The sequence below is a fragment of the Semicossyphus pulcher genome, unplaced genomic scaffold, assembly GCF_022749685.1.
Source record: "Semicossyphus pulcher isolate SPU_LCO1_2020_fin unplaced genomic scaffold, fSemPul1.0.p SCAF_10, whole genome shotgun sequence".
In the NCBI taxonomy this organism is placed as follows: domain Eukaryota; kingdom Metazoa; phylum Chordata; class Actinopteri; order Labriformes; family Labridae; genus Semicossyphus; species Semicossyphus pulcher.
This window is the reverse complement of record NW_027211604.1, coordinates 25,095,445-25,239,623: the sequence shown is the minus strand read 5'-3', so window position 1 is coordinate 25,239,623 and position 144,179 is coordinate 25,095,445. Positions and strand designations below refer to the sequence as shown.

The following is a 144,179-nucleotide window of genomic DNA, read 5'->3' as shown; positions in this document are numbered from 1 at the left end:
AATTACTGCAGAGTCATTTGACCCGGGTCTGAATGCCGATTGTAGCCTTTCCCACTAAGTAAAAAAGCCGGGTGTTTTTGACCAGTGGGAAAAGGGCTTAAGATACTATTACACCTCAGTCATTCCAACTTCAGCTAGCATCAATCCATTATCCATACCGCTTATCCTTTAAGGGTCGCAGAGGGGTTGGAGCCTATCCCAGCTGTAATTGGGCGAGAGCAAAAAAGAAGAACATTTACTTTGCTGAAACATGTTAATGAGTTGGATGGGGAATGCCTTCTGCTCTGAATCTGCTCAGACATTGTCTGCAGTGTTGGCTGGTTCACTTTCATCCATCCGTTCGTCACATTTACTCGATGCCTCCTCTCCATTGTTGAGTTTCCCTCTCTTTTTGTTTTGTCTCGATACTTCTATGAAGTCGATGTAGATGTGCAGAGGAATCTTTTCCACGCGTTATTGCCCCAAACATTTCGGTCAAACTAGTCCAGATGGTTGGACCGAAGCTCCCAATGATGCAAGTAATTCCCCTCTGAAGCATTAAAGCAAGAGTAACAGACAGAAAATAAAGGCATTTGTGTTAAAATGTGTGGAGCAAAAGTACCTGGAAACTGTGCTAAAGTACAACTACAAAGCATCTGTACTTTGCAACACTCCATTTCTGTTGAGGAGAGGAGGTAGAGCAGCGCTGCCGTCCTGGAAACAACACCATCAATCATAAATCTGCTGCTCCTCCTCACTGTGACCCTGGCCGGTGAAGGTCGGAGAGGGGTGGAGTGGGGGAATCCTGCCTGCATAATGACATTTTTCCATCTATTACAGCCCGTCCCCGGTGTCTCAGGGTGGAATTGCTGTTGCTATTTCTGAAAGTAGGAAAATTGCTCTAAAAATGTATATGACAGTGTTTCCTCTCGAGCTGCTGTTGTGTTGTGAGAGGCTCTAAGAGCCGGCGTGGGCTGTAACTGCAGGACTGTGCAGCGTGGGCTCACTTTCCCTCATGTGAACCAGGCTGTCGTACTTTAACACAGGTTGTTTATAGGGGAACACGGCCCCTGTACGTCGACTGCAGCGTTTTCAGCTCAGTAAATAAAGTGTCCTGATCTGACTTTAGGTCACTCAATGGCAGCTTTCCTGAATCACGCACATCTGCTAATCTTAAATAAATGATTCTCCTGTAGTCGACAACCTCTTAACTTTTCTGTTTGCTCTCTGCTTTTGTCCGTCACCAGGATACTTAGAGAGGCCTAAAAGTAGAGTAAACGAGAGTTGAACCTCACCCTGGGACTCATTTGGCTTTTATTTTGAATATATTCAAACTGAGATGATCAGACTCGCCTTCCTCCTTTGCATTGCACAAGAGAGAAGCTTATTATCAGACGAAACAGGGCAGGTTAGGTCTCTTTATAATTTATCTATGACAACAAACTTACAGCAAAAAAGAAAACAAAGTAAGCGCTGTGTCCTCAACAGTATCACACTAATTAACCCTTAAAACCCTGCATGAGAAACAGTCCAGTGCCTACACTGGTCCTATTGTTGTCATTACTCAGATGATTCATACCCTTCGACTCTACTTAAGCTTCAAAGTTATGTATGTCAATTAATCATAATAATTAATGAACGTATTGAAATTGTTAAATCAAAAAAAAAAAAAGCCATGTTGTTAAATAAACACACAAACATATTGATCCAAAGCTGTGCAACGGAGACAAAATATTTCTTAACTTACCAGAAGTCATTTGAACTACGAGCATCTGATACGCTAATTTTAATAACAATATAATGATAGTTACAATAAATAATAATATACAAATACAACATCTTTCATTCATGGGGAGTCGTTCAAAGTGCTTTACACGTGGCTGCGGTGCTTTGCAAAGAAAAGAAACATGAGAATAAACAGGGAGGTTAGAACAGGTGCAAATATTGTGCAATAAAACCGAGCAGTAAGATAAATAACAAACACATTCTAAGATCACAACGTAAGCTGCAGAGGATCTCAGACGACAAACGATTATAAACCAACAAGGTATTAGTTATTCATAATGTAGGCCGAGCAGAGTGCACAACACTTTCGCTTAATTCATCTTCAATTGAAATACAGTGCCTAGATTTGGTTAATCTTGCTTATGTATGTAAAGTATTTTCAGATGCTTTATATTAGTGTTCCGATACCGATACCAGAATCAGTGTCGACCTTACATCCTGCGTTAAATGTGTTATGAGGAACCAGCGAGTATGCAAGTCACTGCTCCAGTCTGATACCCTGATCAATTACCCCCCACTTAAACAATCAAATGGTTTGAGACGAATTATCGTGTGAAAGTCACAAACGACAGCAGTGTCGTACTAACACTGTAACACTGTAGTACAGAGTGTAATCTAAGTTGCAAAATGTCAGCAATCAGTGTTTTTCCACCAAAGTGACGTGCGTCTTTGAATCAGTCGCGAAGGACATGTACTTGCTATGGACCGAGTGGACGTATCAGAAACGGTATCAGGAAGAAAGAAAAGGTATGAGGACCTCTCCAGGTAAATCCCTACCTTTCATGTAAGTTGTGTTTTAGCTATTAGTGCTTTTATTCGAGATGAAACATGATAATGCAAAAAACTCCCGTGGACAGATTGCGCCCACTCGTGCGATGCAGCCCAGTTTTAAAGTTTGACTCCGTCTGAGCTTTCCATTCCAACAACATAAAGACTTATTGCTGCTGCCGCCCGAGGGGGAACAATTTCAATTAATCAAATTTGTAAGATTATTCTATTTTAAAATTTGCTGAAGCTAAAACAAATGGTCAGACACTCTCTGGTCTGACCCTTATAGAGCAGAGGCACACAGAAAGCCACACTGACCAACTGAAACAATCAGTGACTTCCTCCCTTTGAGCTGAAGAGCGAAACAGGCCTGGTGTTATATTTGGTTTTCCATTTCACCATGAGAAGTTGAGCTAATGTCAGGGAGGTCAAAAGAGCACAGGAAGGGACTGAAAGGTCAACTGCAGCTGACCTTAAGCGTGTTTTACTGATCAGTTTGATATGATTAAACGTGTTTTTCCATTTAGCTGAGCACCGAGTGATATTCTAAAACTCTGGAGACGTTCAGCGATAACAGGCCATCTGTCGGCATGTGTCTCAGCGTTCAGTTTTGCATGCGGGGTGTGAGATGTGCAATGTTTAAAAGCTGAAAGGAGAGGTTTATTTTGGTGATGAAGCTTTGATTTCAAAATGTGCTGCAGCAGATTTCCAAATGCAAGGAGATAAATGTCCTCCTCGATGAGCTCTGCAAACCAGCAGAAATTCTCCTCTTCAGTGTGAAAGTAGAGTTGCTTATTGAACCTCGCTCTCTGAATGTGTGAAGCTTTTCCTTTGAATCGTCCTGACTGAGAGGAGCCCCATTGTTGCCCTCCGATCTCAGCTCAGTCAGAAGAAAGATTTAGCGCCCAAATGATGTGGAATGATGAGCTATCGACCGGCTCAGGCTGCCGTGACGTACTCTGCTGTGCTCAATACTCTGAGGAGAATATACCCCTTTATCATTTGATAAGCCCCATCAGATCGTGGAAAAGTAGACCCACATCATCCCTCTCTCTCTCTCTCTTTGTTGTGCAGTAGTTTAAATACCTGCCAAGTATGAAGTCAGTTCTGTGCTGCGGCGGGGAGCTTCTTCTGTAATGACCTCTTAAGGATGGGCGATGTTGCTTATTATAACAGCTAACGTAGATTAACTGTCTTCCCTGACACCTTCACAGAATCCATTAGCATTCAGCTGTCGTCACATGCTATATCTGTCTGTAGAGAAGTGTCAAAGCTATAGTAACAGAAGCCTGATTGTACGGTATAATCGCTGTGTCCTTGGAGATGTTATTGAAGCTTGTTTTATTTTTATTTAGTTGGACTTGACGACTTGACGACTACCTCTGATGTGCTTTGTGGCCTTTTTTAACCTTAAAGGACCAACAAAAAACATTTTGATATTATTCAGTACTGCTTGTCCACAAACTCACAAAGAAGTATCACTGAAATCTGCAGATTCCCTTTGTTCTTTAAAACTTTTATAGCATCTTTCGGCTCGTTGTTTTGGTTTTCTGGCCCACAAACGACTGTAGGTTCGGGTTGGTGTCAGATGAAGCTATTACCTGCACGCTGCCTTTGTTTACATTTTCCAGGGTGAAAATTTAAAGTGAGTGATACATGTGACAGTTAAAGAAAGCAGGAGGAGATTTTGTGTTAAAAACACCACTTAAGAATGTACAGGACAAAATCAGCAGAGGTAAGAGGCACGGCTTTGTCCACAGGGGGCGCCAAAATCAACACAAACCGAAAGTTCCTCACAGGAGCTTTAAATAAATTACGCGATTCTTCCTGAAAGCTCATGTGTTTAAGGGGCCATGAAGCAAGTGTACTAGTGTTTCCTGTAGCACCGCCTCCCATCCCCAATGTTTCTGATGCATAAGGGCCTGTGTCCACCAACGGCGTTAGTCAATTCTTGAGCACTTCACACCGGCGCTCACTGTTGCTAGGTTTTGAAAGTTATTTGGCTGCACTTCCGTCCCCCTTGGTAGTGACTGTGAAGTCTGTTTAAACTGCTCTGTATGCTCAATATTTGCTTTATTCAAGGACATTTTACAAAGAAAATATAAAAACAATGTAAAAGAACCGTGTCCTGACAACAGCAGCAGCTCTACAACTGGAAATTGTACCCTCGAAAAAAGGAAAAGATTAGCTTCTCCTCTACCATTGTTGTTGACAAAGTTGATATCAGGAGTCCTGCCCCTTCTTGTTTTTGATTGGTCAGTGAGGGAGAGCCACATTGATGAGGGTGGCAATGATCCAAAAATTACTATTTTTAACTGAGAGTGTTGTGAGGTCAACAACAAAAAACACGCTCTTAACAAGTTGAGCGCTGCAAACGCTGAATCGCATTGGTTTTGTACAGAAAATATGAGCTGCCAGCGTAAAAAATGACGTTAGTGGACACAGGCCCTGATGATTAGAAAAGTAACAAAGTGGCTTCCATGGCTTCAAAGCATAGTGCAATTCCTGGGGGCATGCAAAGGATTGTTTTTCTAAGAAGGTTATTCGAGATAAAAAAATATAGCTACTGCTCTTTTATTTACCTGGTGGCCGTATTTGACGTAAAGTTAATGTATGCTTAAGTTGGGACGCAACTTCTGAAGTTCAACATAAAAGGTATCGTCTCATGTCAGATGTAAAGACAGAGGTGTTAACTACATGGGAAGGTCAAATATGCTTTACATAATGAATTTGAAGAGGGATAACTGACTATAAAATGAGTATTTGTTTAATATCTCATCTCTGTATTTAAACATGCAGGTAAATGAGCATTTCGGTTCTCTTTTCAGTGTCACTGTTTGAGCTGTTAACTGTCTTGTCATTCAAACCACTCAGGCCTCAAGTTCCAGTGTACATTCATCTGAAAATACACTGCACCAATGTAAAACAGTTGGAGGCTCCATTTTTTATGTATAAAGAAATTAAATAAATTATAGCCTACTTAAACTAAAATACAGTCTACTGGGTGGATAGAGAAATGCTTATTTGAATAAATATGACATAATTGTATTCTATTTGTTCTAAATGCCCAACGGCACTGTTAAGAGAAAAACACTGCTTTTCTTGCTGAATGTAAGAATCAGCTTTTCATGCTCTTTCACTCTGCTCTGCAGTGTCTCACTCTTGCAGTAATTTCCACTATGAAATGTTTTCAGCCTGTAAATGTAAATTTACTGCACAGGGACAGGTCAGGAGCCTCTGGTCAATTCCCAGCCTTTCTGTTTTGAGTGCTAGGGTTGAGAAAAGAGCAGGGCATGAGTGTATCTCTCCTGAATTCAGCCACACTTTATCACCTGCTCGTAGCTATGGAGGTCAGAGGTTTACTGCAGTCTATAGACCAACCGTTCATAACCAGAGGTACTTGTTAAAAGGGAGTACAGTAGCCTAGTCTGGCCTTGCCAGTGGTCTGGTAGAAAAATTGTTCATTTAAAAAACAGAAATTAATAAATTAACTGAATGTTGTAGGCCTAATATAAAACAATAGCCTAACCACCTGAAGACAATAAAAAAACAACAGTCAACAGTTAGCTAAAAGCAATAGATAAAAATAGTAAGCTAGAAGTAATGGATGAAAACAGTTAGCTAAAAGTAATGGATAAAAACATTTAGCTAAAAGTAATGGACAACAACAGTTAACTAAAAGTAATGGATTTAGTTGAAACAGTTAGCTAAAAGTAATGGGTTTAGTTGAAACAGTTGGCTAAAAGTAATGGATAACAACAGTTAGGTAAAAGCAATAGATGAAAATAGTAAGCTAAAAGTAATGGATACAAACAGCTAAAAGTAATGGATAAAAACAGTAAGCTAAAAGTCATGGATGAAAACAGTTAGCTAAAAGTAATGGATTAAAACAGTTAGGTAAAAGTAATGGATAAAAACAGCTAAAAGTAATGGATAACAACAGTTAGCTAAAAGTCATGGATGAAAACAGTTAGCTAAAAGTAATGGATTAAAACAGTTAGCTAAAAGTAATGGATAAAAACAGCTAAAAGTAATGGATAACAACAGTTAGCTAAAAGTAATGGATACAAACAGTTAAAAGTCATGGATGAAAACAGTAAGCTAAAAGTAATGGATACAAACAGTTAGCTAAAAGTCATGGATTAAAAACAGCTAAAAGTAATGGACAACAACAGTTAGCTAAAAGTAATGGGTTTAGTTGAAACAGTTAGCTAAAAGTAATGGATACAAACAGCTAAAAGTAATGGATAAAAACAGTAAGCTAAAAGTCATGGATGAAAACAGTTAGGTAAAAGTAATGGATAAAAACAGCTAAAAGTAATGGATAACAACAGTTAGCTAAAAGTCATAGATGAAAACAGTAAGCTAAAAGTCAAGGATTAAAACAGTTAGCTAAAAGTAATGGATAAAAACAGCTAAAAGTAATGGATAACAACAGTTAGCTAAAAGTAATGGATACAAACAGCTAAAAGTAATGGATAAAAACAGTAAGCTAAAAGTAATAGATACAAACAGCTAAAAGTAATGGATAAAAACAGTAAGCTAAAAGTAATGGATTAAAACAGTTAGCTAAAAGTAATGGATTAAAACAGTTAGCTAAAAGTAATGGATAAAAACAGCTAAAAGTAATGGATAACAACAGTAAGCTAAAAGTAATGGATACAAACAGCTAAAAGTAATGGATAAAAACAGTAAGCTAAAAGTAATAGATACAAACAGTTAGCTAAAAGTAATGGATTAAAACAGTTAGCTAAAAGTAATGGATTAAAACAGTTAGCTAAAAGTAATGGATAAAAACAGCTAAAAGTAATGGATAACAACAGTAAGCTAAAAGTAATGGATACAAACAGCTAAAAGTAATGGATAAAAACAGTAAGCTAAAAGTAATGGATGAAAACAGTTAGCTAAAAGTAATGGATTAAAACAGTTAGCTAAAAGTAATGGATAAAAACAGCTAAAAGTAATGGACAACAACAGTTAGCTAAAAGTAATGGATTTAGTTGAAACAGTTGGCTAAAAGTAATGGATAACAACAGTTTGCTAAAAGCAATGGATTTAGTTGAAACAGTTAGGTGATGGTGTCTGTGAAGGGGCAGGGGAATTTAACTGATGGGTCATCGGGGATACATGAGACAAAAAACACTGAAAACCACTGTTAAATTAATGACATTAACAGGAACTGAGCTGCAGTTCTCTCCAAATACCATTTAAGTTTGGTTTGCTTTTTCCACATTTTCCTGTTACAACATTCAGTCATCTTTCCATAACATGTTTCAGGGTGAGCTATGCCTGGAAATGTGTATAACTGAGCTGCCATGTGACTAAAAAATGGTCAAATGTTGATGTTAAAATGTCTGCTAAGCTAATGTGTACTGTGTGTTCATCTAGGTGTTGGCTCTGTTTGAAGAGGGAGAGGAGACAACCACCGCCTTTGTTGAGCCTGTTGTCATTCTGCTGATCCTCATTGCCAACGCTGTTATCGGAGTCTGGCAGGTGAGATGCACTCTTCATCCTGTGTCTCTGTGTAAAGTTTACACACACACACGAGTAACATTGTCTCTTTCCATGAGGTGTTCACGTGGTTACAAAGGCTTACAATGGCTAAGAAGAGAGTAAAGTCAAAAATATCAACCCGACCGCAAGGTCTTGGTGGATACATGGATTTATTTTATTTCAAGTATTTTTCCTTTTATCACTTTGCTCAGTTCAAAATGCTAACGTGTGCTAATATTTGTACCTCTAAATAGCACATTGCATTGGGAGGAGGCTGTTAATTTTGAAGCACTTGAGTCTGTGAGTCAAGTCAAAACATAAACAAACAAGGAAGTTTGTGCAAGATGACTTCTTAGTTCATTTTACTGAAGAGGAAGCAAGAGTTTTGGAGGAAAGCATCAATAATAGTGACAGATGGGAAAAACCCTGAGCCTAAGCATCACTCTGTTTTTGCTAAAGAAAATAAACATGGAGTCTATTTTTTTCTGCTGAATCTTGAAGGCTGAGGGCTCACTTTGACGAGTGTCAGCACAAACTTTTGACCAACTTCTCCCATTAGCCAAAATACGTATTTTAATCCAACAGATCAAGCCCAGACCTCCTATGGTTAAACTCTTGCAGACTTGTCATCTTGAAGGGAAATAAGAGGTTTTTTTCATAAGCTCTTGGCGCCATTCTAAACTCCTTTCCAAATTGCACAGCAGACCTTGTATTAAGGGGCCATTGCACTGTGGCCTGGCGTCCTTCCAATGTCTCTGTGAATGTCCTGGGTATTTTACTGCTCTGCATAGTTGTGTACTCCCTGATCCATGATATTTATCTAATCTCAGATATCTTTGTTTAATGTCTTCCCGTGGAATGTGTATGCCTACATGTCATGGTGTTTGTTCAGTGTTTTTGCCTGTTTGCTCTGCATGTATCCGTCTTTACTGTTGTGTGCTTTGTATTATAATTTGTTCCTGACAATTCAATAGATATTGTGTTTAGAAATATACAAAGATAAACAGAGACAGGGCTTCTCTGTTGGACACTTTGATGAATGCAAAGCTCTGTGTTCATGCTCAGGTCTACTTAGGACACAAAATTGCTATTTAAACTGCTACTAAGAAATGTTCACATCTTAACTGGACGCTTTGTCTTTTAGTGTTTTGCCTTGCACATCTTTTCATGATATCATAGCACAATAGAGATTGAACTAGATTCGCAGTAAACTCTTCAATCGTCCTTGGCCTATCTTTTATTTTCCCACTTCTCTTAATGAAGGAACGAAACGCTGAGAACGCCATCGAGGCCCTGAAGGAGTACGAACCAGAGATGGGGAAGGTGTATCGCATGAATCGCAAAGCTGTCCAGAGGATCAAAGCCAGAGACATCGTCCCAGGAGACATCGTTGAGGTGGCAGGTAAGCTGCGGCTGCACCCGGCCAAACTCTCGCTGTCACTCACTGGGACTAATTTATACCTCGTCTACCTCCAGAGGACTCCGACTCGCTCTGAAAACACACTCGCTCAGCCTCTGCCACCCATTCATGAGTCTGGAAACACTGTTGGAATATCTCAAACTTTATTACATAAGAGTCTTTTCCCTGGATGTGCAGGTGCCAGTGCTGCTGTGTGTGTGTGTGTGTGTGTGTGTGTGTGTGTGTGTGAGGGTCTGTGTAAGTGGCTGTGGTCACCCCTCGTATTTAAGGCCCAGTTTAATTTTCCACAGCTTTCCCCCCCCGTTTTCCTTCGCTTTCCATGCTCTCAGTCCCACCACCTGGACGCTGCTGGATGTTTGTCAGCTCCTCACTCACACACACACACACACACACACACACACACACACACACACACACACACACACACACCCACACACACACACACACACACACATACACACATATACACAATCCCCCCGCTGTACACTCGCCCATGTGTGGGCAGCCTGCTCTAAAAATAGTCTTGTTGTCACTCTGGTTCCAGAACATCTGTGTGTGCCAGAGTTGATGTCGGACACACACACACATGCAGCAAACCAAGGGGAGCGCTTCACGGTTAAAATGACTGGTTTTTAGAGTGTAATCCTCGGCTTCACGAGGTGGTGGTTCGTCTGAGACAGCTCGGAGCGATGTGTGGGAAAGAAGGGGAGATCACAGCGCTCATTCATAATCACAGCACGGAGAGGCAAAGGGGGATTATACACGCTACGCTGGTTACAGTGAAGCCTTGGCACTGTTCGATTTCAGCTCAAGGCTTCAAAAATGGAAATCAAATCATTCATCCAAGTAACTATCACTGAGGGCTCCTACCACAGGCCCGCTTTAAAGTCACACTGCAGCCAGTGTTTAAAATGGTTCACTAATTATGGCTTTTTTTCAAAACGGAAGATGTGGTTAATCGTCGCAAATCAACCGTTATAGTGGTGAATAGGGCTGCACGATTAATCACATTTTCATCCTTATTGTGATATGAACATGGTGCAGTCAGAATAAAAACAAAGCGTTTTCTACACATTTGGCTGCGTCCACACTCAGCATCTGAACATCTGACTGATCAGATTGAGTCCTGCATACATCAGCCATGCATGCACACAATATGGCAAAACAGCTGTAAATCATTTTGGTACGGCTCAGTGATGTACCATTCAACCCCTGCCCCTCAAACCCTAAACACTTGAAAACCTCCTCCTCTTCCTGGCAGTCCAAAGCTTCTGTATAGAGGTATAAACACTAACCCTCCACGCTATCTTAGCTAACTGAGCTAACTAAAGCTGTGTCCCAATCCAGGGGCTGGAAACAAATTATCTTTCAAATATTAGGTAAAGTTAGGAACGTTAGTTATGCTAGCTAATTAGCCCGCTAGCTACCTGTTGCTAGGCGTTTGGTGATGCAAGGGTAAGGGAAGGAACAGCTTGTGATGCAAACGGTAAATCCTCTGTAGACCAGACCGTCTCATTTCAGTTCGGCTTTAACGCTCTGCACAGGCTCTGAATAGCGCATCCTCAGTAGACCGCCTCCTCCGAAGGCTGCAGTCCCCGGATTGGGACACAGCTTACGTTGACTAGCTATGGAGCAAAGTAGAAAAACGATCCATCAGGAAACACCAAGAGTTTAGGCCGAGCAGCCGGAGGACATCAGAGGAAAAACCTGAAAGTATTTTAACCTCAAAGTATGATTCAGTTTCAGCACAATCAGTAATTAAAGTTGTGAAGTTTTGTACAGTAATCAATGAGGCCCGGTCCCAAGAAACTCTCTGATGAAGTCAATGAACTTTGACCCAGTAGACGACAGTGCGCCTGCTTGTAGGATGATGTATGACTTGCAGCTCCTACTAAAGTCATACATCTTAATTACATTTTGGCAACAGCTTAATGTTTTAACTTAAAGCATGTGATATTTGTTGAAATATTTAGCAACAGGTGTGGACTCAACATCGTCAGTAAATGACTTATAACCGTGTGAAATATAAAAATAATAATACACGGGAGGAGGACGTTAAATGTACTAAATAGTTTTCCTTTCCTTTTACGGAGAGTTTTGCTGACGTTAGTTGCGTGGGAAATTACAAAATACACCTCCTATGTGAGCGTGTGTGTGTGTGTTTATATGACGGGTAGCATTTCCTTGGAATTCGGGCTTGTTTGAGCCGGCGTCCTCATTCACACATGCATGCACACACTGCCAGACACCAGACAAGCCCACACAGGTAGGAAAGAACCAAAAGTACTCCACACTCATCCCCCACCTACCACCATCACCACCACCGCCACCACCGTCACTCTCAACACCAACAGGGTCACCATGACAACACCGCGTGCTCCGTTCAGCTCGTCTCTGTGACGCTGAAGTTCACGAGGGGGGTGAGGTTTTAACGACGCCTGTGATGACAGTGTGGAGGAATAGGGACAGAGAGGACTGAGGATGGAGCAGCTGCTGCTTGAATAAAAGGTTCTGCTGCTGATGCATGCTGGTTATCACATTGTTGGGAAAGATGAGGCAGGAGAAAACACTGACTAGTTTTAATTTGTTTTGTATACTTTTTTAAAACCCTTTATTGCTGAGTGCTTTAACAAAGAACAGAGGTGGAGACATAGTGAGAAGCTAAAATGAGAGCTGAGAGAGGCCACTGCCATTAGGGAAAACTGTTTCCATGAATGGGTGAACTTGGTCTGTAACAATGTTTCGGTACGTATCAAAGGAACATCCACATGAACGGCAGGACCCAAGGTTTCCCAGCAGAACATTGTCCAAAGCATCACACTGCCTCCGCAGGCTCGCCTTTTTCCCATAGTGCATCCTGGTGCCAGGTCTTCCCTAGGTAAGCGACGCACATGCACCTGGCCATCCACATGATGTAAAAGAAAACATGATTCATCAGACCAGGCCGTCTTCTTCCATCGCTCTGTGGTCCAGTTCTGATGCTCCATTGTAGGCGCCTTCGGTGGTGGACAGGGGTCAGCATGGGCACCTTCACTGGTCTGCGGCTATGCAGCCACGTACGCAACAAATTGCGATGCACTATGAGGATAAATACATTTACAACTAATTAACCAAGTCTGTGATAAAGGGCTGCCATAATCAGCTTTTATAAACCAGTGAGTAGCAAATCTCGTCTCTAAATTCAAAGTATTTCTGATCCGATGTTTAAATGTCGAAGGGGAGGCTTTCTTCCAATTTAACCAGACTAATCTGCATGATAGAAGAGTAGTTTATGGAGGACATTTTATTGTCTATTTGTTATAAAAGGCCTTTTTTAACCATTAAAGCCATTGTTGGTATTGTGCGTTCTCTTTGTATCGCTGTCCTAAATAACCATATATGGCATGAAAAGTGAGAATAGTGTCTTTCACAGCCAGGGGAGATGTCTGCATGTGGACATAAGTGTGAAACACTCAGCTGAAGACGAGGCATTAATGGGAGCTTGAGTTTCAGCATGTTTAAAGTACAGAGTGCATTAACCATAAAAGTTTACTTTAAGAGGAGGTTTGATGGTGTATTTATGCACACTGAAGCGTTTTGTTTAATGAACACAGTCATATATTAAGAGGTCGGTTCAGTCTGACATAATCTTGTTGCTAAGCAGTCTTAAACATAAACAGCTGAGGTGGGCTCTGACTGTAACACACACTCCTCTCAGAAAGTGTGTGTCAGAGATCTTCCTCCTGACTCAAACATGTGAGGGCTTTGGTGACAAAGAAAACACGTAAATAATTTCCTTTCCTCCAGTGATTTCCCAGGTTTTCCTGGGCTTCAGATTACCGGCGGTTGTTCCATGGGGTGAAATAAACTGTGCGGAGGTATCGGAAAAGGACACGGCCGACCACAAGAGCTTCTGAGGAGAGAAAAGAACATAAATATATTTACTCAAGTTTCCACCACTGCTGCTGCCTCTGCCTTCTCGTAGGTACATTCCCGGGGATGCCAGCCACGGTTACGACACAGTTGTGTTTTCGCCTCCACTGGAACTTTCCTGGGTTTCTTAGATGGAGTGGCTGAAGCGGTCAGGTTGTCAGGACCTGAAGAGATGGAAACCTGCATCGAGCCAGTCCTAGTAACGAGTCACGGTTCTCCTGCATGTGAAGAAAGACCTCTTCGCCAGGATATTATGCAAGACACTGAGATTTGAATCCAAGTCCATCTCTACCAAATGGAAGGAGAAATCCAGCTCTGACCTCCTCATTTATTTTGATTAAATGTTAATGTTCTCAATCAAATTTATTCATGAGGTTTTTGTCAGATGAATTCCTGATCTTTCTGATATTTAAAAGTCAGCTTCTCTCACCTCGGTGTGTCTGCATTAGGATTTAAATTTCTCCTCGAGCAGATGGAGAGTGTCTGTGGGAGGCTGGATAGGGGAGCAGGAGTCCGTGGGTAGGCGTTTGAAAAGCCTCTCTCTTCTGCCCTCGGCCAGTCCTGCTACAGTGAACCTGTAGCCCCCAGCCGTCTCCCACACAAACACATCACACTCTTCTCTCCCCCTCCGCCTCTCCCACTCGTGCGCTCTCGCAGCCCATGGGTGTCAGACGGAGAGATGTAGAGACGTGGAAGTACAGGCTATTCAGTTAAAACACACTGCAGCCTCTTCATCTCTCTCTTTCTCTCTTTCACCACCTTCTCCATCCCGTCACGAATGATGCAGTGAAAAATTCCCCTCAAGGCTCAGAACATTGAATGTCAAGAGGAGATGATGGAGCCCAAAGAGAAATGGAGATAGGCAGAAAAATGAACTCTCAGAAACTTATCAGCTGAAAACCATTCAGAAATGTTTTCACTGTGTTACAGAAGACAAACTGTCTGTTAAGTGTTTGAGCAAGGAGAAGCAGAAATGTAACAAAATATCCAAGATCATAAATGTAGAGGCACTGCAGATGCACTGCAGATCCAAAGCAATCCTTGTTTTCTTGTCATTAACGTCTTGGGTAATAGGCAGAGCTTGGAAGTAATGAAGTACGAATACTTTGCTAAAGTATTTCAGTAGAGTTCTCAGATCCATTAGGTTGATAGTTGTCAATAGAATGACCAATCAAGTTAAGTACAGATACCTGAGAGTAGAAGAGGCGTCTACTGAATGTAGCCAGCAGCCAGCATGTGTGTTGCCTACCAAGGTAGCTAGCTGGCTAACTAGCTAGCATAACAAACGTCACGTAATTTAACTTATTATTTTAAAGATCATTTGAAGTTTCAAGGCCCTTTTCATGTTTCAACATTTGTATCGCTAGGTATTCGATTGATTTGAAACCAAAAGTTTTTACATTTAAAGTGTATTCATCGGCCGCTTGAGAATCCGCCATCTTGTTTGAATTGGCGCGCAATGCATCCTGGGATACGTTGGGAAAAGGAGGACGCATTCGATGGCCGCATCTGAAGGAGCCTTGGAAATGGGGCAGCCTTCGACATGCCGCTGTGACGCAATCGGCCTTCAAGTATGCAGCCCACGAATTGGGACAAAGTTAATCCGGTTCTTTTGCCAACTTTGGTATTTAGCATCTGATTGCATTAATGAACCACTTGTTACACAAAGTAGCTTATAATCACGTCTTCTTCCGGTATGACAGAAAGAAACAAGCCATATTAAATCTGCCTGAAGCGTTCAGAGCGATTTCCACCTCCTCTATTTTAAGATCACCGTCATTGACTGCATCTAACAATCCATTTTTCACTAGCTCTGTCCTGCTGTTATGAAATTATTTCCATTAGATGTTCATTGTCAGGCTCTGAGAAAGAGGAAGTAATAACCATTTTGTTTTGGGGCGTTAGATACTTAAAAAGATCTGGTTATGAATTATGAGTTTAATATGCTAGAGCTTATTAAGACCACTGTTAGACCGGAGTGGAGGAGATGAAATGTATTTTGTAGATTGAATGCCGGGTTAATGTGATCGTCTAACACATACACAGATAGAGCTGTAGAGAGAGAAAAGGGAAATAGTTGATTATTTTAAAAGCGTAATGTGACTCCATCACGGTTATATAGAGCAATTTTTTACCTGCAGCTGCTGCCTGAGTTAAGGCTAAACCTGCCAACGTTTCTTTGCTCAAGCACTTATTGTTTGAACACGTGCATTAGATGGTGGGTGTAACAAAGCGTTCACCTGCGGCTACACTTGCAAGCACAAGTGGACTCTCCTGTAAGGCTCCCAACGAGCAAACCTTCGGTGGGAAAATGTATTAAAAGTGTACATTATCGTCCTCACTGTCCTGCTCCTTCATACGACTGCTAGCTCCTGTAGGATAGTCTCTGATTGTTTTTAGCCATGCTGGCAGGGGTTACAATATTGGTCGACCAACCTGTCGGCCATTGAAACCCAGACTGAAATATCTCAACCATTGATCATGTTCACACAGCGGCTATTTTTCTCTGACGTCATCCCAAGGATGTAACTTTAATTCTGTCATGTCGTACTGCTTTGTTCCAGGTTTTAGGTCATTTGAAAGTTTGGTAGCTGACACATAATTATCATTTTAACGCTCCTACTGAGCAGCAACTGCAAAGACACGACGTTTTTAGTACTTCGTCTTTTAGTAAAAATCTAGGGTAGGGTCACATTTTAAAGTAAAACAACACATTTGATAACCCGTTAGCTATAACAGCTAATGTTAGCATACAACCACTTTGGTTAGCTTTATGCCACTTCCGAGCTAATACAATGTTAGCTAGGTAGTGTCTCAAAGCTAATACAACAGTTTGATAGTGTTTTACAAGACGATAGGCGTAAGTTCCTAGCTAATGTAATGTTTGTTTGGACTGTAAGCTAACGTAATGCTAGCTAAGAATTGGTTGTTTGAATGCTAACATTAGCTGTTGTCTAATAGCAGCTAATGGGTTATTAAATATGTTGTTTTACTTTGAAATGTGTCCCTATGTCCCTCTGGATTTCACTGGCAATTGTTTTTCAAGTTGCTGGTTAATCGTGAAGTGGTGAAACGTTGATGATTTGTCAGGTACCCTAAGTTTCTACAACTTACTACCTGGAACGCAGCAGTATGACAGTATAACATGGTCGCTTTAATGCTGTGTGAATACGGTGCCATGTAATTCTGTAGATAAATGAATGGTCCCTAGAGGATGAAGTGTAATTACTTTGTTGATTCTCTGACCTTTCCTCTTATAGCCTCAGCAGGGTGACATTTCCGACATATCTTAAGAACTATTGGATGGATTGGCGCTATATTTAGAAACAGATACTCAAGATCTCTAACGGATAAATTATTATGACTGTGGTAATCTTCTGACTTTTCCTCTTGGGTCACCAGTGAAATACTTTGACCTCTGCCCGATGGATTGACACAAAGTATATTAGAGGTTTTCATGGATCCAGATGATGTATTAATTAATTAATTACAGAGATTTTCCTTTGAGTGAAATTTCTCAATCACAATTGGACGAGAGGATAAAAAGAAATAACTTGTTGACACTCCTTAGTCAACAAATTTCTCAGTGACGGGACCTGCAAAACTAATAACTCATCTGTACTGAATGATTATTGCTATTACGCAAATGTTGGCATGCTGATTGGCTGAACCAAGCTAGTGAATATGGCAAATGGATCATATCTATACAGAGTTGTTAGCATTAAAGCACCTCTGTGCCTAAATATAGCCTCACATATCTGACAAAATCCTTTGATTTAATCAAAATGTGAATGAATTTGTCGGCTTTGTTTGTTTGTGTTTGTTGTTTTTTAGTTGGTGACAAAGTGCCTGCTGACATCAGAGTGACCTCGATAAAGTCCACCACCCTGCGAGTGGACCAATCCATCCTCACAGGTATTTCTCATCTCCCACCAGACACCAAACGACTCGATGACATAATGCAGACAGAGTTTGTTCCCTTGTACCTTTTATTGCCAAAGACCAGAGTCTATAAGCTTTCACAGCTTTAGTTTCTATAACATCCTTTAACTCTGTTCAGCTCCGACTCTGTTGTTGTTCAGATAATCATCTGTCGCACATACAGGTCTAATCCTGTTCACTTGTCTGGTACAATCTTTCCTTTAGGGGAGTCTGTGTCCATCATCAAACACACTGACCCTGTTCCTGACCCCCGAGCCGTCAACCAAGACAAGAAGAACATGCTGTTTTCTGTAAGTGCGTCCCCTGGAGCTGGCTGAGTCATCTGTATCTACTGCCTTTCTTTATTTATTTAATGATTATTTGTGGAGGGGTAAGTATGTAGCATGAACAACCGTTTCCACACACAACAGGATTTAAAGCTTATCCTAATTTGCATTGCCCATCCTTTGATACACCTTTAAAATACATAAAAATCAATTACAAACACACAAGAGCAAATATCAAACACAGACTCAACCTTAAATACATAAATTTAGAACAGAAAACTAAACAAAAATCCAGAACAACACAAGATACAATCTATACCACCACAAAGAATCATGAAACAGGAAGCACCAGAATTAGATTTTTTAATTTTCTGCTTCACTTCCCAGCACTCATTTCTCTCTATTGCTTTTTTCCTCTTAGGGCACGAACATCGCCGCAGGCCGGGCTATAGGTATCGTCGTCGCTACCGGCGTCTCCACAGAGATCGGTAAGATCCGTAACCAGATGGCGGCTACAGAACAGGAGAAGACGCCGCTGCAGCAGAAGCTGGACGAGTTCGGCCAGCAGCTCTCCAAGGTCATCTCCCTGATCTGCGTGGCCGTATGGGTCATCAACATCGGCCACTTCGGGGACCCCGTGCACGGCGGCTCCTGGGTCAGAGGGGCGATCTATTACTTTAAGATCGCCGTGGCGCTAGCCGTGGCTGCCATCCCAGAGGGTCTGCCCGCTGTCATCACCACCTGCCTCGCCCTCGGGACGCGCCGCATGGCCAAGAAGAACGCCATCGTACGCAGCCTGCCGTCAGTAGAGACCCTGGGCTGTACGTCTGTTATCTGCTCCGACAAGACGGGGACCCTCACCACCAACCAGATGTCTGTCTGCAGAGTAAGTGGAAATGGGGACACTAAAAAAAACAACACATTGTGGCACTCCTCAAACACAGTCTGAATACTTAATATTTAATATGCACATCCTGTGTTTGATTGACACTGATTAAGAAAGCTTCAGGGAACTTCCTTTGAAAAATGCCATGGCGGTGTATTCTTCAAACAGTTTTCCATCATTAGATCTTCCTCCTCTTTTTTTCTTTGTTATTGTGCGAGCGGGGCTTACAGAGGGATGGAAACTCCTTGTGCTGTTGTAATGTTTACCTCCTTTTGGCAGGTTTGAGATAGCTGCTGCTGGTGGAGTAGCACAGGCTGGCATGACCCAGCAGCACCCAGAGCAGTATCACCAGATCAGATCAGCTCTCACATTCACTGGGAGGCTTTCCAAAATGTCACATCGCCTGGATGAACAATACAATCAGTGTTTCCCACATTATGATGGTGTGCCATATTTATATTAGGTTATTTCTTACTTCCTCATTCACATGCTCTTTAGTCTCCTTCTTATGTTTGTGTTGAAAGACAAATGACTTCAATCTGCTCACCTTCCTCCCTTCCTCTTCATACCCACACACACCTCAGGCTCTTTCTGTTTCTCTCTCCCTCCATGTCTTTGCTCTATTGACTTTCGTCATCAGCATCGTGTTGATAAAGGTGCCCCAAATACCACAGCTATACGATCTTTTACAATTTCACAACAGCAGGTGAGCCGCGTGCGGAGGCGGCTTGCTTTTAACCATTTACTGAATGACATAAAACAGCGGCATGTAAGCACACTGACAGAAATAGAGCATTGTGGGTCCATTTATGCAGTACTTTATTAAAGACAAGAGTTTTCACCTTCATTTACAGGAGGGACGTCTGTTGTTCTCTGCAGAGCATGTACATAGACCCTCCTGCCATGCTGACATTGGTCGGCCTGCGCAAGTAAATTCTACGTGTGGTGAACACTGACGGTGATCTGTACGTTTCCTGTAGGTTTCAGTGTGTAAATGTCCTAAATTTAATTACATCAGACAACAAACTCTGAAAGGTCTTATCCATAACGTATCACGAGTAGTTCTCCAGCCTCGCCCTTTCCTTTGTCCTTTGGACTTCTCTGTGTGTGTGTAAGCTACGAGCCGTCTTTGCTCAGAGCACAGAGTTAATGCCAGAGCTGCTGTTTGTCTTGGCTCCTGTTTAAGGCTCAAACTCTACACACACACGCACACACCTAATCAGTTAACACCTCATGTCCTACATCCTCCTTCTCACCTCTCACCTCGGCTAATGATCTCACCGGTACTGGCAAGTAGGAGCCGGACACCCGTATCCCTGCGCGGTGTTTGCAGCTCATTCAGAGGTTTCCATACAACATCTGGATGTCATGCATTAGTTATTGATTACAGAAAGAGAAGTCAGCACTGTTAGAGTCAGGACTATTATTATCAGTGTTTCATTAAAGTAAAAGGATTCATCTTGTAAACAAAAATATATAGTGACTTTTTTAAAGTCTACAAACGAGGGTCACAGGTCTATAACGTCAAACCCCACGTGAACATACGTGCATGCCGTGCATACACAAAAAAGTGAAACACAGTCTGAGCTGCAATGAAGATAATTTGACCCGATCATATATGCAGCTGCCCCAAACAGCCTCTACAAGAGAGAACAGCAGCACCAGCAGCAGCTGAGTTTCTATCTTCAACAAGCAGCCATTCTTCACCAGCTGGCTCCGTCCTGCTACGATGAAAACATTTCCATTAAGAGCTCTGATCTAATAATGTCCGAGGGAGAAAAAGGACATAGAAACTTAATTCCAAAATCTATTTGTAAAATTGCTTTTACTAATATATAGAACTAATTGAAAGTCAATGTTCAGTGGAAGTAACGGACAACAATCACTTTCCATAGCTGGCCTGGTAGAGAGCGTTTTATCGCGGCTGAGTCCATCCCAACTCAGACTCTTAGCTGGACCTAATCCCCTCTCTCTCTCGCCCTGCAGCGTTCATTTTGGCAGCTGTTTTCGTTTTAGTCTTTAGACAAAAATGCTTATTTGTTTTAGTCACATTTAATCATTTTTCCCCTTTATAGTTTCAGTCTAGTTTTAGTCAACAACAACTCAAAACATTAAAGTCCAGTTTAAGTCAAAACGGTTTCTCTCTTTGGAAAAACACGACCCCCGTCCAGCCTCTCCCTCTTCTCGTTTTAACCTGTTTGCTTCAGGTAAAATGAATACTTTGAATTTCAGCAGATCATCCGTACAGTAATGAACGATAAACGGCACAGCATCTAAGGACCCTGGATTACGTTTTTATGTTTGGTCTGAACTTTCATCGTCTCAGTTTAACAGTCTGACAGAAGCAGACGACCCTAACCGACACTAGGACATTGGGCCTTTTTTGATAGGACATTGAGGATGGACAGGAAATACAGGGAGGAGAGAGCGGGGATGACGGAGCGAGATGCGAGTTGAACGAATGGTCAAGGACAGTGACTCAGCAGTGAGACACCTCTCCATTGATCCCAAGAGGGTGAGAGGAAAAGTAAATCTGTCAGAGAAAGACGGTAAAAAGGCCAGTTTGTGTCACGGCGGGAGGAAGAAGGTAAACGTTCAGCACGTGGAACCAAAACATGCAAGCACAGCAGAAATGTACACCACAGTGAGTGACAGGAGGGTCTTGGAGGCACTTAACGGCTGAACTGCAAGATAAATTCAGTACCGTCACAGCCGCATCTTTGAATGTAAAAGAGAATAGTACATTTTTACATAGGCTACTGATTTCCTAATATTTATTATCCCATGGTGATTATAACACACCTCATGATCAGAGATGTGAACGCTCTGATCCATTCGCATCGACTCAGGCGTGACACAAACCTGATCAGAAGTTTGTTCCCCCGGGACCCACGAGTGACTGATTCGACTTTATCTTGACTTTAATGGAAGTGAGAGTCGGATGTCGGAGCCAGGGTTGAGCTAAGGTGAACGGCTGTAAGACCTGTCAATCAAACGGGAAAGAACACCTTCAACCACGCGTCTCTCTGAAGCAGTCAGTACATGATGTTTACTGAACACATTTTTATCACTGCAGGAAAATGGTGCTAAAATGTTGTTTCCCATTTCATGTAGTTGTGATATTAAGACTTTAGTTAATGTAGAAGCTGATTATCCTGCAGACTGCACGTCATGCTTTTGCACTGTAGTCATGCACAGCAAGGAGGAAACGTAATCTTCTTATCTCCTCGTGCGCTTTTTATTTCCTTGCTGTTTCAAAATGGAGTTACCGTCAGAGAACTGTGCATTTCCTGCACTGCAGACTCTTGTGCTCTCGCCCCTCCTTTCTCTTCCCCGCTGAGATGACGTGTAGCGTGTGTGCGATTAATGCGTAGCAGCAGGGAGTTCCCTCCAGCGGCAGGGACACGGAGCAGTGATCTCACAGCAACCCTGAAACCCTCCCAGACAGAAAGAGAGCGAGGCAGGCTGAGGCGGGTAAATATTGACCTTCTGCTTCCCTCTTTACTCCCTGTGCTGCTGCTCTCAGCTCTCTGGAGGGAGATAAGGGGGCAAATACACACTCAGAGAAAATCAAACTTCCGCTTTGCAGTTTTTTCTTCACAGTGCTTCCTGGTGATAGTAAATTTTGTTGTTGCTTAACTTGTCTCTCCTCATGTTTGCTGCATGTGGACCTCTGTTTTTATGGTTTTATAGCCCACATGAATGTTTACCCATGTGTGCTTATTCTTGGTCCCGCTCCACGTGTCTCCCTGTGCTCGGGGGTATCCCCATATCCACAGGATTTCCAGGGATTCCCCCTGTATCCTCACGCCGTACTTCCCCTTCACACACACACACATGAAGAGACATGCACACATAAAAGCTTAATTTTTCACTCATCCCCACACAAGCTCAAAGGAAATGAGTAGAGACAAACTTGTGCCGCTATACTGTCTCACATGGATCACGCTGTGCCGTGTTTCCTTGGACACCACAGAGGATTAGATGTTGAGGGGAAACTGACCTCTCATAAAAGACGCTTATTTTGTTCCCTCAGCTTTGTTGAATGTATCCGGTCCCTGCGTCGTCATTGTAGACTTTTAGAGAATAGTGGAGAAGGGAAGTGAAAAAGCACCATGACCTTTGTTTAATAAGGAATGGTGCAGGAGTTACTTAAAGGGACAGTACACCCCAAAATTAAAGGAAAAAAAGTTGAGCAGAAATATAAGGAATAGTTGTGTCGACCTTTCTCAAGTTATAGCTACTATTATTATAGTTTTATTGCATTGTAAGGCAGACTGAGTCGTTTACAGTCTAACTAGCCTACATATTGTATGTTCTGTAGATTGTTGAACGTCGATTCAGTCCCAGTTGATTGGCAGTAGTAATTGTTAATAAACTGCAGCTCCTCATCTAAAGCATCTAAAAGTGAAACTGATTCACTTTCCACAATAATCAAAAATGCATCTATTAAAATAGACGTGGTCATTTTGGGAGTAACTGTTGCAGTCGTTGATACCACAGTAACGAAAAAGTAGAGGTTCCTGTGATGTTTTCATAATATAAGCCACCCCATGTTTCTCCAGTTGAAGGTTCTTTTTAATGTGAGCTAGCAGGGTCCGACGGACCCGGTCCTCGGGGTAAGACATGAGCAGTTTGGTGTCAGTTTAGCTCAGCATTTAAATCAGCGGCCCGTATACAGAGGCTGCAGTCCTCGATGCGGCAGCCCTGGGTTCGGCTCCCACCCTCGGCCCTTTGCCGCGTGTCATCCCCACCGTCCTCTTTCTCTCATTAAAGGCATTGAAAGGCAAAAAACTCAAGAAAAGTCAGCTGGGGGCCCCATTTTGAGCTTGCGGTGTTCCCAAAGTTAGTTTGGTCTGAAGTTGACAGAGTAAAAATATAAGAACAAGAATATTTACGGTATTTAAAGTTAAGTTTGACACAAGATTATTGTAGGTATAAATGTAAGACGATGTAAGTTTATAAGCTTAAAACAAGTCTGATCCTCTGGAGGGAAAACTGTGAGGCTAATGAGATAAACACTAACAGGGATATATGCATAGCTCCTTTTTACTGTTAGACAATTAAAGTATATAATTATGGATATATATGACTTTAAACATACCGGCTACTGAAAAGAAGGAGATGCAAAATGTCAACATTGTTGATGTCAAAAACTATAAATGAAAAGTTGCCTGTTCTCACAGAGGCTCTGATCTCACAGAGGAAGTAAACATGACTCAGTATGACACTTATTTATAACCGACTTTCATCTTGTCCAGACGAGGCCGCCTCAGTAGTCTAAATGTAGTAACTCTTCTGTGGCGGAGAGTTGTTAAGAAATAATTACTCCATTAAAAGGCTAAAACGTACCTTTAAGGCTTTTGTGCTGCAGGGACAAAAGCTTCAACTCATCTGAAGCCTGCCATCGATTTAGTGTTGCTTGTTAAATTGGTGGTAAGTCAGCGACACAAAAACACTGACAGAAGAATCGAGACAAGTTTAACCAAAGAGCTGCTTCATTAATTCTTAAATCAGTCAGCTTTGATTGAGTCTCAAATAGAGTTGAAGCAGGTCATAGGGGTGTCTTTGTTGAACTTTAGCGTTAAGGTGACGCTTGGTGTAACGGTTATTTATCTCATTCTCATAAACCAGCAGCCACAACACTCCCTCCTCCGTTTTATCGCTGGATTAGTATTACGAGTGCGTCATGAAGTAGCCTTCCTGTGGGAATCTCAGGAAGAAGATTTGCCAACAAAGCAGATCCTTGGACAGCTCTGGGACTCCAGCTCGCTCTCATGCTTTGTTTTGCAGCAGTGTAATGGAGCGAGTACGGCAGTCTGACTGACTGATGAAGCTTTACATCCAGACATGTAAGCAGTGCAGCTCCCACGATGCCTGCGTGATGAGAAAGACTAAAGAATGAGGGAAAGAGGCGCAACAATCCAGCTAGTGCTGCACAATCTGATAGTGAAGGGGTTTCTTAACTCTTGGTGGCAGTTTGAACTCCACCTCTCCAGTGACCATTTTATAGCCTGCAGAGTACTTCCTGTTTAAAGCTGCTAGTTGTTTTTCATAAACCTTTTAGTAATGCAGAAGTAGTAATGCATGAATTATCTTTTTTTAGCAGCATTTTGCTTCTTCGTGTACAGCCTTGACTTTTTATTTCAAGTAACTCCAATGAGCTGATACCATCGTAGCAGGAAATGCTATGCTCGGGCGCTCTGTTACGTCAAAGGTGTTAGATTACCTTTTCGGACACGTACAGCTCAACAAAGGGCCCACATCTCTGACATGCACATTTAAACCCGGTTTTAATAATATGAAATATTTGATGATTAACATCTTAAACACTCAAATATGATTTAACTTTGTAACTTTTAAATACAGAAAATAAGATGCCCTCTGCAATAATATGCACTGTAGCCCAATTGAATACACTTATACACACTATAAGGAGCTGATTGTGGCTAATGCTAGCTAACATTAGCAAACCTTTAGAAGATAGACCTGTTCAGTCGACATTGCTGACTTGCTGAGTTAAAACTGTTGCACTATGTATTTTACATGTATATCAAAATTGTTACTTATTGCAGCCATTGAGTGTATATAAAGATGGACGACATGTCTCCACCTCCTCTTGCCATCTTGCACTGATGATGTCATTTAGAGCCAGTGTCCCGCCCCTTTTTGCTGTACAAAACACCACATTTAACTTCAGGAAAAAATGGCAAAGGTCCCGCATGTCGACGTGTTTAACAGCTTCTTGTGTTGGTCTGAAGCAGACGTTCACAGATATGTAAACTTTGTTACGTCTCGTCTCTCCATTCCTCCTCCACTCTGCTGCTCGGCAACAGATCGGCTGCAGGAGCCGGATTTGTCAACAGAGCTGTCAATCATCATCTATCATCATCATCAATCATAACTAATTAAAAGTACACTTGTCAGAGACATGAACACTTGGACATAAATCAGCATGATAAGAATTAACTATGATGACAGAAACCATGTTTGAGAAAAATGTATTTGACGTGTATTTTGATTTTATAGTTTGACTCATGTCCCATCTGTTAACATGGAGGAGGCGGGGTTTATGACCTATACTGCAGCCAGTCAGCAGGGGGCGATAGAGAGGGTTTGGCTTCACTTTTAGGGAGCTGTCATGTTGTCCATCTTTTTATACAGTCGATGGCTGAAACCGGAACTGCTGCTCAAAAGCCATAACCTTGCTTTACGTCACTATAAGGGGTATTTATAAAGAATGAGAATATCATACATCATGTATGTGTTTGCGCTGACACTTAACAGAAACGTCAATGTGCATAAATGTTTGTTTTTTTGGTGCACTATTATAATTCACATATCATTGTTTTTATAGGCCTTTATTATAATGCACTGACATGCATTATGTTTAAGTGAGACTGTGTGCCATGCTTCAATGGTGAGAGTACTGGAGGGTCCAACAGAGCTGCAGACAGTTCCTCCAGAATAAATGTGTGCTGCAGCCATCGCTGTGACTATCTGCTGCTCCGTATTGACTAATTAGCTCACTGTTCTGCCTCTGTTTGTGTTTGCCTTCTCTCCTCTCCAGATGTTCGTCACAGACAAGGTGGAGGATTCAAGCTGCACTCTCCACGAGTTCTCCATAACTGGTTCTACGTATGCTCCCGAGGGACAAATGTGAGTGTTACAGTTTACACATGCAGAACTTCTATTTGGGAAAAGTCTGACCTCGTTATATTTCATATTTATCTCCAATTTGGATGCATTTTCCTCCTCTCCACTTCCTGTCTTTGATGAAATTCTGATAAACAAGATATTATATAAATAGATGTGAACTGTGAAGTGGTCCAAGAATGTTCTAGCAGCGCTTCATGTCTTAATTTCTGCACATCACTTAAAGACAGACTCATTCATGGTAACAATCATAACAGCATTGTGCCTCAGCTGTACTGTAGTCCTGTTGCATCACATCCTCTTGGTTATAAAAGTTACGCAGTGAGGTGTGAACTTGTGCAGATAAAGTGAACAAAAGGTTTCAAACAGTCTTCAAAGTGGCAGCTGCTCAGCTGTGAGCCCTCTGTGTTATCTCAGTAAATATGCATTTGTGTAGGATTACAGGTAGGTGTCTAGTCATCAGGTAGGAGGGGGTTCATTGTGTACACATGTTGTTTATTTGGCTGTTTGGTGAGTGACTCTGCATGAACCTGTCGGTTTCATAACAGCAGAGTGTGGGTTAGTGTGTGGGAGCCTCGCTAGCAACGCTTGCAGTCTCTACTGGGAAGGGATCCATGGTTGTCATGCAATCAGCACTGCTTGTCGGGAACACACACACACACACACACACACACACACACACACACACACACACACAGACTCACTGTTTACTACTGTACAAGCACTGTTTCTTCACTCAACTTCTGAATGCTAAACAACTGAATGTCTTCCTCTCATAAATATGGATGAGGTTACTGTATCTGAGGTGTAGCCAACTGTGAAGTGTTTTTCCCGTGTGTGTTGCTGTTGTGAGTGATGTTTGTGTGTCTGTGTGTGTGTGTTTGTAAATGTGTGTATGTTTCTTCCAGACTGAAAGGAGACAGGCCGATCCAGTGTGGTGACTATGATGGACTTCTGGAGCTGGCCACAGTGTGCTCCATGTGCAATGACTCCTCACTGGACTACAATGAGGTCATTAACACACACACACACACACACTCTTGAGATAATTTCATGGTTAGAATTTGTTTCCTCTACTATCTAGCCGACTCTGGAGGAATCTTTTGGGCACATTTTACAGTGTTTTTTTAAACAACACAGGATTTTAGAACGGGAAGTGTTCAGGTTTCAGTTTGTTGTACGTTTGTAGTCCAAGTAATATTGACCAATCACGTATCAGCAGGCTTCGGAGTATGCTGGAAAAACAACGGTCGCTTCTCTAAGAAGAACTGTAAACAATGCAGCGCATGGAGAAGGAAGTCTTGGCTGGAATTCGTTTATCGCTAAACGCTGGCTAAACTGGAATGCTATAAAAGTTTGCCGTCACTCCGAGTGGCTAAATCCTCAGATAATAGCCGATAGTTCCTAATGACTTTATTTTGGGGATTTTTCAAAGACACCATTTTATTGGGGAAACTCATTGGATATCTATTGAACTCATGTTTGTTTAAAGGATCACACACTGTCCGGGGGAAAGATGCACTGTGCCAGCCATTTTGAACGAGACAGATGCAGGAGACATTTTCCCCCTATGATATTGCAAAATCTAAATAACACAATATGCAAATGACATGGCGTCTGGCTCAGAGGTAGAGTCAGTCGTCCTTTAATCGGAAGGCCATCGGTTCGATCCCCAGCTCCTCCAGTATACAGGCAAAAGATGGGCAAGATACTGAGCCCTGAATTGCTCCTAAAGTATAGCCTGCAGTGTGAATGTAAGTAAGACACATCAGCTGATTAGTGACCTTTTATGGCACTAAATCAGTGTGTGGGAGTGTGTAAGAAAGGGTGAATGCTGACATGTAGTGTAAAGCTCCTTGAGTGGTCAGAAGAGTAGAAAGAAAGAAAGTCTTTTATTTGTAACTTTCCTAGCAATAATCAATAATTATTTTTTTATGGATGACAGATGCCATTAACTACACAAAGTATTAATATTATTCTTAGAGACTCTCTTCAATGGCTTTATTGGCACAAAAGTATATAAATATAGTGTTCCATAAAATACTAAGATAATACAGAATACCAGAGTACAGATAGTTTAGTCCTTGTGTGTTAAATATGTTAAATATGAGGGTTAAGGATCCATGTAAAATCAACCCATGTCTCAGTTATACAGAATTGTTTAGGTTTCTTTGCAAATGTCCTCGTGCTTTTACAGTTCATACAGTTTATACACCCAGCAAGGACTCCTACAAACACAACAAAGCCTTCTCTCTCCTTCGGCTGAGCTAATTTTACTCTGAAGTTTGATCTTTTTCTCTGGTGTGGATTGCTTTTCTCACCTCTTTGTCATCACCATGGTATCATGGTAACCACACTGAGGAGAGAAACCGGGGATAAGACACTTCTCCTCTCCCATGTATCCTCCCAGACTAAATGTTTCTGTTCTCATAAATGGTCCTTTTGCCACCGATTTTGAATAAAGAGGCTGAGAGTGGGATCGCAGTGTGCTGAACGAGGAGAGAGAGAGGAGCCAAGAGCTGGAGGGGGAGCCAGGTGTTTTATTGCTGTCTTTTCTCGGTCACACAAACAAATGATGTGCGCTACGCCATTACCTCTTCATCTCACCCACTGCACATCTCAGCTGGCAAGGGCACACTCTTCAAAACACTTTGCATGTGTGACTCAACGTTTGACGAGGCAGAGGTGAATAACCTGCTGATTCGCTCAGGAGGCATTTTGAAGAGGGTCGTTTGTGTTTAACAAAAGAGACTGGGTTTAAAGCTGCGTCTCCTCCTGCGTATTAAATGATTCAGTCAGTCCTCACACTCTCACTGTGTCACTCAGCTTCTTCAAAACACACTCTGAATCCAAGTTCAGCAACATGTTAATATGTATTTCTGTTCTCTCGTAGGCCAAAGGGGTTTATGAGAAGGTGGGCGAAGCCACCGAGACGGCTCTCACCACGCTGGTGGAGAAGATGAACGTCTTCAAGACTGACGTGTCCGGACTCAGCAAGGTGGAACGTGCCGGTTCCTGCAACGCGGTAAGAGACATGTGGATGTCTGTCTGTATTACAAGTGCACTCCACTGCCTTTAAAAGTGTGTTTACACATTTTAGAAATGCTTATGTGAAAAAGTAATTTAAGGCCTTTAGTGGCTCCAATGGAATCTGCACAGAATCTGATGAAGTGCCTTGATTGGTGCAACTTCATTTAGACTACAAGTTTAAAAATAAAAAATAAAATCAGCAGGATGTGGAGTCAAAAACAAGAGACCTGAACAGACCTCTTTGGCTCGCTCCTTTTCTCTGCCTGAAGCTAGCCACTCGAGGCTACATCGGCTGCTACTAGCATAACACACCTGCATGTCAGACCCAACTGTCAGTGGTTGACTTGTATTGTGGGTAGTGTATGTGTTAGGTTTGAACAAAGGAAGAGGGATTACATCTTGGTTCCGAGTGCTGCTCTCCGAGTCTGACAATGTCATAGAATTACAGCTGAGTAGAGCCTGACTGATATAGAGGTCGGCCGATATAATGAACTGATATAGGCCTATCAAAGGTATATCAGTATCAGCATTGGTAAGGGTGTTAGGTGACAGTGAGGAAGGATATTTGGAATATAAAACATTATTATATCTTGGGTTCTGCAACTGGTCTTTGAGCCTGACAATGTTATAGAATTACAGCTAAATACAGCCCAACTGATATATTGGTTGGCCGATATAATGAGCTCAAACATATATCGATATCCGCATCAATAAGAGCGTAAGGTTTTGACAGTGAAGAAGGATATGTGGAATAAAGGATTATATCTTGGGTCCTTCTGCTGGTTTCTGAGTCTGACAATGTTCAGCTGATATGGGCCTTTCATAGATATATCTGTATCAACCTTTTTGTTTTCTAATATGCACTAATATTAAATATTTTTTACATATAATAAGGTAAAATAAGCCAGTCTGCCAGACAGTCTACATGATGACTATGTTTACAAACCAGCATAGGCAAAGGCGCCGTTGTTTAACATACCTGCAGCACTGTCTGCAGCAGAGCATCACAGCTGAGCTGACGGTGGCCTGCACTACTATGACAAATATTCTTTAAATGTATTTGAGGCAGGATTGTTCTTAATGCTTTACATGATCTTATCAGTGCAAAAAGCACAACACACAAGAAAAGATTTATTTAATTCCAGTTAAAAAAAAGTCACTATATTGACGCCATATTGGTTCATTTCCCCCTCAAAAATCGGTATCAGTATCAGTCTCAAAAATCATATCAGTCGGGTTCTGATGCTAAATTAGTGAAATACTTTTTTATCCATAAATGCTCTGTTAGTCTAAACATCTACACAGACTTCATCAGACTTGGTTCAATCGTATTTATTCATACATAAACAGAAAGCTTAACGTTTGCCTCAACAACTGACATTCCGACTCACATCTGCTGCAGGCTTTGCACTTCTCAGCATGAGAATACCAATGAGTCTGTAATTACTCTGAGCATTACACCATACTGTATCTGCCAGGCTGGGAGGACGACCTAGTGTGCTGCATGTTTGTGCCAGATGATCCTCTCCACTTAAGTACTGTTTTAACCTGTGAGTTATAACCAGTGAACAGTTCAGGCTTCACTGTCTCACTCCAGGACAAGGCTGTTGACAGACACATGTGTTTGACTTCAGGGCGTGAACCATAAACCACATGAATATTTGACATGTAGCTTCAATAATCTGTAAAGACAACAAGACCGCCTTAGGCATTGCTTTGAAAATTGAGTCAGTGACATCAATTTTGCACGAAGCTAGCTGCAGATTATTGCAAGTTAAATGCTTTAGAAGATGTCAGGTCAAACGGAAAGTGACCTATGCGTGAGAGTACGTCCGTACGAGCAATGAAGCACGAATCTGCTGTTGGTATTTCAGTGTCGAGGGAGCTGTCATCCACTGTGTCACAGCCAGTCACCCGGGGTTCAGAGACTTTTCACACCACTGTAGATAAAGGTCATTAAAGTCCCTGTGGGTCTCACTAGCAGGAAGAACAAAGCCTGTCGGTGACAGACGCTTTAGATGAGATTATCCATGTAGTGACAGACGTCATACGGGCAGAGAAGCTGAAGTCGGATTGAAAGTCCTCTGGCTTTAATTCACACCTCTGCTTAATGGATGAAAGGATACATTCTTAACAATAACGCACATTTGTAGATGAAATGACCTTAACTTGTCCACATCTCGGCTGCGAGTACACAACAGGAGAGACAGGCAGAGAACAGTCTCCCATCAGAGCATGCCCTGCCAACACAAACTCTCACTGCTCTCCCTGTTTGATAGAGAGGAGAAGTTTGTCACAATGACAGATTTCAGGACATCCGTCAGATGTTTGAAGTCCCCTGACAGTGTGTGTACATCATCGCCATCTGGACGGACTGAGCATGATCAATGTTCATCTCTCAGCCTTTCATGAGACCAGCAGAGACTCTGAACTAGAGAGACACCTGCTGGTGGAAGAGGACTTTTCACTCGATGCAGATAAAAGAGAATCAAAGGGACGTTTCTGTGATCCTACAGCTTACCCTGAGTGTTTTAGGCTGCGTTCTTATTAGTACTTTGCAATAGCTTTCACCGACAGTTCTCAGCCAGATGTGCATCAGCTTCATGTGTTGGTATACGCTGCATGTTCACATCGGAGGCTGCAGCCAGAAATCCAGACACGGTGTTTGAGTGCTCGGTCTAAAGTGTCATCCTTCAAATGTCAGTGACTCAGCCAAATCTCTCAGTCACCCACCGGCTGCTGGCCTGACAGCTGCCCACAAACACAGCTACTTAGCTCGAGCTCTTTGTCACCTTCTCTTCTTCTTTGTGTTGTTGTTGCTGTTCTTCTTCTTCTTTGTGTTGTTGTTGTTCTTCTACGTTGTGTTGCTGTTCTTCCTCTTCTCCTTCTTCTTCTTTGTGTTGTTGTCGTTCTTCTTCTCTTTTTTGTCTTGTTGTCGTTGTTGTTGTTGATTCTTCTTCTTCACTAATTCTCCTCTTGTCTCCCTCTCTTTCATCCATCAGGTGATCAGACAGTTGATGAAGAAGGAGTTCACTCTGGAGTTCTCTCGTGACAGAAAGTCCATGTCTGTGTACTGCACCCCTGTGAAGCCAGGATCCCAGAGCAAGATGTTCATCAAGGCATGAATTCACAACATCACCTCAGATACAAACTTGTATATTTGTTGTCATTGTTGCCTGATGTTGTTCTTTTGTCTTTCAATGTCCTCCTCTCAGGGAGCCCCAGAGAGCGTGATCGAGCGCTGTCAGTACCTGCGGGTGGGAACAGGGAAGGTGACCCTGACACCAGCACTGCGGGACCAGCTCTTGTCTAAGATCAGAGACTGGGGGACGGGCAGGGACACACTGCGCTGCCTCGCTCTGGCTACACACGACAGCCCGCCACGCAAAGAGGACATGGACCTGGAGAACTCCACTAAGTTTGTTCAGTATGAGGTAAAGGAGAGGAGCATGGCTACATCTGATGTTCAAATACACATATTACCTTCCTTTAAGTGCTCCTCTTTTTGAGTAATATTTAGATAATTACCAACTGTGAGATGACAACATCAAAACCACTGTCACATCCATCCTCTAAATATGAAGCTGAAGCCAAGGCTGGAAGCAGGGATAAAAAATAAGTGTTTTATATTGGTTATAACTGTGTGTTTAATCTTCACTAAAATATGTAGACTAAACACAGGATGCGCTTCTTCTGGGAGGGTCATGTGCTGAAATGTCAAATTGTAGCTTTAGACATTTTGTTTTTTGTTCAGGTTAAACAAGCGAACCACAGAGAGCTGAACCGTGACATCGCCTCCAGGCCGCCCTCAGTGTCGTCTCTAACTTCATATTTTTACCATCAAGTTTAGCGTGTTCCTGGAGTTCACTGTTCACATTGTCACAGTCTTAAACAACAATAACTTTATGATAGAAGAAAACTACAGTTCTGTAAAAGTTTGCCAGCGTAGCAGTGTCGACTTCACACACTACAATGAACCAGAACTCTCCTTTAGTCATTTTTCAAACGGTTAGTTGTAAATGATGGTGTCTAACGTTTCACCATGCCCCCTTGTCTAACCCAGGTATCAGACTTTTTTTCAAAGCAGACGTTAAGCCCAGTGTGGTCTATGACTGTGGTTCTCAACTGGTGGGTCGGGACCCAAAAGTGGGTTGTGGAAAAAAAAGTTGTGGCAAAAAGTTGCGCTTTTATTTTGAAGGACATGAGGGGGGGCTGGAGCCTATCCCAGCTGTCACTGGGCAAGAGTCGAGGTACACCCTGGACTGATCACCAGTCAATCTAAGGGCTGACGTACAGAGACAGATAACCTTTTACAATCACACTCACACCTTTCAGTCACCAATGAACCTGACGAGCATGTCTTTGGACTGTGGGAGGAAGCCGGAGTACCCGGAAGGAAAGCGCACATGCACAGGGAGAACATGCAGACTCCACACAGAAAAGCCAACTATATCCTAACTGGTTTTCAAACCAGGAACCTTCTAGCTGCGTAGCGACAGCACTTACCACTGCGCTTATTGAACAACAATTATTGATAAATGAAATACATGCATGGAGCAGCACACAACTTATTGTTGAGGATGGACATGTTACAAGGATAGTTAGTTATTTGCATAATTATTGTGTGCGAGGTTTTTTTTCCACTGCTGCAGCAGAACGGTTACACTACTTAAGCTCCCCATAACGTCTCCATCAGTGAGCTTTAGAGGTACTGATTGATGGCAGATTTTCTCTTACGTTTGGACAGAAGCTGGCTCCTGGTTTCCTCCCGTTCATGTCTTTATGCTAAGCTACGCCAACTGCCTCCCAGCTGTAGCTTCATATTTAGCAGACTCATATGAGGGTGGTATCAATCTTGTTATCTAACTCTTGGCAAGAGAGGAAATAGCCAGTTTTCCAAACTGACAATTTGTCATCTATCCTGCCGTCTGTGTTTTCTTTGAAACACTGTATTGATTCAATCTTTATCCAGTAAAAGCAGAAAAGTGAATACAACGCTTCCTGTTCTCTAAAAATGTTCCTTTGTTGGATAGAAAGTAATCTGTTTGATGTTTTCTGCAGCAACACAAATACAAACAGGTGAACTTTACTCTCTGTGAAACTGAACAGAGATTGTGTTTTCAGATACAGCACTGCGCAGCCTAATCCTCCTCTCGCTCTCTCTTTCTTTACTTCTCTGTGTCTTTCAGCTGGGTCTGACCTTTGTCGGCTGTGTGGGCATGCTCGACCCGCCCAGGAAGGAGGTGATCGGTTCAGTGAAACTGTGCAACGAGGCGGGGATACGAGTAATCATGATCACAGGAGACAACAAGGGCACAGCTGTGGCCATCTGCCGACGGATCGGCATCTTCGGCGAGGAGGAGGACGTGACAGGAAAGGCTTACACGGGTCGTGAGTTTGATGATCTCCCGCCGGAGGCCCAGAGAGAAGCGGTGAAGCGGGCGCGGTGCTTTGCCCGTGTTGAGCCGGCTCACAAGTCGAAGATTGTCGGATACCTGCAGTCATTCGATGAGATTACTGCCATGGTGAGGAAGAAGATGCTCAATTCACAGCTTGAATAACAAGAGTCCGCCCCTACTGAATATTCCCCAAGTCGACAAGAAGTATATTTTTAAAGGCTTCCTGAAATAGTTTGAGCTCCTTGTTCGAGTGGAAATGTTCAAAGTAACACTGTTGCAATGGTGCTTCATTACAGAGAATATTGAACCCTTAAAAACAAATTCTGCAGACACACGCATGCAGAAAGCTACCTGTTAGCTACAATGCTAACGTTAATGTTATGCTAACGTTCCTCCCTCCCCTGTCCTCCATCAAGTTCAACCTTGCTAGCACCAAAGAAAGGCCAGCATGATAAACATAACATTTACTACTACATAGCCTACTGTTAGTTTCCAGCTTCTGTTCTCCATACGATGGATTGGGACCGCTGGTTTCTGTAGGCCGATTCAGTCAGCTTAAACCGTGCTCTTAGCTGCTACTGAAACCTCGCAGCCCGCTCATTCTGCTGTGAGTAAATGTGCTGATGTTGCATAAAACAGGTGCTTTTAGCCCAACGCAGCACACAGCCCTTTTCAAAGACGCTTTACCTGAGCTCACCTCATGGCTTTCTGCTGACCGCCATGAGCTTCACTGTGTTGACAGCATCCTCAAACTTCTCTTTTAGAAACTCACTCAGCATACTACATGACATTCATTCACACCCACACGACCAGCTTCCTTAAAGGGAAGAGCTCGTCCAGTTACACAACAGATGACGAGGGGCAGCGCCTGAATAAAGTTTGATGGGAAAATGATTGTCTGCGACTAAACAACAATGAAAACTAAATCGATTAAGCCTTTCTCATCAGGTTTGGTCGAGTATTAGGAGGCAGGTATTACCTGTTAAAAATGTAATCAGTAACTTAATCCAGTTCTCAAAATTTAAAAGTAACAAATTACTTTCAGTTACTTTTTGATTACTTCAACACTAAATCTGCAAATAAAGACAAAAGAGATTTGAATACTTTTGAAATGCATGTTTAAATTAATAAAGCTAATTATGCACTTTGTAAAGTCTGCTGTTCACAAGACTTCACACTCAAACTTCAAGTAAACTGCCATCAACTTATTCCAGTTTGTGGTTTTACCCACACCATCCCGGCCGCAAACTATTATCCAGTAGTAGAAGACGACGACAGGTTAGCTAACATTTTAACTGGAGCTCTGTGCAGCTAACGTTAGCGGTTGGTCTTACCTGTAAATGTTTCGTCCTTGGATAATGACAGCGTCTTCACAGCTGTAAGGCAGAACCTGACCTGTGCTGCGATGTTGCTCCCATTTTCCACCCAGTGAGAGCATTGTTTTCACCACAGTTGCCATGGCAACCAGAGACTGTTGATGGCAGCTTTGAGGAGCGGTGTTGTGAGACTTTGTTGTGAAGTGTAGGGCTGGGTATCGATAAGGATTTCAAGATTCGATTCCAATTCACAGGGTCCTGATTCGATTTCTGATCCAAATCGATATTGATTTTTGTTAGTGGTATTTCAGTTACAATATCAGTGCACCTCTAACCTGGTGCATTATCAATATTTGGATTACTCCCCAAGCCTGCGAATAACTGTCACAAATGTACATCTGTACTGCTTCTGTCTGCCCCTCACTTGCACCCCCCAAAACTCTTATATTTGTGTGTATTTTTATTTCTTTTGCCTGTTGTGAGGCAAAAAAAAGTCTCCCATCTGCGACTGGCCGTTGACTTGTGGAGGAAGCATGAACAGTGTGTAGTGAGATGTGACATGTTTCGGGTCTCTGTGAGGCTGCTCTCTCAGACTCTGCTATCAGGAGCTGTCATCTGCGGCCCTGCTCGGCTGCTTCGTATCTGACACGCGTCTCAGCAGAGGCGTTAGTCTGACAGGCAAATGGTGGTATTGTTGTCTCCCTCAGATCAGCTGCACCATCAGCACAGTCAAAGGCAGCTTTAGGCCCGGACATGACAGGCTCATATATCTCACTTGTTCAGCTTTAGCTTAAACCTGCCTGCATCTGAAACGATAATAAGACTTTGTATTATGACAAAGCAGTTTGTTTCCATTGTTGTTAGTTTGTTAGATTTATATCTGTTTGAAGACGTTGGTTCAACTTTGTGAAAAATGTTTTGTCTGTTACTTTGAACTAAGGATTTAGGATTGTACACCAAATTAGGACTTTAAATGCCGTCCTGCGAGTCAAGTTTTATTATTCACTGATTTAAAAAAAATGTAATTGAAAGGCCCATCTATGGACCGGCATCACAAATAAGCTTAGGCTATAAATACTTTCCTGTGTGCCGTCGGTTTAAATGCTAAAAACTTGGCTCTGAAACATGAAATAAAAAATCAATAATGCAACCGATTGTTTTTCTTCACAGACAGGAGACGGTGTAAACGACGCCCCGGCCCTGAAGAAGGCAGAGATCGGCATCGCGATGGGCTCCGGCACCGCGGTGGCAAAGTCCGCCTCAGAGATGGTTCTGTCTGATGATAACTTCTCCACCATCGTGGCAGCGGTGGAGGAGGGCAGAGCCATCTACAACAACATGAAGCAGTTCATCAGATACCTCATCTCCTCCAACGTGGGAGAAGTCGTCTGGTGAGGGACTGAGACACGCTGAGACACAGCCGCCATCTTTACTCCTCCTGCAGTCTGATAACTGTGTGTCTTCTCTCTGTCCGTCTGCAGCATCTTCCTGACGGCCATCCTGGGTCTCCCCGAGGCTCTGATTCCTGTCCAGCTGCTGTGGGTTAATCTGGTGACTGACGGCCTGCCAGCCACTGCTCTGGGCTTTAACCCCCCAGACCTGGACATCATGGACAAACCCCCCCGCAACCCCAAAGAGCCCCTCATCTCCGGCTGGCTCTTCTTCAGATACCTGGCCATTGGAGGTAGTTTAAGCTCTGAGTATATCTATATATGTCTATATACAGAAAAAGCTTTATAATTGTATTCAAACCTGATTTCTGAGTTGGTTGTGATCATTGGAAGGAAAGAAACATGCTTGAAGTGCATAAAATTTTCCTTTTTAGAGGTGAACCTTTCACATGGCACTTTTTTAACTACGCCCTCACACTATGACTTTCAGCAGCTACTCTGACACATGGTATTCCAATGAAGAAACAGCAGATCAGTACACGAAAATATCTGTCAGTAGGTATTAACATACATCTAGTGATGCACTTGGACACATCGTCAGTGACGCATTCGGGTCTTTCAACTTCAGATTCCCTCACCCAGGCGACCCGATATTTTTTGTTTTGTTCGAGTTTTTCGGAATATTATATAATATGTCAAATTTGTTTTTTACAGTGGCCCTAATACGCCGTCATACATGTGCAGTGAGTGCAGAGGCAGAGTGCACAGTGGTGGGCAGGCAGACAGAAGTGAAATAAATAATTATACAGACTTTACGCAGAAACCTTTTTGTGTTTGTTTTTTTCTGCCAAAGCTTTTGATTTATTGCTGTCTGTAAAGATCTGACCTATCCGACGGAGAAATCGTCTAAAATAAATGGCTACCACAGCTTTAAAGCACACAAATAACTTACCATGGTTATCTCTCCTTTCACTCTGGTTGTTATCTATTCCCCCACCTGCTCCCACACCTTACAGTGACATCATTTTGGGAACAAATCTACAGTATAGAAACTATTTTTCCTTCTTGGACCACTCACTGTCTACATAGTTGTATTACTTCATCCTTTATAAAGCTGTCTATATGCTTACATAACAGCCTCTGTCTCTAAGTGAGTCTCTGACTGTGTCTCCTGTAGGATACGTGGGTCTTGGAACAGTGAGTGCTGCGACATGGTGGTACCTGTTTGATGACGAGGGCCCACAGGTGTCCTTCTATCAGCTGGTGAGTGACTCCTTTTATTTCTGCCCCATACACAGTATTTACCCCCTCTCTGCCTTCTTTACCTCCCCTGCCTTTGGAAACAGTAACATTGGGTGACCACATCAGTGTACAGAAATAGAAAGAACAAGTCAGACCCATGTGGTTTGATTGCACACAGGGTGGGAGCGAGGCCAATGTTCTGCAGCTGTTCCCCCATCAGATCTGAGCTCCATCAAACCGGGTCGCAGAGGTCCAGCTCACATCCTGCTAACACACATGCAAGCACAGACACACGCACGCTAACTCCCGTCTGTCCCTCTCTCTCTCTCTGCAGAGACACTTCATGCAGTGTACTGAGGACAACCCCATGTTCAAGGGCATAGACTGTGAGGTGTTTGAGTCCCGCTACCCCACGACCATGGCTCTGTCTGTGCTGGTCACCATCGAAATGTTCAACGCCCTCAACAGGTCAGTCATCATCCCGCAGGTCGCTGCTTAAATGTCACGGCTGTCAGGTTTTGATTAAAAAGAAGACAGTCATCAAACAAGGCAGTGACTTCTTTCACTTTGGGGAACATAACAAAAAACACAACACAGACATCTTTTATTTCTCTCCTGAGGGACTCACTGTTGCTGTTTGTTTTTCATTCTGCATTTGGTGAATGTGGGAAAGAAATCAGGCTTACACACACATCTTAAGAAATGGAATAATGCTTATTTCTGGAGGCAGAAAGTTAAAGGAACAGTGGTGTGAAGGGAAAAGTCCCCGTGTTTTTGCCAGGTTTGCTCATGGAGCAAGTCTGTCTGTTGCTCCCTATAGTAACAAACACTGCTGTCTCATTTAGGAAAGAATCTAAGAGGGGAAATGTTAAAATGAGGAGCTGCAGGACCGAAGAGCGTGTCATACCAAGCCAAGAGAAAGAGGAACAGAGACAGAGAGGACACATGTTTACATCGTTGCTATCACACTAAATAAATCCGTCATTATAGGGGTTACATTCAGTTCAAGTGCAAATATATTCTAATAACATATTAGATAATGCCAGTCTTTTACAATTACTACTGTATCGCTCTGAATATAAGACACATACACAATACATCTGAAAAAGTGGGGTCGTCTCATATTAGGGGTCTAGACTTTTAAAGGCCAATATACTGTACGTTCACAGCTGTAATGCGAGTGTACCCATCATGACTGAGGCCGTCACTCACAACTACAGAGCCAGGGGGATGAAGGAAGGAGAGACACGGTGATCGTCCAGAACAAATGGCTCAAAAGTCGGCCAAGTTAACCAAAAACTGAGGCGGAGTTAAGATGCTAATTTTAAGACAATGGTTTCAATGCAGCACAGTCAAACAGCCAAGAAATACGGTGTCATGAGTGTAATGTCTGCAGACGGCGAGTCCAAAAAGATGCTAACAGGCTTAGCTAACAGATGCTAACAGAGAAAGGTGTGCCCATCACTAGAGCTGTTCTCCAGCTGTTTCAGGACTGCTCTATAAATAGACCTCACATCGATGGTTAATGATTTATTGAGAGACATTTTATTTAATTGTAATGTGACAATTTAATCTAAAAGATATTGAAAACATGATTTTATTCAAAAGGTGAAATAAAATGGTTTAAAACGTTTGTCTTGAAAAGTGGGGGCCATCTTACAGTCAGGGTCGACTTCTGTTCTGTTCGTTTTTGTTTTTTTTAAACGTGCCATGTCCTTCGTCCGACCTGTAAAGTTTAAATGTGACAACACGTGCAGATGTTTAATCTCAGAAGGAAAGTAGGTTGTCTTTTAAATAAACACAATGTTGTATTTAACATCTTCTTGTTCAGGTTGACTAAAATAAATTCCTTCTGCTTATAAACAGGCATAACTGAATGGGCTTTATAACCTACAAATAAAATCATGATCTCAGTGTGAACACTGTCCAATTTCCCCCAGTGGGTGACCAATTAAATGTATATACCTTATTTCTTTACTTGTACCGTACTTTTATTTTATCACCACTGAACTCTGTGAGCCTGCCAGAATCGTTCTGTGTAACAGGGTAGAATAACTTCTTTGTACGTCCTCAGTGTCAAGTCCAGTGAAAGTGTCAACACGCTCTTATCTATGAAAACTTCTCCCACAGCTTGTCAGAGAACCAGTCCCTGGTCAGGATGCCTCCCTGGGTCAATATTTGGCTGCTGGGAGCGATCATCCTCTCCCTCTCCCTGCACTTCCTCATCCTCTACGTTGAGCCTCTGCCGGTGAGTTCACAGCTGTGCGACACTTGTCTGATGATGTCATACACATTAAGATCAATATGTGTGACCATGTTTGTTTGAAGGCAGAGTGTTGTTTCAGGTGGCAAAAAATACTTCAGGGGGAAAGTATGGTGGCCCTAAAAGCTCAACACACTTAAACTTGAGCAGACACTTGTAAACAGACAAAAACGCCTTAAACAAATGCAGCACACACAACAAAAACACAACCATATACAGAGTAATCAACATAAACCACTAATGATACAAGGAAATGCTGTAAACACAACACAAAGAGGTCTCACAAAACCTGAGTTACAAAACAGTGAACTTTTCCAGGGGTCACTAAATACGGTCGGCATGTTCAGCACTTTTGAATCTCCCTGGAAACTCGTGTTATTTTGTGATTCCTCACCGTCGTGTTCTGTGCCGCTTCAGCATGGCTATGTTAGCTTGTGTTTCTGTTTCGGTTGTTTTTTTCTCTCTTTGCAGCGTTTGTTTGTCCATGATAGGCGTGTGTTTTCAGAAGACGATTGTCCAGCACAAACACCCACTTTGACTCAAGGATGGACTGATCAGATTCTGTTGTTCAAACGTCCCTGTGAGCTTTCAAAGACCATTCCGTCCTGAACTTTAGAACGACACAATTTCAAAAACTCAAAGGTCAACTTCAGTGCGACATCATAATGTCCAGGAAAGACCCTGTTCTACCATTGTTCCTGTTCTACCATTAGTGTGAACCAGATATCTCGGGAACATCTGTGGAAAATATCTTCAATATGGCACTAATGTCCACTTGGACTCAAGGAGGAAGTGATTAGAATTACCAGGTCAAAGGTCAAGGCCACTGACTTCAAACTCTTCCCTTTAACATGAACAAAGACTAAAAGTAATGAATGGTGGGAACTGTAATGCATCAGCTTTATTTTTAATCTCTTACAACTAGAAGCATCCACAGTGGATCAGTGGACAGCCCTCTGTCGCCTCTTGTACCTGTTCGTTTTGCTGTTGGTGGAAGGGACAGGCACATGCTCGGCAGAGAAACACAGAGAGGGAGAGAGAGAGGTTTTATTCTGCACAATGATTGTGGTGTGACATGTAGGAGTACTTATTTTTAGGCTAATGAATCACCCGTCTGCCATCATTCTGTGGGAAACACATGGGTAGATGTAAACTGCAGCTTCCCTGGTGGCTGGAGGCGTTCAACTGGAAGGGGATAATTCTCGACTTAAAGTTGTAATCTCAAAGATCTCAGTTTTGTTCTCTTTGGCGGCATCTATGGTGATAAACGGTAACTGCAGGAGCACACTTCCCAGATATCCAGACAGTGCTGCATGTGTGACGTCCACGGTCGGCTCCGGTTGTAACTTTTGATTTTCCTGGCTGACGGTCGCTTTCCTTTTCAGACTGTTTGCTTCATCTGAGCGTCAAGTTTGTTTCTTTTTCTTTGGATTTTCACTTCTTGTTGAAGTTGTATCTGTAGTCATCCATCTTTTCTTTGTTTGTTCAGCCATAGTAGATTACTGTTTACTCGCAACACTTGCAGAGAGCGGAAAAGCAGCCGCTTAGCTCCGCCTACCCTCTCTGGCAGACCAACCACTGCTGGCTGATGGATAATGCGTCACTAACTGGGCGCCGCTACAGCCGCCACAGTCTGTAATAATCCTATATACTGCAAATGCAAAGGCTTTCATCAGCGGGCATTAGGCTCAGTCCCCATTGTGTTAACTCATTCAGAGATAGAGACTTAAAAGACATTTAGTTACATTAAATTGTTACTTTAAAGATGAATTGTTCACATTTTGAAGGTCAAGGGTCACTGTGACCTTACATTTGTCCCATTCTTGGGAAGACAATTGCAACACAGCACTGCCAGATGGATTTGGTTTTGTAACATCTGCTTTAGTTTCTTATCCCTGAGAGCACAACGCTGTCTGCTTCATTAGTGTTCAGTCTCTCCTCGCTCTGCTCCTGTGTCTACTGATGATCACATGCTGTGCATAAAAAACAGAGAGGGAGTTGTAATCTGGTATTATGTCCCTCTAGTTAAATGATGTTTATGACCTGTCCTGTTACTACTTATATCAAATGTACGTATACTAAATATACTGAAGTATAATTCCACCATCATTCTGTGAGAAATGCATGGAAAGATTGAAACTTGGATGGTTCGGGGAGGCGTACAAAGGCAGAGGCTTTTCCAAGCTTAAGTTGCTGTGTTTGATGTCAGGGCCACTGTAGGAAAGGCCTCATGCAGCTGTTACTGTAGTTCTTTCTGTCACTTGATACATTATTAGCAGAGTTTCTCACGTTATGACGTTCGTCTCCTGCAGCTGATCTTCCAGGTGACCCCTCTGCACTGGCACCAGTGGATTGTGGTCCTGAAGATTTCCATCCCCGTCATCCTCCTGGATGAGGCGCTGAAATACATGTCCAGGAACCATCTAGAAGGTATGTTCAGCCTTTTTTACCCACCTTTCCTGCAGAAGTACTGCTGTTACTCCTCTCTTTGTGGTGTTGGAATTGGATTTTACTGACCCGTCTCCTCTGTTCTTTTTTCTCTGCTGCCTGTCTTACTCAGCCTAAACTCTTTTATCTCACCTTCTGTGAAAAGGTACTTTATTTACCACCTCTTCGTTCCTTCTCTTCCCTCCACTGGAAACCTGCAGCTATAGACTCATAACAGCACTTTTTATATATTCTAAACGCTGTGTTTTTTTTTCCTGACAGGTGATGACGACAAGAAATATCGCAGGAGATGGCAGCTGAACTAAGACCTCTCCCTCTACACACTCACACACTTAGACACACACTCCTCCCCTCCTCCCTTTACGAGCTAGGAACCTTTTCTCTCCCCTGTCCTCGTTCCCCGCTCCTGCATGTCCGACAAACCAACCACCACTAGAAACGAGCAGGGCTTGCATGAGAGCGAGTGTGCAAGAGAGAGAGCATGCGTGTTCCTGCGAGCATGGCTTCGTACGAGTGTGTGAGCGAATGAGAACTGTGTGTGTGTGCGTGAGTGTGTATGTGAACAGGCAGATGCAGGCCTGTCTTTATAGTTGCGAGAGCGAGAAACAACCGCAGACAAAAAAAAAAGAAGATAAATCCGCCCAGGGCTCTGCTTTTTAACGATTTCTGTACAGTACAAACATAGTGGTGCAGAAACTGGACTTTTTGGGGAGGTGAGGACGGGGCAGAAGGGTTGATAATAATAGGAGGGAGGGGGAGGGAGGGGGAGGGAGGGGGGTTAAATTAGCACAGAGACCGAAAGAGAGATTGAGAGGCCTGCCGTGGAGGAGAGACTGACAAAAAAAGAGCATCAGCAGGAGTGCAGAAGGTGAAAACAGCCAGCTTTGGAGGCGGCGTGACCCGTGTAGAGAGCCATGGTTCCTGCGTGTGTCTGTATGCGGAGGTCCCGCCCACACTACTGGCACCTGACTCCAGCCGGCTCAGCAGGAGCACCACCTTATCAGCACAACAACATCCCATCTCCGGCCAGTTTGTCACAGCGCTGCTCAGTCATCGCTCTTCCTCTTTGTTCATCGTGTTTTGCGCAGACTTCCTCTCCTTCTGCTCTCTCTCTCTGTCTCTCTTTCTCGCTCTCTGTCTCGGAGGCAGCTGTAGGGCCCGAAGGGAAGGGGACGGGGGTTTGTGATGTAATCGGGCTCTTAAGTCGGGGGTGTGGGGACATCGCTCCACACGTCTAAAAGGTGTGAATAGCTTTACGCTGCTTGGCCGCTTTCTTTCGGCTCTTAATTCGAGGAGCTGAGGTCTGCTCACAGAAAAAACACAACATAAATAATAAATAAAAACCAAACCAGCATATCAGTAGTGTAGTTATCAGCCTGTTCACCCAGCCGGTCCTTCAGCCTCACCTTAATGTCCATCTGCTGAGCTGCTGTCAGAGTTTTAGCTTTGTTTTAAGGGAAGATCTGGACGTGAAGATGAAGCTCCATGACAGAATAATTGTCCTGGAGCGTCATGTTTTTGATCTCCTTTACAGTGTTGTGCAGAAGTTTAACCTCCCTTGAACTTTTTCCATATTTTTCATGTTACAGGTGCAAATGAAACTTAATTTAATCAGGGTTGTATGAGATGGACCAACACAAAAATATCCACAATATTGCAGCAGGGGCTAAATATTTCATGGTGAGCTAAATGATTTACAACTAAAAATAAGGATAACTTACAACCATAGTAACGTGCAACCATTGCCCCCAGGTGCATCCAACAGATATCTATTTTTTGTTAATCTAACAGTAAAAAGCACCAATTGTCTTTTTGTATTCCAGGCTGTAACTCGATATAGGAAAAGTCCAAGGTGGCTGAATACTTCTGCAAGGCCCTGTAGTTCTTCCTCACCCTGCACCAGCGCTAGTGTATGTGTGTGCGCATTTAGCTTTACTTGAATTAATTTGACTCGTACGCTTTCCAGTCTTTGAATCGCACAAATAATCTAGTTAAGTTAAGGAACGGCAACCAAACAGCTTGATTGCCTCATTGAGTCATTATATATTAAGCACATGTATCATTCATGCCTTATACAGCCCACTGCACCTCCACATTAAACGTGTGGTCGAAATGAATGTGTTTCTGCTAGCCTTTAAACGCGCCCTCTCATACGTGCCCTAACAGTGACGCTCACTCCGATCACTTGACGTCTTAAAGACTCTGAATGTGCGTCTGATCTGAGGCCTGTTTGACGAGAAGTCCCTGTTCCTGTTGTTGCTTTGTGCGCTGCTCCCTCAGCTCCTCCTGCTCTCTCAGTGCTTCAGCGACTCACTTGGGTATTGTTTTATAACGACTAAATAGTAATGTATTTGACTGAATGAACCCACAGGGTTTGGATTGTGTCTTTAAGTCTTAATTTGGGTTTTTTTGCGTTGGGCTCTGGTGCTCTGTGGACTGGGTCAGCGGTGTGTTTGGTCTCTTGTTGCTTCCGTACAGGACAGAGGAGAGGGCACATTCAGAACACAATATGTAAAGGTGTAAATCACAAACAGGAAGTAGGATCTGTTCACTCTGTCAGTTATACAATGAATTTAATAAAACAACATTTAGATTGCAGGGATCTTTAAGGCGACTTGTGACTCTTTAGATTAAATGAACTGTTATTGACAGACTGTGCAGATCTGTGCTCTTCCCTTTCTTTCTTTCAGACTTACATCATACTGTAAGTTCTTTCTCCAGCAGTGTGACATAAAGGAATATTCATCCTTAAACACTTCAACATTATAGCACAATCTTTTGCTTCTCACAGGACTGTGTTATTGTATTCCTCTGTGTTGATGCTTGGTGATGTATTTTCTCACTCCTGGTGAAACTAGCAAAACTTTAATGGGTTGACATCATTGTATTTCGGGGGGTGTCAGTCGTGGAAATGTAAAGCAGAAGTTGATTAAAAGCAAATCACCAAACACAAAAGGTGATGTTTGGTAAATCACAGCCTGATCACTACGGAAGCCCTGAGCGGCAAGTTATTAAATTGAAAATAATTTAGCCAGGTGGGGGAAAAAAGATGATGTGCCTACCTCGTGTTTAGAGTGCACTGAGAAATTAAAACTCACCTTGGAGAAAAACTGAATTCTTTCAGACCTATTCAGAACCTGGGACGTCCACCTCCTGTGACCAGACCGAGTATAACATAAACAAAAATCTCTCACCAAAACTTCTGTCATGTATTATAACAGATGATAGAAAAGTAACGTACAAAAACTGAAAACAGGAAATCTTTTATTTTCACTTTATAAAACTTATTTTCACCTGTTTGAAGGATAAAACAGGTTTCAAGAAAAAAAAAGATCAACTTTTAAGCTTCTTCTTTTTATAAACATTTAATTTGAAATGATTAAATCAAAAAATATTTGAATAATATTTAAAGAAAACTTTTCCCCCACCTGTTTCAAAGTTGAAAAAAAAAGAAAGAAATGTTTTCCCCACCTTTTCTTTGGTCAGGAACGCAAGAAAAAATAAATTGTTTCAGACTTTGAAAATGGATAACCATTTTTTTTTCCTCACTGGACCCTCAGGGCTTCCGTAGCCACCAATATGACAACGTTTGGAGATTTAAGGCTGGAATATTCCTTCTGTTTTATACAAAAAGCTGGATTTTGTCACAGGTAAATACGTTTTTCCCCACCATGAGAATGTGGCCCCTCTGTCCAGACCAGCAGCCCCCCTGCCCCCGTCCCGGCTCCCCACGGCCCTGTAACATGCTGGCACTCTGGCCACCAGGCACTATAGGTCTGTATAGCCTTGTTATTTACTACTGAATCCTCAACTCTGTACAGAAGATGAGAATATGATCGCATGGAACCTTGTTACTGTAATAATAACCTATACAGTATATAATATTTAATTTTTTGATAACTTACATCGATACTTACCAACGGCAGACAGACCTGCGACAAACGTTTTTTATTTCTCTTTGAGCACACGGTATCTAAGGATCTCATTTTTCCTGTTTTGTAGAGTAGAACGGTTGTTTCTTCATTGTTCCCGTTTGGTTTTTACAGTTTCTGGGGTTTTGTGTCTTTTACTGTAGGGAGAAGAATCTGTCATTATCATGTTTAAGGTAGACAAGAGTCATGCTTACGCTAATAAACGACGATAATGATCATTTCAGTGATGGTTATACGGTGAGAGAGTGTTCAGGAGTTTGTGAATGAACTATGTCTGGTTTACACTGAGCGATAAGCAGTGATGAATCCTGGGATATGAAGTTTTATGACTGTACATTGAAGGGCTTGGTGTGGATGCAGGCTCTAGAGACCCTCGACAGACCTTCTGGGTCCAGCATGGTACCATATGTAAGAGAGTAACCACCTTTACGAACAGTGAAGGATCCATCAGGCTCGTATCAGTAACATCCGACCTGCTGTCCCTGTTTGTCGTCTCTGGAGCCCGAGATCCACCTCTGAGAAATATAAAGGATTCTCTGTATTGCCTTGTTAATATTAATTGTGGACACATAATTTTATAAATGACAAAGACGTGGAAATAAAGATAATTTATCTTGTTATTTATTCAGAGCTTGTGTGCTTCTTCAAATATGTGGTTATTCCTCTCTGTCGCTGTTTCCTTTGAAACTGCTCTCTGTCAAAGAAGTGGTCTCAGTGAGAGCTGTTCAAAGGGAGATTAAGCTGAATAACGGGGAAAGCCCATTTCCTGAGAGTTTTAATGAGGTGATTTTTCAATGCTTTACGAACCCAAAGGAAAACCTGAGCACTGAAGATAAAACCATCCGGAGATCAGAAGCAATGTGGTAAATGATGATTATACAAGTTGCTTTACTTTAATCAAAGAGCTTTATTGGAATTAAAATTTAAACTACAATGTTGACACAAATATTTGGACAATAAACATCAGTATGAACATCGACAGAACATTAAGAGAGATATACACCGATCAGCCATAAAATTATGACCACCTGCCCAACATTGTGGAGGTCCCCCTTCTGCCGCCAAGACAGCCCTGACCCGTCGAGGCATGGACTCCACCAGACCTCTGAAGGTGTGCTGAGGTATCTGCAGCAAACGAGGTGGGGCCTCCATGGATCGGACTTGTTCGTCCAGCACATCCCACAGATGCTTGACTGGATTGAGATCTGGGGAATCTGGAGGCCGAGTCAACACCTTGAACTCGTCGTTCCTCAAACCATTCCTGAACCATGTCTGCAGTGTGGCCGGGCGCATCATCCTGCTGAGAGAGGCCATTACCATTAGGGAATACTGTTTCTATGGTCTGCAACAATGTTCAGGTAGGAGGTACGTGTCAAAGTAACATCCACATGAACGGCAGGACCCAAGGTTTCCCAGCAGAACGTTGTCCAAAGCCATGTCTTCCCCAGGTAAGCGACCACACGCACCTGGCCATCCACATGATGTAAAAGAAAACATGATTCATCAGAGCAGGCCGCCTTCTTCCATCGCTCTGTGGTCCAGTTCTGATGCTCACCCATTGTAGGCGCTTTCAGCGGTGGACAGGGGTCAGCATGGGCACCCTGACCGGTCTGCGGCTATGCAGCCACGTACACAACAAACTGTGATGCTCTGTGTGTTCTGACACCTGTCTATCAGAACCAGCATCAACTTTTCCAGCAATTTGAGCTTCAGTAGCTCTTCTGTTGGATCTGAATACAGGCCGGCCTTCATTCCCCATTCCCTGCAGACGTGAACACCCCACAAGAGCTGCAGTTTGGAGATCTGACCCAGTCTAGCCATCACAGTTTGGCCCTTGTCAAAGTCGCTCTCATCCTTAACGCTTGCCCATTTTTCCTTCTTCCAACACATCAACTTCGGGGACAAAGGGTTCACTTGCTGCACAACCACTGTAACAAGATACTTAGTTATTCACTCGACCTGATTGGTGTATATTGCTTCTATACAATTTGAGGACATAGAAAATTTACAAAACAAAAGTTGTCCTCTGAAAAGTATTCAACTTCACGTCTACGGGTGCTGGTCTTACAGTGAGATGAGAAATAGGATCAGGGCAAAGGTCAGCACACTGAACTGATAGCTACCAGTAAAGTCAAGATCTTTGTCGGGCACCACAATTCATCAATTCATCAACATCAACAGGAAGAAATATCTAGACACATCACTCAGGCGGTTGTATAAAAGAAAGTCAGTGTACTTTTATATTGGACCAATCAGAGAAGAGATAGATGACACTGCAACTCCTGAAAAAGTACCTTTCCCTCTATAGAAGAGACAGAAATGGAAATAACACTTATTCATAAAAGATTCAGTAAGATAAAACAAATGAAGACATAAACCCTCTTAGAACCAACAATGATCACAGACACGACAATACTGGAAAAATAGTACAGAAAGAAATGAGCAAAAGTTAGCAACAAGCTAAGTTTTGGTTTGATACAAAGCTACTTGTTTAATCTACAAAATCACAGAGTGAAGTTTAAATCAATCAGATGCATCTAATCTTAAACATGAAGTACCAGCGATAAACTACAAAGTGCACCTCGAAGTGCCTGAGGTTTATTTTGCAGGATGTGAAGAATGAAAAGTTCAGCTGAACGTTATCAACACTTCCTCTCACAAGATCAAAGAGCAGCGAAGAAGCTGCTGATTATGAACTCAGCCACTGAAGCACCATCAGCAATGAAAGTGTTTCACCTGAGTCACCATGAGTCATCAAGGTCACAAAGTTTGACACAAACCCAACCAAGGTCAGACTGAGCAGAGCTGTGAGGACGGCCCGGACGTGACATCTGAGTTTGGTGTGTGTTGCTTGGAGCCTCTCCTGAACAGCCGGATGGTACCTGTATGTTGAACATCTGTAATTCCTCCATCAAATATTACCACCTTAAACTTGTACAATCCTGCATTAAGCTGCATTTCCCTTTAACTGCTTTTTTTCTACCCTTTTGTTTTGACACGACAGGGAACCAACCAGTACAATGAATTATTATTAATTGAAAGAGTCCAAAGTTTTATACCTCGGGGCGCAGCTTTAGCTCAGCAGTTAATTTGCGTGTCCCATGGACAGAGGCCACAGACCTCGATGCAGATGCCCCTGGTTTGACTCCCACCCTCGGCCCCTTGCCACATGTCATCCCCACTCTCCCTTTGCCTGTTTCTGACACTATCCAATGTCCTCTAAATATCTTAATAAAAGGCCAAAAAAGTGTTGTACCTCTTTAAAGCCTCACATAATATCACATGGGCACAAAACCTACATTAAGTGTCTAAAGCTGGGACCAGGGGCTTCACTTCACTGCAGGGACCAGGGTCTAAATCAAGTCCCAGGGACGTCATTTTACCCCCCGGCCCCAGTGTAAGGATTAACTGAAAGTACAGGGATTTTGGGCACTGGACATTTCGGATTGGATGAGTAGTCACAGCATTCAGTCGACCGCTTGAGCTGCCATACCGTGCCTAAAAACATACTGTGCCTTTAAAACAGGGGAGAGTGCAGGGATAAAATAAGAGGGGTGTTGATGCTGAATTATTGGAGATGTTTTTTAGTTTAAAAAGATTAATGCGACCTTGAAATCTTTTTTATTAAAAATGTGTCACTGCAGGGAGCTGATTCAGCTCAGTGAGAGGAGCAGGCGCTGCATATACAGAAGCTTCAGTGCTCGACACAGCGGCCGCAGGATCGAGTCCCACCCTCGGCCCTGTGCTGCATGTCGTCTCCCAATACTTCCTCTCTCTTTTCAGCTGTCCTATCTAACAAAGGCAAAACGGACCCCAAAAATAAAATGTGGCATTGTTGTCAGCTCTGTTGAAATCAGATGTGTCTTCACGTTCTTTGGATCTCAGGTGAAATGCAGACAACAGTGGGCTGGAGGAACCTTTTATTCCCTAGAAAAGAAGCTTCACAGAAGGGATGAGAAGCAGTTTAACAAAATATATATTAAATACTCATAATTTTCATACCAATCCAACTTAAGTGACCCCTGATGGGGTAATAAGTCTACTCCGATCCAGTCCTTTTGTCACTGCACACATAAACACGCTGCAATAAGAACAGACATCAGTTCTGCAGTTGTATTTTATGTCAACATGCTTCCTGTGCGACAGCTGTGTTCAAAACAAACCAGGAGTAAGTCGTGCTCAGTGCATCACGACATCAGCAGCATTAGAGCAGAGTTAAACAAATGAAATCAGTGGAGACAAACTGTGACAAAGTGTGTGCATTGAATCTTTTCAGCCAGCAGGGGGAGACGTTACACCACCGTGTCTGTTTGTCATCTCAGGTGTGAGGTCATATCAGGTTTTTTTATGTGTCCTTCCGAAGTCAAAGAGTCTTTGCTGGGTTTTTTTGAGCACATGACGCGAACACAGTCGCCACCCTGGACCTGCTTAAACACAACCACATGACCCCCTGTGCACCTGCCTGTGTGACTACCAATTACCACGCAGCCATATCCGTCCTGCTTCCTCTCACGGGAGAAAGACACACTTCGTCTCCAGGGGAAGTTCCTGCAGCGAAGGTGGGGTCCCAGGGGCTGCTGGGTAAATAGAAGAGGATCTCATTAGTATCATCAGGCCGTTATTTCCACCCTGAGCCTCAGAGGGAAGCAGGATGAGGAAGGTCAGCCGGGGCGATGCACAAACACACACACACACACACACAGGGATAGAGAGAGAGAGAGAGAGGAGAGAAACTAAGGAGTCATCTTTATTTATACAGCACCTTTCATACAAACATAGAGGCCAGACTGTTTCACAAAACAAAAATGTGCACTGACATAAAAAAGAAAAATATCCACAACAGTACACTACATTTTTAAGGGTGGGTCGCTGGAGCCTATCCCAGCTGTCATTGGGCGAGAGGCGGGGTACACCCTGCACTGATCACCAGCCTTTCACAGCGCTGACAAGTAAGCCGTTTACCCACTGGTCAAAAAACCCGCTTACACCCGCTTACACCCGCTAACACCCGGCTGTTTTGCTAAATGGGAAAGGCTACAATCAGCATTCAGACCCGGGTCACATGACTCTGCAGTAGACTCGGGTAATAATCGCCTCGGCTCCGATCGGCATTGATGGGAACACAAAACCTGTGTCGACACGCTAATGTCCGCCCCATCTCCGGCACAATGCTATGCTCCAATGGTAACTTCTGCGACTCCTCGTCATCTCAGCTACAAATTCAACCCGTCTCTGTCCGAGCAGCACTCGAACATCGCTTCAAATATGTCGCGCCGAATTTGGTAAACAGACTATAAAGACCGAACCACCGTAACATCGTCACTGCTTACTAACCCTGTCTCCGGTGCGTTTGTGACGTCAGACGGTGACGCAGCAGAGAAGAGACCGACAGGAGGATACTTCACTGGTAGTGGAAAAAGCGACAATCGGCATCTATAAGCGGATCTTCCCGGGTCTGAGAAACCCGTGTCAGCACGCTAAATATAGAGGGGAGAGGGGTAATAGAGACCATTCACACCTATGGGCAATTTAAGAGTCACCAGTGAACCTAACAAGAATGTCAGAAGAGTAACAGGAGGAAGCCCACACATGCAAACAGAAAGGCCCACTACATCCGAACCCGGAACCTTCTGAAGCTAACCACTGCAGCGCTGTGCCGCAATGCAGCATATTTTCTTAGTGAGTTTAGGTGCATTAAAAGCAGAAGCTTCTCTCACTGGTACTTTAATGGAACACATGAGGAACATTTAGAGCAGGACTGTTCACTTCCTTTTTTAGAAGCAGATTTTTATTAAAAAATAAAGTCTAAAGAGGCCAGACATATGTCAGGCCTGTGCAGCTGGGAGTTTAAATATGTAAACTGTGCAACCTTTAAATCTAAGACATGAAGTAGGCTGTTGTTTTAATAATTATAATTTAGCATTTAACAAATTGTTTCATTACATTTGGCTCGGCTAAAACCTCTTTGTTTAAACAGCCTGGGTCAAACTGCATGAGCTTTTCTTACCACGAAACTAATGAATGATCTGAATGCCTTAGAAATGAACTGATCTTCTGATAATGAATCAATATAAACACCATAAACTAAACTAAAGGTCGCTGAATTAACTCGTGGCTTTTTTCAGCTACAGTACAGCAGTGATCTGACGCTAGCTCTGTGTGGCGTCAGCAGCAGAAGTTTTATTTTTTCAATATTTTTAAAACTTTTTTCATCTTTCTAAATATTTCTAAATGATGAAAAAGCCAGAGGTCTTTAAATGACCTGATGAGACCCAATTAGAAAGGTCGTTAACAGAGGAGAGAAGGTAGAGGACCTTAGATCCTTCATGTAAAGATTTAAACACAAGCAGAAGAACTTGTGTTTGAGCAAAGACTCCTCTCACAGCTTTCTGAACCAGCTCCTGTTTTCTTGTAGACTTATTAGGTGTAGAAAGGGAAATATAAAAGCCTCTGTGGCTAATATTCAAAGGGTGAATGGTAAAATGCTAAACGGACTGTACTTAAACAGCTCTTTTCTAGTCTTGCGACCACTCGAAGCGCTTTTACACCCTTTCACACACAAATTGAAAGAGGTGAGCTTAAAGAAGTGTCACTGATACTGCAGCCTTATCTCCTCAGGCAGGTCATTTCAAAGTCGAGGGGCCCTGATAGCAAAAGCACGATGGCGGAGGCTGCTACATAACTGTCAATCAGTCATCACGCTCACACACCGACGGCTGTGTCGCCGGGAGACTGAGGGGGCTCGAACCTCCAACCTTCTGACTGAGAGGCTCTACCACTGAGCCCCAGCCGCCCCATGATGAACAACAGTGAGGTGATGGACCAGTCTCACAGGGACACGTGGGTCGGATAGAATAGACTCTCGTGTCCATAAGTTTATCAATCAATCAAACAACTTTATTAATCCCACAAGGGGTGATTAGTTTGGAGCAGCTTGTAGATAAAACAAACAGAGCGACATAGAAACAAATAAATCCTACATAAGAGCTCAAATATGGACTAAGATTGAATTCACCCTGCTACAGTGAAAGCAGCGTATCAGGACAGCAGCTCCCTCCTGAAGCCAAAAGCATGAATAATATCTGTGATAAGGAATATTTGGCCATTAGTATTATTTCATTTTATATTTAAACTGAGATAAAAGGCAAAAATAAATTGATTGGACATGATGGTGAAGCATTGATAATAAATCCTGCACAAAACGAGCTTTTCTTTCTCTCTATGATTCACACTCGTCTTTGCTTTTATGAAACTGTTTCCTGCTCCTATTTATCCGATTTTTTTTTTTTTTTTTACCTTCGTCAAAGAAAAGACTCCCACACATCATTAAATCATGAGAAAGCTTTGACCCTGGCAGCAGCCACAGATGTTAGATAGTGATCTGCTCCGTGCCCACATCAGACTTCACTGCGATGCGACAGACTCACGATACAAGGCCGTCTGATTCCACTGTGACTCATGGGAGAATAAACAGAGGCCGCTCGCTGCGAGGACACACATCTGAACCAGCACCTTGAGACAGAAACAGCTGGAAAACACTCAAGATGTGGGGGTGAGGAGGGGGCGGGGCGTTCGGCCTCTTATCCCACAGTGTCAGACTGTGTTGTGCTGCGAGGCTCAAACTGTTGCCAAGAAACTAAGTGAACTGAAAATGAACTTCCCCCACGGCTGAGACAGGAAGGGACAGTCGGCTGCTCTCAGAGGCTGCAGCACCAAGAAGAAGCAACTCTGTCTGCCAGCTGATCGGAGTCTAATACACTGCACCGACCTGTGTTAAGGTCAGAGGTGACACATTGTAAGTTATTAACTGTTATTAACGTGTCATCAGCGTAGATCTGGCTGTCAGATTCCAGTGTTGAACATAAGTTACTTGTTGTTTCTCTCGTGCATTTTGTCACATCTTCTGCAACAACTCGAGCCTTTCTCACCCTCCCTGTGAAGGTTACAGTCATCATGTCAGTGGAACCATTTCACTTTGCATTTCAGCAAGCAAAACAGTTTGACATGACTGGTGGACTTCACCAAGCATTTTAGTTCAAATGGAGATTTTTTCAGTTAAATTCAAACCTTTATTTAAAGTAATAATCTCAAAGATGTTCATGTAAATAAATGTCTGTTAAGTCTCTCTCTCTCTCTCTCTCTCTGAATGAGGTAGCACAATGGTGACTGAGCCTATGACCCACTGATGAAAGCCTTTGCATTTGCAGTATAAAGTATTATTACAAACTGGGTGTCGGTGGCGACTTTCGTGAAACAATCCCAAGCGGCGCCCAGTTAGTGACGCAATTTCCATCAGCCAGCAGTGTTTGGTCCGCCAAAGATGGTAGGCGGCTGCTTTTTATGGAGCCCCCGAGGGGTCATGGCGAGAATGTTTTTGAGGGATACTTTTGCGTTCCCTCCCAATAATGTTCTTCTCCTTCTCCTTCTGAGCAATATAACTATTATATATACTCCCAGCTCAACGCACCAGCATGGATCAACACACTGAATTTTACTTTAAACTGGGCATGAAGTATGCTGATATAGTAATACTGCTTCATATGAATGCTTATGTAATTAGTGATGGTTAACTTAAACGGATCCTTAGATCCAGACGTCCTTCCAGAAGAAAGCAGTATGGACGCAGACGACAGACCACACTACAACACAGACCTGAATCTAGTCCAGGGACATCACACTCTTTATGTTTGTATATCGATCGCTAAGCTATATGCTGTTACTGTTCTATCTTCATATAGCTTAGCTTAGCTTATACTTATAGCCTACTGCACTATTATATTATAATTCATATTATAACTGCTACTGTTATTATTATATAGCATATTATATTATTCCATACATTCTCGCCATGACCCCTTTTCCGCTCTCTGCAAGTGTTGCGAGTAAACAGTAATCTACTATGGCTGAACAAACAAAGAAAAGATGGATGACTACAGATACAACTTCAACAAGAAGTGAAAATCCAAAGAAAAAGAAACAAACTCGACGCTCAGATGAAGCAAACAGTCTGAAAAGGAAAGCGACCGTCAGCCAGGAAAATCAAGACTTACAACCGGAGCCAACCGTGGACGTCACACATGCAGCTCTGTCTGGATATCTGGGAAGTGTGCTCCTGCAATCATCGTTTATATTTTTGTCCAAGAGAAATACGATTGTTGATCTTGAGAGTCTGTTGTAAATAATTCTATATGTTTGGAGCAAAAGAGCCACAGGTGGATTTCCAAAGTTCTGAGTGAACCCGACTGACTCGAAGCATTAGACAGTTAGAAGAGCGAGTTTGGACGGGTCCAGTGGTCCAGCTCAGCATGGATGTCATGTAAGATGGTGAATGCCCAATAAGGGATTTATAGATGAAAAGATATAAGAGTTTATCACGCCTCTGTGTCAGAGACCAACCAACCTTGTCATACAGAATCCTATGATGAGTGTTAGGGATCTCTGGAGTGACTGAATCATTGGGTGTGAGAGTGGAAGCAGCAGCATATCTGTAGATAATATCCCCATAATCCAGGACCGATTATTACTTCATTCTGTTAACTTCATTCGTTGGTCCAGGGGTATGATTCTTAAGGATGTCAGAGGTCCAGGGTTCAAATCCCAGATGAGCCCAGGACACCAAGTACTGACAGTATATGTGTCACATGTCCATTTATTGTACTTACTCAAAGTCAATACCTTAGAGTTTTTATATGAATATATTTTTTCATGCTACTTTATATTTCAATTTCAGAATATTTTACTCTTGCTGTACAACATTTGCTGTACAACTTTAGCTGCTTAACAAATGATTGTGATTAACAGATCAGGCAGTATGGGCACACATCTGTAACAAAACAAGTAGAAGCCCCACATTGATTGAATGTTACTGAAGTAAAGTTATAAGTGAAATAAGGAAAATATACTTAGTGTTATATTAAGTATTACAATGTGTGAACACTGATTTTTTGTATTTAATTCTGTGAAATTCAACTGAATTTAAGGATATAAATACAATATAATATTTTTGTTGTGTAAAAGACATGTCAGACGAGCATTTTTAAATGTCATGTACATGTCTGGATGGGATCTTTAAGCATATACTGAATATGTAATATATAACATAAACATTAACATGGCAGTTTAGTTTGTGCTAAACACGTAAAAGGTTTATAATGGCGTTAGTATTATCATAATTTATATATATATATATATATATATATATACATATTTCCTATGTTAGTCCCTTTTAATTCTAATTCCTTAATATCATATCATATTTATCCTATCTTGTATGGTTGTATAAATGTAATACTTATGTTCCCTTGATTTTTGCCAGTCTTTGCCTGTCTTTATGAATACTCTTGACTCATCTAACAGGAAAACTACTGTGTGGTTCATAGTGAAGCTCTGATGTAAACATGTATGTGAATGTGACCTACAGTACAGGACGACTTGCCTCCTGGGAAAGAAAGGTTCAACGTATCTCCTGGGAATTAAATTGATTTTGATCTCAACTGTTGATAAATGAATCTCCTACAACATGTTATTATACAGTGGAGTAAATAATTAGATCGTTACCCGCAGTCAGAAATGACTGCTCTGCTTATCTTCAATAATTACTCAGACCTTCATCTGAGTAGTAAGTATGAGTAGGACCAGCAGGGGCGCTATAGCTCTGCCTCTGCTCCACTATACTGTGTCTGTAAAATGTAGTATTTAGCGGAGAAGCAATTTAGACAATCCCCATGTGGCACCTGTGCTTATAACTCGTATAAGGTAATTTCCTGACTGTTTTGTAATGTAAATAACACAGTGTGACACCGTAGTATACAACAGAGGGGGTACTAATGACACCGTGTTGGTCATGCTGCAGGAACAGGGCGGATGTTAGGACCCGTGGCTCCGTGTTTTGTGGAATAATAAAAGTTGGGGTTAACCGTGTGCTGTCGACGCGCCACAAAGCAGACTCAAAGTGTGTGTGAGTGTGTGTGCGCGCGCTGCAGTGTGCACGGTGCAGCGGTGCAACAACAGCCAGCTGATCTGCGGGCTGTGTGTGTGTGTGTGTGTGTGTGAGAGCGCGCGTTCAGCCGCTGTGTGTCCGCGCGCTGACTGGCTGGTGTGGGCTGGTCCGTCCGTGTTTTCCGGAAGAGAGGGTGTGAAACATGGGACACATCTGAGGTCAGCAGCTGATCCCGCTGCCTGCCACACATGTAGCTCAGCAGCCTGTGTGTGAGTGTGTGTGGATGTCCTTCTGTGAGTGTGCTCATAATCTGCTGAGAGGAGAATCAAACAGGCTCCGTGCGTCCAAACGGGACGCCTCTGGATCGCCTTCACGGGAAAGGGGCTCGAACACGCCCGAGCACTCATTTGGGTAAGTGAAACTTTTACGATTATCTCATCACGGGTGCATTAATGTTTACGGTGGCTCGCGCGGGCAGTCGGTGTAAATATGGGGAAGTAAACCTGAATGTGCTCTCGTGCACTGCAGATGGATCACTATGCACGTGTGTCCTCGCCTTTTTTGATTGTTGTTCAGTGAATTGCTCGGAAGGATATTGACTCCTCTGCAGTTGCACTGGATTTTAACCACTTTTACCCCACGCAAGCACGCGCGCGGGCACGTTCTGCACCATGAAATTGGAAGCTGCACTAAAATGAAGCTTGCATTCACGCCAGTGATGTACCATTGATCCGTGTCATGCACCTGTCGTAAAATGCTCGAGCCTTACAGCTCACTCAGGACTTTTGTTGGGGATTAAACTGTAGTGCTATACAAGCCTGGGTCCTGGGTCCCATTAGGGTTCTCTCGAGGAGACCCAAGTGGTCCCCAAGATATTAGGGATGTCTTTTTAGTTTCCTTTAAGGAGTCGCTCCCAGGATACCCAGGGATGTCTGGTCTGATCACAGGATTCCCCTCTTCCCCGCTGACCCATATACATTGACATGTGAGTGGGATCTAGTACTGAAATGTTTAATTGTTTTGTCAGTGGACTGATTATTGATCAGTCATTTCAATCATTTATTTCATGTTTAAAGCTTCTGAAATTTGCAGACTTTGAAATACACGTAATCAGCTGAATAGAGATGTATTGTGTATGTCATTTATTTCCTGGTTTCATCTTCTCAAATGTGGAAATTTGCAGCTTTTGTCTGTTTCAAATAAGCAATTTAAAGACGTCTCCTTCAGCTGTGGCTGAGAAGAAATGAGCGACCCTGCTGACAATCAAAAGTAGGAGCCCTGGTGTAAGGTCAGCATTGGCAGTATGACTGTAGTATTTAGATGAGGCCTGTTTTGTGGAAGGACCTCATTCATCACAACGTTACACAGGTTTTCTGCGGTTTAAAAACAATATAAGGTTTTCACTGCTCTAAAGTGACTTGATATCTAATTAGCAAAAGCGATGGCTTCGTGTCTGCCTCAAGTGGTGCTCATTTCACCCTGCATGTAAATTGTTTAATCCCTCTTTCATGAGGCACGGGGCTGAATTGTTCCTTTGATTCATTTGAAGAGTGACTTCAAAATGAATCGTCTCTTTCTAGAGCTGCTGCACCTTGAAACACAGCGAGGGCATGAATGGCATTCAGTTGTAGAGACTGCACAGTGTCTGCTCAGCAAAGAGGAAACCACTTTCAGTTTTGGTTGGCCGACTTTGACAGTGTGATGATTTAAATATTCACTGACCAATATTTAAAATGAGCTGTGCTGAGTTGGCTGGAGGCTGAATTGCAAATGTGCTGATGCGTTTGTGAGTATTGTTCCTGAGCAATTCAACGTCCCTCTTTGTGGGTTTATGTTGCGTTTTGCATGCAACTGTAGGAGCAACAAAAGCCAGAAATAGGACTGTGACACAGTATGACAGGCTTGTATCATCATAAAGAAAGTGATATGTGTTTACAACTTAAGGTTATGTGGCTGCCTTGCATTGTGTCTTGTAGCCTACAATCTTGCTGCAGAATTGTGGTTCGACCAGTTATGTTAAACGCGGAAAGGAATGTGCTACTAGAGTACTGACTCCTCTGTAGCCTTCTTTGCCAATAGCTGTAATTTATGTATAGTTTATCCTATACCGATTCCAGAATCGGATATGGCTCCAATACTGCCTAAAATGTGGTATTGGATATTTGAAAGTACTGCCGTCAATACATCCATCCATCCATTATCTATACCGCTTATCCTGTTCAGGGTCACGAGGGGGCTGGAGCCAATCCCAGCTGTCATTAGGCGAAGGGCGGGTTACACTGGTCGCCAGTCAATCACAGGGCTGACACATAGAGAAAGACACCTTCGGGCAATTTAGAGTCACCAATTAACCTTACAAGCATGTCTTTGGACTGTGGGAGGAAGCCGGAGACCCCGGAGGGAACCCACGCATGCATGTGGAGAACATGCAGACTCCGCACAGAAAGGCCCGGGGTTTGAAACAGTGACCTTCTAGCTGTGAGGCAACAGTGCTAATCACTGCACCACCGTGCAGCCCACCGTCAATTCATCTACAATTATTTGTGGCCCAAAAAAATCAACTTTTTTCTACTTCTCCGAAACAGTAGCCTATACAGGTATAACACGATGGATGCCATTAGAAACTACTGTTTAGAGCCACAAACAAGAATAGCGCACTGCTAGCATAAAGTGTAGTGTTAGTCACAGCTAGCAAAATGTTAGCAAACAGTGTTTTTCAATCACACATTATAAGGCTGTATTTATTACAATTTAATGTTAAGATAAAACTGGTAAAGCAGTTTCATGTTAAAAATCTGTTTTACCTCAACACTCTTCATGGACACCAGAAGTTTAGGAGAGCACCTGCTGTTTTAGAGCTACAAACAGGAACAGTGCACTGCTAGTATAAAGTGTAACGTAAGTCAAAGCTAGCAAAATGTTATCAAACAGCGTTTTTCAATCACACATTTTCATTCATTTCAATTTAAAGTTAGGATAAAACTGGTTTAAAAAAAAACAAACATAAAATAAAGCAGTTTCATGTTAAATATCATGGCCACAGAAGTTTAGGAGAGCAATAATGTAGCCTATATTCTGGATGTCATTAGCAACTACTGTTTTAGAGCTACAAACAAGAATAGCGCACTGCTAGCATAAAGTGTAACGTTAGACAAAGCTAGCAAAACATCAGCTATCATTGTTTTTCAATCTGTGTATTTACGCTAATGCTAACATTAGCTTAGCTAGTTTCTAGGTGCTCAGCTATACTGAGCCAGATCATACAACAATGACAGCAATCATGTCACATTGATACAGTTAGTAGTATAGCTGTCAGAAAATAAGTATTATCTGAATTCACTAGTTTGGAATGAGTATCAGGAAGGAAACAACAGAATGGGAACATCTCTTATATTTTGTAAGCCCTCTTTCGTCTGGCAGATTTTCCACTGACAGACCCTGAAGACACGCACTGTCCAAGATTCATTCTACAGGAAAAAACCCTCGTTTTTTCCTGTAGAATGAACAACAAGCTAATAGTGTAGTCTCTTGTTTTAACTTGTGTTCGCATGCTTTTTATATCAGAGACAACGGGTTTGCTTGGTGCAAATTAGCATCGTCAGTATCACTTCTGTTTCTCGTGCCCACTTTTTGTTACTGAATGTGCTGACACATATAACCCCCTTTACACTTCTTCACGTGGGCTTTGGTAATCAAACCAGAGCTACGACCCAGCTACTGAAAAAGAGGACACGTCAACAGCTTCCAGCTCCTTCAGCCCCTCTGGGAAATCACTTGAGAAACGCGGAGGAGAGAGAAATGAGCATTTTGTGTGTTTATGTGTGTGTATCCTTGTGTGAACGCATGCAGGTTGTGTATGTGTATTGTTATTACTCTATGAATGTCTTTAATAAATCTCGTAAACTGGTTTGTTGGTCTGGACAGCATTCACCCGTTTTATGTCAGGCTCAGAGAATGAGAGAATACACAGTGACGGTCCCTGCTTTCTGACTGGTTTCTGCTGGTTCTGCTTCTCTTACTGCTGCAATTTTCTATTTTTCAGTCCTCTTACCAATTGATTGTGAACGCTAAATCACTGCAGTGCTACGTTCAGTCAAAGTGCTTTTTCTTCGGTACAGTCAAACCAAAAGACCCTTGTATTTGGTCGATGTTTAATTGCGTGATGTATCCCACAAGTGAAGTGCATCATCATCAGTGTGCTGTATCCACGGTTCCTTGTGTGTGTGTGTGTGTGTGTGTGTGTGTGTGCACGGCACTGAAAACAGATGAAAATTGTAATCCTGGCATGACCTTGACCTCGGTATTTGTAGATCCGTACATCCATTAAAGATATGAGTCTTCACATTGTGTTCTAAAAGCAGCCTTGACATGATGCAGAAAGTCCATTTAATTTTCCTTTTGTTTTGTTTTTTTTGTAAAAAATCTTTGCAGCAGAGCTGTCTGAAGGACAGTTTCCCTCGGAGATGCAAGACGACTTATAAGGTGCGACTGAATTGTGTTTTCCAGTCTTGAGTGTTAAGACTGTTGAATCCACTCTGAGGAGGCTCTTTATTTGATGTCTGACAGGCTCTTCTTACTACAGCTGTGAGAACAGAGCAGCAGCTATACCTGCTGTAGTGTTACTGTTACAAAGCTAGCACTGTTAGCACTACATCCACCACCTCCTTCCTGGAATCAGCATTCAATTCCTGGAAGCTCTCGAGGTGTTTGTGGAGGGAATCTCTCTAGTGTGTGCTTGCACTGTTTTAGGGTTCATCGACACACCAAGTAAACAAAATAACAATTTTCCATCTGTGTTGAGACGACTGAGAGAGGTGTTTTTTATCTGTTTTTGTGTAGAAGAGAGTCTGAATAACTTGTTGTTGATTATAAATGACCTAGAGTAGTTTTGGGCGATGTTGACCAAATTGCCATGTAATGATGTCCAGCGTTTCGCTTGCCAATATTTAAAATGAGCTGTGCTAAGTTGGCTGGAGGCTGAATTGCAAATGTGCTGATGTGTTTGTGAGTTTTGTTGCTGAGCAATTCAACTTCCCTTGTGTGGGTTTGTAGTAAGTTTTGCATGCAACTGTGGGAGCAGTAAATGTCAGAAATGGGACTGTGATGCACGTCTGTGATTCACTGAGTCTTGCAGCAAATTGTAGTATAGCCAGTTATGTGGAAGGAGATATTGTGTCCAGAAATGTGCTGCACGATGCAAAAAGAGTTGTTTTAGGCTACTGAAACCAAAACCAGTGTTGGATTGTTTCATTTTCCCCAACAGTAGTAGCCTACTCAGCAGCAATGTCATTAGCAACTACTGTTTAAGAGCTACAAACAAGAACAGTGCCCTGCTTGCATAATGTTTAACGTTAGCCAAAGCTAGCAAAACATTAGCAATCATTGTTTTTTAATCTGTGTTTTCAAAGGCTTTTTTTTTTAACAATTTAAAGTTTAGATAATTAAAGCTGTTAAAAACACAAAATAAAGACGCTTTTCTTTGGACACAAAATGTCAGGAGAGGTTGTGAACCAAGCTGCTGCTAACGTTAGCTTAGCTTGTATTAGGTGCTTGATTTTCGGTTAGGATTCCTTCAGTTTCATCCAGATCCAGTTTTTTTCTGCACTAGTACTGGAGGGCTACTCAAAATCCACAAAGACTCACAATTACAATTACTCACAGCACTGCACTTTTTTGGCCAGAGTTCAACATCTTGAGAGAAGATAATGTTGTTGTTTCTGTGGGAGGGCATGCACTTTTTTTTTGACTAGGTCATTGTACAAAGAGGAGCAACTGCACGACAGGCCTTAAACTTTGAAAACATAACCCAAATTTACCACAAAAATAACTGTTATGGAAGCAGACTGGGGCTTTCCAACGTCGGAGAAAATAACCCTGATGATGTTGCTGTGATGTCACCAGGACTATCTAGGCTTTGGCTCGAAGACAACAGATATCTAACAGAACGCTTGACTTACAAACTGGCTGTGTGGAGTTTAAGAGACCAAAAAGCAAATAAGTATACCAGTGTAAAAATGTACTTTACTGTTGCATTATGGGAAATGGAGGATCAAATGTTTGTGGTTGTCAGTTTTTCCAAACATCAAGTGTGAACGTCTTTAAAATGACTCACTGTTCAATTACAATAGGCATTCTTAGAGGGTCCTTGGATCACAAGGCAAACCATTTTAAAGGGTCTGTTTCTCTGACGAACTGACATGTTTGAATTTGAACTGCTCATTGCAGTTGCAATAATATTGACCCACTGTAAGGACTAAAAGTTTGGCTAATCTTGGCCTACATCAACTTTTTCTATGCTGTTTTTTTTAGCTGTGCAAGCAGTGCGGCTGTTGGGATTGGGATGTTGTTCTGTTGGGCCACCACTTTGAAACCACATATCTGAACCACTATTGCATGAATTTTCCCTCAGGGGGAACAGCTGCAGACAGGGAGAAAAAAGTGTGCTCCAGGCACAGGGAGTTTTGACAATCTCTTATTTCCCTCAGTGCAGCCAGAGAGAAACCGGGAAATGCAAAGAGCGACGAGGAAGGGTTGGCAAGGCTGTGAGTTGCAGGGGGTTGAGACCCTCACAAGAATGGCCAGCCTCAACAGCTTGAATCATACATCGTGCATCTCCAATCTGTTTATGCTATATTGCAATAACATATAGTGGTAAAACACAGGATGGAAATGTCAGCTAATGTGCTGCCAAACATTCTCATTGCTAATCAGCTGTCAGTTTTACATCTCAGAGTGAAGGTAGGAGACGGTGTAAAGCAATCTTATAATCCAACTATTGTTAAGAAGGTAAATGGTTTGGTAAAATGGTTCGTTTCACTAAATGTTTTCATTAATCGTAATAATAGAAATGTGCAAGCCATGGATGAGCCTTTAGCTAATACTATGGCGAAAAACGTGTCACAATCTCTTTGTCCACACTGAAACAACTGAACTACAATTGGATTGATTGCTGTGAAATTTTACACAGACGTTCATGGTCTTTAGAGGATAAATAAATCCCTATGAGTTTAGTGATCACCTGACATATCCTTTAGTGGCACCATGAGGTCAAAGTTATCACTTAAGTCTGTGAATTAGCTCAACATATACAGGATGAGTTGGGGCGAAATGTTGTGCAGACATTAATGTTCCCCAGAGGAAGAATGCTTAGCCTAATTTATGTATATATTGCTTTTCCTCTCGTGCCAATATAAGAGGCTACAACATGCAGCCTATCTTACTCGACTTATTGGAATTAAATGAGAAAAAAACTCAAGACATTCACAGTCCTTTGACTCTCCCTCTTGCACCATTAGGTCAAAAATGAATAAGTCTTATAACTTTTATGACCAAATTACTGTTGATTTTCATTTCAGCCTCAGCGTGTTTCTCTGCTAATTAGCAGGAGACGACATGCCAACATGTTTAGCTAACATTGTTAAAATTACACGGTGAACAAGGTAAACTTTACACCTGTCAAACATCAGCATGTTTGCATTGTAAGTGTGAGTGTTAGCATTTAGCTCTACAATGCTTTGCCTAAGTACAGCCACAAAAAGCTACAAGCAAAGCTGTAGACTCTTGTGTTCATCCTGTTGTGATTCAATGTTACCTTTCACCTGTATTTTTTGCTTCCTTACCACATACGACTCAAACGTCAGCGACACCAAAACAAACATATAAAACTGAAGGCGAAGCAAAGAGTGTGTTTTTGTGTGTTTTGTAGAGCGTGTTGGAGACATGAATACATTCATAGGTCCTCATTAGTTCATACTGTGTGATGGGGCAAACGACACATTTGCATATTATTAGCCTTCATTATTCAAAGCGCGCCAGAAGGACTCTGGGGGTCTTCAGATCTTTTAGCTAACCTCACACAAGTGGTCGCCTGCACTCCACCCGACTTTCACCTCTCATTAGTCTGTGTGTGAACGAGGCAGCATGAATGAGGCAGTAACAGGGAACCTTCAACAGTAAATTTTCTTTTATCAGAACATGTTTTTAGAAGAGTTGTTAGAATCAGATTTGTCTGTTTGATATGAAGCTTCAACTATTTGCTCCTTTCTTTCCCCCTTTTTATTTTCAGCTCAGCGACACACAAACCTCTATTATCGTCATCTTTTACCTTTAATACTCACATGAATCAGTCTTCCATTAGCAATGGCTATCAGAAGGACATTAAAACATATAAAGCTGACAACTTCCTGAATATTTCAAGTCAAGTTACCGACGTTTCTACCCTTATTATTGAAACTGATAAAAGAATTTTACTTTGAGTCATCTGACGTCTAGAAGACTAGGTCTAAACCTAGCATGTGGCTGACCACATCAGGTCAGTGTGCGCTTTGTGGGTAATGTGTTACAAGGACTGTCCTTATGAGGCCGATGACAACGTGTTTGAAAGCAGGTGAGCGCTGCGGACGTAGGTGAGGACAGCGGAGGAGCAGCGGAGGAGCAGCCCCGCCTACTCCCCGAGCAAAGTATCCAGAGCCATATAGACAGAGTCGAATCGGTGGAGGTCCAATATGCTCCATGAGCCGACATTGTGATGTCGCAACTCTCTCTCTACGGCTGTGAAAGTATCGTCACTCACTCACTCAGTCAGTCAGTCACACACAGACCCGTGTGGGCTGTCAAGCTTGACAATGCATCAGATGCCAACATTCATGTTTGATATTGAACACAGTCCCTTTTAGAATAAATAAAGATTAAACTGTAAAGATAATGAACACTGAAGGACAATATTGAAACTCTGTTTCTAAAGTTTGCTCCTGCATTGCTCTGTGTTCATTGACTCAACTTAAAAACAAAAGTTCAGATATTCTTTACCAAATACTTTTGGCTAAGAAGTTCAATACAACCGATAAAGACACCGTAATAATTATAATAATAATAACTTTATTTATATAACACTTTATATAAGTGCTTTGACAGACAAAGCAAAGACAGGAACTCAGGAGGATTATGGAATACAAAACAGATTTCCGGAACTTTCAACAATGAGGCCAAACCGAGAGTATTCAAAAGAACAAAACAGGAACAGAGGCATTTTGAGCAATAAGCAATGCAAGTTAAGAGAAAAATAAATAAATACAAATAAAATTAAAAGCAATGAAAGACCATCAAAGGTTATTCAAAAAATAAAAAAATAAAAAGACACCATCAAAACCAGTTGTGACATGTACCAGCAGATGTGACACTACAGCGGTTTTGAGGTATTTTTTTGGCTTTCACAGATAATATCATAAAAATGTTGTTCTGCAGGGTGTCCCCAGAGCTCTGCTGTTATGTCCACATGGCTGCTGAGCTAACTGAAATAATTGATGGTTGGCTGATTTTGTGTCTGCTCTCCAGAGAGTCCTGTCTGTGTTCTGTCCAAAACTCCTCACCCACCCTGACACCAGCTTCTGCTCTGTGTCTGCTTGTCACACTCCTTTGGGTTTACTGCAGCCAGTCCTGCCTGCATGACTGCCTCCCCTCCAGCTACTGTTCTACACCGGCACATCATTTCTTTCCCTCTGCAGGGCATGGCTATGTGCAGAAGATATTGATTTTTGATTTCAATAATAGGAATAGAGAATACTTATCTCAGTGAAAGCCCACACACTCGCTCACTGAGGCGTTTGTAGTTTGCCACCAGCCCACATGTGTCGACTCTCTCATACATACAGTAGTAATGAGATATGCGTTAACAGATGGTAGTTTCTTTGTTTACATCTAATTCCAGTGTTACATGGTTGCTTAAGTTGTGTTAATTAGTTTGAGTGTGATTAACAGGTGTGTGTTGAACACCACAGGAGGTGGGCAGCAAACTCAGACTTCTATTTATATAAACGTAGAAAGAAATTAATTAGTTTCATGTTCATGTAGCTGAAGGTGTAAACTGTAGAATTAAAATCAGCAAAGACGTTCCAATTAATTTTAAAGATGCTGGATCCTTTTGCAATTGTGACGTGATTTAGAAATAACAAGTTGGTTGTGTTGCCAACCATGAACAGAAAAATACAGCCGCTGATAGATACGCTGACCAACCATGGGGCTAATGTCAGTCACATGGTCATTCGCCTACTGATCTGCTGCTTATCAATAAGAAGGTGCTGGGAGAAGGGAACAAACATGAAAGCAAAAATACACAAATATTACTTGACAAGCAGCTAAGGCTTTTGTTGAGACCATTAAATCAATAATGGCTCTCATCCCTGCAGTATTTTTTAAACCAGGAACAGCTACAACATCGCTCTCTTCAAAGTCCCCAGACTCGACGGACAGAAACATTAATTTAACCTTGCCGATGAGGGTAGTTGCTGGTCTACTGCTGCCTCAACTGGTTTGTTTTTTTTTATAAATAATTGTGTCATTTTGGTGTTTTAAAGGTCCGACAAAATACAACACAACAACACATAACATAACAACTCCCACGGTCTGCGTGTTAAAATGATTTTTGCCAATGAAGTCTGGGGGCTTTAAAAAGAGAAACATTTACTTCTGATTCTGGTTAAAAAAGGATCCTACCTCAACACAAATCTACCGCTGTAACAATCCTTTCTAAAATGTAGTTCGTAGGGGTGGGACGCGGCAATATATCGTCATCCTGACCTGTGCGATACAATTATCGATATGCTGGCACCAAGTATCGGTACTTGGAAACATTTAGGCTCACTGCGTCGCTACTTCATGACTCCTCGGGTGCAGTTACGACATGAATCCAAATTCAAAGTCCTAATTTGTTTTTCCAGTTGTTCTCTAGTTCTGTAAATCTAATTTACAGACTGAAAACACGTTCGTTGTTTCATCTGTTCGTGTCAAACTCTCTGAAACTGAAGCGAACAAATACATCTACCTGCACTTCACCTTAAGGGGCATTTTGTATTCTGCAGTTAATCAGATATGGTGACGTGTCATTAAATGATTGTCTTGCAATTTATCAATTATCACAGAATCGCTGTATTGTGATATTAGCGTTATCGAGGGCACGTATCGCACATCGCATTGTGACTGTTTATTCTGACCCTGGTTGTTCGACAGTTTAATCTGTCTGTCAGTGTCAAAACAACATCACTGTTAGTGGATGTACTTCACCAGATTACAGCGTTACATCCTGTTTCAAGGCTGCAGGCTGAAGTGATCCAGCGGGAATTACTGCATGTATCAATGATTTCTGTGAGAAGCACGTCACATGTACACTTCCACACTCTAGTTGTTCTCTTTTCTTCACTGTATTAAGTTTTAATTCACAATCTACTTTAATCTGATCACTTTGCTTTGCTTCAGTCCCCCAACACACCTGCACCTCTGCTCTCCGCACAGCTGCTGGCCCCGCCCCCTCTTCCTGTCTGTCTGTCTGTCTGCTGTGTTGACTGTCTTCATCAGCGGTCTGTTTCATTAAGTCACAAAAGTTAAATATTTTCTCTCGCAATTCAGAACAGCACGTGAGCTGCTCGATCGATCATTACCAAAGGACATCGGCAAACGACTGTTTATTTGGAGCAAATATCTCCATCGTTAAATTGCAACTTCAGTTATAGAAATCTGGAGCAGCGGCGGCGGCTGTGACCTAAAGGGGCAGTTCCAAAACTTGTTGTTCCCATTCTCATTAAGACCTCAAAATATGTAAAAAATAGGGCCCCGAACTAAAGCCATTTATTGCTGACACCAAAGATAGGAGCTCAACCTTAATCCTGGAGAGTCCTAGGTAGTGGTAGCTGGGCTCAGTAGCATGTGATATGTCACCAATAGTGCACTGATTGTTCACAGCTTTGGCCAGAGAGATTACATTGCATCCTTCACAGCCCATTTCCCCTAAATTCCCCTTGAAGTACCTGTAAAGTCTTCGCTTTGATTTCTTCCACCAGATGAGACTAGAAAGCACACATTAAGTGCTCCCTGTGCCGTGCCAACATAAAACTCAGTAATTAATAGGTTTAAAAAGTTTCCCCTTCTCTGCTTCTATAATTATGTTTGCAGTGGTGGTGGAGGAGGCTCTGGCACATTGTCTACGAGGGCTTAGCAGTGACAGCGTTGCTGGGGGAGGAATGAGCTCTCATGGCTCTAAAGACAGGTTTGTGATTTCAGTGAGTTCTGCCAGCTACAGAGAAGGAGCTTAAACCTTAGCTAAGATCTGTGCTGACAGAACTCCTGTTCTCAGCGCGTCTGTAGGATTGTGATTTACTATTTCTGCTCAGGTCTGCTTGCAGAAAGGCTGGTAGAAATAACCCTCTGTGTGCATGATGGAACTGCATGAAAGAGCAGAGCTGGTAGTCCTTTTGATGAAATCCTGGAGGAGTAAGAAGCAGAATCTGACCCTGGGCCAGCTGACTCAAGCGCTCTCCTTTTGAGAAGGCAACCTATTTTAGTGAGCAAACAGCTCCTCTCCTGCAGAATCGACCAGCCTCGGCTCTCCTCTCCTGCCTCCTGCATCAAAATTTCTCTTTGTAGCTGGCACCAGGGTGCTGAATAACAGACTCCTCCGTGCTGCTGCGAACATTATTGATGAAGGCAGAAAGAGGCTCACTGCTCAGAGGGCTCAAACCCTCGTGTTTCTTAGGAAGAATTTGGCTCTAATGCATTTGGAAGAAAACATGACTGAAACATCAGATGAGGGCTACGAAGAGCTGTCAGCAAAAGTGAAAACCAGCCTGTGAATGGATTAATCCAGTGTCGTGTTCTGCATCTTAAGTAAGCAAAATTAAAAGATGCTTTACTGAAGTTGCCTTGCGTCCACTACTGTAGCCAGGAGTGGACAAAATTAGAGTTCAGTAATATCCCATGGGCTGCAACCTTTGATCTATTCAGCGTTGGTTAATAAGTCTATTGTTTCCTCAATTTATCGATTAGTTTGGTCTGTAAAATGTGGACCAGTGTTTCCAGTAGCCAATGGTGACGTCCTTGAATGTCTTGTTTCGTCCACATCCAAAAGATACGCAGTTTAACTGTCACAGAGGCGCAAAGACAGAAAACATTCACATTTAAGAAGCTGAACTTCACTTTTTTACACAGATTAGTCTGGTATCAAAATAATTACATGGTTAAAAAACTCAAGAATAACTTTTTTCAGCTCCAATATTGACTTGCTACTTGCTAGTATAAAATTATTTTGCAATGTCATAAAAAGCTTGTTCAATCCCCGATCATCTTTTTTTGTCAAACAAAGCCAAATGAAACAAATCATCTTTACCTGCCGTCTGCTCCCTTTGGTCCTCTGCAGTCTCTCTTAGAGCTCGTATCCATGAAATAAGTCTGCAATGATTATTTTCATTAGCAATTTATTTGCTGAATATTTTCTTTGTCAGTAAAGGGCATAAAAAGGCCAATATTTAAAATAGAGAGTGTACAGTATGGGGAACACGGGAAGACAGAGTGGGGATGACACATGGCAAGGGAGGAGGGTGGGCGTTGAACCCGGGGGCGCCGCATCGAGGACTGTAGCTTCTGTATGTGGACCGCCGATTTAACCGCTGTGCTAAACTGGCGTCCTGCTGAAGTTTAGTTTATAAAATGTCAGGGAAATATTCAAACAATCCTAGTTTCTAAGATTCCAAAGTGACATCTTGTTTGGTCTGACCAACAGCCAAAAAAACCCTCAAATATATCCTCAGTTTACAGTGATATTAAACAGATAGTAAAACAGCTCAAAAAGCTCAAAATTAATTACAAAAATAGTTGCAAGATTTTTCTGACTATCAACTAACCGCGCAGCCAGCAGCTGCCGTGCGCTTGACCTTGACTCATAAAGTTTTATCGCACTTTGAGAAACAAAAATGGCCAGATTAACTGTAAAACACGTAAATTAGTATTTGTAATCAAATGATCTGTAAATAATGATCCTCTCTGTCTTCAGGGAGTAAGTTTTTAGGATGACTCACAAAGTGCTGCAGGGCCAAACATCTGCTGCTGTGATACCAGCAGCCTGTTAACGGTGAAGCCTCTGTTCTCCTCTGCCTGTGACCTTTCCCCAAACACACAAAACACAACCTCAGATTTTGTTTCTGAGAGGGATTTTCTATCTCTGTTTTTCATGCGTTTTTAAAACCACCAAAAGCACAATTAAGAACCTGCTGCAAAGAGATAAGAGCTGAAGAATGAACATTTTGTTTTGATGTTTGAAATGTGCTGAGAGACAGATTAGCTGGAGGACGGTGCTCCTCATCGTTTGTAACGCTCTCTGAAATGCAGTCCAGGAAGGAGCTGGTACATAAAGCAGCTACTACTACATGTGACTTACATCAAGGGTCCAACCAAGTCACACAGGAAATTACTTTATTAAGTCTTCTATACTGACTGCAGTGTTTTCTCATTTAAAATAACTGTCCATAACACACACACGTAATTACGTGACTAATTGTGTTCATTAGATCTTGATCCACAGTCAGAGGCCGTGACCATCGTCTTGTAAGTCATGTTGCCGTTTTAGACACACATGCTATAATTTGCACCTGCATGACTTCACACAGTCAGGTTGCACTCAGTGGACCATAAACACACCGTGCATAAAGACACACTGAGGGTAAAACACCTGCAGCCCTGTGCGGAGAGAGAGCGACACCTGGGCTCACTTAGTGAGCTCCCGTAGATCTGCTTCACCTTCTAACATGTCTTTTATTTTTTGAGGGTTTACTTTAAATAGATTAGAGCATAAGGATACACCTTCACTCATTGTTTCAGCTGCTGTGATGGCTAAAGCTATAACACAAGATACTACTATATACGACCATCACTAGCCTGAAGCTATATGTTAGCTATATTTTCCATACAGAAGTGTCTTTTTCTTATTTGATGTCAGATTTGTTGAGCTTGAGTTGGAAATCTCGCTAATGCTAATTACATTCACAACAGCCTCAGCGTTTCATGCTAGTTAGCAAATGTTAGCAGATGGTGAGCATGGTTAACGTACCTTCTTAACTAAACATCATTGTACAGCCTGACAGAGTTGCTAGCAAGGCTGTAGATGATAATCTTATTTATTCATGTTAAGATTGTCTGACACCTTCCTGATAACGAGTAAGGTTAAGTTTCAAGTGCAAAACAAATATATAGGCCCATATATTCATTATGTTTTAAGAGCTGTATGCTACAATCCCTGTGATAACAAGCTGCGCTAACATTAGTGGTAGCTCAGCTAGCTGCCCATCCTGACGACCTGTGTCGACAGAAGAGCGTCAGAGAAATCTAACCTGCTCAACCTGCTCAACCTGCTTCAATGATCTATATTTAAATAAAAGAAGCCTTGTGAACAACTTGTGAAAGAAAAACACTGATTGCTAACATTCTGCTAGCTTTGACTAGCGCTACTCTCTCTGCTAGCGCTGCACTGTTGTTGTTTGCTATCATTACAGGATAATTAACCTAAGCCAAGTCAAGTTTATTTATAGAGCACATTTAAAAACAGCTCATGTTGACCAAAATGCTGTACAACCAAGAAGAATAAATAAAATGAAGAATTAAACGGATGAGAGATAAAACCGTGAAACAGAATAAATATAAAAGATTTGCCCGAAGATAAAAAAGTCGAGCTCAACTGGAATTGAAGGCCATTCAGAAGAGGTGGGTCTTTAGCAGCGACTTAAAAATGTAAAGCGCCTGGGCAGTTCTTATGTGGGTAGGTAGGAACAGCTTTGGGGCAGCTACCACAAAGGCACGATCCCCTCTGGCAAGTGATTGGTTGACCTACGTGCCCTAACCGGTGTGTAGTATTCGAGGAGATCGACAAGATAATTCCATTTAAAACCTTAAAAACAATCCTCCAAATTAGCAGACGTGCAGCAGCTAAAGTCCGTTCTTGTTCGCTGCTCTGAAACAGTATTTACTAGTGGCCTACATAATGAATATTGTTGCTCCATGTTTTTGTGAAGAAGAGATGAGTCAAGTTTTTGTTGGGCTAGTTAAAGACGGTATCGGCTCGGTGCATTGACTGTTGTATTCACCAATTCCCTGATATCACATTTTAGGCTGTATCAAAGGTGATACTGGTATTGGCATGCGAACAACTTTACTTTTATAGTGGCTGTTATGTCAAATACTTAAACTCTTTCTTTTATCTTGTCCATCTAATGACACACTGTTGGTATATACAACATTGACCCATTCTCCTTAAATCTACAGGTACACTTACTAAATATGTGTGCTAATGATTTACAATCATGTAGAGTTCATTTTTGAGTCTGTAGTTAATTTCAGAAGCTGGATGTGTTTTCTGGCTTCATCAGAATCAGACAGTCAGACCTGAGTAAGCTGCAGACATATCCGGCCTGACTGCATCAGGACCGACCTGGCAGCCTGCCTGACACTTTACCACAGGTTTCTAACCGGCGAGGAGGGAGGGATAGAGATTGCTGGGATATTCTGCCTCTCTGAGGGATTTACGGGGCATGAGTAGCACTCCCGACGGCAAAGATGGATGGCTTCTCATTTTCAGCAGCAGCAGATAATCCTCTGCAGGTTCACATCATCACACATTTCCAGCATGGCTGTATTGAAACCTCTGAATGGGATTCTTTCAGGGTGGATGGAAGATGGATTTTCTCTCCTGTGTTAACTCTTTCAGCCTCTTATGCTCTCTCACCAGTCTCAGACCAGTGCGACTAACTCCCTCTAAAAATAGTGTAGCTGATACCGGTCAGCCTGAGCGGGGTCAGAAGGACAGGGTGGAGTCGGCACAAACGCCCGCCCCACCTGAATATATTTTTGAGAGCCCTCTGCGGCGCAGTTCTGCAGCTGGGTTTTATGTGTCTGCTGTGTGGAGGGTGGGCGATCTTTCCTTGTTAGAGGCGACATTTTTAGGATTCCAGGAAGGTCAGCCGTGCTGGAAGCTGCAGACTCATTGTCAGTGAGAGTAGAAGAGAAATAATTGGCTCATCCAACTTGCCACTCTGCACTCTTATATCCGGTGTAATCCCAGGCTTATAATTGCCCGAGGTAGCCAGCCTCAGAGAGGGTGGCCCTGGATCTGGATGGGATTGTCCCAGAGTGTATTTCTGTCTTGTCAGATTGATCGCCTCTCATGGACCTGTTATCGAGCTTCTATCCTGCCTGTTCTCTCACCACGTCCCATTGATTGGCTCTACAAGAATGTGTTTAACAGGTTTACGGGTAGAGCTGGTTGTGTCCTGCACAGTTGCCTGTTAATCCTGTGGATTGAATTAAAGAGTTCCAGGGATTAGTCAGTGACAGGTGAACACACAGGGAAGAGTTTTCCAAAGGAAAGTGCTGCAATTACGGCGTTAGTCCCTGTGTGTTTAAGGCTAAACATTGGAAGTGGTTCTGTTGACAGATATGAACTTCCTGCGGTGTCAGCTTTAATCATTTATCATCAGAGTCGTTGTGTGAGACGGGACCTGGGCTGTGTTTGCTGAGGGGATTAAGCTCTTTAACGAAGGCTGTGGTTGTTGATTTTCACACATTCCCATTGAGTTGTTCTTGTGTTCATCCTGACTGCTGATCATCATACAAGGACAATCGTAGTAGTTTAGTTCTGGCTGCAGTTACTTTAACTACCACCAACAAGTCTTCCTCATTAAAGACAAAAATACATATCTGGTCCATGCCCTGCGGACGACACATACACTGTTTCCTGATCTGATGGCCCCATCAATAGGACGCCATCGCCTTTCACAGATAAAACCCTTCTCTGATCTTAAAGCTGTCTATAAACACAGTTTGAAAATGAAACAAACCTGTGGGTGTGGAGTTGGAATGAAAATAAGCTTACCAGACCTGTGGTCTGCTCTTTATCTCTGCTCGAGGTGGGCAGTGTGCACCTCAAAGCATCAAACCGGACGGTTAGCAATCGAGTTGGATTTTGGATAATGCATATTCTGTATTTTGTCAGTGTTGCCTTATAGAAATGTTTAAAATGAACATGACCTCATAACAGGGCTGCACGGTGGTGCAGTGGTTAGTGCTGTTGCCACACAGCTAGCAGAATCCTGGTTTGAAATCCTGGTTCGGACGTAGTGGGCCTTTCTGTGTGGAGTCATGTTCTCCTCGTGCACGTGAGGGTTCCCTCCGGGTACTCCGGCTTCCTCCCACAGTCCAAAGACATGCTCATTGGTGACGCCCGTAGGTGTGAATGTGAGCATGCAAGGTTGTCTGTCTCTGTGTGTCAGCCCTGTGATTGATTGGTGATCAATCCAAGATGTACCTGGCCTCTCGCCCAATGACAGCTGGGATCGGCTCCAGCCTGAATCTAACTGAACTATGACTGCTTTACAATATTAACTATGACTTAATATAAAATGCTGTCTCCGTCTTGGCCTTGTTTCTGTGGTCCCTGTGCCAGAGGTGGAAGGTTTGACTGTTTACCGAACTCGAGTTTGAGTCACTTGAGTCAGTAACCCAGAGCCTGAATCCTCCACCATTAATGTCGGTTAAGTCTCTATCTATCACCGAATGAGGTACCACAATGGTGACTGAGCCTACGGCCCACTGATGAAAGCCTTTACATTTGCAGTATATAGTATTATTATGGACTGGGTGTCTGTGGCGGCGCCCAGTTAGTGACGCGTTTTCCATCAGCCAGCAGTGGTTGGTCTGCCAGAGAGGGTAGGCGGAGCTAAGCGGCTGCTTTTCCGCTCTCTGCAAGTGTTGTGAGTAAACAGTAATCTACTATGGCTGAACAAACAAAGAAAAGATGGATGACTACAGATACAACTTCAACAAGAAGTGAAAATCCAAAGAAAAAGAAACAAACTCGACGCTCAGATGAAGCAAACAGGCTGAAAAGGAAAGCGACCGTCAGCCAGGAAAATCAAGAGTTACAACCGGAGCCAACCGTGGACGTCTTAAATTAGGAAGTGTTCCCCCGCAATCACCATATATCGCCAAAGAGTGCAGCCAAAGAGAACGAAACTGAAATCTTCGAGATTATATCTTTAAAGAAGTCGTGCTCATTAAACATGCTTCTGTGAGACAAGGATTTCGACTATCCTGTGTGTAAAAGCGTTGGAAGAGTACAAAACTAAATGGATAGATTACTCAGCTCGGAAACAGCTGCTTTACGTTCAGGGACGGGTCTCATTTGAAGGTCGGCGGTTTGATCCCCAGAGGCAGAATAATTAGTGTGTGTTTATGTGTACGAGTTGGGTCGAATAGACCCAGATAGAAAGTGTAATTTAAGTGCGGTTCATTTGCAGTTCACTTAGACGAGTAACATCATGTTCTGGGTTAAAATAGAGCAGGGGACCTAAATCGTTAAGGCTGCACTTCTGACCACTCGGTAACTAAACGGCAGCCATCAGGGTTAAAGTGGATTTACAGTGTGGGATTTAGAAAGCAAAGCATTTTGTGGTGTTGATGCACTTTTTAGTTGATGACAGCCAACTAACACAAATCAAAGCTAATTATTTTAATCGTACTCAGTTTGTTCCTTCTACAACACTTTACGTTTTTCTAACTCTGTTGTTGGAAAGTTCTGGAATAGAGTGTAAAACAAACCTCACCATGGAGACGCTTCTTCAGTCACTTCATTTTAGGTCCCAAAAAGCCCTTTAGGGGATGATGTGTTGTTTATAGTGAGAGGATCACTGTTGCGCTCTGGGTGTTGTAGTCCGATCTCTGCAGGCAGCTGCTTGTGTGATGCAGCGAGTATCAATGACTGTGCTGAGCCTCGTCAGGCAGCGATGTGTCGCTCTGCATCTGTCCTTTCCTCTCACACAGTTAATTTCCTTTGACATTAAATATATAAAGTGAACATTTGTAATACTGAGAGTTCCCCTTGATCCCAGCTGATGTCTCATTACTATTCTCTCTCACTGTAGTTTCTGCACACTCTGCTCCACGCAGTCAAAGATGACTCGGCATAATCACTGCCAACTGTTTGCATCCACAACAGGAAGAAACATGGGCAAGCGCTTATTCTGGTGTGCACGGGCGTGTAAATATGGGATGAAACGTCGCCCTTAATCCCCTTTACAAAAAACTAAATCAAGTGTGTGTGTGTGTGTGTGTGGTCGCTTTGAGTGGGCGTGTGCGTGTGTGCATGCAAATCCAAGCTGTTCCCGAGGCTCGCTCTATCATCCGTCAGGATCAGCCAGTCGATGCTCCTGCTGGGTCTTCCGGCCTGCCCTCTCCTGCGTTTTGTTTTCCCGGCAGTCAGTGTGACCTATATCCTCCGTTTGAGGCCGATGAGATGTGACAGGGGAAGGCGACAGGAGAGAAGGCCTGATCAACCTGTGGGCTCAGGGAGAGAGGGAGGAGCTGGAGGGAAATAAAAGTCTTTGGTGAGAAATATTAAGAGGACGGCAGGAACCATATTTTAATTGTTCTTTAGTCTAAACCTTTGTTTAGTTTATTGTCTTTACAGTGTTGATCTGCTCACCTTGCTTTCCCTCAATTCTCTTTTACACACACACACACACACAAACAAACACACACACACACACACACACACACACCTGGCTGCATACACCTCTCAGCTCAGCCCGCCTCTTCCTGTCCCTCTGTCTCACTGTGTGTGTCTGATCTGTTGACTTTCTTCATCAGCGGTTTGTTTTGTTTTTAGCTCACCAAGCTTTTTAAAGATTTTTTTGGGAGGGGGGCTTTTCCACCTTTCATTGTTAGGACAGCGAGAGGAAAGGGCCGAGGGCGGGAGTCGAACCTGCAGCCGCTGTGTCAGGGTCTGTAGCCTCGGTATGTGGGGCACCTGCTCTGCCCACTGGGCTAAACCAGCACCGCTATTTACAAGCTTTTAAGACAACGGCATACGCAGGTCACACCTCAATTAAAGTATTTACACGCAGTCTTTAAAGTCTTTTTGTTAGACTTTAAGAAAGATTTATTGCAACACAAAAAAGAAAAACCAAAGGCCTCTGGTTGGAGGGTCCATGGGTACAAACAAGAAGACATCCATCAGCAAAACGTGGCCAGAAAAAGCAGGTCAAAGCAATGGTAGTGACACGAGGAACACATCCACACGATGAGCAACAAAAACCACCTGTCAGAGAAACAAGGAAGGCAAAGACTAAACACACTGGGAAGGTGAGGGTAATCAGACACAGGGCGGGGCACACAATCACCCAGATGGGAAAAGACTAAAGCTGTGTCTCAATTCAGGAGCTGCATCCTTGGAAGGACGCGTCTGCTGAGGATGCATGTGTCGACGCTGAGGCCGAAGACGAAGAGATTACCTGCACGCTGCCTTTGTTTACATTTTCCAGGGCAGTAAGTGAGTTATACATGTGACTGTTAAAGAAAGCAGGAGGAGATTTTTAGTTAAAAAACACCACCTAAACATGAACAGGACAAAACCAGCAAAGAGATCAGAGGTACGGCTTTGTCCACAGGGGGCGCCAAAATCAACACAAACCGAAAGTTCCTCACAGGAGCTTTAACCTTTTTTAAAGACAATTTGTTTCAAGTTCCCTTTCGTGTTTTTGACATATGTAATGCAAACTATTCGACTGAGTTGAAACCAATAACTTTAACATTTAAAGTTTTCCTCTGCCGCCTGAGAGTCCTCAGCCGCCATGTTGTTTTTGAACTGGCGTGCAATGCATCTCGGGATACGCTGCAGTCGATGAATTCCTCATGGCCCGGACAAAGGAGGACGCATTTGTTGGCCACATCTGAAGGAGCCTTCGAAATGGGACAGCCTTCGACGCGCCGCTGTGACCTTTTTAAAATACGCTCTTCAAAGTATGCAGCCCCTGAATTTGCTAAAGACAGGAAGTAAAGCTTTTTATTACTGAAAGTAAAGTGACAAAGTAAAACAGGAAGTGAAATCTTAACTGACGTACAACTAAACAGGGATAAAATATGACCCAAAAGAAAATCACGACCTGCAGCCGCTAGTACTTGGCCTGCGTTCAGCGCTAACACATAGTGTAAACAGCTGAATAGCTACCATGTGACTCTCCTATGATTAGATCGCATGATTCATTACCTCATAAATATGGAGCTATAACCACGCCAAGCTCAAACCCAATGTTTGGAAAGTTTAGGGAAACTTAAATGACAATATTTAGAATTTGCATTGAAGCTGGTGCTTTCTTATCCTTTTTCAATGCTAACTATAGTTAGCATTTAAACACATGCACATTATATATATATATATGTCATATATTATATATATGATATATATATAACATTATATATAACCTTAAATGACACAGTGAAGAGGTTATAGTAGATGTTGTGTGCAGCCTTTAACACCCTGCAGTTAAACTGTCATCTCTAATGAAGCTAACCGTGTAAAATGATCTTAGTAGTCTTAGAGGTTTTATTAGCGACATAATTGCATTACGCCTGATGATGAGGACCACTGAATCCTTGTAATTTAGCGATTGGCCTGACGTTAAAACGGTCACACATAAAGACAAGGTGTTCTATGTGTCTGCATTTGTGATATTTGTGATGTAAAATCTGTTCTGATTAAAGAAATCTATACTGATCAAACTGCTTTAATCTGCTTAGCACTGAACATCTCACAGTATAAATGCAGTTAATTTGATAAGAGTGCCCTTTAATTGGACACACATAGACACACAATTACTGCTGACCTTTGTCCTTTAATGACTTAGATCCTTTTTAATGCTGTGAAAAGTGCTCATGAAGCTGTGGTTCTTCTGACATCAACTTTTAATCAGCACTGAGATGTAAAAAGCGCCCTGCAGAGCGTCAGGTACGAGCCTGCGCAGACGCCCAGCAGAGTAATGTATGCACACAGCCTCAGCGGGAGCAGCACTGTAAATGTTTCTGGCCCTCGCTGTAAGGAGCAGCAGGGATCAAAGCTCAAAGATTCAGTTTGTTCTTTCAGCCGAGAGAGAGAAGACATTTAATTTCTTTTGATCAGCTGACATTTACGCAGAGTGCTCACATTACCTCGCTGTGAGTTTTCCAGGTGTGTGTACGGTGCAGGTCTGCAGCCTTTGAGCCCTGCATGCATTTCACAGATAATTAAAGTCAGAGTAAAAGACAGTGAAGTGCATTCAATACAAATGTACAAGTAAATGAATGCAAGAAACAATCCTGCTGCATTACTTCATTGAGAATACAGATACATACAAACAAGTGTTTCATATCGATTTAAGTCCTGACGTTTTCCTTCACATATCAGCAAGGGACTGAAAAAACGGATGTTACAGTCCTATAGACGGAGCCTTGATGGGCCATGGTAATTATGACAGAAGCAAAAGAGGAAGTCATGTGATGTTGATACAGAGCGATGGTTAACAAATCATCAGGGTAGAAGGTTCCTCTTTCCGTCTTACGGTCAGTGTTGTTTTTAAAAGCTCGATCATGTTTGTTCCCAAATCTTGACCACAAAAAGTGACAAAATATTTCTCTTGAACTTCATTTCAAGCCGAGGCAAAATGATTCCAACCAACCCTATCCTAGCCGAACAGCATTGTTGCATCATTACATTTATTTATTTATTTGTTATTTACTGTATGTTTTTATGGCACAGACAAATAATGTCTTGCTGATTAGGTCATCACATCAGGAAACTCTTCCATTTATGGTCCATTGATTCACTATCAGTTATTTGGACTATAAAAAACAGAAGATAGTGAAAATGGCCATCTTAACTTCCTGAAATGACATGTTTCATCTTACATGATCCTCAGAGTTGACTTTTTTAAAGACTGTCCATATCTCCAAACTTCAGCTTCACGACAAGAGAGGCAGATTTTCCTATTTGAAGACCCTGAATCGTGTGGTAGTTCCTAGTTCGAACCCTTGTTCGGACAAAGTGGGCCTTCCTGTGTGGAGTTTGCCCGTGCATGCGCACCAAAGACATCCAAAGTCCAAAGATGTGTTTATCAGGTTCATTGGTGACTCTAAAAATTGCCCGTCAGTGTGAGTGTGAGCGTGAAAGGTTGTCTTGACTGGTGATCAGTCCAGGGTGTGCCAGAGATAGGCCAGCCCCCCGCGACCCTGGACAGGATAAGCGTTATAGATAATGGATGGATGGATAGAATACAAATCAGCAAGTGTATTTTTTATTTTATATGATTAAAGCTCCTGTGAGGAACTTTTGGTTTGTGTTGATTTTGGCGCCCCCTGTGGACAAAGCCGTACATCTTATCTCTTTGATGATTTTGTCCTGTTCATGCTGAAGTGGTGGTTTTTAACATAAAATCTACTCCTGCTTTATTTAACAGTCACATGTATCACTCACTTTAAATGTTTGACCTGGAAAATGTAAACAAAGGAAGTGTGCAGTTAATCGCTTCATCCGACACCTACCTCCCACCAGCTGTTTACAGCATTAAAAATAACTATATAGAAATAATCAATCTTGTCGCTGATGGTCTGGTTTGCTTTTGTAGCTCATATAGAGTAATCAGAATTAATTTCAGTCTGTTTCATAACCATAAAAAAACTCCTCACAGGAGCTTTAAACAATTCATTGATTATTTAAATAGTTCATAACCAACACTTTCAGCTCCAACAGAAACTGTTTCTAGTTGAAACACATTTGAAGTGAAAAAGTAACAATACATCTTTAATAGGCTTTCCCTCCTAAAGAACGACCACTCGTTGCACAACAGATGACGGTCGCTCAAATCAGGATGATTCATGTGCACTGTGGTTACCTTCACACATGGCACCATGTCTGCTCAATGTTCAGGTTCTTTCTTTGCGGGGCAGCAGTGTGCTGTCTGTGCTCGGTTCCACATGAGAAGATCAGTTTGTCAATAACATTATTGTAGTATTGCAAAACCTCTGATCATAAAACACCTCATCACATCACAGAACACCTGACAAAACAACACTACACCTTTCACTGTGTGTTCATCACCAATCAAACGCAAAGAAACACTCAGGTTTGATTTAACGTCGTTACAATGCAGATTGTTTTTGTAATCAGTGAGCAGTCAGACATGATTGCCTTCGACCTTGTTGCACCAAACTTCAGATTTTCAGTTTCACAGTAAATGAGGACGAGAGCGAGGAGGACATTCAACCGAACGTCAAAGGAATATAATGTGTGCGTTAAGATTCAGCCCTAACCTTTGCCCTCTACATTTCAAGTACGCTGCACTTATACTAATACAAATGTACCTTTCAGAAACATCACAGCAGGTCTGCACGGTCGGACATATACAATAGGTGATGTACCTGTGGCGCTGATACAAGGTAAAGGACATCGTGAGAAAAAGCTGCACCGTTATTAAAACACTTGTTTGGGTGCATCAGAGAGGCTTGTTCGGCGTTTTCTCTTCCCGTCTTCTCGCCAGCAAAAGACGGATTTCATTTTGCTTTTGGCCTTGGACGTCTCCGTCTGCACAAACAAAATGGTGACGGAGACAAACAGCAGCCAGGTTATGGGTGAAAGTGGTTTACTAATGGAGCCAGATGGATTCATTCGCTCGCCCTCTCTGCCCACTCTCTCTTCCGCCTGTAATTGGCTCGGCTGAAGCTTCTTTCCAGCTAAACTGTTGAAAGATGGCAGCAATTGAAAAGACTTCATATTCAGGTTCTGGCTGCCTTAACCTATCCATGTTATTCCCCTGGGTTTGTTTATGTAATTACTGAAAGATGTGGCACAATTATATTTGTTCAAATGTTGAAGTTTGCTCACAGACGCAGCATATTTAACTGATTCCATTAGCTGCACAAAATCAGCATCTCCAAATAAGCTTCATTACATTTGCTCCCTGCTGGGCCTTCTTAAATTTACACATAAAATAATAAACATTACATAACATGTATAATTAAAGCTTCCTAGACAAATCTTTACTGAAGTATTTGTGTGGTGATATAGGGACGTCACGTCACTGGTAATAGTAAATAAAATGTGCAGTAAACGCGTACTTAAAATGGATTGTGTTGAAAGCACATACCACCAATACTTGTGAATAATACGGCCCAAACACCCCATGAATGAAATCAGAAAAAAGATTAAACAAGTTAAGAAAATAACAAAGAAATGAGAGTAAGAATTAAAAAAAATCTCCACTGAGGCCTTTGGTATCAGGTGGCATTAACTCCAAAAAGTTCCTGTTGTAACCGTCTTTTCATCCGTCATCACCCCTTCAGTCTGAGGGTTAGGTACGACTTCACTGGATCGTTCAAAAAGGAAACTCAGAATGCAGCAGAACCACAGATGAAGGCTGTGTCTCAATTCAGGGACCGCATCCTTCAAGGATGCGGTCTACGAAGGATGCGTCCTTCGCAGCCTGTGTAGACGCCAAGGCCGAGCTGAAATGAGTTCCTGTTTGCATCACCAGCTGTTCCCGCCATCACCCATTCATCACCAAATTTTATTTCAACGCCACTTTAACATTTGTATCACTAGCTATTTGACTGAGTTGAAACCAGAGACTTTTGCATTTTAAGGTGTATTCCGCGGTCGTTTACAGTCCGCCATCTCGTTTGAATTGGTGCACGAGGCCAACAGGATGCACTTGACGGATCCTTCGTGTCCCGGGATTCATTTGTCAGCCGCATCTGAAGGAGCCTTTAAAATGGGACAGCCTTCGACGCGCCGCTGTGACTCAGTCGGCCTTGAAATACGTCCTTTGAAGGATGCAGCCCCTGAATTGGGACACAGCTACAGTCTTATTTCATTCCACATATCCGCCTTCCTTGTCATTACCCATGATGCAACCTGGCTGCTAACAGATTATTTTCCATGACAGAATTTGTCGTTTTCAGACTGACGCCTCATATTTCACACAGCTTCCTCTGGAGACACAAAGGCTTAACACACCTCACCAACACTTCTTATTATGCGTACTTCATAGTCATCGCCCATATCGAGTCGGTTGTGTTAAAAACATGAGAAATGAATAACCAGACCTCTGCCCCCCACTTGTTCCAGGATATTGCTAACATATGCAGCGATATTAATGGTGTTTCAATAGAGAACAACCTCGTTTCAAGAGACGGATAATCACTCATGTTATCAGAATTAGCAAAATATGACAGTTCCTCTTTGTTTTTGCTCCAATGAGTCAGAGTACCCCCCCCCACCCCACCCCGTGACAGTAAAAAGGTTTTTCCCTCCTCTCACAATTTACATAGACATGAATAACAGTCATCAGGAATATGCAAATGGTGGGAAAATGATGATGATGTGTGTGTGTGTGACTAGTTTTCCTTCCTCATGATGAGCCATTATTCTTGTATGAATAGGGAATTTATCCATCAGTTATGGGCCAACCCACTGTGTCACCTGAACACCTGCGTGTGACTGTTTAGTGCCAGGTGTTACATTACAGGAAGTTTGTTTTTTTGACATTCCTGTTTTTCCTGAGTTCCTTGTGCCATTGTTTTAATCTGATAACGTTTTTATACACTGATGAGCCATAACATTATGACCACTGACAGGTGACGTATAACATTGATTGTCTCGTTACCATGGCACCTCTTACTAGGTGGGATATGTTCGGCAGCAAGTGAACAGTTTGTCCTCAAAGTTGATGAGATGGAAGCAGGAAAAATGGGCAAGGATGTGAGTGACTTGGGTCCTGCCGTTCATGTGGATGTTACTTTGACACGTACCACCTACCTAAACATTGCTGCAGACCAAGTTCACCCCTTCATGGAAACAGTATTCCCTAATGGCAGTGGCCTCTTTCAGCAGGATGATGAGTCCTGCCACACTGCAGACATAGTTCAGGAATGGTTTGAGGAACGACGAGTTCAAGGTGTTGACTCGGCCTCCAGATTCTCCAGATCTCAATCCAATGGAGCGTCTGTGGGATGTGCTGGACAAAAAAGTCCGATCCATGGAGGCCCCACCTCACAGCTTACGGGACTTAAAGGATCTGCTGCTGACGTCTCGGTGCCAGATACCTCAGCACACCTTCAGAGGTCTAGAGGAGTCCATGCCTCGACGGGTCAGGGCTGTTTTGGTGGCAGAAGGAGGACCTACAGAATATTAGGCAGGTGGTCATAATGTTACAGCTGATCAGTGTATTTACCAGCGTACTACAGCCCTCTATCCAACATGCAGTATAACCATGACTACTACTAATACTCGGGTGCTTTTCATGTTCCCCTCAGGATGAATTATAATCCAGGTGATCCTTTAACTTCTCAGGTAGCGTCAGGATCAGTACTCTGTCAGCCAACTCAAGTCTAAGTATTGGTATCAATATTGGGAAGAACAAAACTGGTATCGGAAAATGTTTGATGACAATGAGCAGTAAACACAATGTGCAGCAAAGGTTGATGGGAAGTTGGGATAATGTATCTTATTTTATCTCTCCAAGATCTTCATCCACGATTTATTGATTACTGAAAATCCTCCCCTCACGCTGTGCACCTGTTGTGAGCAGCGTCTCCACACATACAGAGAGGGGACTTGTTGTACGGCCATGTTAGATATGGACCATCTTATCCTACTGTAGTGCAGTAATTTGTATACAACAGCTGATATTTTATACGGTATAACCTTCTTATTATAGGGTAATGTATTACCCTATATTATATTTGTATATAACCCACCTTCCAGGTGCTTAAAGCGACCACTAAAGTCCCTCCACGATTTCACTGATGCTCTGTCAGTGGAGGAATATGTCAGCATCTCTTATGTGAAGCTCTATGGAGCTAGAATTATTATTTATTTAACCCTTATATTACCAGGTAAGTCCCACTGAGATCAATGATCTCATGTTCAAGGGAGACCTGGCGAAGACAGCAGCATAAAAGTTACAAACACATCAACAACAATGAAAACACAGAAGAAGAGACGATACGTTCATGTGTCAAAACATTAAAACATTTGGATGCTTACGCACAATTACAAGAGCCAATCGAGTCATTCACCATTGTACATATACAAGCTTTAATATTAGGCAGCGGGACCGATTCTTTTAGCTTCCTGTCATGTTGCAGAGAACATAAAAGCTTTCTTTCCCAGTTCGTTGACGTCAAGACCACGTCCTGAGCTCTCAGACGATAATTACAGTCAGATCTCTGCACAATCAACGTGCAAATTTAAGATGGGACTTTACCCAGAATAGCTTTGTAAATAAACGGGTACCAATGACCGAGCCTTAGAATAATAATTTCAGTAGAGTACCCGTCAAAAAAAGTACCGTGATATAACTTTTAGGTCATATCACCCTCCCACCACAAATGTCCACATCAAGTGGCTCTAGAAAAATAGTCACCGATCACTGCAATTCTGTGGGAGCAGAAACCTTTATTGCAATACATTCAAGATATTTAATTCTGGATCAAAGTGGAAGACAGGCAGACCGACAGGCGGACTTTCTCGTCCCTGGAGCCTTGTTAGCATTCCATACAGTGTGACACACTGCGGTTGGTATTGAGCCATGGCTTTGCAAATGCATGAATGACCCACCTGGACAAAGTGGAGCAGTGTGTTATTTTTGAATGTGAAGCTCTACCTTCCTGACACACTTCAGGAATAGCCTAACATGGCCCATTTACTGACCACCTGTTGTGTGATAACAACAGCACTGGCTGTATGTGACTCCATTGTTTCTCTTCAGTCTGTTTACGGCACACGTATATTTAAACCCAGACGGCTCCTCTGGGAAGAAAACAAGCTGCACACTTATTCCTCTTGATTCCTGCTGTTACCTGTGAGACTGATGCTGTTTAAGGACAAAAGCCTTCAGTGCCCTTTCAACTCGCTTTGCATATCTGTGTTCTTTCATCTGCAGAACAAAACCTGAACCAGGCGATCAAAGAGCTTTGATACCCGCTCTGTGTCGCAATCCGACGCTGACTCGATCGTCTTTGTAGATAAAAGAGAAAAAGTACAATAAACAATTACGCTAAATGTCTCGTTATAGACACACAGACTATATGCACACATTACCTTCAGTCTTCTGTGTGTGCGTGTGTGTGTTTGTCAGTCCACCCACATCCTTTTGATGGGGATACAGGGAGCCATGGCCAAAGGCATATAGTGTAATTAACTCTGCAGCATTGGTCTGTGTTTTATCAGGGGGACCTTTATTTCAATTTGTGAGCGCATGTTTACTGTAGATAACTTGACCCACCTGACTGCCCACACAGAGGAAGGCGTTTTCACATTATGGGACTGCTTGATTAAACTTCAGTCTCACAGGCGCTTTTGCTCTAAAACATGGCCTCCAAAGATCTGTGATTGAATGTAGAGGTTTATGTTAATGTAATTAAAAAATGTAGTTGTTCACAATGATTTTTAACAACTGTTAGCCATATAGAGTTCCGTGCACCTGCGGTTACACCCACTGAGTGGCAGAAAGCACGTACTGAGCGGCAGCGTCAGTGTTCGGCCGTTGTGTGAGCTGTTGTGTGATTGATGATACAAACAGATTGAACAATAAGTCAAAGCTATATTTTTACAGACAACCAAAAGCTAAAGAACAGAGAAGCCAATGGATCACTTTGGGGAGACGGCTGGATTTTTTTGGTGAAATCACACCTGAAGTCAAACTGACTACTAATCATTTAAATAACCAGCATCTGTAATACCCCCTCCAGAAACATGGGTCAATTTCCTATGCAGAAAAAAAGCAACAACTTTACTTTCCCCAACAAATACCGCCTTGAAGTACGATTAAGCCTCAAGGCTTTTGCATGCCTTTAGGCTTTCTTTGTGTACTTCCCCAGCGTTGAAATCAGGGACATTTAAATTCAGGAAACCTGATTTCTGGCCACATGTCGATGTCCACAGACTGCTGTGTCTATGGTATATTGTAGGGATTTCTTTTGAGTCCAACTGCCGATGATTTAAGCAGATCTGCGTCCGTTTACTGTTGTTTTCGTTGTTTCCCCTAAGGAAGGCGGCCATCTTGCAGGATGTTTTGGTGCTTCTCCACACATCAGAGAGAGCTTCAAGACTAATGTTGGCGAGTGTGAATGTAAATGTGAAAAAGCATGATACTCCCTCTTTAAGTGTTAGCATGTTAAAATATGATGGCTAAAACAATTGTGCTATTCCCGACAATCCAGTCCATTTTATCTAACAAGCATTTTTGTTAACCGAGATAAAAGTTATTTATCTTTGTCTGATTAATATCATACCCTCTCTCTCTGTTTTTCCAGCTCTGGTGGGACACTGAACGCAGCGGCCGCAGGCTGGCCCTGTTCACGTTGATGCTGCTGGGTGCTGTCCAGGACTCTCCCCACCACCTGCTCCTGCTCCACCCACTTCCCCACCGGCCATGGCTATGAGCAGTGACCCTGTCTGTGAGAGGCTGGGCCCCGAGTCCGACACGCAGACCAGCAGTCTCACAGACACATTGGCTGCCATGACCACAAAAGACTCGGACGGCTCAGCTACAAACGGAGTGAAGAATGGCGGGGCTCAGAGGGAGGGGGTCCAGGCACGGAGGACTCACCCAATGCGGCCTCACCTGACCGGGAGGAAGTTGTCGCTGCAGGAGAGAGGCACTTACCTGTCGTCTGGGTCTGGAGGAGGCTACACGCACATCTCGCCTCGTGTGGCGCGCAGGCCCACGGTGGAGTCTAAACGTGTTTCTATTTCAGACTCACAGGTGAGGATGTGATTCTATTACTTATTTTAAAATGTAAAAAAACTTAAAAATGTCTTTTTTCTATTAATTTTTTGGATGAATAGATGTTTTAAATGCAGATACTATTTAAAGATGGAGCATGTCTGGGAGTAAAGTTAACAGAAATACCCCAAAATTCTGAATCTTTTCTCTAAAACGGTCTCATCTGCAGCCTGATTTAGACATTTGGCTGATGAATGTGTGCAGTTGGGTGTGACAGGTGGTATCATAGCGGGGAGTGAAGCACAAACGGAGACAAAGCAGCTCCATTGTGCTCAAAAGAGCAGTGGTCACTGTAAATGTAGCTCAGAATCTCTTCATTAGTATCAAAGAAAGAGGAGCAGAAGGCCGGTGTGCGACATGAAAGGAAGAAAGGAGCGTCAGCAGGTGTGTTCACTGGTCTCCCATTAGCACCCATCATGGAAACACCGGTCTGTGTGTTAAATGATTTATGTTAACGCATCACGATCAAAGCTTCTGCCACATATGTGCACCAGTATGATGCTACAGTATGTAATATGCATATGTGTGTTGTATTGGCGTGTGAGAGACTTGTGTTGTGGTGTTTACGAGCGCCCTGTGACTGTTTCATCAGACAGACATGAAATGCATTCTGGGAGTCATTGTGATGTTGGACACACCATCAAAGGACAGAGGGGGAAATGATTTGCCAAAATCATGTGAAACATTTCTTCTTGTTTTTTGTCTTTGTGACTGTCTGTTTGTATAAACTGGATGTAATATGTGACAGTTAGTTCCTTTACTTCTGTAGTTGTTAGAAGTGACGCCGCTCATCCCCCGGCTTTGTAAAGACATTCCCCGAGATGCTGGCTGGTGTTATTTTACACCACATTCAGTAAAGAACTGAACTCTGTACCTCTTGAACTACATGCTTGAACACATGCTTTCCAGGGTGCACAGGGAGGTGAGAGTCAGCTGACAAACCCACAGTGATGGACACGACAGATAAAAACGGCAGACGCACAGGATGCGGCCTTTAGCCTTTGTTTTTGCTTTTGCTAACCACTCTACTCCTCTGTAACCGGCAGTTTTTCTCTCATGTCTCCCCAGTAAATATTACGCTGAAGCTATGAGTGTTTAGCTTCACTGAGCCTATCTTAGCTAAGTTGGGAAAACAGGAAACAAGTGAAAAGAAGCTAACCTTCGTCTCGTCAAAGGCCACAAAATCCTCATACCAGCGCATCTTAAGCAGGGTACACACTACAAGATGATCGGGCCGATTTTAGGCCTGATTCCCCCCTTCAGACAAAAGTAATCGATGACCCGATTTTTTTGATGGTTCTAAAGATTATCTTACCAGATGTTCCTGTGCTCTGAGGTATATTAAGTGATGTAACGACCCCTGACCTGCTCGGACGAACGTAGGGTCTGCACCGATTTCAAATCCTAGATATTAAATATGTTCACTATTTTTGATCTGATATCGTGTTGTATGGGGGGGACCCAGAAGATAGCCTCGCACGCACTCTTTGGACTAACTGAAGAAGGAAGCACAACTCGTGCTGTGACATGTGGAGCCCATGTTCACGCCGTCTCCACGACTTTATTCATAGTCCAAAACTATCATCACCAATTCTTCCTGCCCGTCGTCCGCCATGTTTGTTTCCCCTAACGTTGCATTTGCCCGCGAGAGATTCTGTGAGATCTGCAGTTTTGAGAGTCGGTTGTTGGTGAATGAATCTGTTAGTGTGTGGTGAGCTGTTGCCGTCATATCGTTGCCCTCCACACACTACAGGATCAGATCTATCATTATTTGGCATCATGTGTGGGGTCTCACACATTTTCAACATCTGTTAAGATTGTAAACATCTTGTAGCGTGGGCCAGGCTTAAGGTCATTAATTAACAACCTTATGATGAGGGTGCCAGCATGTCAGCATCGTCTCTCAGATTTCACCAGGATTAAGTGGCTTTTCGGAATAAAAAACACAAGATATAAAGTGTTACTATGCAAGCTTTGAGGATGCTGATAGGCCGATTTTGTTACCTTAGGATGAAGCCAGGCTAACTGTTCTGCTAAGCTAAGCTAATTGACTTCATGTCTAGCATATAGACATAAGAGCAAGAAAGTGTAAAAGCATACAGTTGTTGAGAAACGACTTTAAAGCTGTACCTCTGAAGACAGACAAACGTCATGTTTTATATAGCATGGTTAATATGCAGCTGAAATTGCGCCTGTTAGTGCAAACACACGACAGCGTAAGGGTATCCTGTGGTGATGAGTGACCCCTGAATCCTCCTGGTTTGCCTCTGATTTTCCCCCAGTCTCAGAGTGAACATTAAAAATTCATGACATCTGCCAGGATGCGGAGCCCCTGTGAGTTTAACAGACGGCTGCCACAGACTGACAGACCTGTCATTGTGTCCTTCCTGTCTGCCAGCGGAGCCGCAGCTCTCACACTGAACCATAAAGAGGACTCATGTTGCTCTCCTGCTCTCACTGGATCTTCAGCTGCAGCATGGCACAGCAGAGAGAGGGAGACGTTTCTGGCAGCACAAACACCAGTTATGACTGACATTTATAGTTGAACTAGCAGCATTAACCACAATAGAAAAATATATAAAAATCACTCATGAATATTTTTATACAAGCTTTCTGTTATCTCCTGAAAACACAGGAGCTTCTCTCTCCTCAAGTTTTCTCTTTGCTTTCTCATCATACCTGTTTCTTTCTCTCTCGCTCTATTTTGTAAACAGACTGAGTGTAATTTTCTCCCCATGGGAAGTTTGAAGTCATACCCACTTAGTGAGGATGAAGAAAATCCTTCGAAAGCTGCCCAACACTACAGATCGCCTTCCTTCTTGGGAACTAATTCAGGTTTATTTGTACAGCCATCATTGACAAGGCTCTGTGACCCCCTCTCTCCCTCATTTTAAGGACTGGTGTACATTTTTCAGTTATCTTAAAACAATCCTCACATGCTGAGTTAATTTTGTCAGCTAATTTAGATTTAGTCTCAGTCTTAAGACGAAAATGCTTCTTAGGTTTAGTCACATTTTGTCTAGTTTTTGTCGACAGACACTCAAAACATTTTACTCCAGTCATCACATTTTAGTCATTACTTTGAGTCAGACAGTTTTCTTTCTGAACAAAATATGACCCTCCTCCTGTCTCCCTCTTCTCGTTTTTACCTGTTTGTTTCAGGTAAAAACGAGACTTTAAATTTCAGCCGATCATCCGTACAGTAAAAGAACGAAGAGGACACAGCATCTAAAGATGAAATTAAACAGTCTGACTGAAGCAGTCAGCCGCTGACTGTAAATAAAGATGGACGCAGCGTCTCCATCTGCTCTCATTGTATGAAAGTGATGCCAAAATAGCCGCCATGACGGGCGCTGCCATCTTGCGATGGTGACGTCATTTGGAGCCAGAGTCTGCGCAGTAGAGATCGGCGGGTAGAGCTGCCGTAGCCACTTCCTCTAACCAAAACACACACTTAACTTACTGAAAAAAACGTTCACAGGTATGTAAACTTCAATGACTGTAGTGATTGTTTTAGTTATGTCTCCTCACCGTTCCTCCTCCACTCTGCTAATCAGGAACTGATGTGCCGCAGGAGCCGTATTTGTCAACAGAGCTGTCAATCATCATTTTTACAGCATCAAATAACTAATTAGAAATAATCTTGAACAGAAAAATGAACACTTGGACATAAATCAGCGTGATAAGAACTAACTATAATGACAGAAACCATGTTTGTGAAAAATTTATTTGACGTGTATTTTGATTTTATAGTTTGACTCATGTCCCATCTGTTAACATGGAGGAGGCGGGCTTTATGACCTATAGTGCAGCCAGTCAGCAGGGGGCGATAGAGAGGGTTTGGCTTCACTTTTAGGGAGCTGTCATGTCGGCCATCTTTTTATACAGCCTGTGCAGGCAGCCGATGATCGATCCTTTGAAGCATCAAATGACGTGTAACTCGCCCCTTTTCCTGTGAGCGTACATGGAGCCTGAAGCAGGACGCCTGCGTTAACACAGAAAGTTTATAAAGCCCATCATGATACCCGTTATGTCCGACTGGGTTACCCAGCTACAGGAAACAGACAGATTAGACGCATGGGGGGGGGGATATCATGGATTTTGAATGTCCGACAGGCCACCACCTACGCTTTAGTCTGGTCTCGTCTCGTTTTGTTTTTTTTTGTTATCTATTTTTAGCTCATCAGTGTCTCGTCTTTGTGGAGAAAAGATCGCAGATTATGTATCATCATAATTTTCGTTCATGAGATGAACACTGCTCATCATCTCTTCATCATCTCTGTGCCGTTTGAAATGGATGCCTTCTAAATGCAAAGGTGACAAAATCCAAAGTTATTTCGCCGAGCAAACATAATTAAAGTTCAGACGTCTGAGTGAGTCACAGTGAAACACCTTTATGGTGCCAGTTTGTGTATGTCACTCAGCTGCTGCTCAGCAAACATATATTGTCTTTGCAAACAAGAAATGTCTTTTGGAAATGAAAGTTTGGATGACCCCCTCTGGATGTGACATGTTGACTTGGAAAACATAAGAAATAATTTCCATTAACATTGTATTAGCGAGAGATTTCTTCAGGGCCAGTGTGAGGAGAAAAAAACATTACAACAACTATAAATGTACACATCAGTCATACGAGTGTATTTTTAAAGGGGATTTCTGTCACTTCAGTGTTGATGATACATTTAGTCAAATGAAGCAATAACTTCCTCATTGCCTTCTATACCAACCGGGGAAGCTAAGTGCTGCTCGCTGAGCTGTGCCAGCAAAGTCTACAAGAACTCTGGCTCAAAATAACTATGCCTTATGATACCCAGTCAGCCAAACCAGATGAACCATCTCGTCCTCTGCTCTTATATTTTGCCAATTGTAGAAAAATAGCAATTCAATTGAAAACTTGATTACAGACTCCAAATAAAAGACAAGGCAAAATGCAGAATCCATTATATGCATATGTACTGACCATATAAGCCACACAAATAAAAGCATACAGCGTTTAATACGTCAAATACAAGAAATAATAAAGTACACAGCACAATAACAACACATGGGTTGATTAGCCAGATGGCTCTACACAGGTATGTTTTTAACTGACATTTGAAGACATCAACAGATTCAGCAAACCGCAAGGAAGTGGGCAAAGCACTCCAAAGTTTGCTGCGGCCTGGAAAGCTCTGTCACCGCGGGTCTTAAAGTTGGCGCGTGGAGCAGAAAGCAAGTTTAGCATGTTTGACCTGAGGGGGCGAGTTGAAACCGTCAGTGTTGTCATAGCATCATTGTAAGCTTCTTGTAGTCTCTGTCAGCTTGCTTTCTTGTAGTTTGTCCACAGGTGTGAAGGAAAGTGAATAATAAACGCTCTGAACAGAGACGTCTTCACTCCTTCTGTACGCACGCTAAACCTTCATGAAATAGTGATTGCTTGGGCAGACATCTGTCAGCATCACCTGTTAACATCACCATCGGATAGTAACCAGCAGCAGTTTAAGTAATGAGAGACACACCTGGGTTTATTCTTCCCACACTTGTTCATCACTTTAAGGAAACTCTTTATGTAGCTGATGTCTTCCTGTGGTCCTGTGTGGGAAACGCTCCGCTGCAAAGAGGGGCAAAGTTCAAACTATCCTATTTTTAATGACTTAATCCACTCAGAGTGTTTGCAGCCAATCGGACGATCTCGTCCTGGCTCAGTGTCTTCATTTTTACAGTGAGGAAGTTAAGTAACTCATCCTCTGGCATAACTGTTTCCGTCAGAAGCAGGTCCATCTTGTACGACCTGCTTCTGAGGCAGGAAGTGTTGCCAGTTTGACATACAAGCAAAGTAGGAGACTAGAATCCACACTGACATAGCCTGCGTTCCTTCTGGGGCACGTTATGAGAAACGATGGTCACTGAAGAACAAAGATTTTACAGCTGCGCTTCAGAGGAACCGATAACATCTGCAACAACTGCAGGTGTTTTTTACACTTATATATACCTTACTTATAACGATAGAGATAAGATTGAAACTGCCTTTGAGACAGAGCTCAAACGATGTGGACCTGTCCCCTGAAGGCAACAAAAGGACATACTGTGGTGGCTCTTCATTCCAGCGTGGTCAGATTTGGTGCCGAGAGCGGACAAATAAATATGAAACACTGAGATTAATGCAGAGAGGAAACTAAATCAGAGCACTTGGCAGGCTCATTGTGCAGAATAGATTTTTACAGCTCTTCCCTGATGAGCTCTTCTCTGCTTGTTTCTGCATTCAGGGCCACTTTGTATTCAGAGGCTGCAGCTTCTCTGCGTCTTCTACGGCTGAAGTGACTGTGTGAAGTGTGTGTGAACTGTGCGTATTCACTGTAAGAGCTCTTCTTTGGAATTATCCTCTGAGATGTTCCCAAATTTCCCCCCTGGGGATCAATAAAGGATTATCTGATCTATCTTATCTTATCTTCGCTCAGTCCTGCACATTGTATCTGTTAATGTCTAACGAAGTGTATATAGCAGTCACTTTGGCAGCCCCATGAGCAAACATTAATATCAGTAATAATATATAATAAAACAAAGTTACAAGGGGTAAATGGTCTGCATTTATGTAGCCTCGTCTTCAGACCCTTTCCCACACATTCACATAGTTCAGTGACCGTGCATGGCTCCTCATCAGCTGATCATTCAAACACTGCAGGGGTTCAGTGTCTTACCCAAGGACACCTCTGCATGCAGACAGGAGCTGGGGATCGAACCGCCAACCTTCTGATTGGAGGGCGACCCACTCTAACCCCTGAGCCACATTCGCCCGTTAAAGTGCTTTACATGCATAGAAGACAGCAAAGCAAAGGACAGGATGGATAGAAAGTATCTGTACGCAATTCAGATGTTCAGATGTAAAAACAGTTCAATGAATAAAGCAATAAAGCACAGACAAAAAGTAAAAACCAAAATGAAGCGAAGATCAATGCCATGGATTTAAGAATTAAGAGCAGCTGTACGAGAGTGTTTCGAGGAGTGATTAAATGAGGTACTGATTCAGCACACCTGATCTCCTCAGGGCGTTTCAAAGTCTGAGGGCTCGAACAGCAAATGCACCGTCACTTTTTTTAAATCTGTGACCTTAGAACAGATACACAAGTTTTATCTGCACATAAAAGGAGAGCAGATATACGGGGTACCAGGTCAGACAGGGTCTTAAAGACACAGGAAGCCATTGTAAAGAAGCTTAAATAGGAGCAACATGATCACGTTTTCAGTCCCAGCTGAAGCCGACCTGCAGCGTTCTGTACAAGATAAAGGCATGGAGAGACACTTATGTTTAATAATAATAATAATAGCGCTGGTTTAGCTCAGTGGTTAAATCGCTCGTCCGATAAACAGAGGCTACAGTCCTCGATGCGATGCCCCGGGTGGGACTCCCAGTCCCACCCTCGCCTTTTTGCTCTCTCTTCATCTGTTTCCGACAATATGCACTGTCCTCTCTCCAGTGGTGGACAAAGTACACAACATTACATTGTAGATCCTCCCCGTCAAATATTACTCCAATACAAGTGAAAGTTGTTCAGTCACATTATTACTTGAGTTAAAGTACTGGAGTACTTGCTTTTAAAATACTCATTTGTAGGCCGTGATGAAGTTTGTGGGCGGTGAACAGAGCGAACATTTAAAACGATACGAATCATTCTTCATTTCAAAAACCTCAAACATGGGCTGAAGAGGTGGCCACAGGTGCTCAGGTGGAGAACGGTTATCCTCTCTGCTGTAGCCGTCATTACCACCACTAAATGAACCGCCTGATCTGAGAGACGTTTGCTCTACATTCAACCATGGAGACGTGCGAGGTACAGGTACAGCAACACCACTTAGACAAACCACACGGAGAACTACACAAACACAGTTTGTCGTCTTTCAGATTTTAGAAAAGAAAAAAAAATGATCAGCTGACTTCAATAAAAATGCAGTGGAGTCAAAAGTACCACATGTATCTGTCAAATGTAGAGGAGTGGATGTCACAAGTTTCCCCCAAAAATAAAACTCGGTACTCAAGGAAATTTACTTCAGTACTGTCTACCCCTCTCTCTCTCTCTCTCTCTCTCTCTCTCTCTCTCTCTCTCTCTCTCTCTCTCTCAACAAAGGCATAATAATAATAATAATTCTAACTTTATTTCTATAGCACCTTTTTAGAAACAAGAGTTTACAAGTGCTCTGACAAGCAAAGAAAAACAGGAAAATTAGTAGACAACAGAACAGGACCCAAACAACATGGCCGACACAAAGACAAAGGTTCAGTCAGAATGAAGCTAAACCAAGAGGACCAAAGACGTAAACACACAGCACACAGGAGTAAAAAGGGTCAAAGCCGTAACGAGCAATACAAGGAATAAAAAGACATAGAAAGATAAAAGAAAGACAATAAAGAGACAACATCACACCAAAGCAAGTCTATAAAAGTGAGTTTTAAGAAGTGATGTAAATGATGTCACTGATTCTGCAGCCTTATCTCCTCAGACAGGGCGTTCCAAAGTCGAGGGGCCCTGACGGCAGAAGCACGATCTCCTTAAGATTTAAGGGCCGGGCCTGAGGACCTAAGGCTGCAGGCTGATAGGGTGTTAACCATTCTGCTGTGATGCTTAGAGCCAGACCCATACGTGCTTTAAAAGTGATCAGTAAAATCTTCTAATCGATACTGAAACGAATGGGAAGCTAATGTGGGGGGTCCAGGATTGGAGTGAAGTGATGTCAGTAAGAAGCTGAGCCTCTGGTTACAGAGAGTCTCAATCGTCTAGACGTGATGAGACGCAGGAACAACCCTGATTTGAACAAATGATACAAAACAGAACAAACCATCTTGTTCTGCAAGGATCTCATTTTCCTGCAGGCACAGTGCCATCCATCACCGTGGATTTACAATGACAGGGTGAGGAAATAATTTAAGTTACAGGCTTTAAATACCATCAAACACAAGTCCCCTCTTTTATTACATACCTCCACAGGCCGGCGTGCTCATTACTTATTATGAATATAAAATGCATGGGTATTGATTTTGAATGGCACGGTGGCAGTGATTTATTTGTTATGCACTGATATCGACTGGACGGAGAGTTTGGTGCAGATCACACATACTGGAGGACAGAGCAAGCCGGATGAGGAGAGATGTTGCATTCAGGGGGGCTGCAGTGCAAATGTAAAAGTCGACCGTAAGAGCCCTCTAAAGATTTACTGAGGCCCACTGAAGCATTTGAGCGTGTGCGTGAGAGGCAGATGTATTTAAGGCTTTCTGCACGGCCCTCTGTATCCATTAGTCCTGACAGAGTATTAACTGCAGTGCAGCGCCCACTGAGCATGTGCGGGGAAACTGATCGCAGTAGAAGTCCTCTCAGAAAATCCCTCTCACTGTTCTTTTCTTTTGACTCTCCTCATTTGACTTTCCCTTTATCCTCCGCCGCCCTATTTTCTCTTCTTTTTATCCCCCTCCGTCCAATCAAAGAAATCCTCTTTTAAATTCCACTGCTTGCTTCACCTTTAAAATAAAACCCCATCTACTTTTCCATCTTTAACCCTTTGTTTTAATCCCTGCCCACAGTGCTTCACAGCATCATTTCCTACAGCGCGTCCCCCTGCAGCACCAAGAGAAATGTTCAGAACAAGCTACATAACCAGGAGATTATGTAAGAGACTATATAATGCCACGTCTTCTAAAATACTCTGCCTGCTGGTGAGTGGAGTCCTGTCCTGCGAGTTGGTGCAGCACTTTCTGTTTTGATATATCCACAGCCTCCTCTCAGCCTCACCATGCCTCAGGCAGCGGCCCGGCTTTAGCACATGAGCTAACGCCCCCTTTACGCTAATGAGAGAACTGCTTTCAATCCTTCTCCTTCACACTTACATCACGGCTCACTTCATGACTTTTCTGTCCCTTTTAAATAACTCTCCCCTCACCCTCCAACTCTCCCTCTCTCTCTGTCTCTGTCTCTCTGCCCAGCTGTGGTCGTCTCTCCTCCGACGTGCCCCTGGCTGACTCTGCACCGTAGCGGGCAGTTGCTATGGAACTGCAAATCAGCCATTTAAGCAGCAGCCCTCTAATGGATTTGCAGACAGTAAACAGAAACTACAGGCTGCATCGTTACATACATCTCAGCAATAAATGACTTTCGACACATGCGCACACAAACACACACAGCGGGGACGTTCTGTTCCAGAGATGCTGCTGTTTTTCTCTGCTTTAGATGATGAAAGCCGGATCATCACTAATGTCTATCTTTTTGAATATTTTCAATTTGCCAAAGAACAAAGGAAGATGATTGTTTCAAAGGCTGTTTTAATGGTAAAAATCTGTTGAACCTGAGTGGAGAGAGTGATTGCTGTCAAGGAGTACAACATCAACATCATTTTAACATGTTCACCCAGGACAACATTGAACATTTGACACAGATACAACAAATAAAACTTACATAGGTCCCCCTATTGTATCAAATCAATAAGGAGATATAAATGACTGTATATAAAGATGGACGACGCGTCTCCACCTCCTCTCGTACCAAAAGGAAGCTAACATACTCCAGGAGCAGATGCCGCCATCTTGGACATTTGGATCCAGAGTCTGCGCAGTAGAGATCGGCCGGTGGAGCCGCGGTACTAACGTCCCGCCCCTTCAGCTACCCAAAACACATTTAACTTACCGAGAGGGTCTGAAGCAGACCTTCATAGATATGGAAAGTGCGATGACTGTCGTGTTAGTGTTAGTTACATCTCCTCTCGATGTTCCTCCTCTTCTCTGGTGCTCGGGAACAGATCGGCTGCAGGAGCCGAATTTGTCAACAGAGCTGTCAATCATCCTTTTTACAGCATCAGATGACTAATTAAAAGTAAACTTGTCAGAAAAATGAACACTTGGACATAAATCAGCATGAAAAGAACTAACTATAATGACAGAAACCATGTTTGAGAAAAATGTTTTTGACGTGTATTTAGATTTTATAGTTTGACTCATGTCCCATCTGTTAACATGGAGGAGGCGGGCTTTATGACCTATACTGCAGTCAGTCAGCAGGGGGCGATAGAGAGGGTTTGGCTTCACTTTTAGGGAGCTGTCATGTCGTCCATCTTTTTATACAGTCTGTGGGAGATGATGAGATTGTTAACATGCTCTAGATATTAACAGTAGTATTTATTATGCACTGTCCCTAAGAAATAAACTGAGTAATAAAGACTCAATGTGTTCAAAATGCTTAAAAAATGTTGAACATGAAAGTCGAACCCAGTAGTGTGTTTGGATTGACATCCCCAGCTCTAGAAGAAGCTTCTGTGATGTGTGTTGAGCTGATGTTGATGATGTATTCCTTCTTGTCTCTCCCTCTCACAGGACTGCATCCAGCTGAACCAGTACAAGCTGAAGAGCGAGATTGGAAAGGTGAGTTTGTCTGTTTTCCGCCGACCGAGTCTGTTTAATTTGGAGTGGGAAAATAGCAGCAGAGAAGATTAAACCTCCACTCAATTTAACTGTTAGGAGGAAAACGGACACTAAAATCATTCCCAGCATGTGCACACAGAGACTGAGTGTGAGTTGTCTTTATTGTAGGGCCTGTAGATTCTTACATTTTACAAGAAAGTACCATCTGATAGAGACAGTTTAGTGTTTTCAGACTTGCAGGATGAACACACCTTATCCAACCACTGTATGGTTAGCTTTAGCTACACACACCTGACTTATAGCTAGCTCAATACTGTTTAGTAATGTTAATTGTTTTATTTAGTAACATTATTTGCTGCATCTTCCTTTATACCTGTTATAGAAATACAGTAAACCTCACCATAACCCTCGTATGAAACAAGACCGAGGCTACAGTCATGCTAACAGCTCTGTGAGGCTGAAGCTAGCTACAGCAGCTTTGATAAGCTAATGTCAGCATGCTATCATGTTCGCAAAGACAATGCTAAAATGTTGGTGTTAAGCAGGTAATGTTTATAATGTCCATGTCTGTCTTATTTTAGCATGTTAGCGTCTAAACATTTGCTAATTAGCTTTAAACACAATGTAAAGCTGAAACTGATGGGAATGTCAACTTTTTGGTCCATCAAACTTTAGATAGATCCTCTTAGGAATATAAATGTCTACTATTCCTCCAATAAAGATATTTAATCTGAACTGAGGGTTGAAAGAAACGGCTAACAGACCAACAATGCACTCCAGAAAGCTATGCTGCTAGCACAACATGGCTAACAAGATAGTCCAACAAAAACGAGTCTTGTGGGGAGAAAATAAGATTAAAAGAGCAAAAAAATGCAGTTTCATTGTTTGGAAGGATACAGGTAGACTTTAAACTACAATATTTTAATAGTCAGACAAGACACACTGAGCAGCAACATGTCTCAATGCTAAATCTGACGGCACACCAGAGCTACGATAGCTTAGCATTTCTGAAAATGGCGCTTGAAGATTGTGAACACTTGGGGGAATTAACTGTGGCAGCTAAACAGAAATTAAAAATAGGCAAGGTATTAGTGCGAGTTTTATTGGCAGAAGACTTTTCATATTAAAGTTGTGAAAATAAAAGTAAAGTAAGAAAAAATTCGTTCAGATTTCAAATAATTTTGTGGCCTAAACGAGGCTTGTGGCTTGAAACTGTCTCTTTTACAAACACAGAAAGGTGGGCGTTCACATGAAACACTGAGAATCATCCGGAGGGGACACGAGAATTATGTAAAAGTTAAAGTAAAGCCATCGTTGTGATATCTGTAAAACTTTCCTAACCTACATTTGGAAGAATTTAAGCTCTTATGTGTACTGACTAAAGCCAACGAGAGGATTTTGTCAGTCCGTAAGACAAAGGAGAAAAATAGTACTGTGATGGAAAACACACATCCTGGAGCTCTCTCTGTGTGTGTGTGTGTGTGTGTGTGTGTGTAGGAGGAGCCATTCCCTGCTGCCAAAGAATAAAAATGTTGTGTTTGAGTGGAAATTGTGCTGCCTTCAAACACTCTGTCAGTATGGCGCTGCCGTCTGTTCACAAAGTGATGCTTTAGGAATCTGAACAAAATCCCTGAGCAGTTCTGATGATGACCCAGTTTGTTTTAAAGTTGAGCTCAGCCACCAAACCGAGCTATAGCACTGATTTATGATTGAATAATGTGTAGCTGTGCACTCTAACAAGGTTTAGAGAAAGTGAAAGCTGAATACGATCAGGTTTCATTAGATTAATTATTTTATTATTTTGTATGTTGAGTTGTGTTTGCTCAGCTTCATTTCAGAGCTGTTAAGTTGAACTGAAGTTAGAAATCTTTGTGTTTTAAGAGACTTGTTTCTCGGGCTGCAACTAACGACTATTTTCAATCGACTTGTCGCGATTAATCGACTAATCTGATAATTAATCGCACAATTGCTTTTATGAGTTCTCAATTTAAAAACAGGTCTTTTAATGAACTACCCTGCTGATTTGGCTCCTACTGATACAAGAGAGAGACAAAGAGAGGAAGAACGAGAGATGAGAAGGAGAGAAAGAAGGTTTAAGGTGAGGGCCTGAAAATGTAAATGAGAGAAAAGTTTGGACTGTTAAATTTAATGTCACAGAAACGAGTGAGAGATGCGTCAGGTTCTTCCTACAGCGCTACAGAGTTATATTAATGTGAAAAGCCAGTACAACTCTGTCTATAGATAGCTAATGCTAGCTAGCCGAGTAGCTGCTCATCGATCTGTGTTCTGCCTTCAGTTCAAATGCTCGCACAATACAGATGTGCTCTCATGATAAGCGAGGTCCGCTTTACAAATCCTGCAGGCGACCCTTTTCTCTGCAGCGTTGAGGGTGAAAAGCTTCCAGACTCTAGAAGTTTTTAGGACACGATGGTGTTGCATCAGCCACCGCCATGTTGCTATATTTTGTTTACCTGTCGCTTCATGGTTGCTGTTTTGCATGCACAACTCTCAGCTGATGTTATGTCCACGCATTGCATGAAGAACATGCGTGATGACGTAACCGACTAATTATTGACAATTAAATTTGTTGGCAACTAATTTCTTCATTGATTTTTGTCATCAATGTTGATTTACTAATGACTTGCTACAGAATGTTAGCTGAACGTGGTTCTCCTCGGGGGCCGTCCGGTCACCAAGAGGATAAAAGAAAAGCTTGGAGAACTAGCCAGGGAAGAAGGGCAGAAGAAGAAGGGGCTCCTTGCTTCTGGAGCCGTCTTAGATTTTGTTGCTTGGGACTTTTTTTTTGGAGTTTTCAGTTTCTTGTTGATCTTTGTTGACTTGTGAGACTTTACCGATTGTTAAACCTACCCACTAAAAGTGGAGTATTTTATACTCTCCAACCAAAGTCCTCTTGTTGCTGGTCTCTGACGTCATCTAGCCCCCTCTGTAAGGTGAGAGATGTTCCCCCTTGGGATAGGCTGACACTCAACCAATTTGTTTAAGTAATCTTAAGTTTTGATTTTGCATTTTTATCGTTATTGCTCGAGTAGTCTGTTGTCTCATTGCTGCATTGTTGCTTGAATTCAAAGTGATGTCAGAGTTGGCAGCAAATGATAAGAATAAAAATGTGATTTGTGCAGACTTTGGTTTATTAGAAATTTTTCCAAAAGGTTCGGGCACAGAGCTCCGGGGCTGCCCTTACAACTGGGCGCGCGTCCTCATTCTCAGAGTGGGCTGCATGAAGGTTTTATCATGAAGTACATTCAGTCCCCTGACACCTACTGCACACACATTTTCTGTTGTCATTCGGCCGTAAGAGAGATTGACATTATAGGCCTGAAATAAGTAATGCAACGGGCTGGTAATTAGCTGAGTGGGTTTGCTTGTAGATTGAAAGAGACTTGTTCGAAGCCTAGGTCAGAGGTTACAGAGCAGCCACACTTCAGGGTTATATCTGCCCTGGAGGGGGATATCAGTTACACCATCTCGAAACCGTTACGCTTAATTAGCTTTCATCAAACTAATAGCAAGATTAAGAAATTCAGATCCAGACAAGATTTAAAGAAACTCATTCATGCCTTAATTTCCAGCAGGATGGACCACTGTAATAATTTCTTATATGTTTTTCCAAGTACGACCATCAAACAATTTCTGCTCAGAGATCTAAAGAGAACCAACCTCATCTTTACGCTGGCATCTACTTTCATATAAAGAGACTTTGAAGAGCTGCTGCGAGTTTATAAACCGCTCAATCATTTCGGACCAAAACGCCTCTCTGATCTCTGTGAAGAATCTCAACCCTGTAGGGCCCTTAGATGTGTTAGGACACAGTGAGCTGGTAGTTCCTTGAGTCAAACTAAACTGCTGCTTTTAGACGAGCTTAACTCATTACTGCACTGCAACTTTATTTAACCGATTCTTTATCATTAAATCTCATTTTTAACAGTTGTTTTGATCTCATATTCTCTGATTTATTGTTTAATGTCATTCATTGTTAGATTGTGGTTTCTATCACTCGTTTTAAATGCTTTTCTTTGCCCATAAAAACACTTGAAACTGCCTCTGTGTTTGAAACGTGTTACATTAATCAGTCTGCCTTCCAACAAGTGAACAAGTAATCACTGCTAAAACTGAATGTCTTTGTTGTTGCACTGCAGGGCTCCTACGGCGTGGTCAAACTTGCCTACAATGAGGATGATGACAAACATTACGTAAGTCCCTGCAATCACTTTTCTCTTTCTTTCTGATTACTAACTGAGCTGCAGTCGCTCTGTCACGCAGCATCCAGCCTCTATTGTCTCCACAGAAAAGCTTTGCAGCCTCTCAACAGCTCGATTGATTTTTCTTTTTCAAGTTGCCAGTTATATCCCCTCAAATTGCATCAGTCTCCTCGGGATAAAGTTGGAAATTAAAATGACTCCTAGCGCCTCTGAAAGTGCGTCCGAGACTTTATTATCTATCTTCAAAGCCGCGCTGCTGCTGATTCCTTGTGCAGGGCTGCTTTGAGGTCAGTTCACCGGGGAGAGTCTGGGTACGAGCCGGCACGCTGAGAGGAGGTCATTACAGTTTCCATCAAGGTGATTTGTTCCTGCAGCAGCTCGGTAAACTCAGCCCCTCCGAATGTAAGCTGATTTTATGTTTGAACATAACTAAGCTGCCCTGTACAGTAACAACAGCGAGAGTGTTTGGATGAGTCACGACGACATAAGCTGCCAACTCCGGTTGGTTTTAAGATGTGCTTCTGAACTAGAGCCAGCAGGAGACGAACACAATGCAGTATTAAAACAGGCTGATACAGAAAGTAAACAAAGGAGCCTATGAGGACACGGGAGAGACCTATAGGATGATGGGAAATGTTACAACAGCAGAGTATTCACCCTCTGCAGGGGAATAATGACATGCAGCTTTAATAAAGCCGACCTGCAGAGCTGCTCCAACAGGCAGCACAACCCTGACGCTTTGTTATCGAGCTGACACTGAACACACCAGTGAGTGTTCACTGAATGTGTTCTTAACACATTTGCTTTAAACGAACTGATGATTGTTTTGTATGTTAGACCAACTTACACTTTAAGGTGAAAGGTTAAGGTGAGAGAAAGTTCTGTGTCTTGGGTTAATATTGGAAAATAGACGTGGACATTAACTTAAACTACAATCGTCCGCTGGAGTTTTACATTCTGTATATATTTCATCACTTGGCAGGGTTTTTTTGTTGAGCCATACATCTGCTTGTTCTGGTGGCATTTCCCCTTGCTGAGAGGACTCCATCAAACACACCACGCCTGACTTCACCACACGATGGTTTGTGGGGTTACAGCTGCTGCAATGGTTGGCCAATCACACGTCTCACTGATTTAAAGGGGCCATATCTTTTGAATGGATATTCTCATATTTTCATTGGTTTCACATTTTTAGGTGTTTATTGTTCACAGTGAGAAACTGAAAACTGCATCTGTTTCACATTTTTACATTTTACATTTACATCACATTTTTAAAAAGGTCGCCTCCGAAACGGGCCGTTCGGAACAGCTGCAGGTTTCTACGTAGAACCTTGCTTTCACTGAAATCGACCAATCGTCATTCACCGTCGTTCACCTCCGGCTGCCTTCTTGCACGAGCTTGTAGTCAAGTCGTTGTCAAGTTTTAAACCATTCCGATACCTCCTGGTGATTCTGGCTCGTACATATAAGGCCGAATAGAGCAGCTAGAGCAGCCTATGACTTTGGAGTGACGCTGCTCCCCCACGTGGGATCGCACATGTGGGGGAGGGGCTACGCGGTCACCCCAAATACTGTCAGCCAATCATGGTTAAGGTCTGACCTTTGAATGGCAAAACAGCTTGTTCGTTTTAGGAGGAAGGAGAGGCTCCGAAAAATAATGACATTAAAATATGTATAAAACTTTTAAAAGGAAACAAACTTTACCAGTGTTTTAAAAACACATTAGAATAATAGAAAATTGATTGCAGAGCTAAAATATGTCCCCTTTAAAAAGCTTTATGTGATTGGCTGTGAGTAAAACTATAAAAACAGTCTTAATTTTTAGATCTTGGCTCATGAAGGTTTGAATGCTGCTGTAACATTCATTCTGTAACAGCACTGAGTGCTTGTACAGCCCCTAGTTGAGATGTATGTGTGAATACAGCCTTATGCTCCTTTAGTGCATTTACCTCTGTTTATATGCACATTTTAAAACAAAAAACCTTCCTGGAAATCTAAATATAATCTAAATATTGTTTGAGGCATAAAAGTTTTGATTCAAACAAAATGCATCAAAGTATAATGAAAACCGATTTTGGGAATAAATAAATAAATAACATAAATGTCATGTTGGCACAGTTTTTTCCACCGTTCGTTAGTACTGTATGTGAACATGTTTTCCAGGGGACATTTTTGCTGTATGAGAGCATCCGTCCGAAAACAGAGCCTCAGAGATTTTCTATTTTTCCCAGAATCGCTCTGAATCGACACAATCCTCCACATGACATACATGGATTAAGATATGTCCAATAAATTGTTTTCTTTAATCTGTCTGGTCCACTATCTCAGTGTGTGCAGAGTCTATAAACTCCATGTTCACTCTGCATGTGTGCACATTCAGTGTTCTAGTCTTTTGTGGAAGCTTTCTTGTATTTGATGCTGATTGTTGACGATGCTGAAGAATGTAACCTTCGCGGACAGACTGCAGGTTACCGCAGGCTCATGACAGACACATCTGAAATATCAAAGAGGAGGAGAAGAGTAATGGCTGTATGGATGGGTGATTCTATTTCCTGCTAATCTGAGTTGGTTTCAGACTAAATGGATTCTTGCATGCGGAGCATCTGCAGCCTGAGCCCACGTACAGTGTGCACAAATATCACGGCACACACAGATAAAACACACAGGAGGGAAAATATGTGAACAGAAGAGGCTTCTGGAAACTCTGCATTCACCTGGTTTCAGTGTTAACCCATTTAATGGTGTATGAAAAGCACCGCACTTTAAAGGTAATTTCACACGTCACGTTGACACATTTTAGGCTGCTTTCATGTCAGCTTAACGCTGTCAAACTTCGTCTCCATAGTCAGGTGATCATAGTCGTCATGGTAACAGTAATAAAATTGTTAACGTTGTGAAAACGCTCTAAGCTTTTTAAGACTGGGGCAGGAAGAGTTCCTGTTCAGGTTCAGTGACAGATCATGGTTTGGGTGAAAAAAAAGTACATTAGTCACATGAGTAAAGTTTCATACAGAAGGTGCGTCATGTCATGAGGCATGGACTCCACCAGACCTCTGCAGGTGTGCTGAGGTATCTGGCACCAAGACGTGAGCAGCAGATCCTTTAAGTCCTGTAAGCTGCGAGGTGGGGCCTCCATGGATCGGTCTTGTTCGTCCAGCACATCCCACGGACGCTCCATTGGATTGAGATCTGTGGAATCTGGAGTCAACACCTTGAACTCATCGTGTTCCTCAAACCATTCCTGAACCATGTCTGCAGTGTGGCAGGGCGCATCATCCTGCTGAGAGAGGCCACTGCCATTAGGGAATACTGTTTCCATGAAGGGCTGTACTTGGTCTGCAGCAATGTTTAGGTAGGTGCTACGTGTTAAAGTAATGAATGGCAGGACCCAAGGTGTCCCAGCAGAACATTGCTCAAAGCATCTGTCTGGCTGAAAGTAGTGCACTTGTTAGAGGACACGAAAACACTCGACTTTGCACCATGTGGTTCTTCTACTGGACTTTAATATAAGAAAAATGATGTAATAAGTCGGTCAATATTGTGATAAGAAATGACTGCAGTGTCACTCTGAACTTGTTTCAGGTCTCAGCCTTGTTAAAGACGTTATGAAGAAAACAGAGGTGGATATTTATGTTAAAAGAAGCAGCAGTCCTCAGTTTGAAGACAACCAGCGAATAAAACTACAATAATATGATGTCTAACTTTAACCAATGTTTTCTTGTCAAAGTAAATGTAAACCAGGTTTTATCATCCAGCACATCGTCAGCTTGTAAACATTGTCCTGCATGTTTGTTGTGTCGTATAATTCTGTGTTCAACTGGGAACTCAAGAACTTCCCAGTAGAAATTTCTGACTTCTGAACTTCTGGTACGCAACATTTTACCGACCTCTGACTGGAAAAAGTTGCTCTTGAACGCCATTCAAAGTCAGAGTTCCTACTTGTGACTTCACCATCGAAATACGGAAATTTCTACTGGGAAGTTCTCGACTTCCCAGTTGTCTGGAACGCAGTCTAAGTACAGTGCTCACTATTTGATCAGGCTCCATCACCAATCAATCAGGCTGTTTATCAGCATCAGGGGGCCGGAGTAAACCTTATTCCTGCATCAGCCATTACAACTCATTTCAAATATTAATTATAAGCAGATATTAGTTCTTAGAAGAAGCAGAGACTTTTCTTTCATTTGATTTATAAGCGTCTGTCTGTCCAAGTCACCTCCAGCAGCTGTGGATGTGAGCAGTGTTCTCGGACGTTTGTTTTTCTCTCCTTCATTTTTCTTTGCAGTAACAAGACAGTAAATTGCATTTGCTCTCAGAATCCCTCAAATATTTGTTTTGTTGCTTCTGTCATCCTCTGCTGGATTACTAACAGCCCCTGTGCTCCAGTGCAACAAGGGTCCCAAAAGCCCTAGTATCACTGTGTGGCCTAGTATGGCCTAATATCACTGTGTCAATTAGTGGAAATGAGATGACTTATATGAACCACTAAAGCACAATGTAAACCTCATAAAGTTGCAGCCCTTTCTGTTACTGCTATAATTTCTGTTCAGCGTGAGCCTTTCCCTTTTTGATAGTGTCGTTGGTGACTCCACTGTGTCCATTACACAAAAGGATTCCCAGTAAACGATGCAGCATGTAATCAGAGCGACCGTGTGTGATTTCATTTCGTTGGTATCACCCTCATGTTTCCTGTTTACTGCGGTAGCTTAAATTCATTTCGAGGCAGCGTCAGAAATGTATGTCTTTGATTATTTGAAAACCGACAACATTATGCGACAAAAATGAAAGTGCCCGAGTGAGCTGAAGGGCTAGTTTTCATCAGCAGTCCCTTTGTCAGATGTTGTCATGCAGCGGGAAATTATAAAATGAAATAACATGTCAACAGTGAAAAACACAATTTGAAAACAATTAAATAACAGTTTTTTCTTACCATCCACTGTCAGAGGTGACGCTTTCCTTTTCAGACTGTTTGCTTCATCTGAGCGTCGAGTTTGTTTCTTTTTCTTTGGATTTTCACTTCTTGTTGAAGTTGTATCTGTAGTCATCCATCTTTTCTTTGTTTGTTCAGCCACAGTAGATTACTATTTACTCGCAACACTTGCAGAGAGCGGAAAAGCAGCCGCTTAGCTCCACCTACCCTCTCTGGCAGACCAACCACTGCTGGCTGATGGAAAACGCCCCAGTCCATAATAATATTATAAACTGCAAATGCAAAGGCTTTCATCAGTAGGCTCAGTCACCATTGTGTTACCTCATTCAGCGATAGATAGAGACTTACAGACATTTATTTACATGAACATCTTTAATCAAAGAAAAAAACATTTGTTTTATTTTTACCTGTCACAGCCAGCACTCACTCTGTATTTGACAGGTGGTTATTTTTTCCCTGATTGCTACTTAAAAGTTTCTTTCTTTAAATGCTGTCTGTCAGTACTGAGGACCTGTTTTGTGCATGCACAAGGGGTCAAAAGCTAATTGCAAGTTGTGGTTAATTTTTCCCGTACGTGGAGCATTTCTATGTTACTCAAACTACTGCAAACTCACTGACATACAAGATCTGATTAAAGGAAGAAGAGACCTTTAGAAGGTTAATACCGTCTTTTAGTCAACACTCAGCAAAGGTTAGCTCACGAAAGCTTTACTTCTTGAACAAACATTTTCATCTCTCAGCAAACTGGAGACACAGAGCAGAACCTTGTTTACTTGAAAGAGTTATTTATCTACAGATTAGAGTGCTGAAGGTTTCAGAAAAGACACATCGGCACACTGAGGGAACAATAATGTGATTTTCATGTTCAGCCTTCAGTAGCTGCTGTCAAGCTTCTGACTGCCTTTGATCAACACACTCCCCAGTACCTCCTCTTTCACTGAACTTTCCTTTTTATCTTTAATTTTTTCTAGAGTTGTTGCCATGCTTTGTTCAGTAGTAAATTATAGTCACTACGAGTTTCATATTTGTACATTTGCTAGAAGTGCAACAGCGCTGACGCACTTCCACCTACCTAAACCGTCTGCGCTCTGAGATGGCAGCTCTCCGCCGAGCTCGTCCATCAGGCCCAGATTGTGTAACGAACTCTGATCAGGTCATGAATAATGTATCTGTCTGAGCGTCCGTATGGTGACATGAACTGAACAACCGAAAAACTGTATAATTCTCAAAATCGCTCGACAATTTTTAACTGATTGATGACTGTGTTGCTGAGTCAACCTCCCACAGGTCTACGCACACACACACAGGCAGCACACCACGGGAACTGTGTACACGAGGGAGATTTGCTTATTTGCCAAACCTGGTTCTGGTACAGTCATAGCCATGAAGACTGCAGTTATCTAAAGCGACTGCTGACCTGTACATCGTAAGAACTAACTGCAGTGTTGATGTAGAAAATGTTTCACCAGATGATGAATTAGAGATCAGTTAATCAGCTCGGTGGGTAGAGCGGACACCCCAGGGGCTGGAGGCTCGACTCCCTCGCTGCATGTCATCCCCCCACTCTCTTCTCCCAATTTTTCCCATCTCTCTTCAGCTGTTCTATCAATAAAGGCAAAACTGGACAAAAAATAAACTTTAAAAACAAAAAAACCTGTAGAGTCTCTTTTACATGAGAAGTTGAGTTTCCTCAGACCAACCTTTTTGAATCTCTCTCTGGCTTTTACATAATAACAAAAATAACTTAATAAACGCTAAACTGTCTCGCTTTGATGAAAAGATGTGGAAGAATTTTGGTGAAAGTTTGAAGCAGTGATGTTTCCTGTTAAATCTGTATTATTGTTTGTATTTAAAGCTCCTGTGAGAAGTTTTTTACTGGTTATGAAACAGACTGAAATTAATTCTGATGACTCCATATGAGCTACAAAAGCAAACCAGACCATCAGAGACAAGATTGATTATTTCTATAGAGTTATTTTTAATGTCTGAAAATGCTGGTGGGGGGGTAGGTGTCAGACGAAGAGAAATGAACTGCACGCTGCCTTTGTTTAAAATTAAAAGTGACCACCACTTAAGCATGAACAGGACAAAATCAGCAAAGAGATAGGAGGTACGGCTTTGTCCACAGGGGGCGCCAAAATCAGCACAAAGAAAAAGTTCCTCACAGGAGCTTTAATGAACATTTACATGTTAGCTGAAAGTTAATTTAGTTTTATTGCTATACCTTTTTGAAGGTCACAGAAGTTATTAGCATTGACGGATGGTTCTTTAGACTTCACCTCATGTCTGAGGCTTTCTGTGTGTGAACTCTGTAACCTGAATCATTTGTCGCTTCCCCAGGCCATGAAGGTGGTGTCCAAGAAGAAGTTAATGAAGCAGTGTGGCTTTCCTCGTAAGTCCTTTTCTGTTTATTCTGTTTGAACCAGAAAATGGTGAAAAATAAATCAAGAATCAGCTTCAATAGAACAAATGTGATGAAACAAAACAGTAAAGTAAAGTAAATAAGACATGAGATGTGGAGATAAGCCACAGAGAAACTGGACAATTGGATGAAAAATATTTAGTTTACACACACACACACACACACACACACACACACACACACACACAAACACAGAGTTAACTGTCCGTCTGACTGTTTACAAAGGCTGTTAACTAGGAAGTAACATAATCACTATTACAAACACGGCCGTGACGCTGCACCGTGTTTAAATGACAGCAACATGTTCTGCAACAACGGAAGTTAAATCATCCGCGCTGGATTGCAGCTCGTTGCAGACATGAGTGGTTACGTGAAGCAGAACAGATTTTAAAGCTATGATAAAAGAGAGAATGAGCAGAGAGGAACAGCAGTGACAAAGTCTGCCTTTTCTTTATAAGCTGTTACACATACAGTGGTACATGGTCGACTCTCAGTTAAATGTATGAAAGAGCAGCAGGCCTGTGGTTTGGGCGGTGATGGAGGGGGGGTGGAGGATGCTTGATCATGGTCCTCGACACTTAAATTTAAGCTTAAGTTCAGTTTGCACGTCATTCAGTTGTAGCCCTATGTCTGTATTTTAATGAGCTCTTGTTTTAAAGAATTAAAGAAGAATGATGAATATGTAAAGAAATGTGTTGGGTTTGTCTCACGCTCTGCAGGTCGCCCACCTCCAAGAGGACCCAAAGCAGCCCAAGGAGAGCAGCCCAAAATCTTAGGACCCCTGGAGAGGGTCTACCAGGAGATCGCCATCCTTAAAAAACTGGACCATGTCAACATAGTCAAGCTGGTGGAGGTGAGACCATCTCTATCTTCCCGAACACAAAACAGTTTCTGCTTTTGCATTGAGAAACTGACCAGCGCAAGCGTCCTGTTGTTGTTACTAACATTTATCTGGAAATTGGTCAATTAAGGTTTGGCAGTTCTAGTTTGCTTGTTTATGCATCAGTCAGTGGTTACTGGGATGCAAAAGAAGGGGGGTTCACTGTATGGCCGTGCGATATATCGTTTAATGATTGAAAAAGCGATGTGCGCATGTGCAATAGTCACATCGCAGGACGTGCGATAGTGACGCAAATTAAGTGAAACACGTCAAGCTGCTACTTTATTGTTTCTCGGTGCAAAACAAAAACTCTCCAGTTTCTCTTTCCCCATCACTAATCTACAACAAAGTCCGTCTGACATCACATTATCGCAGCCCTTTATGAGAGCACAGTGAACTGACCGCTGAGCTGCAGTCTGTGTGTCACCTGCCCGAAAACAAGGACGCGACACTGCTGCTGTCACTGATCATTTTAGCAGGCTGGTCGAGGCAGATGCTCCGTTGCGCGAGGTGGCTTATAAGTGAAAGTATTCCCGTTATCAACAGCACCTCGTCCCGGTGCTCGTTACCACTGTGGCCACATAAACGGACGGGACGTTCATGGAGCAGGAACATGCAGCGGAGTGTTACTTTTAGCTGCTCCCCCTGCAGCTCACACACGGTGGGAGGCTGCCTGTGAGCTTTCGTTTCATAAAGTTACCGTCACTGAGCTGATCACGCTGGTTAAACATACATTTCAACTTGTTAGAAATGGTAGTGGTCATACTGTATAAATAACACAACTGCAGCCCACAAGTCTGTTTGTATTGATGTTATAAAGAAACCGTGTCGCTCTACCTGAGCTCTACTTTTTCATGCAGGTGTCTGAGTCAGTGAACCAAGTGTGGTACGAGTAGGAGAGGAGTTTGTTTTGTTAGAAGGAAATAGACTTTAAAAATAGTCCCAGATAGTAAAAAAGATGATAATTGTTGATATGGACATAAAAACACATCATTTCCTGATTTTTAAAAAAATCGCTTTAATATTGCAGAACAAAAAGTTCTCACAATGTTTTTTGCAATGTCGTGCAGCTCTAGTTCTCAGGTGAGTGAGTTTATTTTCTGCCATATTTACTTGCAGGAGTTTGCATTTGTTTGTATTTAAGGTCTTGGAAGAGGAGAGAAATAACGTTTACAACATATGTAAATTAACACGTAAAGCATTACACCTATTAACTGTCCCCTCTAACTCATGAGGGTGCATTAAATACTGAACACTTTGGCACAGTTCAGTCGCTGACTTTACATCACTGTTTATAACCAGGGTTTGAATATTTAATGCTAACAACTTTAGCACACTCTAGCATACAAACACAAACTAGCATAACAAGCAGCCATTGTACGCCCTTCTTAACATTTAGTAAATAAAGCGTCAATTAATCCATTAAAATAACTTCAACATTTATCTTTCAACAACCATAAACACTGAGTAAACACACTCTGAGAACACGAGCACAACCATCAGCCATAGATGTGCTTTGTGTTTACTGCTAAATTGCAAATATTAGCACTTGCTAATGCTCAACCAATACATTGGACATGGTAAACATTGTACCTGCTAAACATGTTAGCATTGGCATTGTAAGCATGTTTAAAAGATGAGGTTAGCAATAAGCTAAGCTGCTAGCATGGCTGCAACCTTTTAGTCTTATGTATGACATGCAGATAAAAACACCTCGTTAACGTGAGGAACTTTCTACACTTTATTTCCATTTTATTAGCATGTAAAGTTAATTGAAAAATAGCATCTATCACTGTTAAATCTGAGCATGTGATCATCCACAACATGGTTTAAATCCTGAGGATGTCCCTTTATCTTTGTCTCTTGAATCAGCCTTTCTTGCTGTGGACCCTGGCTGCTGCTTTGTATTTATGTCATGTCACTTTCTGTCTGACAAAAAGAGGCTGATAAACGCCTTGCTGCCATGAAACAGATGGGGAACATGAGATAGGTTTACCCTTTAGCACATCTATCACACTTCTATCTCTGGACTTTTATGATGTTTGGCTGATATATTCTGGGAAACAAAGCTTCCTGTAAATGTTTTTATTCAAGCAGCCAGCGCTTTCAAACTGAGTTGGGGAAGTTTAAAGATGGATAAACTTTCACTTTGTGCAGAGGCGTTGTTTGTGAAAAATGATAGCCCATTTGAGGACGTGACTCAAGATGCCCGACGCTCCCTTGCGATATCATCAGAGTGTTTTTCAATCTCGGCCAGATGGCGGGGGCACCGGCGTCGTGGTCGGGAGTTAAGCTCAGGGAGGCAGTCAGAAGGAAAGTCTGGCTTGCTCGGGCGGAGAATGTGCCAGAAATATAAAAGAGTTTAAAGTATTTTCTGCAGCAGTAAAGACACACTTTATCGCCCCCTTCTCTCATAATGGGGATATGTTGGCAATGAGGAAAACCTGCTTTACTCCTCTCCATCTCTCTTTGTTCATCCTCTAAACAGGCTGTGCTCAGGCCAGGACCACATTCATTATGGCTTCCCAGCTGATTCCCATGAGACTGCAGTCCAGTCTATCTAATTATAAATGGACTTTGTCTCTCGTTTTGAACCATTAAAGCAGACGCAGCCTGGAACAGATAACAACTGATGAGAGGGATGTGGTCATTTGTTACAGATGGTGGGGAAGAGACAGTGAAACCAGCCCCATACCTGCTCAGGCATGCAGCTTTTATGAGAGACACTTTGACATGCAAAGCTCCATTAATGTCGCTTCAACATAAGTCAAGACCCCCTTTTAAAACATCTTAGTCGGTGCATTAGCCGACAGCTGTAGAGAAAATTACTCTGCTGTAAATGGTTTTCACTCTGCCCTCGACAGCAGCTCATGTTCTGTTTGAGTTTTGTGCTTTAACGTGGAACAAAAGGAGAAAACAAAGTGTAATACAAAAAAAAGTGTTGATTTAAGTATGAGCAAACATTCACTTATTTACAGTCTCATCAGTAAATAGTGTTCCTGCTGCTTTAGAGGTGATTTCCTGCCTTTGTTTTTCCAGTACTCCATGTACTGTGTGATGTTTACCTCCACATTGGCCATTTAAATTCACCAGCACGTAGTGTTTAAAGCGATGCTCCAGATGGACTGTGTGTCCTGTGGTTTGTTGGAGCTGTGAGCCGGTGCCTTGCAGAACATGGACCATGTAGTCTGGGGGGAAAACCTGTTTTCATTACCTGGCCGAGGCTGGATTATTGACTGGGCCTAACAAGCAACAGCCCGGGAGCCCAGAACTCTGGGGGCCCCGAGAGCTGATTTAACATGTGTGAAGGTATACTCTCTAAAGCACAGTAATAACTGACAGGATGTGTTCCACCAAGTGAGTACAGAGATCTAAGCTTCTGCTCATGCTTCTTCGAGCATCATTTGACTATTAGAACGGCCTTCATGACATGAAACATGTCATAAACAAAGACAGAATGAAAGTTGGATGTAGTGAATAACATCATATTAGAGAGAGTAACCCGATACAAAGACAGTCAGATGGATGGATGGACTTTATTGATCCCATGCTGCGAAATTGTGGCGTTGCAGCACCTGAAAAATATCTAAACATACAGTAGATATATATATATATTAGGAAATTATCCATCCATCCATTCTCCTCTGCTTACCCGGGGTCGGGTCGCAGTGGCAGCAGGCTAAACTAGTTAGCCCAGTCACCCTCCAGCGAGCTCTGGGTCCCGGGGTCTCATCCCAGTTGAACTTTCCTGGAAAACCTCCACAGGGAGGCGCCCAGGAGGCATCCTAATCAGATGCTCAAACCACCTCACCTGGCTCCTTCGATAGCAGAAGCGGCTCTACTCCGAGCTCCCTCCAGGTGTCTTAGCTCCTTACCCCGTCTCCAAGGCTGAGCCCTGACACCCTGCAGAGGAAACTCTCTTCAGCCACTTGTATCTGCGATCTCATTGTTTCAGTCAGGAAATTATACAAAAGTATATTATAATTATATTATAAAAATATAAAATATAAACAAACTTTCTAGGTAGAGGTGTTGAAGTGCAAATACAGTGTGAGATGTTATGACATTAATATCTACTTCAACAAATCAATATCATAAATATGTAGATATTTGGGTTGATGAAATCGTACTTTTTAAACCCACGTTGACTCGCTGTGATCAAAACCATCAAAAGAAAAAAAGATTGCTGAAGCAGTTTCCTGCTCTGTGAGGGGGATACTGTTACTATTATGTTACTGGAAGAGCAGCCATGTCCACGGATAAATCTTTAGACTAAGTGTAAACTTTATTTAAAGATTCGGCCTAAAAATGTAGAGTCTCGCTGCACGACAGATCGTTTAACAATCACTGTTGCACAATGTGCAATAGTCACATTGCAGGAGGTGCGATAACACTCCACCTGAACTCTCTCTAGTTTTTCATGTGGGTGTCAGAGTAGCTGAACCAAGAGTGGTACAGGTAGGAGGGTGGTCGTTTTAGAGAAACTTTGCCGCCCTGCCGTTCCGTCAGAGTGTTTGTTTACTTTTCCCGTGCCGTGCAAAAGGTGTTGTCTGTCTGCCGTCGACCGTCTGCCATGAGTCCATGTCAACGCAGCATTAGCTGAGAGTCCTCTTAAGCTAATCGCTCGCTACAAAAGTGTCTGTCTCTCCCAGAGGTTCTAACATCATTAGACAGTCGATTGGATGAAGCGTAACACTCCAAACTAAGATTCATTACCTGGTACTGTATTTTAGGCTGTGTCGGATTAACATAAACACAGAGAACTATGCTAAATGCTAACAGCTAAGTTTGCCCCAGAGCTCTTTAGCAGGTTAATCCGGCCATGAAGGTGGCAAAATGTTGAATGCTGAGTTGGGAATTTGCGCAAACCTTGTGAAGTCTATTAAATTACACCACTACAGATGTCCTACTATTGAGAATTACCAGATGCTTCACCTGAGTGTAAATAAAGTTGGAAAGGTGATCAGACAGCTTTCAAGACATCAAGGACTCCGTAATGTTCCTGTTAAGTACTTTTGTACAGATGTAAAGAGGTGTACCTGAATGCATCCTCTCAGCTCTTTATATTCCTGTGAGAAGAAATATTACATATTCGTTGAACAGTTTTCACACCTACCTGTACTCTGAATGCTGGACCTTGAGCTTTTCATCTGTCGAGCCTCCTTTCATGATGCTTATGTAAATGTTGCAGGTGCTGGATGATCCGGCGGAGGACAACCTTCACATGGGTATGCAGAAAGTTTCTTCTTTGTCCCAGTCTTCCACTGCGTTTCTGTCCGCTCGGCCACACATGCCAGCAAGTGTTCGTATGACTTATTCATAATTCAGAGCATGTCTTGAATAATCACCTCAGGGCTCGCACATTATGCACAAGTCTTCCATCAGCAGAGCCAGGTCACAGTTAGGACGCCTGTTAGTGTGAAACGACAAACTCTTTCTGTGCTTCATGTGGCACTTTCAGATCATTTAATGCTCTTGTAAGAGAATAATGTGACTGTGAATGAATAATTTTTGGTCTCTTTTCCCGTCTCCTTCCTCTTTCCTGACAGTCTTTGAGCTGATGCGTAAAGGGTGAGTACAGAACATGTCCTTTTTTTAAATAATTTAAATCTCACCCCCTCCTGTTCCTCCACCTTCACCTCCGCGTTTCATCATCCTCCTCTCCTTCATTACTCCGAGCTGACATCGTGCTGCTGTTTGTTTCATCCTAGGCTTCAAAGGCTTTCATAATGTTCCCAGGCTTTCACAGTTATTACCGATGGCAGCCGGCCGTGTAAATGTTTCACGTCCTGATGCATGAGCTGTTCCTTCCTACACTCCTCAAAATCTGCCACGATCTAATGATCGCGGACCTTTTGTTATTCTAAGCGCCTGGAGGAGGGAGGGGGCAGCTGGTATCGTTACACATAGGAGCATTAATAAGCCGTGTTCTCCTTTTAATAGGAAGCTTTGCTCTATTTGTGAGCTTTGTCAGAATGAGAGAGAAGGTTTGCTCTCATGTCGCCCCTGGGAGAAAGATGTTAGACAGTCCAGATGATTAATACAGAACAGCTGCTTCATTTGGTTTTAAGTATCTTAAAATTAAACTGCTGCTTTCGCTGCTTCTACTATTGCAACTGATACGATCATTCTGGCTTCAGCCCTTTTATTCCTACATGTTCTCACTCATAATAAGGCTGCTCGTCCTGTGGCCCTGAGCTTCAGAATGTGGATATGAAAAACTCAGCTCAGCTTTCAGAATAAAGCAGCAAAGTTTGTGTGTTTCCCAAATAAAAAGCAACCTCTGGTTAGCTTTCAAAAGAAAGCTTGCTGACATATTTCAAACTATATGAGTTTTATATGAGAGGTAGCATTGGAAAGTGGAATTGGAACAATAATAAATCATGTATAACACACAGTCAAACACTGAGGTGTATTTGTAAGCAGCTCTGATTGTTTTCTTTTACATGTTTATTGACCTCTTTGTGAACAACTCCTCTTGTAAAGCATTCATAAAGAATATATAACAGTTAGTCATAAAGCTTAAAGTCATAAAGTCATATTCACTGTTATCACAACCTTTTATTTACTATTACTTATTATATTACCTCATTATTATAATATTAAATATTATTTCTATTATTTAGTATTATTCAATTTTGTAAAATTACTTGAATGGTAACATTTAATTCTCACAATCTTAAAATTAGTTTTTAGTTTCAGTCGATTTTACACTGTAAATGTGACACGTCCTCTGACATGGAAGCAAAATAGAACTCAAAGCTTTTTGTTTAATAATTTTAGAAAGTTTTTTATTGACTACGTACGAGTTAGTTATTGTTAGTTAGTAACTAAGACTGTATCTAACAAGTTTTAGAACACGTCCTGACCTGCTCACCAATGATGTTAATAACCATTTCTTCAATGTTAGAATCCTGCTAAGACATCTCAACTGGATTCAGTCAGTCCATTAATCTAATGTAAATGTAAAGTGAGATAGCAGCTTATTTATGCCCTTTATCGTCATCCCAACAGACACTGTTCTGTTCTTTGTTGCTGGTTTAGGATCCACACACGTATCAGTGATGCTTGATCAGGATATTTGTGTCTGTTTGCATCTTTGCATTTTGAAGCAACAAAACAACTAATGAACATCATCTGTGTTTCTGTCTGCCTGTGTTTCTGCCTGACTGACCTGTCTGCCTGTCTGTCTGACCTGTCTGCATTGATTTACAGCCCAGTGATGGAGGTGCCCACAGACATTCCTCTGTCGGAGGAGCAGGCCAGGTTGTACTTCAGAGACGTGATCCTGGGCATCGAGTACTGTAAGTATCTCGAGCAGAACGACGCCTCTTTGTGAAACACACCTGTGAAGTGTTTCAGTGAAATGCATTTTTAGGGCCTGTAAGCTCCAGTGCCCCCCTCTAACCCTCCAACCTTAAGAGCAGCATGCAGTGTGAGGTGAGTGTGTAGTGGACAGGAAAGCACTAGATACTGAATTTATCAGGATATTCCTCTTTGTTGTACCCCTTATCATACTACAAGTGTAAAAGAACAGGATCCTCTCTCACTACTCTTTAAAAACTGTGATGTGGTCGTGTTTTCCTTTTAAAGGGACAAACAGTTCTTGACCCTCCGTTTCCACGCCCCCGGGGTCTGACTGCAGATGTGTGCTGTCCACTTCATCAGTATCGAGCCTCTCCTCGGTGAAATGGTTTCCTCGAGCCGTGTCCTCATTTGCTGCGCTAGATCCATTTCCCTGAGCCATGAGCCTAATGATTAAGGATCAATGCTGCCTCTCTCTCTGCTCTGAGCTCCATCTTGAAAATAAGGCCGCAGAGAATCATAGAAACTGATGCACGAGCCGACACTCGGACGCTTCACCAAAATAACATGTGAAAGCAGTAAACACTGTTTTTACATATTGTTACAGGTCACAGTTGAGTCTCAGCTACATTGCATGCTTAGCTGGGTAGCCTACGTTAACACGGCTCATTATCTCTTTGGCCATCATTCATACATATATACTGTATATATATATATATATATATATATATATATAAGAATGAAACGTGTTGGATAGAGCAGCCAAAGAGAAGCCTTTTTGCTCTTTTGAGTTGTGTCTATTTTTTTGATGTGGTAACTGAATAAAGCCGCTCCCATTAACACTGTCTCCTTGAAGCAGAGCTCACAAAGTCTCCTTTCTAGTTAGTTTGTCAGCTAGATAGACGACATTGGCCACTTTGTTAAGCTAAATGAATAACAGGGAATCAAAGTTTTGTGTCTGTTTATTCAGAATGACTTTCACATGGTTGCTTTAGTTGATGTAAATAAATGTTTAGACTGTATCTATCGCAGAATGCGGTCACAATGGTGACTGAGCCTATGGCCCACTGATGAAAGCCTTTGCAGTATATTTGCAGTAATATAGTATTATTATGGGCTGGGTGTCTGTGGCGGCGCCCAGTTAGTGACTCGTTTTCCATCAGCCAGCAGTGGTTGGTCTGCCAGAGAGGGTAGGCGGAGCTAAGCGGCTGCTTCTCCGCTCTCTGCAAGTGTTGTGAGTAAACAGTAATCTACTATGGCTGAACAAACAAAGAAAAGATGGATGACTACAGATACAACTTGATTGTACAACCGTGTTGATTTCCTCTTGATGAACTCAACATGGCATTTGTCTAAAGGAAATAATGTCTTCAGGAGCCTAAATGAGCTTTAATTAAGATGTCACTTGTCATTCTGTAGGTCACTGATGGGTGTTTTTAATTTAAGCAATATTTGAGCTAATGACGCCTGATTGCAAGGCGGTTGATAAGTAGAGTGTGTCATCTTTTAATAAGATCTCCTCAGACAAGTAGGCATCACTTATCCAATCAGTGAGGTGTCCGAGGCTCAGATCAGACGCTCGGGCTTCAACATGGACTTAACTTTCAGTCTGAGAGTAACTTGAGCAAACAATGTTGACAGAAACTTTTCGTTAACTGTAAGAAAAAAACCGCAAATTTAACGTGTGAACCTTTTAAAATGTAAAAAACAATATTTTTGGAGCTCGTATTATTTAGATGCTGAATAAAATATGAACCTCCTTTTTCAAAGTTCGGAAGGTACAGCCAATGTTAAATGTCCTGTGACCTGACATTTAAAGTGCGGTGTATAAATGTAACCAGAGAGCAGAGGGAACAAGCTTTATGCAGTCGAGCCTTATAGGTAGGAAACGTCTTTTTGACAAGGTATCTGAAAAACGAATGGCTCAGGGTCCTGATAATTTGTTGTAGATATCGTGGTTCCCAGAGGATGAGTATGAAGGAAAATCTCATGCACCTCCCCAGAGGATAAACCTTTGAGGTTCATATTTAGATTGACCCTTAGATTTTCTCCAGGTCAGAGGTAAAATAATACCTAAATTATAAAAATGTTGTTCCAGCCCATTCTCATATCCAGGGCGTCACATGCTAACGCTTCTACACAGCCCTCTGAGTCTCATACAGAAGCACAAGCACCTCGTGACTGTATGAGAGGCACCAAAGAACACCTTCACCAAGGAGACCAGGGTTTACCCTAAAATCCAGAATATAAGTCGCAGTCTGTTTTGGGGTTTATCCCAGAGAGAAAAAGGTTTTCTACAGATATTTATTGCTAAAAACGTGTATACAAGATATTTTCATTTAAAACACAACATTTCATAACACACAAATTAAAGCCTACCATCTGTTTTTGCCATGTCGAGTTTGCAATCCTTGAGCTCAGCCTATGATAACATTGATTGTTGTGAGGGTGGCGGCTGCACTGGCGATCTTGACGGCGAAGAAAACAAACGCTTCCATGTGAATGAGTGATTTGAGGATGAGAACATGTTGGTCGTTTGTCTGGTTTATTGCAGCTCACAGCTGACCTCCTCTCTCGTCCTTGTCCTCAGTGCACTACCAGAAGATCGTCCACCGGGACATCAAGCCGTCTAACCTGTTACTGGGGGACGATGGCCACGTGAAGATAGCCGATTTCGGGGTCAGCAACCAGTTTGAGGGTAACGATGCTCTGCTGTCCGGCACTGCTGGCACGCCTGCATTCATGGCACCAGAGACCCTGTCAGACACGCGGAAGAGCTTCAGCGGAAAAGTAAGTTAACTCCACATTAATGTTAAGAGGTTTATCCATGCCTGAGGTTGAACTCCTGTGGTTGCAGCAGCTGCTGGCCTGAGCCTTACACTCACGGTTTGAAATGAGATCCATTAAACCGAGATGAGTTTTCAGACCTTTGCCGGCCTGTTAATCCAAGAAGCAAACTGTCATTGTCGGCCGTTTCCCCGGTGTGTTAGCTCGTTCTAACAACTCAGAAGCCATTAATGCAGCTGAGAACAGCACCATCACCAGAGTCAAGAAATGGAATTGGCCGATTGGTTTTACTTACCTGATATTGATTTGGAAATGTTTCCCATCATTAAGCTGTTTCTACTCGCACAGTCAAGTAATGATCCGTCATGTTAGTCGGGGATGACGCCTCTCCTCATTAATGATTGGACTGACTACCACCTGCCTCTGTGCTTGACGTACTTCCTCCATACGTCTTGCAAAATTAAACATCTGTTAAGGCTTGTTAATCAATCCCTCACAAGAATTGATTTTCACACAGTTAGAAAGGACCCTCCCCCTTTCAGTCCCTATCCTCCTCTTCTTTAATAAGAGAAACGTTGATGACGACAGAAAGGATAAAAGAGTTCAAGTGCTGTTGAACGCCTGAAGTGTAACTGTCTGCTGTCTTCTCGATCTTTCAAGATGTATATACCGCCCTCCTCCTGTCACCTTTTTCTCTGATTAGTCTTCATTCTTCCTATTTTTTCATTCTTATTGAGTCATGGACAGAGCACGTAAAACACACACAGACCTGGGCCCTCGCTGCACTGCAGGATCATAAACTCACTATCTGATTGTGGGTCACAGCTCTTACCCGCACCGTCTCGCCCCCCTCCCTCGTTAGTTCGGGATCATCCCGTATTGAAAAATGAGATGTTGTGTCCTTACTAATAAATACAGACCTGATCTGTCAGTATTTTAGGTCACATTCCGCTCTAATGAATAAACTGCATACATTTTACACACACTTATATCCCAAATAAATAAAAACAAGATTTCCAAAGAGACAACAGAGAAATGTTAAATCAAACAGGAATAAGAGGCGAGCGGTCTCCCTGTGTCCACATGATCGTTGCCGTGGATACAGGGAGAGTGTGCAGTCCTTAATGTGGCCCAGGACACACGTGTGTACACACTCACGTACTGTATGTGGATAACTGCTTCCCAGACCACCTCCGTATGTGGCTCAGTGGTAGAGTCGGTCCTTTTTTCATCGGAAGGTCGAAGGTTCGATCCCCGGCTCCCTCAGGCTACATGTCGAAGTGTCCTTGGGCAAGACACTGAACCCCAAATTTCTCCCGGTGGCATGGTATGAATGTGATAGCTGATCTCTGCCATCAGTGTGTGAATGGGTGAATGTGTAAAAGATTAGAAAAGTGCTATAGAAGTACTGTCCATTTACATTTACTTGTTTACCTGTCCATTTACCTGTACTTGTGATCCGATCACAAAAAACCACATGTTGATATCAGGTCTGAACGGGCTCTTTATGCCCCAACATTTGTGGCTTTAGTGTAAATCAGCAGCAAAGGTGGGAAGCAATGACTGTATATAAAGATGGACGTATCAGTCTGCTCTCACTGAATGAAATTGAAGCCCAAATATCCCCCCGATAGGCGCTGCCGTCTTGCGATGGTGACGTCATATGAAGCCAGAGCTGTGCATTATCGGCGGGTGGAGCCGCCGTAGCCCCTTCCTCTAACCAGGACACACAATTAAATTACTGAAAAAAACAGCAAAGATCCTACACACCGGCTTGTTTAACAGCAGAGCAGCTTCTTGTGTTGGTCTGAGGTTAACGTTCACAGGTATGTAAACTTCAGTGACTGTGGTGATTGTGTTAGTTATGCCTCCTCTCATCATTCGTCCTCCACTCTGCTAATCCGGAACAGATCGGCTGCAGGAGCCATATTTGTCAACAGAGCTGTCAATCATTTTTACAGCATCAAATAACTAATCACAAATAAACTTGTCAGAAAAATGAACACTTGGACATAAATCAGCATGATAAGAACTAACTATAATGACAGAAACCATGTTTGAGAAAAATGTATTTGACGTGTATTTTGATTTTATAGTTTGACTCATGTCCCATCTGTTAACATGGAGGAGGCGGGCTTTATGAGCTATACTGCAGTCAGTCAGCAGGGGGCGATAGAGAGGGTTTGGCTTCACTTTGAGGGAGCTGTCATGTCGTCCATCTTTTTATACAGTCTGTGGTGGGAAGTAACAAAGTACAAATACTTCATTAAAGTTCTTAAGTATAGTTTTCAGTTCTGTACCTTACATGTATTTATACTTTCTTACAACTTTTTACTTTTACCCCCAACATTTTTTAAACTCTTTATTAGTTTTTCCACAATTTCCCAGTTTGGGATCAAAAAAGTACATCTATATCTTAACAGACAATAAACCACAACAAAACACACACAACCATGAATGTAACAGGGGGCACCTTCTCTCTACATCCTTTATCCAGTCTTCTCTGCCCTGCTGAGGTCACGACCCGATAGGACAATAACACATAGAAAAGATGTGTACTTGGTTTTTTGATCAGTGCATAATGAAGACAACAGACGTAATAAAAATACTTTAAGAGCTCTTCAGATCAAACAAGACATGAGGCGGAAACTCGATGGCGGAGAAGAGCCATCTAGTAAATATGCCATCTGTGACTGACGGGAGGAACTTGTTGCGACATTGATGAAAGTGAGCCAACATGGCCGACCACATCAGAGCAGATTCAGAGCAGCAAGACATTCCCCATCCGACTGAATAATTCATTATTTTCAGTATAAGAAAGATTTTAGTGTAACAGTCGAACATGACGTGTTAGCTCTGCACTCCACAGAAACGTCCTTCAGAGGGCTCTTTTTTACTGTTTCACTCTGAGTCGCTTCAGAGCCACTTTTACTTCAGTAAAGAAGTCGAATCACTCTACTTGAGTAAAGAATTTGTGTGCTTTTGAAGTATTTAATATCAGACACTCATATGTCACTTAAACCCCCTCAGTGTTCACTCCCAGTGGAACGTCAGGCCATTAGTACATGTTAGTCACACCGCATCGTGCCTGATAACAAAGGTCTGTAGCATTGAGATGGATTACTGAGGTTCAGAGGGCTGGTTTATCATTTCATATCTATCAGGGAATTGAAATGGATTTCTAGGAGAGCTTTTCACACAGAGAGAGAGAGAGAGAAGGACAAAGAGCCTGATGGATCGCTGCAGGGCCTCAGCTATCTCATGACACACATCTATCTCAAAGGTATCTGACGGTACACATCCCCAAATAATAACCTTTAAATGTGCCGTAAATCACTGGAGGCAGTGTGCACAGATTAAGGTCATCCTGTTTGTTTGTGTAAGAAGGTGTTTGGATCGCCGCAGTGTGTTTCTAAATGTCTGGCTGCCTTTACGTCACATTTAATGTCACTACTTTCCCTTTTCTAAGGCTCTGGACGTGTGGGCCATGGGAGTGACTCTCTACTGTTTCGTCTTTGGGAAGGTAAGTCTGCACATCGTCTGTCTCTCAGTCACAAAAGGCAACAATGAAGGCTGGGATTAGGGCTTATTTCGAGGACAGGCATGCTTGTTCACAGCACCCAGTGACATTTGAATAGGAACACTGTCTATCACACACCTCTTTTTTTTGTTACAGCTAGTGGTGGGGAAGCTACTTTGAAAGCACCGCTTTGTAAGTAACCAGTTTGGGCCTGTGACCGCTAATGCAGTTGTTGTGCTGGCAGCTCTATACAAAACCAACAGTGTTTTCAGCGCTCGTCAATGTCACTTCTCCCTCACCGACAAATCAAAATCAGGGAGGGGCGGGACTTCAGATGTCAAATTTGTCAAAAACAATGGCGCAGGAGAAGCTAATTCTTTCGTTTTTTCGAGGGTACAATTTCCAGCTGTAGAGCTGCTGATGTCAGGACACGATTCCTTCACTTTGTTTTTATGGTTTCTAAATTTCTTTGTATAAAAGCAAATATGAAGCATTGAGAGCAATTTAAAACAGACCTAACAGTCACTACTGAGGAAAGCGGAAGTGCTGCCAGACAACTTTCGTAACCTAGCAACAGTAAGTGACGGTGAAAAGCGCTCTGAAGTTGAGGTCATGGGCGCTGCCAGCACAAAGAACACTGTTAATGGACACAGGCACTTAGCTGTTCAACGTCACCGAGACTTCCCAAGGGAGAGATCTAGTTTGGTTGACTGAAGCTGCTTAGAAAGAATAGTTGCCAATGTACATGTGATATGAAATTAAAACAAAATGTCGTACAAAAGTGTGACATGCCAACAAAAAATGCACATTGTAAAAAGTGTCCACTTGTTTTTCACAGGTCTAACATTAACCAAAAATAAACTGTCGATTCCACTGTGTACATGGGAAAGTGCAGGGAGAGCCAGCTTTGGTTGTGTTTACAGTGAACATCAGTCAGACACCTGCCTTCCAGAAACTAGAGGCCAGGTGGGGTATTACAACAAGCAGGATTCTCAGGCAGGAAACATTTAGGTCTGTCACGGTAACCACATGACCGCAATGCCCGGGTTATGTGACGCCAACCGCGGGTAGCACCCAGTGACCGTCATCACCATTTTTTTTTTTATATATCATAGATCCAGTGATGTTGCAAGGTACGCGTTCTGCGTCTCTGAGGCATTAAAATCTAAAGGGGCGCAGTAAACTCGCTATCCATACATCCCAGGGAAGCAGCTCATCTTTCCCGCACAGAACGATCCATGATGAACAACAAAGTAATTTTAAAAATCACAGTAATCAGCAAACCTGGCTGTCAGAGCGCCGCTGTTTCAACCCTCTGTGCATCTAATCAGCGCAGACGAGCCTGTGTGCGGTCTCGCGACATGCTAGTTTAGCCGCTACAACAACAACCAGTCTGTCACCATGCATTTAATTTCAACAAATAAGGATTCAAACTTAGAAGTGGTAAATAAACTTCCCACCGCTCATGCTGCGTTCACTCATGTCGATGATGTTTCGCCGTCTGAGGGACGCACTGTATTTAAACAAACAAAACATACTCAGGCAGCAGGCTGGGGCATTACTGTTTTACCACAGTTAAAAATTCAGCCCCAGAAACGTCTATAAAAACATCTTCACGGAATATATGTTAATAAAGACAAACAATCAACTGATATCACAATTTGACAACACATATATATTTAAGTTCAGTTTTACATATTGAGTTTTAAAACACTGAAAACTATAGCCGCATGTTTTTAACAGGTGAGTGACAATCCTCCTAAACCTCGTCAACAAAACAATACCATCTGCATATTTAACAAAAAGAAAACATCAAGGAGTATTATCGTTTGTTGTAAATGAATCTTGATTTTGTTTCATCTGACTACAACTAACACAGAAACAAAACATATTTAAAGTCACACCTACCTTTATCCATGATGACACTGCCATCGTTTATAGTTTCAGTATTTAACTTTGTAAAAATGTAAACTAGAAAGAAATGTAACGACATCGTTACGCAGAAAGCTAATGCAACATGTAGTAAAACTACTGGTTTAGTTTCATGTGGTTCTCTGCTCCCCGACACTGGTTCCTGGTTCCTTCAAGGTTGCACATTTTTGTGGCACAGCTACAATTCATTGTTCTCTTCTTGTGTTTCCTCTTCTCCTCCTGCAGTGCCCATTTATTGACGAGTACATATTGGCTTTGCACAATAAGATAAGGACCAAGCTCGTGGATTTCCCAGAAAAGTAAGTCCATCTCCTGCCCCCCCCCCCCCCCCCCCCCCCCCCCTCCTCCTACACTTTATTAACACAGACAGCAGAGATGCTGCAACCTTCTCTTTCTCACAGTTGTTTCCCCATGTACTGTCTCGTCATCTCCAGCTGAGTCACAAAACCATTCTCTTCTTTGCCAGTTTTTAATTGCACCTGCAAAAATATGAATAGCTCGATGCAGCAGCCTTTGGCAGCGCACAGTAAATGTCGCCTGCAAGTGATCAAAGCAAGCATTGTAAAAGAAAACGAGGGCATCGGTTGCCTGGACACATACAAGCTTCCTCTATTCTCCTTTGTCTGAAAGGTCAAAGAACAAATGGAGGTGGTTTGGGGTAAAAAACGGAGAAAGAGAACGTCACCCAGGAAGAGGCTCGCAGTAGTGGTAGACTGCAGTAACACATTGGCAGCATAAACACACACATGTGAAGGGGCTATTAGACTGAGTGTGAGCGTGTCAGTGTCAGGACAGAGTGTTATATTGTTAATGATGAGTGTCTTCACCCAGTGGGCTCGAGAGAGTCCGTGGCTGTGCGTAGAGCTCGTTCATTAAACACAGCAGAATAACACGGCACATAATGGGGTCGTGTTCACACTGAAACAATCAAAGACAGTTAGCAGCACCTTGTTGTCACCTCTGATAGGGCCATCACGCTGTACCTGTGCTTCATTTAAAGTCCACACTGTCAGGGAGAGAAATGGCTGAGCTGAGATACTACTGATGTCTATGATGACTCTAATCTGATGACTGTCAGATTAACTCAGATGCTCTCAAACATGTACCAGTGCACCAGTTTCAAATGTTTATCCATTATCATCTATATCAGCCATGTGTCCAGTACTCTTACTTTTTTTAGTGTTTAACCATTGCTGAAAGCCGATTAATCCACTATTTATCAATAAGTTTTAGACGATTACTATTGTAAAGTAACAATCTCAAACTTTTTCATGTAAATAAACGTCTCTATCACCGAATGAGGTAACACAATGGTGACTGAGCCGATGGCCCGCTGATGAAAGCCTTTGCATTTGCAGTATATAGTATTATTACAGACTGGGTGTCTGTGGCGGCGCCCAGTTAGTGACGCGTTTTCCATCAGCCAGCAGTGGTTGGTCTGCCAGAGAGGGTAGGCTGAGCTAAGCGGCTGCTTTTCCGCTCTCTGCAAGTGTTGCGAGTAATCAGTAAATAAACGGTAATCTACTATGGCTGAACAAACAAAGAAAAGATGGATGACTACAGATACAACTTCAACAAGAAGTGAAAATCCAAAGAAAAAGAAACAAACTCGACGCTCAGATGAAGCAAACAGTCTGAAAAGGAAAGCGACCGTCAGCTGGGAAAATCAAGAGTTACAACCGGAGCCAACCGTGGACGTCTGGTTAAATTGACGTGTGCTCCTACGATAACTGTTTATTGCCAGTGGGAGGCGCTCAAGAGGACAAAAATTGAAATCTTCAAGATTGTATCTTTAAACACTTAACATTTTAGCTAATATACCCATCATCAATAACAAATACACTAAGAATAGTAAGTTTGAATGTTTATCCATTACTTTGGGCAAATTATTCCACACTACATCACATTAAGAGTTAATAAAATATGCATAAATGGTTTATGATTAGGTTCTTTGTAAGGTTGTTAATGTATTTAATATTTTATTAATCATTAATCAACGGTTTTTAACATGTTTTAACACCGCTGTCATTCGTCCATTCAAGCTCCTATTTGGCTAAATCCAGTTACTGGATATCACTCAGTAATGTCACTGCTCTGTTTTTATTCATAATGTGCAAACAATGGATTGTGCTGCACCACACCTGGAAGGGTTTCTTGAATGAAGCATTTCAATACACCCCATTGATCCACTGCACCTAACAACCTGATTGTACATGTCATTGTAACACCTGTGATAATAATCAATCGAGGCTGCTGACAGCATGCTGAATATGTCACTGTAAACAACATTTATTTATTTATTTGATACCTTTTTCACTATTTAGAGATGCTGACGGTGGTTAAATGCAAATAACTTGTTCATAAATATCAGATCTGATTAATAGATATAATGCCGGCTGATGGAGAAGACAAAGTAAGCTAAGCAACAAATAAAAACTGAGACTAAACAGGACAGGTAAAGGTGGGCTTGCTATTTGGCAAGTAACACTGTTACCCTTTTTCTCTTATGTTTAATTACAGCTTATTGGTATTCATATATCTTTAACAACCTCATTTATAACCTGATTATAAACCATTCATAAATCCTTCATGAGGTCTTAATGTCAAATGGTAGCATTATTTCAACTATTTATTTATTACTAGTAGCATATTTTAACTATTTATACATTATTTTAGCCTACAATTACTTTTTGCTAACCAGTTTGTAACGATTAGTCATTACTATTATTTTAAGAAACTATTTATAGATATTTATCCAACTGTTACTTCTTCCTATAACCATGTTAAGCTGTGACCCATTATTTTTAAGCTAACTTTTAGCTAGCTGTTTTAACCATTTGCCACTTTGAGCTTACTTTAGCTTACTTTTATTATAACTAATAAACTAAAGTTCCTTTTCGTTTTTATTTATTAAAGCTCATTCTTTCAGTGAATGCATTAGCTACTTTAAGCTAGCTGTCAGCCAACTCCTCTGCTATCTTGCTCATTAGTTTCACAAACTCTAATGTAATGTTCAGGCGTCACAGTTTCTGTAATATGAAAATATACATATATATTTATTTTTAGAAATTGTGATTTATTTTTTCATTCAAATTAGCATCATTGCTCCACAATCCTCCCACATGTCCCTGAGCCATTGCTAAAGTCCCCTGTGGGCACGAGCAGCTCCGTGATAAATTGTTTTCAGTTACTTCACACGTCATTTATTTGCTACATTTTGATCTATTTTAGTTTAGTTAGTTAGGCGTGTATGAAGAAGACATAGACACTAAAATTATCCGTGGGTCATCATCATCATGTCTGTGATTCGTTGTGCTGCTTAGATGAGCAAACACTCAACTCTTTGCTGAGTGATGGACAGTGACAGGCATCCTCTCGGAGGTGAGAAAAGAAGATAATCTGTTAATTCTGTCTGACAGCACACACAATGTGCTATCATCGTTTCTGTTTCCATCGCACACAATGGAGAGGGGAAATAATTAACCATTTTATCTTTGCTTTTTCTCCCATGGCCTGCAAAATTATTTGACAATCTGTGAAAGCATATTACCTGTTTTTTAAAATCTGTGATAATAGAGTGCCAGTAGACGTAAATTGTTTTTAAATGGTCCTAAAGTAGAGAAGCACTGTTTAAAGATATCATATTTTAATTAGTCTTCAATGACCACTGGGCTCGTCTTCTTCTGAAATTAAAAGTATATTGTACAATAAAGATGCATAACATCAAGCTGGCCTCAAAACCATTTTCCCATATCGTTATCTTGTGTTTCCTGCAGGCCACAGATCAGTGAGGAGCTGCGGACTCTGATCCTGCGGATGCTGGACAAGAATCCAGACAACAGGATCACCATCCCTGAGATCAAGGTGACATAGAGAACAAAGCAGGTGTAAAAGAAGACCACGGGGTTATCCACTTATTGTTCAGGGTCACAGGCAGCTGATCATAACAAGGCTGTCATTGTTCATGTTCAGACACAGCATGACTGTGCTTTTCTCTGCTGTGATTGGCTCAGAGAACTGTGGCATCACTGTGGTATGTACAGTAGGGATGATGAGACGTGCTGTGTTGCTCCTGGGCATGATGAAACCCGTCGGTCCCCAGAGAGGAGCAAGCTTAAAAGAGGTGGAGGTCCAAGACCAGCAAGGACCGGTGTCATCTCCCACTCCCCTCCTGGTTACCATGACACGATCTAATAACGTGTCAGTGAGTCATTTTCTCACCGGAGACTCTGTTTGTGTTTATGGAACAAGAGATAATTAGGCTGTCATGCATCATGTGTATTGGTGTGCACAAACATGCTCACGCACTCACACACAAACACATCGCTTACTTGACACAAGTTTATAGACGCAGCTCAAGAAAACTGTTTAAAAGTTTAAGTGATAACAAAAATTCACGGAGAAGTTTTGTTATTACACCGATCAGCCATAACATTATGACCACCTGCCTGATATTGTGTAGCTCCCCTTCTGCCGCCAAAACAGCCCTGACCCCTCGAGGCATGGACTCCACTAGACCTCTGAAGGTGTGCTGAGGTATCTGACACCAAGACGTGAGCAGCAGATCCTTTAACTCCTGTAAGCTGCGAGGTGGGGCCTCCATGGATCTGACTTGTTTGTCCAGCATGTCCCACAGACGCTCCATTGGATTGAGATCTGTGGAATCTGGAGGCCGAGTCAACACCTTGAACTCGTTGTTCCTCAAACCATTCCTGAACCATGTCTGCAGTGTGGCAGGGCGCATCATCCTGCTGAGAGAGGCCACTGCCATTAGGGAATACTGTTTCCATAAAGGGGTGTACTTCGTCTGCAGCAATGATTGGGACGTGTCAAAGTAACATCCACATGAATAGTAGGACCCGAGGTTTTCCAGGCTCATTGGCGGCCAAGGCTCATGGACGCGCGTGGTGAGCCTGTCGCCGGTTCACTGGTTTTCCTTCCTTGGACCACTTTTGGTAGGTGCTGACCTACTAGGTGTAGGGGCTGAAAGTATGAGCGCTGTACTGGTGCAGGGCAGCGGTGGCAATGACAGAGCAGAGAGAGACAGGTAATCTTGCAGCTTAAATAGGCAAATTGGGAGGAAATGTGTCAGGTGGTTGTGGTGGAGAGTGACGCATGTCGGGTGTGACATAAGTGCAGCTCAAGTGGCCTGCCTGAACTAGCTTGCAGGTGTCACTCTATGAAGTAATATTGCACCGGATAGTGAAAGTATGTCCATGGTCACTGATTTGAAAGAGTCTTTTGGCATCTTCCTGGATTTGAGGAGTCAAATAGAAACAGTAGAATCTTAGTTTCTAAAGGAGCAGCAATCATTTGTGTTGTAATGTTTGATATTTGGTTTCGGCTGGAAGTCAGAGTTTCCTCATTCTCAGATCCCATCGACTAAAGTCTCACGACGATATAGCCTCTGGGGACGACGGTGAACATGCCGGGCATGTAGCCGGTGGTTAGAGATAAACAACATGCTTTTCCGCGTGCTGCATTGTTTACAGAAAAGGTTTTTCTTGTGATTGACTTTAATTAACGGCTCTTCAGTTTGCTCAAATTTCAACATCATGATGCAGATTAGGAACAAGTAAAAATGAGGCTTTGTCAGGTCTGTCCTCAAGAGGAGAAGGAAACTACTTTAAAATGCTCGTTTATTGAACACAGGTCGGATCGATCATTTCTGATGCATTCGAGGAGGTCGGGAAATTTGAACGCTAAACGGCTTTCGTGACACAGCGTCAGGAAATTTATCTCAAGTTGAATTTTAGATCTAGAACAGAAAACCAGAACATCCACGTCCATAAATAGAGATGAGAGTTTCCCAAATAGCACATGAATGCACAAAGTATTTCTTACTGTCAACCAATCGCATGAAAAGACCAATTTAGGCATCAAATTGATCTTCCTAACAGGCATGAACACATCATGATGGATATAGTTTACCCTGGAATCAATCCCAAACACACTCTTAAACACACCGTCAATAATCACAACACAGCACCATGTCAGCCACTGGAAATAGGCCCCAGTAAATGCACCTCATAGGGGCCCGATGGTTAAGAACGCTCTGTGCCTTTTATTAGAAATAAAACTCTAAAGTTCAGATCTTTAGTGGGACTGACAGGAGCTGAGAGCCACAGCCAGCATGGGGACTTACACGTTGTTTTTTTTGGCAGATTTGATGACAAAAACAAACAGATCTATAATTTCATCAGGTTTATACTTTAAATCAATGAGAGCAGTTATGACGTAACTGTGACTAGAATAAACTGGTTGGTATCTGTGAAGGATGATCTGTCTTTACTCTTAAGTGTTTGCAGTTGAGTTTTAGCAAAACACTATAAATCAAAACAGAAGGCTGCTTGGCTGAAGTGTAAAATATGTCTGCTGGTAAGTACAAGTGCTTCATCATGAATATAAACTGCAGTACCAGGAATACTTTGAATATCTAATAATATACATTCTGTCTATAAAGTTTCAAACAACTGTACTTTAGCAGCGGTGGCTCATTGACACAGTTTATTAACAGGTCTTAATGTAATCTGTCTGCCTGTGTGTGTGTGTGTGTGTGTGTGTGTGTGTGTGTGTGTGTGTGTGTGTGTGTGTGTGTGTGTGTGTGTGTGTGTGTGTGTGTGTGTGTGTGTGTGTGTGTGTGTGTGTGTGTTCAGATGGACCAGTGGGTGACCCAGGGAGGCACCGACCCCCTGCCTCTGGAGGAGGAGCACTGCTCTGCGGTGGAGGTGACGGAGGAGGACATCCAGAACTCGGTCAAGTTTGTCCCCAGTCTCTCTGCAGTGGTGAGAAACACAGTTTTCCACACATTCCATCTTTGGCTAGTTTTACTGGAGATTTGTCACCTTACAAACATAATTGTGGGGATTCTGGAAGAGGCTGTTTTAGCCAGCTAGCTTTCAAAAGTTTACAGGACCACCTTCCAGAATAGTCGTACCATGAGGCCCATAGAGCATGGAGCAATGTGCCCACCTCGGTATTATATTTCCAACATTTATTGTCCTTGGTTAGACCCATTTCAAACAGATTCAAAGGTGTAAAATAATAAATATGTATAGTTTTATAATGGATGAATTTAAGATATAACTCTTTAAAGAAACAAACAAAGAAGGAAAAGCTCGCCGCATTAAAGGTGACTTCCCAAAGACAGTAGGATTTGAAGTGCACACTGAAGACAGGTTTCCTGTTTACAAACCATGGAGGACAAAGGGGATAACGTTTTCTGACAATAATAGCTTCCATGTGGTCAGTTTGTTTATTTATAAATTAAGAAACATGCTAGAAACCAGTCCTACTCAATCCTAACGTTGAAGGACATCTTACAGCTTGGGCTAGCTAGTGTGACACCAGTGAGAAAAACAGCAGCCGAGATCCGTAATAACAAAAGATAACTTAGAAACGGACCGAGCAGAACCGCTGATGGACAGCACAGGTTCACAGAGGCCTGTTAGATTCAGAAATATCAGCATAACAGAGAAACTGTAAGATCTTCCTGTTTGCCTGCTGGAGTTTAGAGCACTGAGGGCCTTACCATAAGCATGTTTGACCTTCCTGCTGTTTACCATCAACATACAGCAGACACTGTAATTACATGTTAGGCATGTTATACAAAAAACTTGAATACCTGCAGTGTAAACGAGTTAAGTTTCAACAATAAGAACTTATATCAATATATATATATATCTACATATAATATAATATATATCAATATTGCATCCATAATAAGCCGTCTTTTTAGACAGCAGGGGACCAGGAAAGTAGGCTCACATTTATAGCTATCAGTGTTCTGCCTCTATCAGCTGCCAACAAGGTCTCTGTGCAAAACCTCTGCACTGTGATCAGATCACTACAATCAAATAACTTATTATGAGGTAACAGGGAGGCTTCCTGCCTGCAGAATGTAATTTTCTACACGTTACTTTTGCAATTTGTCAAGTTTATAGCAAAAAAACCTCCTCATTTTGATCTCACCATAAAACTCAAATGTCTTTGTTTGCTCCCTGTGCCTGAAAGTCTCGCAATAAAAATGTTGCTCGTTAAATCTGTCAACTGTGAACAACAACAAAAAAACACATTTCAGATGTGTCTTTTTAACATGAATGTGTCTGTGACTGTTTCAGATCTTGGTCAGAGCCATGCTGAGGAAGCGCTCCTTCAGTAACCCCTTTGAGTGTCCGAGCAGGAGAGAGGAGAGGTCCATGTCTGCTCCTGGCAGCCTTCTCATGTAAGCACACACAGTCCATCTGCCTGACAGACATCCATGTCCTGATCTTCTGTGGACACTCAGTACTTACATATCTAATCCATGAAGATAAAACCAGAAATAAAACAGGCTCATGTCTACAGCAGAGACTGCTGTGGACATGAATCTGTGCCTCACACCTGTCTCCTCTCTCTGCTGTATCAGGTTAACCAGCATTCACTCCTGCAGCAGCAGCAGCAGCAGCAGCAGCAGCAGCTGCCGCTTTGGGTTGCCATAGCACCATAATTCATTCTTTCATTGTATGCTGTGGAGCTTACAGCTTTTATAAGTGTTTCTTTGTGTGTTGCTTTCAGCCTTCTAGGGTAGAGGGATTCAGAGAGACAGAATGATACAGATCCAACGGCGCCGCGGGCTGACCTTGGATTTTCTGTAACACAGATTGAAAGCATCACAGGGGAAACGGCCAATCGTCTTATCCCATCACACAACATACACAGAACAACCCAGGGCAAATTGGAGCAGCTATAGCTCTCCCCTGCTGTAGTGTGGGTTCCCTCGGGACACTAATCTGTGTTATGTGTCCTGCAGACTCTGTCATGAGGATGCAGCACTGCAGCGCTGAGCGTGTAATCTCCCATAGTGAGGGTTTTAATAGATGATTTCTCCTCTTTCTAGGCCGAGGTTTCCCCTCTTACACTGTAGGCAGTCACAGAGCTGCTATCTGAGGTGAAGGTGTTTTCACAGGACGTGTAGGGACTTTGAAACAACACTGCCCCCTGCTGGAAAATAGAAAAATCCAACGCCTTATTCATATAGGGCTCACAGCAGCATCGAGGAACTACATTGAGAGGTCTTTAAAAAGAGTCCCAAAACAACAACAACCGTATACCTTATGCAGCATTAACATCTGTTTCAACCACTTTAATTATGAGACATTTTTAATCTGAAAGCCCCAAGAGATGCTCGTCTTAGAAACCAATCTGGTGCTGAGCTTTTTTCTGACTGACAGGTGTAAGAAGTGAATATCTAACAGTAAGGGATGATTTGGGTCATTTCCTCCAAAATAACGTGAAAGAGGAAGCAGCTGTGGGTAGGGTCATGACATGAGCAGAAGAATTTATTGGTAACGGGGTAAAATCTGACTTGATTAAAGCAGATTATTTGTAATTCGATTAAAGGGCAACTCTCAGCAGAGCACTTCACTGCGTTAGTGAGCGTATAGTGACATTATTTTTAAAAGAACTGAGAGGCCAAGAGATCCGGACTTTTTGTCTTTACTGTGGGTTAAGTTCTGGTCCTACAAGATGATCCTACATTTCCCATGATGCAACTTGACAGTATTTGTAGATTGACATTCCTTGCCTCATAATGGGCGTGGTTTTTAAGTGTCCATCTTCAGTTTAATGCAAGTCAAGAAAGTCCAACCTATGATAACACTGATGACATCACCAGGGTTAGAGACGTTTTTGTGCTGAGGACGCTGAAAACTCTGAACTGCACTGGTTAGTTATAGAAAATAGGCGCAAAAAACGCCGTTAGTGGACACAGGCCCTTATTTATAGGTCCTTCAGGGCCTCAGAAGACATGGGATAATGAGATGCTTATTACTGAATAATTCTTGCATATTTGTCTTTACAGTCAAATTATTAGTGTTATTTATATGGTGAAAAAAAACCCACTAATCCATCACAGAGTTTGATTCTGCAAACATGCTTCCTGTAAAAACAGGAAGTCTGACATTATTTGGTGTTAGGGTTAGGGTTGGCCAGTAGTACAAGAAGCCCTGAGAGGCTGCTGAGAAAAAACATTCCTGTGATCAATTTGAGTCTAAACTAAATAGTTTTCTCTCCTGCGTGTGAGCTGAGAATGTTAAGATCCGCTGAAATGTTTGATGCAACAAAAGCTTTCCAGCTTTTGTACCATGGAGCTGATGTGAGAACATTCAGGCACTCAGTGACGACCTGTTACAAGCTGCTCTGTAGATCCTGCGTGTCATGAGGGAGGGACATCAAAGAATTTGTCTTTCCTGTAACTTCAGTTTGGATTTCTTTGGCGCTTTAAGATCGTCAACTCAAAGTCTCTTAATCAATTATTGCTCTCTCCTTCATGTTGAGGAGGTGAGGAGTGTAGGGGGCAGGTCGTCTCCACCAGCGACCATGCCTTTGACCCCCTGAGGTGACCTTTGACCCTCTCACCTGTGACTTGTCCATCTTTTCTCCCTCTCACTGTGCTGCAGGGATGGGTGGCCTTTCCGGCCCTCTTTAAAACTTCACCCCTCACTCAGGTAAAATAAAACAAACAGTCTGGCTCGCTGTTTGTCCTACATCTACCAGCCGCTGCGGCCATCTTCATCTTAGACTCCTCAAGTCTCGCTTGTCCCCATCATGAGAAACGACCCGGCAGCCCCTCCCCTGCTGTCATATCTGAGAGTTCTGCCATCTCCCTGCTGCATTTGTGGTGTTTCTAACATTCATCATGTCTCAAAACACATGAAACAATGGTTTCCCTGCCTCGTTTAGAGAGACAAATCAACAGTGTAATCCTGTCGACTCAGTTCTCTCTCTTTAATTTCAGAAAGAGCAGCACGGGAGACGGACCGCGAGAAGGAGAGCTGGAGGACCTGCATGAGGACGAGCCCTCCTCTTGAGTCTTACATCAGAGCTTTGTCGTCGACTTCATCCACTTTAGATCCCTTTACTTCAACAACAGCTCGACCTATCCCTTCATCCACACTGACACACTACAGGTGTATCACTCCAAACACTGACCTGTCTTTCTGCTTCCTGTCCGCCTCAGAGTGTCCAACCACCCCCATTTAACTTCTCCAATATGGCGTCTCTTATTTTGATCTACAGTCTTGCTTGTCTTTACTCAGCCACCCTCTGTTTTGACTGGCATCAGTGAACCGATAAGAAGAGGAGCTCTCTGCTGAATTCCTGGATCATTAACAGTTTATATTATTGTTGTGGGAGAAAGACAGGAACATGTTTGTCAGCTGTCAAACTCTCATTTTTTTTACCCATCTGCATGATGAAAACAAGGCCTCATGTTCAGACTGTCTTTGGCCGCCTGTCACAAAAGGAAAAAACAATATCAAAGACTTCTGCATGTAAAAGACACTATACAGTCTGTCCAGTGGACCGCGGGGCTTTTTATCTCCTATCAATGATATTTAATATTGTACAGAGATGTCTTGACGTATCATAAGTGTTCCCCTCTCACGGCCCCGTACTTGTATCTTGTACCATCAGAGGCTTTTATTTTGGAGCCGCAGGATAGAGGTCGAAGTCCTTCCTGTGCTGCCTTCACAGTCCCCGGGCCTGACTTCTCCGACAGGAAGGAGAGGAAGTCAGCTGTCCGAGGGCGATCGCACAGAGAGGACGGCGACTTTGCTGCTCAAACACACGATTTCTGTGTTGGGAGTCATTTTACGCCTCTTCTCCTTCTCTGTTATGTGTCTGAGTCCTGTTATCTAACGCTGTCGCTTTCCTTTAATGTCAGACTGTGCTGTTTGATTTCATGTGACAGAAATTCGGGTCTTTGGGAGAGAGTGTTTTTGGTGAGTTTGAACAGACTGAAAAAAACGACTGTGAACTTCTCCTAATGCCTTTACTTCTAATGAGCCCCACTCAATCAAATTCCAATTATAAAACATTCTTGGATGCAGAGCTTATCTAAAGGCATGAATAATCTTATTGTGAAACATCAGTGAGCGCTCTTACAGAAGAAATGTAATCTTCTCGTATGAAGTTACCCAGGCTAAGGGACTGTACACAAATTATTAGCAGAGCAGAGGAGGTCAGACAAGGGGGGGAGGACTGTGAAAGAGGGGGGTGGGGGGTGAGTCTGACTTTTCTAAAGAGAATTGTCATTTATGTTTTAAACGTCACAGATTTGAATTGAATCATTTCCTTGTAGGTTTTAAAAACATTGTGAATCAAATAGTCACAAACAACAGAGGGTGGAGTGGGTCATGAGATCTGCTTCACCATATGCAAAGAAAAATCACGTTTCAGGATTGTTGTCATCTATTGGACTAAAAGCAGTCTGGGATCCCATCGGCTATAGTCTGAGACGACACAGCCTCTGGGGACAACGGTGAACATGCCGGGCGTGCAGCCAGCAGGTAGCGATGAACGACCTCCAGTCAAGACTTCCTTTTCCGCATGCTGCATCGTTTACAGATAAAGAAACAGTTTTTCTTGTGATTGACTTGTTATAAACGGGTCTTACCTTTGCCGAAATTTGAACGTCATGAGGCAGATTAGTAAATGAAGCTTTGTCAGGTCTGTCCTCAAGAAAACTTGTAAAATGCTTGTTTGTTGAACGGAGGTCGGATCGTTCATTTCTGATGCATTCGAGGAAGTCAGGAAATTTGAACGCTGAACGGCTTTCGTGACACAGAGTCAGGGAATTTGTCTGAAGTTGAATTTTAGATCTAGAACAGGTTGTTAGCTGTTAGCTGTTAGCATGCAGATGTCCAGAGCACTTGCCGTCCCTGCCTACAGATTCTATATTTCTATGTACTGTACAATCTAAACAGAGATGAGACTAAAAGTAATATTCTCTTTCACTTTCTTCTGCATCATGACAAAAAAAGTTTTAATTCGTTGGGCTTTATTGTATTAGTATTATTATTATAATTCAGGTCCATCCTTTTTTATGTTTTGCATTATTTCTAAATGCTAAATTCTGCCTACATGTACTTATAGGTTGTTAATGTTAAAATTATTATTCCATATACAGCTCTGGAAAAAATAAGAGGCCACAGCAACAATATGTTTTTCTCTGGTTCGACTATTTTAGGTTTGTGTTAAATTAACGTTTGTTTTATTGTTTACATTTCTCCTACTTCCAAATCAAATGTCCTCATTGAGCTCTTTTATTTGCAGAAAATGACGACTGGTAACGATAACAGAAGTTTTTCAGAGCTGAATAATGCAAAGAAAACAAGTTCATGCTGATGTTTAAAAAACAGATTGGGGTTTTGTTTTTGCATCTCTGCATGCTCTCCTCCAGTCTGGATCACAGTCAGGAGATTTCAGTGGTTCACATCTGGATTGGGCCGGCTGTGACATGAAGAGAGAGAGGCTGAGTTAAGGAACATTTGGAGTGATCTTTTCTGGAAGGCATATTTATATAATGGAATATTATTTTAAATTTGGTTTAAAGTTAATTACTCGGCCTAAATATTCTTTTTGCTTTGTGTTTTCTTTCTGTTATTAGGGGGACATCGTTTTTGTTTTAAGTTAAGGGTTGTGTCCAAATGTAGACCATTGAACCCCCCGGCCTAATAATTTGTGTACAGTGCCTAACAAATTTGCCTGGTTGATCTATTTAAGCCCACTAGCTATGCAGTATTTAGAGCTGTATAAGCTAGTAAGTTAGCATGCTAACCCTGTCAGATCACAAATTATATTTTATCCTTTATGATCTGAGACCTTGCTGTCCCAGGTGGCCGGCTAACTTGAAACACAATCTGTGGGTTGTTTCGTCTCCGCCGACTCGAACCAGTGAGAACATTTCAGCCTCCACAGCAGCTCTGCCTCACATAAATGTTTATATAACTCCGTTTTGATTCTGTCCTCCTCCTGTGAGAGGAGAAAGCCTGTGTGGCTGGCAGAGTGCTGCGATCACTTGAACCGCAGTGAAAAGGAGCATTTCAATGTCATGATTAGACCCGGGCTGCCAACAGCAACACTTCTCCATCCACTCGAGTGCCAGCCGCAGTGTGGCTGATTAGAAACAGGGAGCGCGGCGCTTTGCATTTCCCCGATTAGTGTTGCCCTCGGTATCCTCCAGTGAAGGATGCTAGCTGAGGCGTGGAGAGCGCAGGGGGATGTGAATGGGAGAGCTTTTCACATGTTGTTATTGAGCCTCTGTGTTTAGGGGATTTATGTTCGCCGAGGCTTCGTGCATGAAAACTGTGAATGCTGTTCATCAGAAAGTCAACTTTATAACCACGTGGGAGGGTGTCAAGCTTTATACCTTTTTATTTAATAGAGGATAAATGTCTTTAACGTTGTGTTTAAATCTAAGGGTTGTGTTCATGCATCTCTTGTCTTGTTTCTCTCTCTGCTGAGGATGATGTGAGTGACAGGAGCACTGATGTGCAGGGTAACCTTCAATGAAGGGCTGTTTGAACCAAAAAGTATGAAATGATATGTTTTATTTTATTTGTTTGTTTCTTATGTTTTTATATCGTGGTGTTTCCAGCTTTACATTCGTGTGTTTGCACAAACGTCTGTCTTTTCAGAGCTGCAATATTGTCGTCGTCTTTATCATCAGAACGTTACCTTGTCATTGTGCAGCCAGAACAGGCAACTCATCCTCTTATCTGTGTTTCTGTTGTCCTTTTGTTTAAAAAAAAAACGTTTCCACCTACAGATGCATATTAAAGTTATTGTGGTTACATAAACTCTACTGGTACCTGCAGCAGTTTGACATTGTACAGTTTGTGACCAAGTTCACCTGTAAAGGATGTTTACTGTGTATCGGTGTGTCTCACTGTCTCTTTGATATGGATCTGCATGTCGCAGCACTGCTTCTTGCTCTGACAATTTTACAAATGAAACTCTGCTTCAAACTTCTCCTCCCGTCTGTGTCGACATCCTGTAACAGCTGGTCGGTTTTGAAAGGTTGTTTTAAAAAGCAGAATCGTGAGAGTTGTGTAACGGGGACGAGGGACCTCTCAGAGAAATGATGCATGATGCTAAAACACTGTTAACCTGTGATATGAGCAGGACTCGGAGCAAAGGAGCCGCTTGAAATAGCAGCGTGTGTTTAAGAGCTTCTCAGGAGACGCAGTGATGGATGATCAGTAGCTGCTCTCGAGATAAAGCATTTAACCCTCAAACAGCAGGACGGGATCTTTATGTCATCAAGCCGGCGCCTACTCAACCGTCCAGAGTCGTTTTATCTTACTGCTGTGAAGGTGTTTCTGTCTGTTAGTTTGAAGCACTCATTCACAACTTCAACAGATTCCAAGTGTGTGTGGCGGATAGTTAGACAAGGGGCTGATTCCTTTGACAAAGATGTGTCTGTCATGTCACCCTCAAAGATTGCCGCCATTTTAATTTTTTTTGCAAATCACTCCTTAAAATTGTCATAAATATTCACTAAAGTTAGAATTT

The 144,179-nt window shown here is 42.4% G+C and overlaps 2 protein-coding genes across 5 annotated transcripts in view; both read left to right on the top strand.

Annotated features, from left to right (window-relative positions):
* atp2a3 (ATPase sarcoplasmic/endoplasmic reticulum Ca2+ transporting 3) overlaps positions 1–47,748 on the top strand; it is a 66,274-nt gene extending 18,526 nt beyond the window's left edge. The window contains exons 4-22 of one of the 2 annotated variants that reach the window (XM_069673266.1): positions 7,921–8,025; positions 9,289–9,427; positions 17,192–17,272; positions 17,504–17,589; positions 17,987–18,451; positions 26,022–26,110; positions 27,016–27,118; positions 29,001–29,132; positions 32,140–32,256; positions 32,353–32,571; positions 34,327–34,662; positions 37,023–37,243; positions 37,334–37,536; positions 38,421–38,506; positions 38,820–38,953; positions 40,616–40,733; positions 43,061–43,178; positions 43,309–43,341; positions 43,458–47,748. In XM_069673266.1, the coding sequence (XP_069529367.1) occupies positions 7,921–8,025; positions 9,289–9,427; positions 17,192–17,272; positions 17,504–17,589; positions 17,987–18,451; positions 26,022–26,110; positions 27,016–27,118; positions 29,001–29,132; positions 32,140–32,256; positions 32,353–32,571; positions 34,327–34,662; positions 37,023–37,243; positions 37,334–37,536; positions 38,421–38,506; positions 38,820–38,953; positions 40,616–40,733; positions 43,061–43,178; positions 43,309–43,313 (2,757 nt within the window). In that variant the 3' untranslated portion in view covers positions 43,314–43,341; positions 43,458–47,748. The remainder of the gene's footprint in view (positions 1–7,920; positions 8,026–9,288; positions 9,428–17,191; positions 17,273–17,503; positions 17,590–17,986; positions 18,452–26,021; positions 26,111–27,015; positions 27,119–29,000; positions 29,133–32,139; positions 32,257–32,352; positions 32,572–34,326; positions 34,663–37,022; positions 37,244–37,333; positions 37,537–38,420; positions 38,507–38,819; positions 38,954–40,615; positions 40,734–43,060; positions 43,179–43,308; positions 43,342–43,457) is intronic. The other variant, XM_069673256.1, reaches the window with a different exon arrangement.
* Positions 47,749–58,268: 10,520 nt separating this feature from the next.
* Positions 58,269–140,872, top strand: camkk1a (calcium/calmodulin-dependent protein kinase kinase 1, alpha a). 3 transcript variants are annotated; one of them, XM_069667952.1, is made up of 17 exons: positions 58,269–58,478; positions 88,998–89,449; positions 100,800–100,847; positions 105,005–105,058; positions 112,338–112,389; positions 113,139–113,272; positions 118,491–118,527; positions 118,849–118,870; positions 120,515–120,603; positions 123,195–123,394; positions 126,861–126,914; positions 129,069–129,142; positions 132,620–132,707; positions 135,500–135,628; positions 136,964–137,067; positions 139,283–139,330; positions 139,621–140,872. In XM_069667952.1, the coding sequence occupies exons 2-17, from the start codon at positions 89,117–89,119 to the stop codon at positions 139,691–139,693; spliced, it is 1,539 nt and encodes a 512-aa protein (XP_069524053.1). In that variant the 5' UTR covers positions 58,269–58,478; positions 88,998–89,116; the 3' UTR covers positions 139,694–140,872. The 3 variants fall into 3 exon arrangements, with proteins under 3 accessions (XP_069524053.1, XP_069524056.1, XP_069524055.1); XM_069667954.1 differs by lacking the exon at positions 58,269–58,478 and adding an exon at positions 58,991–59,052; XM_069667955.1 differs by lacking the exon at positions 139,283–139,330.
* Positions 140,873–144,179: the final 3,307 nt, after the last annotated feature.

What these genes read in the sequence shown, in the direction of transcription:
- camkk1a (XM_069667952.1), top strand. Translation starts at nt 89,117, where the DNA reads ATGGCTATGAGCAGTGACCCTGTCTGTGAGAGGCTGGGCCCCGAGTCC. An exon ending in TTTGAGCTGATGCGTAAAGG is followed by an intron (nt 118,871 to 120,514) that starts GTGAGTACAGAA and finishes ATTGATTTACAG; the next exon opens with CCCAGTGATGGAGGTGCCCA. An exon ending in ACTGTTTCGTCTTTGGGAAG is followed by an intron (nt 126,915 to 129,068) that starts GTAAGTCTGCAC and finishes CTCCTCCTGCAG; the next exon opens with TGCCCATTTATTGACGAGTA.